Below are 144,179 nucleotides of genomic sequence, written 5' to 3'. Positions count from 1 at the left end.
CCCTAGATGTCTAGTCACAATCTGGCCCTTGTCAAATTCGTTTAAATCAGCAGTTCACAAAGTGAGCGCCACAGCTCTCTGGGATGTCGCTAAGCAGTCACAGGGGTGCAGCAGTGGCCAGGGCTGCTTGTCCACCGAGGAACAAATAAAATAATATTTACCAATTCGGCGGTGCATGGAACCCAGCATTCTCCTCTCTTCTCACTGACATTTTCAGTGAGAAGTGGCGCAGAGAGGAGCCTGAAGAAAGAAGACAGGAGATAAAGAGAATAGAAAACCAGGTAAAGGGTAATAAAAAAAATGGAGAGTAAACAAAGGGGGGGGCGTGTGTGATCATGGAGGAGGGCGTTGCAGTGTTATTTTTGTACATATTGTTTTATTTTGTCTGATCTTATTCCTGTTAATGAGTGCTGTGGATTGTTCTTTGACAGAATTATGTTATTTTGACCCAACTACTCATAAAACTCTAATTATTTTAAAGGGGTGCCTTAGAAAATAAAAAAATAAATAAAAAAAAATCATGGACACCCTAAGGGTACCTCGGACAGAGAAAGAGAAAGATTGGGAACCACTGGCTTAGACCCTTACTCCTGTCAGCAGTGGCGGATCCAGGGGGGAGGGCGATCGGGGCAATCGCCCCCCCTACCAGGGGCTTGCTGCCGACAGCTGCACACTGTGCAGGTCCGTTCAGCAGTGAAAGTGTGCTGTCCCGCTGCTCTGATTGTGTTTTAAACACAATCAGAGCGGCGGGACAGCACACTTTCACTGCTGAACGGACCTGCACATACTGTGCAGCCGCCGGCAGCCTTAGAACACAGAAAGGGGGCGGGGCCTAAATCGCCCCCCTAAAATCGCCCGGGGTAGGACAAATGTCTGGGTCCGCCCCTGCCTGTCAGTGGGTTTAATGTTGTGGCTGATCTGTGTATATACAGTAGGTCCACGAGATGACAACTGCAGCTAAAATACTTTTCATGCAAACCTACTTTCTAGGAATCCCTGCAATAATGATCAGGAAGATATGCTATCTCTCTATATATCAAACTATCATATGTCATTTTAGACATAAAACATGACTATTAAAACAGCAGAAATAAACTAGAGTGCAAGAAACAATATTTTAAATAGCCAAAATATTTAGCAAGTAGATGATGTAAAGTAATTCCCATAAGTAATGCTGAATTCTATAAAAAAAAATTAAAAGAAGTAGTAACAAAGTGACAGAAGTATTCCCAAACAAAAATTGGGTAATTAACAATAAACACCACAATGCAGAACCTGTGTTCTTTACCACAATGCTCACAGATAGTCTAGATAAAAAGGTCATACAAGGTCTGTGCAAGCTCAGGAAGCATAGGACCCAGGAGTTTCCCTGCTCCTGCTGCTCACTGGTTCACACAGCTGTCAGTCAAGGAGGGACAGACTGAAAGTTTGTGCAAGGAACTTCAGTTGGGAGGAACGAAGAAGTGTGATGCAAGGTGTTGTGTGACTAAACCGGGAACAGAAACACAGAGAATCAGAAGGATGGTTGTAGATAACAGCAGCTATACAGACAAGTTTTCCCTGACAGACCAATCAGCAACAGAGACAGAGTCTATAAACTATACCTCACAAGATAGGGACTTTGCACCGTTTGAGACATAACAGTAGTGAGAAACAAGAGTACAGCTCTAAGTACAAATCCTCAGACTATCTTTGAAACACTTGTATTATTATTAATTAGAGGAAAAGAGAAAGTGAGTCACAGTACAATACTGTAAGTTCAACAGCGTGGTACCACAAATCACAGCCAGCTTCAGGGTATAAAAGTCCCTAATAATTAAATATATTGCAGTACATCACAAGGGAAACTACCTCACTAGCAGTGAAAAATCATTGTTCCAGAACTGTAACTAAGACTGCCCATCAGTTAAAGGAATTGTGTTTGTTAACCACCACCATTTTGAGACAGTGAATGAAGCATCAAGAATCAGACATTTTGTTTGGTGCAGAGACTGAATTATCTGTCAGAACTTTATTTGGATTTGTAGGATTATGAGACTCAGCCTACATTGGAGTACTACTTAAAACACTAAAGCAGTAACTTTTTCATGGAAACCTTGTACAGTTCAGTTCTGTGGAACTACAGATCCCAGCCAGCCCCGGAATGTTATTTGTCCTCTCACCAGACTATTATGTTACAACACTATGGCTGGCAGATAAAGAGTATTTATCTGTGCAACTATTGTGCTGATAAAAAGGAGCAAATCAGCTATTTACAGAAACGGCTTCATTCCATCCACTTGTTAATGGAATTAATGTTTTACTTTACCTTAATTTCAAGTAAAGGACTGAGATATTGTGGGTAACCTGGTCTTTATCTGGTTTGATCACTAGGATGTTTATTGCAGTGATTGTTTATCTATTTTATAAGTGTCTATGCTAAATGCATAGTCTATCCCATGTGTATCGAATGTATTATTTCTAAGTTGCCTTTTCCACCTAAACCTCTTTGATCCAGAAATAAGAAGTTAAAGGCTTTCGGTTATGGAGTTGGAAGCGAGAAAGTCCTACCAGCACCATTGCCGCTCTGTCAGTCATTCATCCATCAATTTACATAGCGCTACTAATTCCGCAGCGCTGTACAGAGATCCCACTCACATCAGTCTCTGCCCTACTGGGGCTTACAGTCTAAATTCCCTAACATACACACAGACTAGGGTCTAAATTCCCTAACATACACACAGACTAGGGTCAATTTAATACGAGCCAATTAACCTACTAGCAGGTGCGGGCTGGCAACATGCAGCCCGGGGGGTGCACAGGCGACCGCATCACATGACACGCGATGCGTGTCCGTGCATGCAATATTGAGGTAATATTGCATCCACCGGGGGAGGAGGGGGGTGGAAGCCCTAAGAGCGGTCACTCTGAGCGGCCTGGGGGACCGATGCCCCCAGCCCAGCCTGCCCCTGCCTACTAGCATATTTTTGGAGTGTGGGAGGAAACCAGAGCACCGGGAATAAACCCACACAAACCTGGGGAGAACATGCAAACTCCACACAGATAAGGTCCTGGTCGGGAATCGAACTCATGACCCCAGTGCTGTGAGGCAGAAGTGCTAACAACTAAGCAAACTGAATCTAAAATGTGAGGAAGGAGTTAGAACAGCATAGAAGAAAAAGTAGTAGGTCCTTGCATTGTAGTCACTCTATTCCTCCAGGGTGTTACAGGTGCAGCTTACCTAACACAATCTCAATATACTGTACAGGTTCGCTCTGGATTACCAGGGGCCCGTGCAGCCCTCAGCCAGTGACTGCTCTCTAATGTTACACTGGTTTACCTCAAAATGTTTTTGTTTTTTTTGGTTTTGTTTCCCCCCCCCCCCCCCCTTCCCCAACTCCCACTTTGTGTATGTTATATGAACATTACATTTCTTACATACTACTTCGAACTATTTTCTCAATGTTACGGGTGAATGATGACAGAAGTGTCAAATTAAATATTGACCACATCAGCTAATGAAATTGTAATCTGAAAGCCTCAGCTACTCTGCTTCACTTCACATTTCAAGAGGCTGTGCGATCTCACACATGGATGAAACAAATGTCAATAGAGAGCTAGAAACAAGAGAATTACATCATTAGGGGCAATACAAAAACGAATGAGTGGTTGTGTGACTCACATTCTGACACATTACCAGATGTCCACAGTGTAAGACTGGCTACACACTATACAAAATTTCTCTCTAGGTTATATCCTTAACAATTTTACAAACAATTAAAAAAAAATTAAAAAGTACCAATCAGTATGATTCATGTGTACACACTAAACACATTTTACACGATTTACCTTCAGATCTGTGCTCTTCATCTGTCATAACCATTGTCTAAAAAGATGGTGACTCTGCACACTCCATAGAGATCTATGGACACTGCCGGTACTGAGTGCACACACTGCAAAATATTGTTCTGTTGCTGCACAAGATTTTTAGTCTGATTTAAAAATCAAAAGAAACAATATGATGTGCTTTGGAACGATAATCATACATCATTTGAGTGCACACACTAATGCAATGTCGGGCCAAGAGACATTTATAGTTTGATTGGCCTGATAATCGGCTGAAAGCTCTGTAGTGTGTACTCAGGCTAACTGTGCATCGGTGCCATAATTCCAAATTAAACTCAGTTTCCTAATGTCTCAATAACTTTCTTCTAATTTCACTTCCCTCCATCACACTAGTTTAATTAACTAATGTACACAAAAGTACTCTATTGCCCGAGAAATAATTCAGCTGTGCTCAGCAACACAATATACAATAAAAATGATACTTCTACTGGAGTGTCAGATGATCAGTACAACGCTGAGTAGAGTAGAGCATTAAAAACCAGTGAAGTCAAGCAAAGGTTGCATCCATCAATTACTGCTTTTAAAAATAAACATTATATTGATACTTAAGAGATGCTTCACTCAAACATAAAACAAAGCAAGCATAGGATTGGCGTCAAAGTGGACTGTCCAAGGTAACACACGTGTGCAGCAAAAAGATGTTACATGGAAAATGTGTCAATAATAAAAGATCTGACAAATCAGCACAACAATTTCGTTTTAATACAGAGAACACATATTACAACCGTTTTGTTTTTATCCGGGAGAAATGTAAATCATGTGTAACAAGACAATGGGGGACAGTTATGATGACACAAGAAACAGCAATGAACAAAGTGTGCTGTAACCAGTAGCAACTAGATTGTCATTTTTTTTCCTAGTACTGTTTATCAAATGAAAGCAGGCATCCGATTGGCTGCAGTGGTTACAAGACACACAATAGGAATGAGGGCTCAGCTTGTAACAGGGACATAAATAGGCTCAGAAACTTGCTAATTGTGTGCTGTAAAAATGTTTATAGTGGTAGCTGGGAATAAGTTGTATGGAGCGATAGAGCCAAGTGTCACAGCGTACAGACATGATGTATAGATGGAGAGTCCCAAGGACAGATTCTTGTGTTTTGCCAATAGCGAGAGGGCAATGTGAGGACATGGAGACAGGAATAAGTAGTTTGACTCAACAAAAGAGGAACGATCAGACAATAAATTCAATATAGAGCCATCACTGGTTCACTTTATAAAGAGTTATGGTTTGCTGGAAACTAGGATATCATTTCCCAACATTTTTTCGCATGAACTTCAGGTTTTGCTCAAACAGTGCAAAAGAATATTAAATCACTTGTTGGCTGAAGTCTAGACCAGCTTATCAGGACTGCTATGGAAACTGCAGAGCACCATCCGCATGCTGATTTTTTTCACCCATTCTAGGTGAAGGTATTTTTTTATTATCTGACACTTATAGACGATAACAAGCAAGATTGTAAGACGGATTACGGTTTCAATAAAGTGAGCCAAGTAAATTAGTTGAGCTCAAAAAGCAAGAGGGTAATTCTGGAAGAGTGAACAGGGCTGGAGTGAAGATATGAGGATAAGACGTCACCAGTAGACTGTCCAGACTCTCAACCAACAGATAACAATATAATTAGAATTTTTGCCTTTGTAACAGGGTGCGAGAATTCCTACAAGTGGTATCGAAATATGGTTAAAGCAATATAATTTTTTAAATTTTTAAGCAAAACTTGATTATCACAACTGCTCTTTTTTGTGAAAAGTTGTTAAGAAAAATGAAAAAAAATGTATATGCAAACTTTGCATAATATTTAAGGGTACGGATGAGACTAAAAGCAACTTGCGTGGGATCTTTCTATAAAGTTGACCCTGAGATCTTTTAAAATATGAAGCTTTCAACAGCACCTATCAAACATTACTGACGCCTCTACAAAAAGAAAGAAAACAATCACTCACAACTTATATTTTGCTTGAATAAAGCATACACAAAAGCAGCTATTTCCTTTATGACTTATAATTATGAAAGCTGCCAACATAGAGGGACAAACAGCTGTCAGAGGAAAAACACAGAGTACAGGAATCTGCAGCACACACAGAATTCTGTGTGCACAACTAATCTGCTAGTGCTCTGCAGGAACCCAAGGTACACTATACCCATCACAGGCACAAGATACAGGATATTCCAGGAACAGTCAATCTGTCTGTCTGAAACATTGGCCCAATCGCACAGTGTGTGCATACCCCAAACCGACCCCCCCCCCCCCCCCTGCACATTAGCAACTCAATAGAAATCGATGAGAATCGTCGGACATGCTGGTGGATGGGGTAAGAAGGTGACCACATCGGAGCTCTATTGGCCTGTATAACAGCACTATCAGGCCCCAGCGATTCAGAACAGCCAGATCTTGTCCAGTTACTTGTGGCTAAATTAGGCTCTGATCATATTATCAAGACTACTTGATTAAGTGACAGGCAAGTGAATGACATGCAGAATATTTAAGAGAAAAAAAAAAAGTACAAATGGTAAGTGATCTCCAGGAGTGTGTTCTCTTACATACCATTAGTGTAAGATACTTACTATTGTATGACAACATTTGGTAAAGATTTATGGAGGTCACAAACATTTTATCACCTTATTGGGCGAATCTTCCACTGATTGAACATATTCACTGTTAATGCATCTACATAATTTGATTTGTTGCCTTTGTTTCATTAACTTAAGACACATTGTTTATTCACTGGACTTCATTTGCTGGCTTTGTGCGATCAATCGCTGGTCATTTCTACACCTCTGCTGTTTTTTGGTCTTATGTTGTATCGTCTATATACCCATCCTCTTAAACAACACAATCCCCTTAACCGATCATTCACTGGACAATTCACCCTATTTGAGGAATCTCCACAACAATGCTCTTATTGAAGAAGTGTTGTTTTTGGGGGGTGAGGAGCGTAAAAGGAATTTAACACTTTCATATCTGATGACCTCAGCAAATTCATGTCTTTGCGATACATTGGAGGCACCAGAAATAACTTTTTAATTCTTACTTTAACCAGAAGAAATTAAAATATCCTTTTCAGGACACAGATTTTGCTTAGTACTCTAGTCCTCCAACATAGTGTGTTACTAAATATGTATACATCTGATGGAGTTATAGGGCCAGTAAAAACTATATAGCAGTATTACTACATTCCGGACATATGGCCATCAGTGTTGTAATACACTTTAGTTGGGCTCATTGAGCTTCTCCCTACATTATGGGTTTTTATTTCTACATCACAATGTTTTTACTATGGACCAAACATGCACAACACATGTATGTTGTGCTCTGAACGAAGCTGTGAATGGATCCAGAAGGCCAGTTTCAAACTTCATTTTCTTATTTTCATTTTATTTTTACATTGTAGAAGGGAATGAATAGTTCTTTTGCACAATTATAAGCAGGGCCATCTTAACAACATTATGAGCCCCCGGGCAAAGCAGTGCACCGGGGCCCCTACATAAATAAATTATATAGATATAGAGATGTACTTGCTCAGTGACCCTTGAAGGTTTTTTTTGTATGTATTTTCTTTGCAGGATTATTTATTCTAATTAAGAACCCTGCATATGGGGCCCCCTTGCCCGTGGGGCCCCCGGGCACCTGCCCATCGTGCCCAATGGAAAAGATGGCCCTGATTATAAGGGATCTTGAAGAGTTTTGTAGCCAGTAGTTTTGTAGCTTAAGGTTTTTGATTGGGCCTGTACTTAGCCACTTAGTCTGAGCTACTTGTATATGACAAGTGACATGGTGAGCATGCAAGTCTTGGAGCAGGCAAAAAGCGAGACAGGTAATCAAGTCCACCCACTCCTGGGCATTGGTACAAGTGTAGATAGAATAATCAAGGAAAAGATAAGCTGTACATGGTAGAAAATGGACAAAATGCAGGAAGTAATTAGTTTTGGTGGAACATGCTACGGTTGTCAAGGATCCAGTCAATGAGAATACCGATCAGGGTTGGGAGACATGACTCATGTAGGGACTGTGATTATTTGCTAGAGGTTGTGGCCTCAAGTCTTGGTATGGGAGGACAGATTAGATTTACTAGACCAGTTAAGGTTGAAGTTACCCAGAATAAGGACTTCATTACAATTTATTGCACTGTTAAACTTAGGAGTGGAGTTTGTTTAGAGTGACCTTTGCTTCCACCAGCAGGATGATATGTGCAAACTGTGTGTAGATTTTTAGTGCCCAATTGTACAGATTGCTTCCTAATGAAAGTTTCAGCATGGAAATTCAAAATAACAGCAAAAGGGGTTAGGTAGAGGATAGCACCACCACCAGGTTTGTAGAAGGCCTATTGGGTCTAATAAGAATGTAATTAGGTGGACCACAGAAGGCAAACGATACAAGAGTGAAATTAAGCAATCCATGCTAAAATGCAGTTTTATTGCGAGTCCTAATATTAGTGTGTGATAAAGAGACCCTTTGCATTTTGCTGTGTAGAATCATCGCAGGATAGTTTGTTTAGGTCCATGAATGGCAATTGGATACCCTTCAAGAGCCACACGAGCCTCTAAACTTCAGAAGGCTAAACATTACCCTTAATCTCAGTAATAAATTAAAAATACATTTAAAAGACACTAAAAATACATTTAAAAGACACTAAACCACATTAACATATGAGCAGGCACTTTAACATAATCTAAATAAGTGTTACAAGCTATAAGAAATAAATCTGATAATTCACTGTGATGTCCGGATGACAATATTTCCCAACAGCTTTTGAAAGTTAGGTGTAAGGATGGAATTAGGAACACCACATTCCTGCAGGGAGGTTTCAATCAGACAGCCTGTTGTCCTTTTTAATATGCCCCATGATAGAATGTCCGCTGATCCAAAAGTACACTGATGGGTAACATAGGGCAGCCTAAAAATTCTTTACCTTGCTTTAATGAAGCATTAATCTCACAACACTATCCCGCTCAAACAGGAGGGAGATCATGTGGTGCAGACTGTACCTCCCCCTCCTTCGCTGATGTCAGGTGTGCTGCAGGCATTGCGTCACTTCCCTGCATTGTGGCAGCAGGTACGTGGTGGGGAAGTTGGCTGCTCCAGGAAAAAATAAATAAAATCCAGTTCGGTCTTATATTCAATTGACGCGGATTTCTGCGGCGTTAAAACTACTACCGTTATTATGCAATTAGTCAGCTGAAATGCAGTGAGAAAATTACTGCAATAACGGTAATAGTGCGTGGAGCGCGCTATTTTCAGGGTTTCCGCCGACAACTGAATATGCCCCTTAGAAGCAGATTCAACCGACCGCTTTAGTACAGTTTATGTGGTAAAAAGTAAGGCTTACTTTTGCTCACACCTCTATGGGGCACAAGCAAACAAACAATACTTTAACTACAAAAAAAAAAAAAAAAAAAGAAAAGAAGAAGGTGTATAGCGTCTTACGGCCATTCCTGGACACTACGCAGCAATTTTTTTTTTTATTGAATCTGTCTCAGTTTTATTTTTTGTCAAGCTTCACCCGCTGCCCTATCTTATTTAATCGCAACTGGGGCATAAAGCAGAGAAATGGACCAAAATGGGCTCTGGGTTAAACCTACAGCTGCAGACAGCTGTAATGCAGTGTAAGTAATTAAAAAATAGTGCCTGAAAGTAAGTGCACAATTAGCGTACAGTACAGGCAAGGATACCTGCAGGAGTACCAAGGCTCGTTGACTGAAATATCTATAAAATCACTGAGGATCTGCCTTCCAGAACAGGGTAGGACAGAATTCCAATGGGAACTCAAAGTCCAGTTTTCACAGCTTTTATACAGGTCATATTCAGGTGGGAGTGATGCCTTGTCCATGAAACTGTGGTAAGTTGTGAAGCAGTAGGTCTCATACTGCAGGATAAATAGTAGAAATCAGCTGTGACTTGGCCCGGTTTGGGACACGGGATGAGGCAGGGGTGACTAACTCACAGCTGGATAAAACCCGGTAGAGGCCTGGGATGTGATAGGCATATTAATGCACAGCTCTGTTTAACAAGATATCCCACAACATATCAGTATAGTGAAGGTTGATACAAACGGCCATAGAGTAGGTATCACACAGATGGCGTAAGGTAGCAAAAGTGTTCTCCAGCAGCATTGGGGGTACAGTTGGGGGATGGTAGTACAATGTGGTAGGTCATTATGTTTTTCTGCTATTCATAAAGGGGGTCACCACGATTAAATATCAGATGTGGCACAATCCCAACAGTGTACAGTTTTACTGTAAATGTGTATATTTGACTACACAAAAAACACACAAGTTTTTCTCTGGCCAATTTAGACCAAACGGATGTAAAAATGCACGAGTGGGTCATTCACTGACCATAGATAACAGAAAACAATGGGAATCATAGAATATATTCATCCCAGCTGAAGATTCAATTAGCCAGTTATCACTGTGAGATCATCAGCAGAATGCACTAATGGGAACAGTTGTACTTGTCCAGACTGACCACCAGTGTCGGTGTCCAGACTGGATAAAGTTCTGTCCATCTGGCAATGAAGAATCCTTAAAACTGGCCCCACACGAGCCAGACCTGCCCCTTGGCCCAAGTGAGGGCCAAGCAAAAGGTTTAATGTCTAATTTAGCCACACACACATAGATGGTGAAATTGGACAAGATTTTGTCAAGTGTTGCACGGATCAAGCAGCAAGATCTCTGAATATAGCTTCACTAGTGCTTGTTAGTTTGGATGGAAAATGACCATACACACAGGCCAATAGCAGGCATCTTCCAGTCGCATTTACAAGCATGTCCAATAATGATGCAGTTAATTATCCGGTCTCAGGCTTATTTTGGGACTACACATTGCAGTTAGCCCGATATCGGCTACAATACTGCAGCATGTGTGGCCACCTTAAAATAAGAAGTGGTTTCCTCAGGGCAGCATCAAAACTAGTTTTTATTCTCCCCCCAGATATCTCCAAGTTATGTAGCATTATACCACAAGAATGGCAAAATAAATTAATTTGCACAAGTCTACATTGCTGCAACCACAAGAAGTGCCAATTCACCTTTTACCAGACATATGTAACTGCTCTTTTCCCCCTTAGAATATTTCCATAAACAAGCGCATATTGTTATTGCACAGCTTTTATTACTTAGGCTGTATTCTCGCTGGGCTGCCTTAAACATTATGTTGTAACTTCTTGAATTTCCGATAAGATCCAGAGCATTCATGGAAAACCTGATTTGCTTGGCAACGATACACATCTGCTAATACGTTTCCTCCTTGAGCTAACTCAATGTAGTACAATCAGAACATTACTCACAATCACTCTGCACAAAGTTAAAAGGACAAAGATCAAGCTGTGGTGTCTCACAGTATCCAATTGTCAGTGAAAGCGGAATACTTTTGGGAGATAATACCAATTGCATGAGGAATAAAGCAACATACATTCTTTACCCTTACACTTGTGATAAACACAATGTAACTGTATAGCTCATGCATGAATCTCCCAGAGTGGATGTTACTTGCATCACATTGAGATTCGGCATTTGGTGCTGGGAAACACTGCCTGAGTGCTATATAGGTCGACTGTTTCTTTACATAGGTCTTGTGCCCCATGTCAGGAATTCCATTACACTGGTCTTGATTTATCCATCAGCAAATATACCAGGCAGCTGAAATTAAGACCCATTGTTAGTGTAATATTCTCTTAAAGAAGTAGGCAACTTGAGGAAATACAAATATATTTAGCAGCTTTCCATTGTGGTCCTCCTGTCGTGGCAGAGAGATGTGGAGCTTTCTCTGCAAAGCAACCCTACAAAAATAATAGATCAACTTCAGGATGTTCCCACAGTCTGTCTGTGCAAGTTTCAGCCTGGCATAATAGACAAAAAAGCAACTATAAATAGGCAAATAGAAAGTACACAAAAAAACAAAACAAAAAAAAAAAAAAAAAAAGATGTACTTAACTCAACTGTATACTATAGTAAACGTAGTAACCCCATGGTCTTTCTGCCATTACAAGCAGAAAGTGTGTAGAAGAACGCTGCTTAGAAGGGAACATGAAAGGAAGAGATATCGTTCTTAAATGTTCCATACACTGATAATAGAAATATTTGAGCAGAGAACCATTTCAATAGCATCTATGTAACATGGGGGGGAAAAAACATTGTAGAACCCACAAGCAGCGTCCTGTTTCAAGAGCTTGTCAGAATTACAGACATTAAACAATCTGACTTTTTCCGTATAAGAGTTGTCAAAACGTTTTTTTAACCAATTGTAGGTTCAGTATTTTTTCCCTTACAAAACAATAGGTATATTAGCATATTATCGATAAAAGTCAGATTTCACAATACATCAAGTATAGATTTATTACAGTTCCAGTAACTGTTTTACATAGGCTTAACGAGACTGCAGACTTTACAGAACACAGCAGAGCAAATACACCTACTCCCTTCCCCATTGTCACAAATAAATTTGATCTGGAATAAAGAGTCAGCACATGATCGGTGAATTGGCCAAAACGACCAATCACGACCTTACCCGGTGTAAGCAGGTGAAAGCTGGCCAGGTACAGATAAATTGTTGTTTTTTTTTCTAAACAACGGAATTTCTGTGCAATCTTGTCAATATACAATTGAGACATACACATTACGTTGGGTTTTTTTTTAGCAACCCCCCCAGCAAAAAAATTAAAATAAAATAAATTCAGATGGTTCAGCAAATAAAAAAAAAATAAAAAAAAGGTACAAATTCTTGCTTCACAAAACTTATTTTGCTTCGATAGGGCAGGCAGACATTTGCAAATTATGCGTAATTTAACACAATTATCACTATTTATATAGCGCCAATCATATTACGCAAAGACAATTGGATTTGGTTATTAGGACGATACTTGTGTAGCGAGCCTTAGTTTAGCTAGATACACAATACAGGTTGTTTACCTGATCATTGTGCCATTTTTTGTATGGTGTAGCCAGCCTAATAGTTATTTTTTTTTCCATCCAAGATACAAATTTCCAATCCATACCATAGGTCACGACAGATCTGTCAAACACACACCCCAATGCCACAATATTCCTTTAGGGTACCAAAATATATAACAACAAAAGCCCTGGACTATTGTCAGGTGTGTAAAACCTTATACATAGCTATTAGAGACAATTTCTGAAACTGAAAGGGCTAGAAGTGTTTTTGGGTTGTTTTTTTTTTGGGGGGGGGGGGGGGGGGACATCATTCTTGTGTAAAATCCTACTATATAACATGAGCCTAATCTATTCATAACCGCTTTAAGATATACATGTATGCGTTCTGAGCCATTTAAATAAAATTTCACCCTTCTCTGCAGCCACGACAGTGTTACAAGCCCAGGAATTCCTGAAGGAAAGGTAAGTACAAAAAAAAGATTTTCATGTGGCTACAGGCTATATTCACAGCTTATAGAGGTCATTGATCATCATGGTGAAGGCTGTTGTAAGAAATCTTCAACACTGTCAAGATGAGAAACTCCAGTACGGACAAGGATGATTTGTGGTTTTACAACTTTCTTTAGTCTCTATTCCCTTTTGGTTGCATTTGATTTACTGACAATTCAGTATATTCTTAATTACTCTCCAACGTGTCTTTAAGCATTAAATACCATATAAATCACACATCAGCCCGGCATTATTCTGCTCTTAGTTTTAGTTCACCAGTCATACACAGTAGGTCTAGCTGGACTATGCTCTTGACGCTCTTGTCTATTACGTTCACAATGAACAAATCAACACCGCATCAGAGTCACGGAGACCACAGATGGCTGATCTCTGTCAGTCCTCTTACTCTTTTTATAAGAGACAGCAATTAATGGAAGGATTAATAGGATAGGGTGTTGGTCTAAAATATCAGTAAGGTTCAGGGTACAAAAGGCCAACGGCTATTACCTCATCACTGTATTTTCCCCCTTTGTATCTCACAGGGTACAAGACTTGACATCTTAAAAAATAAAATTTTTAAAAAAGTCTTCACGCTTCTTGGCTCTTCCTTATTTGCCTCAGAGCACTAGATAAGGAAACCCGATTTAATATATAAAAACTAAACTTTTTTCTTCTGAATTATATTAGCATTTTTTTTTAATTTTTTTTTTACAATAACTTATTCTGTCTTTCATTTTCCCTTTTACCTATTTTTTAGCCTTACATATATAAACAGTTTACCTTCTCGGCTCAGATTGCCTAATGGTTGTCACTTCTCCTCACAACACCGCACTCACATACGGCCTTCTGCAGCCATCTTCCTCAAATCACCTGCCTGTTAATGCTTATAGCTCACTAAAAAAAACAGTTGAAAACGGCTTCCAAAGTACAATTCTGCAGCATGCAACAGTGGCACCACCCAAAACAATTGCTAACAAACATATAACCATACTTGTCAACTTTTGCCTCTCCCGGGAGGTGGTAAACTGGCAAACTGCGAGGACGGATTTGCGGCATTTGCAGCACGGGGCTTAATGACACAAATCTCATCATTAAGTACTGTCTCCTTCTGGTATCTGGGAGGTTGACTGCTCTTCCAGGAGGACACCCCCGAAATTCTGGAACCTCTCGGGCATGCCTATACCATAAACATACAAAGTTGTCTATATAACAAAACTGCCATATCCAAAGTGATCCAGAGAAGCTTGGCAGATGAAGCACCTACGTTATTATTTGACTTGAGCTGACAAATGTGAGTGGGATTACGTGATCATACTCTGTGCAGCTCAGCCATGTAGTTGCCATATGGCTAAGTATTTTTATCATCATCAATTTGTGAGGCACCACAGTGTTTCACAGCACCGTACAGTAGGGAAAACAGGACATACATAAAACTAAAACATACAAGGCAGACAAAATAAATGCAGATATGAAAACAAAAGGGCATGGAGAACCCTGCTCATTGGAGAGTTTACATTCTAAGTGGAAGAGGGTACAGCTGAAACAATAGGAGCGTGTGTGGCTTAGAGTGGAGACTGGGACAGCTGTGAAGGTGTATTGGCCTAAAAATAGTATTAATCGGGGATAATGCAAGCTTTAAAAAAAAAAAAAAAAAAAAAGAGGAGGAAGGAGGGATGGGGTTTTAGAGAACGTCTAAAGATTTGAAGGCTGTGGGAAGGCCTGATCGGGCGTTGTAGGTAATTCCATAAGTGGGGAGCATCATGGAAGAAGTCTTGCAGGCTCGAGTGAGAGGTGGTGATCAGAGACGAGCCAAGGCACAAGGTCAGAGGTAGATCTAAAAGGATGGGAGGGAGAGAATTTTGATAGGAGATTGGAGATTTGAGACGTATGAAGAGTTGTTGTTGTTGAGGGCTTTGTAGGCAAGGGTGAGTGATTTGAATTGGATTCAGGAGGACACAGGAAGCCAGTAATCAAGACGGGAGATGATGGATAAGAGTTTTTGGTTGAGTAAGAACAGGGCGTATTCTGTCAATGTTTTTAAGGTTGAATCGCCAGGACTGGGAGAGTCACTAGATGAGATGAATAAAGCAGAGGGAGGAGTCAAGTACGACACCAAGGCAGTGGACTTGAGACTGAGGAAATTGTGGTGTTATTCACAGTGAGGGAGATTTGAGGGGAGGTGGCAATTCTGGCAGGAGGGAAGATAATAAGTGCTGTTTTGGACATGTTGAGCTTTAAGTAACGTTGGGACATCGATGTGGAAATAGCTGAAAGACAGTTGGTTACACAAAATAGTACAATAGGGCAGAGGTCAGGGCAAGAGATAGATTTGGGTGTCATCAGCGTAGAGGTGGTACTGAAGGCATGGCAGGAATGAGCAAATTAGTGCCCCAAGAACAGAGCCTTGTGGGACCTCAACAAAAGTGAGAGATGAGGGGAGGATGTACCAGAGGTAGAAAAGCTAAAGGAGCGGTTTGATAGGTAGGAAGTGAACTAGTATAAAACGGTCTCGAAGGCCAATGGAGTGAAGGGTGTGTAGGATCAGAGGGTGTTCAACAATGTCAAAAACCATAGGAGGTCCAGGAGAATGAGTATGGAGAAATGACACTTAGACTTTGCAGTAAGTAGATCATCGATTACTTAAGTATCGAAGCAGTAGCACAGAACAGAGTAAAGCCACATAAAGAAAACAAAATTGAGCTGTACATTCAGATTTCCTCAAAACACTTTTCAAACTCCCAGTGCCGCCATGCATGGACAACCATATGAAGAGACATTACCTCAGTATTAGGGGATGTCTAGGAACATCCATAGATTAGTAAATATGTAACATGAGTGATGAATTCAGTAGACTATACACTCTATTTATATGGTAAATGTAGTATATTATATATGATATTAGAGGTGCAACCACCAACCAAAATTCATAGTAAATAGCACAGGGAAAGAAAAAAGGGGCTGGATGAATTGGTGCACAGGATAGTCTAACTAAAGCCCCTCATAATAGCAGTAAAGTTAAAAAGTAACTTATTGGTAACAATGTTAAAAATGAAAAGGAATAAAAGCAGAGACATTGGTGAGTGTAAAGTGAATAAGGTGGTTTAAAATACTATGTGTGACTACAAACTATCCTTATTGGTAATGAAGGGAGCAGGAGGAAAATTATCCCCAGTGCTGGATGATCATTAGTAGGAATGATATCTTCTGCAAATCAACAAGAAAAAATAAAAAAAATTCTTAAATCAATTGCTGGCATTGGTAAGCACAGTAGATACTAACAATTGTACTTAAATTCATCAATGCAGATGAATAATTAATCATGTTTCACTCCATCTAATCTGATGGGAGTTAGATGCTATAGTGCTTATCCAGCACAGCTCGAAGATATAGTGAGGGGGGGTGATTTGCTATCTTCCTACTATAATCTAGCTTGGAGTTTGGGCAGATTCACCTATTATAAATAGATCCTCAGGCATAATAACCAGTGCTTCCTAAAAGTATAAAGTAAATGGTAGTGTTCCACACAGCAAACACCAACGCGCGTTTTGCTGTGTAGCTTTCTCCAGGCAAAAGACTTTTGCCAATAAGGATAGTTTGTAGTCACAGACAGTATTTTAAACCACCTTATTCACTTTACACTCACTAATTTCACTGCTTTTATTCCTTTTCATTTTTAACATTGTTAACAATAAGGTAACTTTTTATCTTTACTGCTATTACGAGGGGCTGATTCTTTAGTTAGACTATCTTGTGCACCAATTCATCCAGACCCTTTTTTCTTTCCCTGTGCTATTAACATCCATAGATTGTCAGCTTGCGAGCAGGACCTTCTTACCTCTTTGTTTGTATTACCCAGTATTATTTATTACTGTGTTTATCCCCAATTGTAAAGTGCTACAGAATTTTCTGGCGCTATATAAATAAATGTTGATGATGATGATGATTAGGTATTCCTAAAATTAGTCATGGGTACATGGACTGTGCGTAAAAGGTGGGGTTGTGATGCAATATTGCAGCGAGTGTGGTTGCAAAATAGACGCAATCTCAGAACAAAATTGACTAGAACATTATTGGACATTTGGAAGATGAGCACTATGAGTCTGTGTATATGGTCATCTTCTGACAGTGCTAATAGGCAGTAGTTTAAGATCCCAAACTTTCTCAGTTCAAGATTTTTTCAAGGCACCCCTAAGCCAAAATAATTACCAAGTAGTCCCCTGCCTTGCTTACCACCGGACCTGCCCGTGGCACCCCTGTGAGATTGCCGCTGCACCCCGGGAAGCCGCGGCGGTACCCAGTTTGTGAACGCCTGGTGTAAGCCAAAAGTTATGTGGCCAAACTAGACAGAACGAAAAGACCAGTGTGCACACAGCTTAATTATTTTCAGGTGGTTGCAGTGGTGGTGGGGGCAAGGGGAGGTTACCATCTTTGTACAGGGCCTAAATATAAATCTTTAGTATTTCTGATCTTTCATAAATAAGAGAAAACAGAGCGTAGTCAATGATGTACAAAGCTAAAAGTGAAAGAATAAGAAATTCCTTCCAAAAATCAAAGATTTTTTAAATAAAAGAAATGGAGGACCCCTTTGTTGGTACATTCATAATAATGTGCATAGCAGTGTCACATTAGTCCAAATGATCTACTCCAGTGACGGATGTAAAGAACAACAGAAACTTAATAGAGCACTGGACTATATTACATGAAGAGACTGCAGGACCTCTGTGCGCATGTAACAGCGAGCCGCAAAGTAGACTTATGTTGCACACATGGAACTTATAGAGTTTTAGTTAAAGAGAAATAATCAATCATTTATCAACGGTTTACTTTAAACTGTACATGCCATGAACATCGAGTAGTCTGCACATAGCTAAACTAGCCACTATTTCACATTACTAGCTGGGATATTTATACTGAACTAAATATGTCCACCATATTAACACTCAAACTCGTTTCACACCTAGCAATGGACCTGGGAATAATGTGCGATGCCTGTGTTGGAGCCGGATATGCTGCTGTATGAAAGGTGTTCCTGGGTTATTCTACCAGAGTTCTGTTAAAAGCAGCTCGTTGACCTCTACTACATCTATATGAGCATCTGCTGTCCCCTTTTAATGACAACTTGATAATGCAGGGCAGACACGGGTCTAGTGTGAAATGCAGCGACACGGGGTATATACCTGGGACCGAAGTGTGGTGTGAAGGGTTGCACCATGGGTTGAAACAGTGCTCATTATCCTGTGTCCGACTCGGTATTTTGGTGAAATAGCGTCATCAGTCATCTGCAGAAGGTTCCATGTTAGGACAGAGGTGTCTCTGTAATCAGACAGCGTGGGCATATATGGGGGACACTGCAAAACACCTTGATTTTACATTATTTCTCCATGATGGTCTGCCCTCCACATTTTATGCAAACTAGACTCCACACTTGGCAAGTGCGTCTAGGGGTGCAGAGAGGAAGGGGGGGGGGGGGGGGGACAGGACTTCATAAATACACACATTTTTGCTGACCAGCAATAAATAAGAATTGTGAATGTGATTTGTGCTCTTACTGAGCTTTCAGAACTGAACAACAAGGCTATATTTGGGCTAAGCAGGTTAGGAAGGAGCTGGCACAAGGATGTTTATATATGCCCACAGGTACTACTGTGGTTTTCCGGCTGTTTACATTAATGGTTAGCTGGTTATTTATATAATCAGTAATAAATGTGCACCTTGCACGTATCCAAGTAAATGATGTATTGTGCAAGCCTGGGAAGTAAAAGTGTACTGGCCTCCAAAATCAAGACAGATACTAAACACAGCGCCCATATTTTTTTGGGGGGAAAAAAAAAAACAAACAATTCTGTGACCCAAACCTGTTCATACCACAAGTGGCGCTGCTTGCTTCCAAACGAAGAATCCAATTCCTAATAATTATGTTCATTTAATTGCATCAAAAGTGAGAATAGGAAAATAAGTCATTACAGGTTTCTCCTGGCAAATATTATAAAAGGTACCAGGAAAAACATGCAATATCCCACCCTCATATTAACACAGTGAGTGTACAGGGTTGCCCAATACATAATATAAAGTATATTTATGAAAGTACAGCGACTATTGAATGTTCTATGCTTGCTCACACAGTCAGAACTTTTTTTTTTAAACTGACAAAAAGAGCACCAAAAATTAAAAAAAGATAATTAACAGAACAGTAAACGACAGCACTTGACTTTTTGAAATGTAACATGTTCTCTTTAACAACCATTCTCTTACCTTTTCTGCATGAAGATTATGGAAACAAATGAAAAGCAGCTCAAAAGGGGCTACATATTTTTAGACGTACCTCTGAGTCTTTAAATGATGGGGGTATGGAAGAAAAGAAAACATATGCATACAAATTTACAATATGCAAACATACATTGCTACAATTTCATTGTGAACAATTTGTTAAGCTCTTTTTAGAAATGTATAACATACTTTAACTAAAAGAAACAGTCACCAATTAGGTCCTAAATACATAATATACAGTTGTAGCCCAATGTCCTCAAATCTGAATTATGCGCTCTCTGGGCCTGAGTCATTAAGGCAAAAAATGGGTAATGTTCTCTAGGCCTAAACCATGTTACAATGCAAGGGGTGCAAAGTAGTTTATTATTTTGCACTTAAGTTAAATACTGGCTGTTTTTTCATCTAGCACACAAATACTTAATAGCTTTATTACTACACTCAAATGTAAAGTTAATCTAGGACATGCCCTAACCCAACTATAAATCTTTCCCCACATTTTAAATGTACCTCCCCCTCCAATGCAACATGGTTTCACCCAGGTGCAAAGTTACTCCTTTTTTATGCTTTGCTCTCCTTAATGACTCAGGCCCTCTGTATCCAACAAAAATCTAAGAATTACAACTTAGAACCGTATTCATTATTCCCTTAGACCAGTGGTCAGGGAACAGGGGTAAATTACCCCAAATAGGGTAAAAATGAAATTCCTGGGGGTAATGCTGCCGATTCACATGCTGTCATTTGGATTGTAGACCCCTTTAAATGTGAAATTGCTGTTGTAGCAGAAGAGCCTCAAGGGTTGGCAGAGGCACTTCTTGAGCTTCGATGCAATAATGAAGCACGTATTGCATTTGAAAACAAAGCAGATCTGTCATATTTTTGGATGTCAACAGCTACAAAGGCATTCAAAATTGTACATGAGGCGGCAGTCAAAAAATTACTGCCTTTTGTAACAACCTACCTTTGCAAACAAGGACTTTCCACTCTAACAAACATAAAAACAAAGCAGAGAAATCGATTGGACGCTGAAGACTGTATCCAAATTGCTCTGACCTCAAAATGCCCCAATATTGATGCTCTCGTATCAAAAATGAAGCAACATCATTCCTCCAAAACCTGAAGTTTTGAAGTTGAAGCTTTCAAAGAAATTTTGAATAGATTCAATAAAATTTTGGATTATAATAATTAATAATATATGATTTCCTTCCTTTCAAATCAAGGGGGTGACGTCGGCGTATCTAAATATATTTGGGGGTAAAAGGTAAGAAAGTTCCCTGACCCCTGCCTTAGACCAACAATAAATAAAACGCAGTCAAGTAGGTGGCCTAGAATAAGGCTGAGGTTGGAATAGGATAAGTAATCTAATGCGATGAGATAAGGGTTATCAGGAGTGTCCAGACAAGAGAATTCACCTGTCTCCTGCTGCCATCTCCACTTATCTAATCTCTTTATCACACACAAAACAGAAACAAAAATGGTCATGAGATACTGAGAGCATCTGACCAAGTTAATTCAATTATTTTGCAAGTAGGTATTGTATGTATTAAAGTAAAAGTGACCTTATGTGCTACAGAGTGGGGGGGGGGGTTCCTAGTGCCTGGAAACCCCCCATCCAAGCCTGGGGCACTGTATACATTTCACAAGGCTCTGCTTGAAAAGGGAGAGCTGCGTGAACCTAACAGTAGTGCACGCAGCATTACCCATGTATATTATGGGGATAGGAAGAGTTGGAGGCGCAGCCACGCACTGGAAACCCCCCCTCTACAAATCCTGCGTTTGCCCCTGGTGGCGAAAGGTAACATGTTTATAGAGTTTGTTGAAGCAGTACTAAAGGCACAAGCAACAATTCTATGAGCCTTAATTGAAAGATCTGTTCACTGAACAATTTGTACATACACAGAACAATCTAAAAGCTGATAAATATAATAAACCTAACAAGTGCAGAAAAGAGATTGCCCAATTATGACTGATCCATTTCTGAAAGATCTATTCAGTTAAGGCCTTTCGGCTAAGATCTTATGTGCCACACACAAAATGATAATTGTAAGCTCTCTTTGCACATGATCATGTTGCAATTTTGAATAATTGATAGGTTGTGTTTAGGCCAAGCTCTTGCAATGCTACAAGTCCTGGCATTCTGGCACCCAGAGAGCCGCAGATACTGCCTTAGGGCTATTCTAGTGCCAAGGACAAAGGCATTAAATGAGACAGTGTCTTAAGAGGAAGAAGTAAGATAGTGGTGGCTTTCGCAGGTGGGCTATGTGTACACTGGCAACTGCAATGTAGTTTGTTTTTCTTTAAATGCATTTAATGTGTTGACAAAAGGAGTTCGAACTGCATTTTTATTTAAAAACATGCATCATGCGACAAAACAGGAATTTACCTTTTTTAAGCCAAACATATGTAAACACCTAACTACATCCCATTGCATTTACTATGCACTATGGTTAAGATGAACACAAGTTTCCAGCTGCGCTGACATACGTCAATTGCACCAAAATGGAACGAGCGGCAAAAGCCGCGCTTCAGCAAAACACATGTAAAACCATGTAAAACACACAAGAAAGCAAAAATCTACTGTTTTATTGTTACAATGATTGTTTAGCTTGCCTAAGGCTAAGTACACACTGAAGAATTTTCCGACCGAAGTGTCGGACGATTGTGCCCACTTCTGAAAGTCTGACGATTCACGCATACACACGGACATGATTTATCTTCAGATCTGTGCTCTTCAGCCGGTTCTCTAGTCTTCAGAGAATGACAGCACAATATTCATTTATTATCGTCACACTGATTAAAACTGCCTTGTTATAGCTATACACATGTCCTAACGAATTTCATTAGCTTCTGTGACTCTGAAACTAAACATTCTGTCTCAGAACGAACAAATGAATTATTCCTTCCACAGCATTGTCTACATTTATTCACCGGGACATTCATTGTTAGTGTCGGCTGAAAAGAACAAGACTCTGTAAACTCTATGGAGATCGTGAGCATGAGTGCATACACACTGCATGATCGGAAGGCGATTGGTCAGAAACTAATAAATAGCACGACCAACAAAATAAGCCGACAATCAACACTTTCGACCGTCGTGTCACTATACACACTAATCCAAGTTCCGACCGAATGGTCATATGTTGGTGGATTTGCTCGATTATTGGACGAAAAACGCTCCAGTGTGTACCTAGCCTGTTAACATTTTTATATAAGCATCTCAAAGTGTAAAAAAAAAAAAAAAAAAAAAGTGTTATAAAAATGAATTTTAAGGTCAGGCTGAGGCTGACTATAGCAATGTACTATAGCATATTTGTACATTGCAGACTATTGTATATTTATGATATATAATGTGTGTGCTATAAAAATTATCATTCAGCCATTCAGTAGAATCTTGTACATGGATGGAGTATGCTGGTTAGCGCAACACTCCAGTATAACACAGATTGCAAGAAGGCAATATCTATGAAGGAGGATACAAAGCGACAAATATAACTTATAAAAGGAGACCTGGCACCTTATTATTATAATGCTTGGAGTAACACTGTCCACATATGGCACTCCCCTGGCCACTTCCAACCTGCTAAGTCTCACTCTACAGCCGGCAACCTGCTATAGAGCGATCATCCTGCATTTAAGCAAAGTCATTTATTACATGGTTTCCTGGTTAAACCATGTTCAACCAATGAAAATGTTCAACCAATTAAAACCTGCTATTATAGAAAGAATGAAATGTAATCCCGTCACCTGGGCCCAGCGGCTGGATTGGTCCATATGTGGCCAGTTTTACCAATATACTACTTCCACTCTAATTCCTGATATTTCCCCTCTTAACCCCCTTCCCTCAAGATTGCTGCTTTGGTGTCATCTTCAACTCTGCATTTTCCTTTCCCCATATACACTCAATCTTCAATCCTGTCACATCAACCTGAACAACATTATGAGAACACACCCGTTTCCTTACAAGGATTCTACTAAACAACTAATCCACTCTCATAATATCCTGCATTGACTATAGTAATCTTCTCTCAACCTTTAACTCTAGTCCCTCCAGTATGTTCTTAATGTTGTAGCAAAATGTTTAGCATGACCACATCTGCTTCCCCTCAGTGCCAGAACCTACACAGACTTCCTATAGCCTCCTGAAGTCATTTGAAGTGCTATACCTAAAATTACAAAACTGTCCATCACTCTGTTCCACCTTAAATCAATAACCTGAGGTTTAAATACACTCATACACATTCACTAAGCCCCAACAAAGACCTACTGCCCCCATCTTCTCACCAAGGCCTCCAAGAGTTTTCCTCTTTTGTTAAATTCTCTACTTCACTCTATCCAACAATCTCACAATTCTGCACCCTCAAAAGAAACCAATAAAACGCTCTCTTCCCTCATCTCTTTAGGGAGGCCTATTCGCTTGGTTCCTAGTTTCCTATCAACCTCCTCTCCCCACTTCTAACCACCAGCTTTAGTAAACACTCCTCATGTCTCCCATTCTTGCCTAATCTTATAGAGTGTAAAAGCTCCAGGGCAGGTTTGCCTTTAACCATTTTGCCAGTTTGTGAATGTAAGTTAGTATTTTTATGTCAATCACTAATTGTAATCACAAACGCACAGTGTGAAGATATGTGGGTTTGTTTTAATCACTTAGCTAATCACAGAGGAAAAATATAACTATTTTATTAACAATAGATGATATACAGTACAGCAGTGGCTCTCGACTGAAAAACAAACAGTTATTGTCTCTCTTTTCAAACCCCTTAGCACACAGGACTGGATAGAACACAGTCGTCAACTGATCACCTTCACGTGACTCATGGCAGTCTGCACCCCCAATAATGCCCACTTAACTATATACAATGAAAGGCCACCTACCACAATATTAACAATATTTCCCAACAGGATAATACTATGGACACTATGTGACCTAATAAATGAAATGCTAAATCTCATATTAACCTTCTGTGATGTGCATTGTTTAGTTACTGCACTCTAAATTTGCACAGTATATGAGTTGGTTGGAATAACAGGTACCTGGCAGGTTAGTCTTTATTATTTGCCTGAAGTACCCTGCTTTCCTCACACATAGCAATAGCATTTTGGAATGTTTGCTTTTTTTAGAAATAAAATAATGCATTCCACCACATATGGCCAAGAAACAGTGGCCCTCCATACCTCTGAAAATTTGGACATACTGCATTATTAATAATCTTTTGCACCCATGACTTCATTTCGGGGTGACAAGCTTGTGAATATTCCACATCCTGAAGTATAAGACCAGTCTACTATCACTTATACATATGACTTTCCTAATCTTGCAACAAAGTATCCACCATTCACTGTTACATAACAGTAGCGAGCACAATCGCACGCGTTACGAAATGGCGCCAAACGTCGCAACTACCAAAGGCGGCACAATGGTTGGAATTGCTGCATCACATTGCTGTAACCGCACAATTAGCAACTACCTATGGTTATAGGTCTCCCTCATATTTGGTTGGGTTTCCTCAGAAGGTTTAAACCAATTATAAATACAGTTAAAAACTAAATTCTAGTGGTGGGAATGTTTTCTGCAATAAACAACAATATCTGCACAACTAGTTTTGTTTGTGAATGAAGCCGAAGGACAGGGTTCATTAAGCATTTCCCATTGAATAAAGAACTGTGGTTTATTTTTGGGCATCAGAGTTCTATTTTGTGATTATTCATGTAGGTAGATGAGGCTGCTGTGAAAATAAATATATAATATATGGAACAGGTCACATGCACTTCAGAGCAGGAAGTGGTATAATCTACTAAACTCAAACCTTCTCCCACATGGTGTTTACGCTTCCTGTTTCAAACTCAATTGTGCATTATTGTTGAAATCCCATAGCAAGAATGAGAGAGCGGGAAATTAACACAGGCATCTCAAAACAATAGTCTGCAAAGGAAAAACACATCTGTGGCTCCATACAAGTATTGTCTACCTGTCTCTCAGTTCAAATCCCTGTTTGTAGTTAACCATTAACAGCGTTCAAAGGACAGAAAAGTACATTACACTGCCAAGGCTTCTAAAGGACATGGAAAAAATCTATCCCTTCCAAAGGGAGTATTTAGTTAACCCATTCAGACCCTTTACTTATGCACCATTACCTGTAAGATAATTAGAGATGTTTTAATGAATTAAACCAATAATTCTTTCTATAGCCAAACGAAAACATATATTTGAGCTTTTCTTCATTCTTATGCATACTTGCCAACATTGGCAAGTGTTCTTCCAGGAGGTCTGGGGGGCAGATGGATGTGTGGAGGCGGGGCTCAAAAAATTTCCGTCATTAGCAGGGCCACAATGACGCAACACAACATCACTAATCCCCACCCCCTCCATTTAATTGACAGCGCTGCCCAGGATTCGGGAGAATTGCCTACTCTCCTGGGAAACCATGAGGACTCTCAGACATTCGGGAGTCTCCCAGACATTCCAGGAGAGTAGGAAACTATGTTCTTATGTTTTCATTTGTATATTCTCTTAAAACATATTTAAACTTCCATTTTTTCCAAATATGATCACCCATCAGGAAACAGAAGTAAGAAATACATACACTTTATTACCAGATACAAACTGGATAAATTATAAAAAGTACAAAAGGTGAAACACGATGTATCCTGCAAGGGTATGAATGGACTCTTACCGCAGGTAAGTAGTAAATATGCATGTAAAGACAAAATTAAGATAGAATACAGGACAGCCGGCAATTGCTTCATGGAACGTGGATTGAGTGTATCAGATCCCCTGTCGGCGTGCTTCAATAATTAAATTCAAGGCATCTTGAAAAAAGATTTAATTATTGAATGCCTTGAAAAAGATTTAATTACTGAAACGCGTCGGCGGGGATCGGATGCACAGAGAAGTGCTCTCTTCTATCAAGTTCCATGAAGCTATGGAAGTTCCGTGAAAGGGAGGATTGGTCCCTTGTTACCCAGCGAGACAGCTTCCTGTTGAGCACCTGCGTATCCTTTAGTTTGTTATCTTCTTTACTTGGCCTGTACCAACCATTCTCTCTCTTAGAGAGGTCCCATGGTGTCAGTCGCCTGGGAAGGGGGGGATGGGGGGGTGCACAACCCCTGAGTTTCCTTATGGAATACCGGGGGTTCACGTTAAACTGTGTCCCAGGTATAGTCAGTAGTTATAGTAAATGTGACAGTGGATCCACATCTGGACTTTGTATGACTAACAATATACCATTAAGATACCTAAATCGGTCTTAGTCAGATAATTTTAAAAAAATATAATACTTGTTTTATATTCATTACACTTTTGAGGAGGATTGTTGTAAGTTTAATCACCATTACAAAACACACTACTCTACAATCAGCTCCAGTCTGAGTTTTCAAAATACTTTACACTGATAATTATTACTTTACTGATCTATGTGTCCATTTACATTTGATTGCATTATATTGACAGCTACACGCAGAAGCACTTATTTAACAATTACATGGAAACATACTGGGTTGAATGATCAAATTGTGAGAAGTGTGGCCAGCTTATATATGACTCCAAGCTTTTAAACCTTTTGCACACTAACTGGATTAGCTAATCAATATTATAACAATTAGCTGTTTTACACACACTGATATAGAGCCAGAAGTCGTGATTATGCCGTTTTTCTGTCCTTGGATGTAAAGCTGTATACACACTACTGCGTTTTACTGCAGATGCGATTTCTGTAACGATTTTACCAGCGACTAAAGGTCCTGATGATCATGCAGATGAGTACACACTTACACAATTTATCTTCAAGATCTGAGCTCTTCATTCATCTCTCAAAACAATCTGCTGAAAAGATGGTGACTCTGCACACTATAGATATCCGCCTACGCTGCTGGCCGCGAGTGCATACACATCCACATTTGCTCAACAGCGTTCCATCATTAATCGTGATTTTTAGGAAGTTTATAAAACCAAAATTGGATGCGATATGTTTTTTGGCAAGATAAAATATGATCATGGAAGTGTACACACGCTTGCAATATCTGAGCCAACGGTCATTATTCGTGTGATCTGCCTCATAAACGTATAATGCAGTGGTTCCCAAACTGTGCGCCTTGGCTCCCTGGGGTGCCTCTGTGATCTCACAGGGGTGCCTCGGCCAGGACCAGTGGTAAGCAATGTGGGGGACCACTTATACCACTTTCATACTGCCGCCCCGGCAATATCCCGGGTTGTTAACCCGGGATATTGCCGGGGCACAGGGCAGTATAGATAAGATTCCCGGGTCGGGCGGGTTCATACTGCACCTGCCCGACCCAGGTTTTAGAAAAAAAAAAAAAAAAAGTGTAAAAAAAATGTTTTAATTAAAAAAAAAATACATAACAAATGTTTACTTATTTTCAGCCAGCGGTGTCTCCGGTGCGTTGCCGGCTGTCAGGGGGGACCTCTGGGTACTAAAATGACGTCATTTCTAGTCCATTAGAAATGACGTCATTTTAGTACCCAGAGGTCCCCCTGACAGCCGGCAACACACTGGAGACACCGCTGGCTGAAAATAAGTAAACATTTGTTATGTATTTTTTTATTAATTAAAATCATTTTTTTTTACTTTGCCATTTTTTTTTTTTTTACAGTATGGATGGTGAGACCCGAGAATTACACGGGTTGCACCATTCATACTGCAGGCGAGCGGGGTCCAACCCGGGAATTACCCCTCGCAAAATCCCAGGTCTAAATCCCGGGATTTTAGACCCGGGATTTTGTGGTTGGACTATTCATACTGCACCAAGACCCGGGTTTTTCAGCGTGCCCCTGCAAGAACCCGGGTTTTTGGTGCAGTATGAATGGGGTATCAGTAATAATTTTGGCTTAGGGATGCCTTGAAAAAATTATGGAGACCCTAAGGGTGCCTTGAACTGAAAAAGTTTGGTATCCACTGGTATAATGTGTACACAGCTTAAGAGTGAGCAAAAATTAGAATTCACATAGACACCCTTTATTGGCGAACTTAATAAATTAAAAATACACTCTTTTAAGACTTCAATGTCATCTGGCATGGTACAACATAGAAACTGAGATTTCACAAAATTATACTCACAATTTTGTCAAAAATGAAAGGATTAAATGGAACATTAAATTTAAACGACTGCCTTATATAAAAGAACTACTAAAATGTTTATAAATATAAGCATAAAAGGTCCCATATCTTGACAGAACTTTATATTTTACATGCTATTTACATAGGGGAAAGCTCTCCTTCTCTGGATGCAAATTGGTACTAGTTGCACTTTCTTTCATGAATTTACCGACAGGAAGTCTGCTGTATGCATGAGAATAACTGCCCCCAGAATGACAGAGCTCTCATATTTCCTGCACTGTGGTACACTCCTGAAACCTTTATGTATATTTTTGTGAATGCTATTAGTAGCTGGTTTATAGAAGCCACCTTGTATTTTAGGTTTAGCAGGCCTTTAAGTAATTAGGCTCATGATAACCCAACAGTACAGGTTTCCCCTAGATACAAATAAATAAATAAATACTAATAATAATTAACCAGCGTGCCAGATCATTTACCACCGACAGGTTGAGGATTACAGAAATTGCAAGTTCACATGCAGTTGGGGAGAAACAAAAGTTACAGTTCAGACTTCATATCAGTTATAGAAAATAAACCCGAGATTCATTATGGAGTTCAACTTTAGCTGGATACTAGAAGGATACTTTTCAGTCAATATTTGCACATAACAAGCATAATACGCTCTCTAAATACTAAAGGGATCCACAAATCCACCATAAAAAACAACAAGTTGTAACTATAAAGTAGAAATGTTGGTTTATATCAGCCATTGACATCTGCAGTTTATATACTGCTTTCTGGTTTTCATTGGTCTCAACAGATTACTGAGAAGACTTGAGGCATGCTTACCTCATTATCCAGTATAGTAAATCTGTATGGAGGTAGGGCAGCCAGTGTAATGTGCTTTATTATAGAAGAAAAAAACAAAAAAAAAAAACATGGTTGGCCAACCTTACCCTGAAGCTCCCTTTAGAGGTTCGTGTATATAGGGGGCATCAGCACTAACATTTAAATGACAAACATACCCTATCAAGTATGCCTGTTGACCAGTCACAGTAGTCAGCCATTTTGTGGATAGAACCGATATTCAAAAGAACGCATCCAATTAATTCACACGTGACATCACTGAAACACAAAGTGCCACAACTGGTTCTTGGCCATTGCAATAATACACTTTGGTGAGGGGAGAGCAATTTTTATAGAACAAAAAAAAATTGTCTTAGTCGTCAATAAAAGTATTCTACTCCATTCTCCAACTAATGTATTGTGCTGCAGAGGAATATACTGTACAGTACGGTGGCTCAGATGATCAAAAAGCACAAAGCAGGAGAGAGAGCAAATCTGATTCTTTTTCCACAGGTAGCCACAGGTCACATGGGCACCAACAGAGGTCACCTACATGGATGCTATTCAACTAAACTCGTATACCATGAAGTATGAGTATCAAAACATATTAAAATTACCTATAACTTAGTTTTTCATTTTTGCATGTCACTCTGGTCACAGAAGATCAGTTAGCAACATGCAAACCACTTCCTGCTCATCTTCTCTGTGCTGCAGAAAAGAAAAACCTACGTGTTCCTTTCTAACATTGTTAAAAGCAGCAGGAACCGCCCTTATCCACTGAATAAATAATTCACAAGTTCATAGTACAAGTGTACTTAGCACATGCAGACACTATAGTATGACTTCCGTTGCAAGGCAAGACTTGTACAACTCATGCACCGGATGCATGTGTTTTCCCAGGAGAGAATGCTTGGAAACAGTAAATATCAAGCAGCAGTAACTGAATTCTCTTTCAATCTCCTGAATAAAATACATTTGGGAGTTAGCATGAAATTGTATACAAATAATAAAATAAAAAAAGTAAAAACAACAGATAAAAATAATTGTGTTACAATAATCACAGATAGGACATCCATCTCACATGTAAAAAACAAAATACGCAATATTTTAGCACTGTTGCTATCTCAGTATCTAGATCACTGTCTATGTCTATATCAGAACATACTGCAATATGTGGCTTAAAAACTAACTTCTAATAATTAGCTGAACAATTGCTCTTGGACCATTATCGGGCATGCTCAAACATAGGTGGGATCCACCCACTTGCCAAAATGAATGGAGTTCATGCAAACGACATGCATGTGCTCAGACCAACCAGCAGGATTGTATCGGTCCCCTACATACAGAGTTACCATTGTATGAGCTGAGACAATATTCAGCATCAACAACAATGCACCATACAGGTTGAATGACCTGTCAAAGACCATCTATATGTCACACCCTACAACACATGATTATTTTGTGAACCCTCCGTGCAAGATTTTCATAAATTTAGACTCGTTTAGAGGTCATGTAAAATATGACTAAATGCCATCAACATCCATCCTTAAGCAATATGCCTGCAACACAAAACAGCAATAAGGAGCAGCTTATGGCTCTCTCACAACCACAGCATTCCTTGTCAGTCAGGGATATGTGCTCCAAAAACAAGAAACACAGCTACAGGTTACCAGAGGGTATAGACGGGAGTTCTGAAAGGTCACACAGAGTTGACTTTGGAGATAAACATTAACAAACTACCAAAAAGCACATTCAAAAATCAGATTTTAAAGCCAATTATGATTAATTAGGAAGAGACCTGGTACATTTAAAACCAGAAATTGATCCCTGGGTATTGATATATAGACTTTTGTGATATTATGCAATGTCAATACAGCCCCAACAACAGACCATTTGTTTGCCAAAGCTGTAGAAGGCAGTGCGCTCCAAAAGGTGATGGTAATTTAAATGTGCTCTATCCTGCCACAGTACTGTTGGGCCATCTCTGACATGCAGGGCAGGCAGTCATATTATAGGCTGAATCAATATTCATAAAAATGTCAATCTCAATCTATATAAAAAATACCTTTTAAAATGGAAAATTTCATCATTTATTTTTTAAAAAACGGATGTTAGATTCATCTGATTGGCTCACAATGTCTACTTATGCTCATCTGCACCCGAAATAAGAATTAAACTTGTGTATGTTAAACCAGTTTAGAGGTGCTACTTACATTACTATTAGCACCAGACTACCTGTTTAAGGGCTCACACACACACACTGGCATTTGTGAAAAGAGTTTTACAAGCCAATTGAGACTGCCGCCAAGGTCAATTTGCCCAGCTGCACAGAGATTTTGATTGGCCCAGTGTCATTCCTGCTCACTAACGCGCACAGTGTACTACGTGTTGGTAAAGAGACCCATTACTTATAGGACAGCACATATAGCACTTGACACTACCTCTCCATCTGACTGTAGATGTTTTATGGGTGCACACATTAAACACTTAACTGTAATTATTGGGTTTGACAAGCTAATACATGGAAAGAAGTGTCAAGTACATTTTCAAGGACATAAAACATAAGAATCAAACACTGCATTGTAAATGTAACCCTTTTACATATGCTTGTTTTACAGTCAGTGGGGTGCAGGAGACTTCATGGACACCTTTGACATCACTTGCACCAAACATGAAAAAAATAGAGCAGACAACATCCAAAAGGACCTTCTGCCACTCCTAACTGCAGCCGCAGGTCGGTATGGGGATTCCTGGAACCAACAAGTTCCCATTCCCCATACCGATTTACTAGCATTAGATAACTAGCAAAATCATGTTTTATTTCATCATTGGGTAAGGGGCATAAAGCACAACAATACCAGATAAGTTGATGTTTTACAGACAATTTACCATAAAATAACAATAAAAACAATGATCTAACTATTTATGGTCCAGAGTTCAAAACAAATAAGGCCTCAAACCCACTGGGATTTGTTGTGCAACAAAAAATTCAAAAAGTACAAATATTAGTGAAACTGGAGGTCAAAGCACAGTTGTTGATAGCAATTCTTATTATTCATGTTCCGAAGGTGAGCGATGGCCACCCAATGCGTTCACTAGTAATAAAAAGCAATAGAATAGGCAGCGTTAAGAACAAAACTTTACTACAATGCTCCTTTAAGCAAGTACCATTACAATGTGTATGGGGTCATTGGAAACAATGGTTTCCATTTTTAGAACCAGTTACATGCATTGTACTAGTGTCAAGCACTGACACATTTTTTAATTTTTCCAGTTTGTTTTAAACATCAGCCCCACAGCACTTGTGCTACCCTATGGTTTAATGTAGGAGGGAGGGGGGGGGGGGGGGGGGGGAGAGAGATGTGGTCAAGGTACAGCCAAGGACAGTGCTGCTCAGCACAATACTCAGTGCAGAAAGATACTGCTTAAATCAACACAACTTCACTTAGTATTCTAATCTGAAAGTGACACAACTGATAAGGCTCTTTGTAAATGATGATCACAGCACAGTGGGGACACACTAAATATACTCAGAAAGAGCCTCATTCACTTGGAGAACGAATAGGATACCTAGATATGTCCTAATGTGCACTGCTTAATAAGAAGAGTTTAAAAAAAAAAAATAGCAGTAAAAAGCTCTTAGAATGAATTATACATTTCTAAATCCACTATCATTGATGCATTGTTACAGACTTGCAATCTAACCAAAAGAGCGAATGAACAATACATTAAAAAGTCCAATGTTCCAGCTGCCATTAACTTAAGTTACTAGAATAAGTGACCGTTATAGATACATATAGAATAAAAATCAGAGAAACATAAAAACAAAATAGGACTACATTACTGTGTAACTTTGCTACACAATGTGAACACATGTTCACAATTTATAATAACACATTTGTATGATGCAGAAACCCTGACCTGCAATTTAAATCAACAGCTTCACACATGGCTGACAAAGCCAACCAACTTTACACATTCCTCCAAAAAAAGAAAACAAAAAAAACTTTCTGCTCCGCTGAGAAGCAAATAATAGAACAATGACTACTGAGCACAACTGCAGACTTTAAAGCAACAGGTGAGGCATGCACAGGCAAAAAAAAAAAATAGCGCAGGTATGGCACTTTGTACGTGGGTGTTACAGTGGCCCGTCCAGGATTTGTGCACACGCTTTCCACTGCCGAGTCCGGTGATGCAGGTGTGAAGGTTAAAAGCATTGCACTTACAGCCATATCTGGGTCGTAGCAGAGGTGAGATCTCCTCATGGTGCATCCTGTTGCAGCTGCTACACCTTCAACTTCTCCCGCTTGGTGAAGATGCTTCAATCCAGTGCGATGATTGTATCACACGGGTAGATGCGTCCTGGATCCTGCAGTCAGACCCCCTTCTTCTCCTGCCTGTTGCTTTCAGGCTGTGTAACAGTGTCAGTGTGTGAGATCTCTCCTCCTCCTTCTCCCCTGCACAGCAGCCTGCACCCTCCCCCCTCCTTTTTCTTTAGACTTTCTCTTATGTGAGCTCTACTAACCTATCAGCGCCACCTACTTGGAGATCTGTTTATCTTATCGCTGAAAAATCGGAATTATTGAAACGTGGGTGACTTGGGGCTTTATTGGTTACTTGGCAGACTGACTTGTTTTTTTTACATCGAGGCACTACAGTGGGTCAACTTAAAAATTTTGCATTAAAAAAATAAATCCAATTACCTTACAATTGCAGATATTTAGGGAGCTATGAGAATATAAAAACACTATGCACTACTATTTCTGGTGTTTGTGAATTATATTTTCTGAATCTAATACATTATTTATTTTTATCTATTTTAACATGTTTGACCAGGAGTTACATATGTGTATATATAAACAGTACATGTAATAGTGTGACTAGATCACAATCTTCCTGGTGACATGAGGGTAAGTTGACATGCCTACAAAATGCTCATAAATTCTTCTTTTCCAGCCTTTGTGTGTTTAATACTTTGCAAGATGGAAAATACAGTATAGTTCATTTTTGTGGCATATACAATTTACTAATAAAATTATATGATTTCAAAGTGCACTTAAAATGCAGCAATCACTACTATACACCCACTTCGGGGCTTACCCAGAAATTACTGAGTGAGCGCCACTATAAGGGCCTCATAGAGTTGCCAGCAAAAAAAAGTTTTCCTTATGGTAAGACATGCATAACCATAGACCTGAGTTTAATGTGTAACCTCGCAGCTAATTGAATCAAACCCTAAGCTAAGTTCGCAACCACCAAGATTTGATGTATGTAATATCAGTGGTGGAAGTGGGGCGGTATGTGCTGGTATGACATACCTGCACCTCTTCACAGCCAGGGCTGGAGGTAAGCGGGGTAGGCAAGGCGGGAGAGCACCATGCCGGAGAGGCGCTATGCTCCGCCTGGTTTCCCCACTTATCCACCGCTGATGCATCCGGCGGGCAGTGGCTTACTCTTCCTGGGTCATTCTCATTGACTACCGGGTGTGACATCATCGTGTCCCAACACTGTCAGTGAGGAGCGGCGTAGAAAGCAGCCAGGACACAGAAGAAAAGAAGAAGAGGAAGAGAACAAGACAGAAAAAAGTAAGTCATAGAAAGGTAAGTAGTGTACGGAGAGAGGCAGCGTAAGGGCACAGGGTGATGGAGGGGGCACAGTTTTATGAATGAGGGCACAGTGTTATGATGGAGGGGGCACAGTGTGATGAATGAGGGCACAATGTGATGATGGAGGGGGCACAGTATGATGATGGAGAGGGCACAGTGTTATGAATAAGGGCACAGTGTGATGATGGAGGGGGCACAGTGTTATTAATGAGGGCACAGTGTTATGATGGAGGGGGCACAGTGTGATGAATGAGGGCACAGTGTGATGAATGAGGGCACAATGTGATGATGGAGGGGGCACAGTGTGATGAATGAGGGTACAATGTGATGATGGAGGGGGCACAGTGTGATGAATGAGGGCACAGTGTGATGAATGAGGGCACAGTATGATGATGGAGAGGGCACAGTGTGATGATGAAGGGGGCACAGTATGATGATGGAGGGGGCACAGTGTGATGAATGAGGGCACAGTGTGATGAATGAGGGCACAATGTGATGATGGAGGGGGCACAGTGTGATGAATGAGGATACAATGTGATGATGGAGGGGGCACAGTGTGATGAATGAGGGCACAATGTGATAATGGAGGGGGCACAGTGTGATGAATGAGGGCACAATGTGATGATGGAGGGGCACAGTGTTATGATGGAGGGGGCACAGTGTGATGAATGAGGGCACAGTGTGATGACTGAGGGTACAATGTGATGATTGAGGGGGCACAGTGTGATGAATGAGGGCACAATGTGATGATGGAGGGGGCACAGTGTGATGAATAAGGGTACAATGTGATGATGGAAGGGCACAATGGGAAGATGATGAGGGCACAATGTGATGATGGAGGGGGCACTGTATGATGATGGAGAGGGCACAGTGTTATGAATAAGGGCACAGTGTGATGATGGAGGGGGCACAGTGTTATTAATGAGGGCACAGTGTTATGATGGAGGGGGCACAGTATGATGATGGAGGGGGCACAGTATGATGATGGAGGGGGCACAATGTGATGATGAAGGGGGCACAGTGTGATGAATGAGGGCACAATGTGAAGATGATGGGGGCACAGTGTGATGAAAGAGGCTGCAATGCGATGAAGGAGGGTGCATTGTGATGATGGAGGGGCAAAAGTGAGAATTCACTAGTGAAAGGGAACAATAGGAGCAGGAACAGAGATAGAGAGGATCAAGGAGTAAGGGAGGAGCAGAAGAAGCATGATGTGAGGCCCAAGGGAGAGCAGGGAGCAGTGGCGCACGCAGGGGGGGTTTCTGAGTCTCTAGAAACCCCCCCCCCTGCGCTAAGTGGCCACTGTCCTATACAGCAGCCGCGGCGCTGTCAAAGAAGGAAACAGATAAGGGAAAGGGTAACATGGAAGATATAAGGGAGCTCCTTTGGAAAGTTTTATTGTTATGGAGATATGAGGGAAAATGTAAGTACACAAAAGAGACATGAGGAAGAGTTGGAGGGACACAGAAGAAAGGTAATTGGACACAGGAGAGAAGGGGGACATAGGGTAGTGCACCATTTATTATGTTCTATATTGTGCTATATAGTATTACAATGCATCTTAAATTAATGACACTTTATCAAAATCCCTAAAACCTTCAGGGGGACCTAGGTGGCCCCCGGCTGCTCCATACCAGCACTTCTAAGTTTCCACTTCGACCACCGTGTAGTATACTAATGATATATTACAAAGTCATCACTAATTACATACTTACTGACTTTCTTCAGCTCTCTTCTGGGAGCCAGCCAGTGGAGGTGGGCATGAGGGGGACAGGGCGGCCAAAATCACAGCAGGGGCGGGGCCAAATGCCGCGATTCACCGGGAATCGGGCGTTTGGGATCTAATTCTGCCCACTTCACTAGGAAGGGGGTCACTTCCTAGTGAAGTGGGCAGAATTCGGGAGATTGCCACACTCGCCCGGGAGTCCGGGAGACTCTCGCAAAATGCGGGAGTCTCCTGGACATTCCGGGAGAGTTGGCAAGTATGACTTATTATTGACCTATACATAGATACACCAAGGCAGAGATGATCCACAGGAAAGAAAGTTTGTCTTTGAACAGGACAGTGATCCACAGCACACTGCAAGAGTAACAAGGGAATGGCTTAAAATGACCTTAATCTCTTTTAAAATCTATGGCAAGACCTCCAACTTATTGTCTATCTCATCTCCCCAAGTAACCTGACCCAGGTTGTGCAATGAGGAAAGGCCAAGTATTGCTTCATCTTGGAGTTCACAGGTAATCGAGAAAACAATGACTAGTGTTTTTTTAACTTATTTTTATTACTAGAGTGCTTACTGTTATCTTTCTTTTGTTTCGGAGGGATCTGTGAAAATAAATATGTGTCTCACAAATATAAATTCCCATTCTAAATAATAAACATTCCAGGTTGTATAGTAAACATTCATGGTTGTAAAATTCTTCAGTGTGGACAAAGAAATGCGGCCTTTAGACTTTTTCTTGGAACTATAAACAGATGGTCCGTCTTCTGGAACCCCAACAGGGGCAGAACAGTGTATTGCATGCTCTATAGCTGTCCGTCGCATACATCCACTGTGCATACGGTGCTCAGAAGGGGACTCCACCACCTCCCTCTGAATAAAGTGAGATAGCAATAAGAAATATATGATAATAATCTATATGTATAAATAATAAAACAATGTATTAAGGCCACTATGAAGGAATAATCAGTACATTTGGCTCTTTCCTCCATTTTTGCCTCATCATGGTTAATTTGCACGCTTTTCCACCCGGGAGAGTGCCCGTACTTGGAGGAGTTGGGAAGCTTGGCAGGGCGTGTATAGCAATAAGATTTATGCACCAAAATGGTTCACTGCCTCTGAGATGGTAAAGGGTAGCAAAATCAGAACACAAACAAGCCCCTCCAATAGTCTGTTCAAACCTCGACCAGATCCACCAAAATCACACCCACTCTTTCTCGGTCCACGGTTCTGAAAAGTCCTGACAAAATACATACTACTGGTAAGTATGCAACCTTTCTTGTTTTTGATGCTAGCTGAATTATAACCCCCTCCCACCACCTTGGCAAAAGCTGGCTCTGTGCTTGTAGCCTAGGAGAGGTGTGACCAGAAAGATGGTCTGCATATCCCCGGCTATAATCCTGCTTGGATGTGGTCATGGAGGGCAAGTAGGTCGCACCCCTTCAAAACCACTGATTATAATCTGCTGTATGTACCATCTAATATGGTAAAATACTTTAGATCCAATGTAGTGCTCACTATGGTTCAGTTTACATAAGCTTTTGACCTCACTATAACAAAGAGGGAGGCTATCAGGCAATGGTCTGGGGAAAATGGTCTGGGAAATTAGCCAGCAACATACTAGTGTTGTGTTCTGCTTGAAGAGTAACGCAAGTAGTTTCTGAAAAGGTGTGCGTCTTACCAAGCCTTGAAATGGTTGATAACCGATATAGGGTCACTTTCAAATATATTTAATATTAATATTACATCATTTATTATTTCGTGCATTTCCAGGTCTGATCAGTCATAGAATACTGTGGCCCTTTAAAGATTAATCAAGCATAAGATACTGGTATAACTGCATTAATCATCATCTATTTATTTATATAGTGCCACTAATTGACACTATGGTCTTGATTTAGAGTTAGCAAATCATGCAAATCTACACATGAAGAAACCATGTGGCCATAGCCATATTAAGGGGGGGCACAGGGGGCACGTGCCCCGGGCCCCCCTCTCTAGGGGGCCCCCCGACCAAGAGCAGCTGCAGTGTTTTTCAATTAAAATAAAATAAAAAGTGCGTGGCTGGAGCTGATCGGAGGCTGGTTCTCTTCAGAGACCAGCCTTCTAATTACAGGCGCCGGGGGACGAGAGGGGTTGTTGGGCTTCTGTAGGGGAGAGCCGCTCGCTGTGGGCTTCGGTATTTTGTAGGGGCTGGTCCATGATCGTCGGGGAGCAACAGGCAACCAATTGCAAGGCTGCCGGTTGCTGATTGGGGTGGGAGCTGCTGACTAATGATAGTAGCTGTTCCTGTCAGATGAGGGAGGTCAGCGGCGGGCGTGTGCTACAGGAAAAGCTCGATTCCACTACAGGTAAAAACTAGTTACAGGGAATATGGGAAGTTGATATGTGACAACAGGGGCAATATATATGTGTAACATCAGGGGCAATATATATGTGTGACATCAGGGGCAATATATATGTGTAACATCAGGGGCAATATATATGTGTGACATCAGGGGCAATATATATGTGTAACATCAGGGGCAATATATATGTGTGACATCAGGGGCAATATATATGTGTGACAACAGGGGCAATATATATGTGTGACATCAGGGGCAATGTATATGTGTAACATCAGGGGCAATGTATATGTGTGACATCAGGGGCAATGTATATGTGTAACATCAGGGGCAATGTATATGTGTGACAACAGGGGCAATATATATGTGTGACAACAGGGGCAATATATATGTGTGACATCAGGGGCAATGTATATGTGTAACATCAGGGGCAATATATATGTGTAACATCAGGGGCAATATATATGTGTGACATCAGGGGCAATATATATGTGTGACAACAGGGGCAATATATATGTGTGACATCAGGGGCAATGTATATGTGTAACATCAGGGGCAATGTATATGTGTGACATCAGGGGCAATGTATATGTGTAACATCAGGGGCAATGTATATGTGTGACAACAGGGGCAATATATATGTGTGACAACAGGGGCAATATATATGTGTGACAATAGGGGTAATATATATGTAACATCAGGGGCAATATATATGTGTGACATCAGGGGCAATATATATGTGTAACATCAGGGGCAATTTGTATGTGTGACAACAGGAGCGCTATGTATATGTGATAACAGGGGCGCTATGTATATGTGACAACAGGGGCGCTATGTATATGTGACAACAGGGGCGCTATGTATATGTGACAAAAGGGTGCTATGTATATGTGACAACAGGGGCGCTATGTATATGTGACAACAGGGGCGCTATGTATATGTGATAACAGGAGCGCTATGTATATGTGACAACAGGGGCGCTATGTATATGTGACAACAGGAGCGCTATGTATATGTGACAACAGGGGCGCTATGTATATGTGACAACAGGGGCGCTATGTATATGTGATAACAGGAGCGCTATGTATATGTGACAACAGGAGCGCTATGTATATGTGACAACAGGGGCGCTATGTATATGTGACAACAGGAGCGCTATGTATATGTGACAACAGGAGCGCTATGTATATGTGACAACAGGGGCGCTATGTATATGTGACAACAGGGGATATGTGAAAATAGGTAGGAACAACAGGGGATTTGAGAAAACAGATCAGCAGTTTCTGAGATACTGAAACCAACCAGTATGGCATCAACAATCATTCCACAGTAAATGTCACTTAGATCACATTTCTTCTCTCATTATAGTGTTTGGTCTGAACTACAATTGTAATTTTTGACGATGTCTGCATGCCTTTATGCATTGAGTTGCTGCCACATGATCGGCTGATTAGATATTTGCATTAACCAGCAGGTGTTCAGGTATACTTAATAAAGTGGACAGTATACGTTTATATATATATATATATATATATATATATATATATATATATATATATATATAATGATCAATACAGATACATATAATAGACAGTGTATGTATATATATTTATACATAGATTCAATTTTTATTTAATTATTCTTAAATTTTCATGTTATGCACCCTGTACTTTGTTTTCAGTTGAAAACCTAAAAATGAGCATTTTTCATATTTGTTTCTGTTAAATAATTTTTGTCTTCTATGGTCAATAAAACAAACCTTATCTTTACCTCTCAACTGTCCCAATTCTGTCAGGACCGTCCTGACTTTAGGGGAAGTCACTAGAGAAATGTGCATCTAGTAGTGATACGCGCAGCGTTGCCATTGTGTTTGAAGGGGCCTTGGTTGGAGGATGGCCTAACACATTCTAAGCAATAGCTGTACCCCGGTGAGCACTGCGGAACAGGTGAGTCTGTAAAGTGAAGGGTGATGGAACACAATACAAACCAGGGATATGGAACCCTTGAGTAGGATCCTTGAAAAGTGCCTCCAGTGATGGCTGATTATCAGTGCTTCCAGGAGTAAATATATTTGAGGGACAATAATATTGAGGATGAGGGTGCTAGTTATGATGATGCTTTCATTATGATGGTGAGCTGGTTTATGATCTTAAAGGAATTAATTGATGAAGGTTTTTATATGAGAATGAGAAGGTGATGAAGGGAGATAATGAATTTGATTGAAATTAATTGATGATGTGGGGGTTAATCAATTATGGGGCTGATGGATTTAATTGTAAAGGGTGCTGTATAAACTGATGGTGAAGGGGGTCTTATGATGATTCTAAAGATGTTAACCAATGAAGAGGGGGATGATGAGATAGCTAATTATTATAAGGGGTTAATTATACTGTTGTGGTTAATTTGTGATGGGGAGCTTGATGTTGATGAAGAGGTTATGATGAGGCTGAGATGTTAAATGATTATAAGGAGGTTTATGACTGAGGATGAGAGGATTGACTGATCAGGGGGTTAATTATTATTATTATTATTAATTTAATTCTGGAGTGTGGGTTGAAGCTAATTATTGAATGGTGGGTGCTATCAATTTACTTGTGGGGTGATAGTGGGGCTATTTAATTTAATAATAGGGCCTATTAATTGAAGGGGAGGTGACGGGATCTTTAATTTAATACCGGGGTGGTTTGGGGATATTAATTGAATGTGGGGTTGAGCTTGGGGAGGAGGACTATTAATTAAATGCCAATTTAAATTATTTAATGCCGGGGATGGTTGTGGGAAATGGTTATATTTTTTAAAAGTAAATGTTATTAATTTATTGCTGTGGATGTTTGGAGGAAGGGAAATAAGTTTATTTATTAAATGGGAGTACTATTCATTTAATGTCATGCCTGGGTAGAGTGAATTAGATCTATTTAAAAAAATCTATTTATCAGATGTGAATACTATTATTTTAATGTTAGGGCCTCATTATTAAATGTGGGTGCTATTGATTTAACTCTGGGGCTGGTTGGAGTTTTTTAAATTACATATACCCATTTTTTTCCAAATAGGGCCCCCAACATTCCAGGGTCCAGACAAGCAGCAACTGATCTAAAAACACCACAAGTGGTGAAAGTGACAAGAACAGGTAGGAGAGAACAGGACAGTCTGCCAAATATACTGTATCTGGTGGGACAGTCCCAAATTTGGGTGACGGTCTCGCTTAGTCAGGATTTGGTCTGACTGCAAGGACAGTTGGGAGGTATGTCCCGCTTCACACTGTACTGCTTGTGAAGACAGAGCTGTGTGCACCTAACAGTAGTGTACACAGTTTTGCCTGTGTATTTGTCTAAAAATGTGTCTAAAATGCTAACCATATTACATCATGGGGGCCCCTCTGTCTTATGTGCCCCGGGCCCCCCAGAGCCTTAATCCAGCTCTGCATGTGGCGAAGCAAGGGCTGCAACTACAATTTGTTTATGCAGGGGAAATAGATTTAGCATGTAACACACAAAAACTGGACAGCTTTATTTTTACATTGTGATCTAGCGTTTAGATAGTGCCCCCAACTCTATTTTATTTTTGCCTGCAGCTCAATATGGTTTACCAAGGTGAAAAAAATTGAACTTTGTAGCTTGATTGATTCCTAACTCTAAATCAAGACCTCTATCTTTATTGGATGCCTGATAAGCTCTAGACTGGGTGAGGCAAAGCAAGCACTTGCTAACACTATTCAAATCAGAAGGTTCTAATTTAGGGGCCTATTTATGAATCATTTTTTTTCATGAAGATCCCCTGAAAACGGTCACCATCGGGGGACAGACGCACATTAAAGTAACGCTGACATTTATTATGAGTGCAGTGCAGCTGATATCATAGATATCTGCTGCTTTGCATTTTAGTTAGACCTGCAAAGCAGTCTCCATAGATGTCTACAGGGAATGCTATATTCTGCAATTGAACAAGTCCAAAAATCTGAACTTGTTCATGTACATTACCGTATGTGTTATTTTTCACCTCTGCTTTTATGAACAGAGCTGAACAGCACATGTGTAGAGGGATCTCACATGCTGCACTGCCTTCTCAGATATGTTTGTGTACATGCCCGAGGATTTTGGATGGCACATGGGCACATGCAGGGCCGCCATCAGAAATCATGGGGCCCAGTACAAATGATGCGGGGGAGGGGGCAAATTGGGGCATAATTGGGTGAATTGTTGTACAGCCTGGTGCATCGGGATGTGGTCCTATTTTGTGCTGATTTCTTAACTTGGAATGTTGGAAGGTAATTTCAACAAAAAACATTCACTGTCTACCAGCAATTGAGCATCTAAATAAGTTTACACACAGGTCATTAACCCAAGGCAAATTGTCAAACGTTTGCTTTGGGATAACCTCTGAAGAGGCTCAGTAAAGTCACCAGAGGCGCCAACCCTAAATTATATCAATTATTGTATCAAGCCTCTATAGCAGAGGTGTCCAAACTCAGTCCTCTAGGGCTACCAACAGTTTATGTTTTCTGGATTTCTGTCTGTAGAAACTGGTGGGATAATGATTGACCCAGCCATATAGATGAACTCACATGTGCATGATTAAAGAAATGCTGAGAACATGAACTGTTAGCCCTTGAGGGCTGAATTTGGACACCTCTGCTCCATAGCATGCTTGATACAAGAAAAAATGGGAATATTGATTCTACTGGCCTCATATCACAAAATGAGTCTATATTATAGAAAATCATGCATTTGCGGTATAATATATATAAATATATATATATATATATATATATATATATATATATATATATATATATATATAAAATGGTCAACAAGAGATACTGGTAAAAAAAGTACATAGCAAATTTGTGTTATGAGACCAAGTTTATCTTTTTCGGTACATTATTACACAGTGTAAGGCACTGAAAATATAATAACATAGTTGTGAACCCATGTTAAAAATAGGGAGGTGGGGGGATTGAAAAAAACAGGAAGGAGGGGTACTACAGGGAATATCCACATGGGTAATTTAGTGTTAGAAGATTGTGTATCAAGTTATGAAGCTTTGAGCATGGGAGGTTCTAAGAGCCTGGACGGGTTTTAGCAGTGTAAAGTACGAAATCCCAAAACAATAACATAGTACAAATGCTATGATTATAGCAAGGAGACAGGACCTTTTAATCAGAGGAGTTTTGAGATTCAACAAAGAGCAATGGCATTCACACTTGACCATATGAATTTTCACTATCATGGAGATAATGTCATTTTTGCCATAGAGACTATGGGGTATATTTACTAAACTGCGGGTTTAAAAAAGTGGAGATGTTGCCTATAGCAACCAATCAGATTCTAGCTGTCATTTTGCAGAATGTACTAAATAAATGGCAGCTAGAATCTGATTAGTTGCTATAGGCAACATCTCCACTTTTTCAAAACTGCAGTTTAGTAAATCTGGCCCTCAGTGTCATATAAAGTTTTTAAGGACAGTTGTTGAAGGATGTTTGGAGTTTTTCCAATTTTTGTCTATGAGTCTTTTGTAAGCTGCTAGAATATGGGCCATCAGTTTTTAAAGAGTGATTCTTCTGCGGAGAATAGCATAGGAGAAAGATCTGGGGAACTTTTTATACGAGAGCTTCAAGCATAGAGTTCAAAATGGATAATATTTTATCCCAGAAGCGGTAAATACGCAGGCATGTCCAACAAATGTGGAGAAATGTATCCCTTTGTCGGTAGGGAACACCAAGGGGTAGGGGACAGGGAATGGACTGCACTGGTAGAGTTATGTCTGCAGTACTTATTTATTTTATTATTAATTGGATCAGACTTGTTTATAGATGTATGCACACAACAGATATATCTAGTTGAAATCCATACCAAAATTTCCTAGAGATGTTAACCCAGAATTTTCTAAAAGACTTTAATATATTGGAACAGTTTTGTCTGGCAGTACTCCATCCTTGCATTAAATAAGATATCACACAGTCTACTCTGACAGCAGATACGTTTCTTTTTTTAAAATATTGATAGTATCAATAAAAGTTAATTAGTGCCCAAGGTACTTTATTTTCTTTCTTTATGTAATGTGGCTATTAAGAGAGAGTATTGTGTGATCTTCAATTGCTAGAACCACTTCACGAGATGTTCATCTCTAGCAGCACCCTTTCCAAGGAACTAATTAAGATCCACGGTACTCGATTACCCCAGGACTTAAGCTCAGGTAGTAGCAGTTGTTGATCTAGCACTTGTCCAGTTGAGTGGGCAGATCGCAGTAGGTGGTAGTGAGCAACCAGGATGTTAATAACAGAACTCGGAGCCAGACAGGCAGGGGTTAATGCAGAGTAACAGATAGGCCTAGGTCAGAAGCAGGAGCAATCAGGAGTTCCTTTTAACAAGCCTGAGGTCACGGCAGGTAGAAATATGAGAGCAAATCCATTTGACAAGCCAAGGTCACAATGCAGGAGAAGACAGAATATTCTTAGACCAACCCAGGTCAGAACTTCAGCAGCAGAACTGGTCAGAATACAAGGCACACTAGGTCACTAGGAACTATCATCAACACTGGAATGGTGACAGAAGGTGGTTTATAAAAGCAAAAAAAACAATCAGAGATTGCTGAAAGATTGGCTGCATGATGGTAGCAGTGATGACACAGCTGATTCTGTGAACTGAAACCTGAAGAGATGCTGGTTGCTACATACATAAGCAACCAGCTGAATGAATGAGATGCTGGCTGAGTATGTGGAGAATGCAAGCAAGAGATATGCAGCGGTGCTTACTACATAGCTACACACGAGATCCACAGGCATTGTTAATTGACAGGGAAGGAATGCAAATAATGGATCAAGTATGCAGATGAGATCCTGTTTCTTAACAGTTTGGTGTGCATGGGCTATTAATTTAGGGTGAGAGTGAGGGCTAATCATTTAACAGTGGGTGGGAGGCATTATTTTGTTGGCGTGGTGCGGGTGTTGGCAGTTAATTTGATAGTGGATATTATGTAATTTAATATGGGGGTTAAGGTAATGCCTATTCATTTAATCTGGTGTGATGGGACTATTTATTTAATGATGACATAGTTTTGTGGCTAATAATTGAATGTGGGGCTTTGGTGGAGAAGTAAGGCTATATATTACATGTGAATACTAATCATTTAATGTTGGAACTTACTAATAAGGAAATAGGTATATTTATTAAATGTGAATACTATTACTTTAATGTCATATCAAATTGGGTGTAAATGGGTCTTACTATTAAATGTAAATCCTATTAATTTAATGTTGGGGCTGATTGCAGGTAGGGAGGCCTATTTATTAAAAATTGGTATTATTGATTTAATGTTGGGACTGGTTTGGGGTAGGAATTCCCATCGGGTGCACTCACTACTAGACTTTCCATATTTAATGTGGCCATCCTTGTTTCCAAACAGGGCCCCAAAATTCCAGGATCCAGACAGGCAGCATGTGAGCTTAAGACAGAGACAGCAGCAGCTAGTGAAAGGTGCAAGAATAGGGAGGAGAGAGCAGAGCAGTTTGCCAACTATCCTGATTTTGGTGGGGCGGTCCAAAGTTTCACTTTGTCCCCACTGCAAGGATAGATAGGCGCTATGTCCTCTGCTAGTGAAAGGCGAGCTGTATGTACCTAACAGTAGTGCATGAAGCATTATGTATTTGAAGTGAATGGGAAGGAGTTGAAGAGCAGCCTTGCACTGGCTAAAATGATAGCCAAACTCCTTCCATGATGTTGTACCCAGCGTGGCTGCACGGAGTGGAAAACCCATTCTAGGAAGCTTGGGTTTGCTTCTGCCCAAAACCTACCCTACCCCGCTATACATCTCATGTTGTATGGAAGGAGTGAAGAATCACTGCCCCTGACACTATGCCAGAAGGAGATAAGAATCACTTAGGTGAAGTGACTGGGGGAGTTGTTCTTCTTTCCTTTTGCCTCCTTTAGTGCAGGGGCAGGCTGAGCTGGGGGGCAGGGGGCATCTGCCCTCCGGGCCGGTCCCACAGTGGGCTACCTTGGGCTGGGTCACTGGGCCACCAGAATTTTTTTTCCTTTAAAATGTTTCTATTATGCTGCTGAGTCGAGTCTTGCCCCCTGGGCTAAAATTTGCCAGCCTTGCCCTGCTTTAGTGGCTGTATATTTCTCGGACCCCTATCATTACATTCCCCTAGGGAGTCCTTCTTGCCCCAGTCTGACACTGTCTCTTCCCATCTGTCTTCATCTTGAGTGGGACACAGATCTCATTACCATTCTCTCACATGATGACTGTGAGATTCATTAAGAGAGTCCAGTAAAAAAACATATTGTACTGAAATTATATTTTTGAGTGTGGGATTCTGAGACAGATTTTTTCAAAAGGTGACAGTTTTCTATTAGAGTTTGCCTAATTGGGAGAGGGGTTAGGAAATGTTTAATGTTGAAAATATAATACTTCTAACTCTTCATGGTCCTGTTTAACTGTCAGGAGCAATGTAGAAGTATTTTAATTAACAGGTTCTAAACTAAAAGCCTTTCCAATTTCTGATATTTACTAACTTTATATGAAACAGTACTAGCATGGTGGCCAGCATTTGAATTCAAATGTACACCCTCAGCTGACACTACCTCTGACCCAATCCAGAGGCACAGGGAGGACAAACTGTGTCAGAATAGGCTTTAGGACCAATAATAATATAATCTGCATTGGTTTGTCAGTAGACCATAATCGCCAACTCCACAACTTGCACTTAGTTTATGTAGGTGTAAAGTTTGCATCTTGTAGCTTATGTATTTCAGGATGCATGTGACTCAAAATAGCACTGACTGTATTGCACATGTAGTGTTCCCGCCCTACCTCTCCAAGCGCAAGGGGCTGCAAGTGGAAGATATGTGCAACTCTAAATATAACTGAAAGTTATGCGCCTGCACAGTGAGTCAATTTTTCGCCAAGATGCATCTTTGCATTGCGCAAACACAATTTCAGCCCTGGGGGGGGGGGGTGTTGGTAAATCAATTAGATGGGAATTTTCAGTTTGGCCTTGCACTATATTTTTATGTGGACCCGGGTCATGGCTCAGCGTGAAAGGGGATCAGTGCAAAATCCCAGGTCATCAAACCCGGGACTTTTGCAGGGTTATTCCCGGGTCTCACAGAAAGAAGCTGAATGGGGGATTAGGGATGCTGGAGGATGACGTCATTTCAATGCTGCAGAAAAGAGAGATTGGATAAAGCATGGCAGATTGGATAAAGCATGGCACACTGGCTAGAGGAAGAGATACGTGAGCTGCTGGCAATTGGAGGCGAGGAGGAAATCAAAAAGCATCACATCATCATCATCATTTATTTATATAGCGCCAACATATTCCGTAGCGCTTTACAATTGGGGACATACGTAATAAACTAATAAACAAACTGGGTAAAACAGACAAAGAGGTGAGAAGGCCCTGCTCGCAAGCTTACAATCTATGGGACAATGGGAGATTGACACATGAGGTTAAGTATACATTTTGCATCTTGGCCCAACCAGACTGCAAAGGTAAGGTGACTCATAAGCTAAATGATCCTGTCACACAACAATGTTGGTCCGGGGGTAGTTGTCTTCTGTGAAATTGTGTAACAGGCTAAAGTTAGTGAGGTTAAGATGGTGGTTGAGGAATATTATAAGCTTGTCTGACTAGGTAGGTTTTCAGAGAACGCTTGAAAGTTTGTAGACCAGAGGAGAGTCTTATTGTGCGAGGGAGAGAGTTCCATAGAGTGGGTGCAGCCCGAAAAAAGTCCTGTAACCGGGAATGGGAGGATGTAATGAGGGTGGATGAGAGACGCAGATCTTTTGCAGAACGGAGTTGCCGAGTTGGGAGATATTTTGAGACAAGAGAGGAGATGTATGTTGGTGCAGCTTTGTTGATGGCCTTGTAGGTTAGTAAAAGTATTTTATATTGGATTCGGTAGAAGACAGGCAGCCAGTGTAGAGACATACAGAGTGATTCAACAGAGGAATAGCTATTTGCAAGGAAAATCAGTCTTGCCGAAGCATGCAAAATAGATTTTAGGGGTTTGAGTCTGTTTTTGGGAAGACCAGTAAGGAGGGAATTGCAAAAGTCAATGCGGGAGATGATTAGTGCATGAATTAAGGTTTTAGCAGTGTCTTGTGTGAGATATGTGCGGATTCTGGAAATGTTCTTTAGATGTATGTAACATGATTTAGATATAGAGTCAATGTAGGGAACAAAGAATAGGCGTGAATCAAGGATTACACCTAGGCAGCGAGCTTGTGGGGTGGGATTTATGGTCATGTTATCAACAGAGATAGAAATGTCAGGTATGCTCTTGTTGGCGGGTGGGAATATTATTAACTCTGTTTTAGAAAGATTAAGTTTGAGTTGACGAGAGGACATCCAAGATGATATGGCAGAAAGACAGTCAGTTACACGGGACAACACAGATGTCGAGATATCAGGAGAGGATAGATAGATTTGGGTATCATCTGCATAGAGATGATACTGAAAGCCAAAGGAACTTATTAGATTTCCAAGAGAAGCGGTATAGATAGAAAACAGCAGAGGACCTAGCACTGAGCCTTGTGGTACTCCAACTGATAGGGGAAGCGAAGCAGAGATGGCTCCAGAGAAATTAACAGTGAAAGAGCGATTAGAGAGGTAGGATGAGAACCAGGATAGAACTGTGTCTTGAAGACCTAGGGATTGCAGCGTTTGTATGAGAAGAGAGTGGTCAACGGTGGTACTGTCATCACAGGCACTGTAAAGGATGCAACAGTGTACTATAACATAGCAAAAATACTAACACAGCATGAGATAAATCACAGCCATCAACAGGTGGTAAATAAATTAAAGTCACTTCGAAAACAATACTCCAAAGTGCATGACCACAACCAGAGAAACAGTGGAGCTGCCTGTATGGAATGGCCATTTTATGACCAATGTAACATGGTGTTCGGCAACTCAGCCCTAGCAAATCCCATCACATTGTCATCATCAAGCTGCCGTGATACTCACAGTCCAACAGCTGAAAGTCAGGCAAGCGTGCCATCACTGATGATTAGTGATGATGCACTGGAAGAACATGGTGATTTGGAGTGTTCAAATGTGAATGAAGAAACCATGAATATGTCTGCAGAGGATTTGACAGACTCACAACCTTTTCCAGCGGCACAACCGTCACCAGACACACAAGCATTGCAAGAGACACAACTGCTGCCAGAGACACAACTTCGACTTCGACGCAGACCTCAACCTTACGTTCAAACTGTAAGTTTATTAATTTTACATTTTTTAAAGTAAATGAATTATATGACAGTTTAACATTACTAAACTAAAACCTCAAGCACATATCAGCTTACAACACTTTCATTTAATTTTGCAGCAATATTCATTCATCCTTGGTGGCCGTAATGTATTTCCTTTCTTTTTCCTATTCTTAAAAGAAAGAAGAAGCTAAATAAGATGGAAGAAGCAACAAAAGAAATGATCACAGTAATGGTAGAACAGCTCAAGGAAATGGATATGGCTATGGCGGCCCAAGAAGACGCACGTCTGCAACGCTTCATGGATAATGAGAACGAACTGCAGGCCTCTTTCATTACCCAAATAATGGGTACGCAGGAGTAGATTCTGAGGGAGAACCGTGAATTTATGATGGCTTACTTAGATTGCCTGATGCCAAGACTGCAAGGACCTGCACAACCTCAACCACAACCTCTATACCACGATGAGGGCCCTTACCATTTATATAACAGAGGGCAACAAATATTTCCCCCTAACTCATGTACACTACTAACCACCCCACATCACCCTCCACAAATGGCTCCACATAACCCTGAGTACTTGACTACTCTCATAACCCAAAGTATCCATCTATTACACATAACCTTGAGTTCCTTACTACTCCCCATAACCCAGAATATCCGTCTACTACACACAACCCTGAGTACCAGGCTACTCCACAACACCCAGAGCACCACATTACAGTCAGTTATAGGTAATGAAAGTATGCACAGTACAGTTATAATGTTTGCTGTGTTAAAGGAAACAATATTTAAAATATTTTCTATATTTAAAATGTTTATAATGTAAGCATTTGAAAAAGTTGCTTCTTGCACTACTGTATTGGCACATGTGTGTCTAAACTGTATATTTGTATATGTTTTTTGTAAATGCTATAATATACAGACCTTGTTGAAAACACCCACACTTTGTGATTTATATTGATACATCTAATATATATAAGCCTAGCGGCGTGTGTTAGTGTGTGTGGAAAAAACTGTTTTCTCAGAAAGGGCTCATCCAATTGACCTGAAATTTGGTATACTGACATTATTTGACAAAAAAATTATAATAGTGAAGTCAGTTAACTTCCATCATCCCCCCTTCCCCCCGTGGGAGGGGTAGTAAAGGTGATGATACCTCGGATTGACTTATGTCCATCTGAAACAGGACTGCCGTTTAAGCTAAGATGGCGGCAGTTCCCTTTGAAGGCGGCATTTGCTATGACCATTAACAAGTCACAGGGTCAAACACTTGACCGTGTGGGTATTTATTTACCAGAGCCTGTCTTTGGTCATGGACAATTGTATGTCGCATTTTCACGAGTATGGAGAAGCAGTGATGTGAAAGTGCAGGTTATGAATACTGCCCTTCAAGGAAGACTGATTGAGCACAGCAATAAGGTGTTTAGCAGAAACGTGTATCGAGAGGTTTTAGAACAGTAAGACGATGGAGAATAAGGATGTGGCGATGAAGATGAAGGATGAGGTGATGGAGAAGAATGATGAGGTGGTGACATGTGGACAAAACCACGTTAAAAAAGGGCACTTACGTCGGGAAGTAACGCTCTTCCCCTGAGGAGGCCTGGCCTAGCCCCAAATACATGACAAGAACCTTTTTAACACCTTAAGTAGCTTGATTTGACTAGAATGCATGAGTATCATGCACGGGTTAACTTGTATGACATATGTACCCTTTAAAAAAGTATTTTACACTGTGAATAAAAATATTTTGTTAAGGTAACCCTTTGTCCACTCTATTCGATTATTGATGACAGAAAGCAATGCTGTAAACAGTCACCACCCACTTTGGCCTCATCTTTGTGTGCAAAAGAAAAGTCCCCTTTAAATTAGAGATGAGCGGGCTCGGATATATGAAATCCGAGCCCATCCGAACATTGCCGATCCGAGCCGGATCCGAGACAGATCCGGGTATTCCCGCCAATTGCAAATCTGAAACCGAGGCTCTGAGTCATAATCCCGCTGTCGGATCTCGCGATACTCGTATTCTATAAATTCCCCGCTAGCCGCCGCCATCTTCACTCGGGCATTGATCAGGGTAGAGGGAGGTTGTGTTAGGTGGTCCTCTGTCCTGCTATATCTCGTGCTGTGCTGTGCTGTGCTGTTCAGTTCTGTGCTGTGCTGTTCAGTTCTGTGCTGTGCTGTGCTGTGTTCTGCTCAGTCCAGTGGTGCTGTGTCCTGTGCTCTGTCCTTTTGAGTTCAGTGGTGCTGCTGTGTCCTGTTCAGTCCAGTGGTGCTGTGTCCTGTGCTCTGTCCTTCTAAGGGCATTGTTATTTCCCCATTATTCCCAAGTTATAAATTTTTTTAAAAAAAAGTTATAAAAAAAAAATTAAAAAATAATAATTATTAAAAAAATAAATTAAAAAAAAATATTCAAAAACAATCCTGCAGTATAAGTCCATTGGTACTGCTATATTACAAAGTTCACTGATTCTGCAGTATAAGTCCAGTGGTACTGCTATATTACAAAGTTCACTGATTCTGCAGTATAAGTCCAGTGGTACTGCAATATTACAATGTTCACTGATTCTGCAGTATAAGTCCATTGGTACTGCTATATTACAAAGTTCACTGATTCAGCAGTATAATTCCAGTGGTACTGCTATATTACAAAGTTCACTGATTCAGCAGTATAATTCCAGTGGTACTGCTATATAACTCCAGTCCAGTGGTACTCTCCTGTGCCGCATATAATTTTTAAAGGCTTTGCCGAGTGTGTGTGGCTTAGGGGTACGCTCTCTTGTGCTACATATAATGGAAAACAAAAATTTGGAGGATAAAGTAGGGAAAGATCAAGACCCACTTCCTCAATGCTGCAGAGGATGTAGGAGCAGGCAGCTGTGCAGTGGAATTCAGACCATTTGAAGGCGGAGGTATTGTGGCCCCGGTACCAAATTGTGTACCGGGACCACTGCACTATGCAGTCCAGAAAGCTACCTCGGTGAAACGTTTTGGATTAAAAACAATATTGTGAGGTGTGAGGTTTTCAGAATAGACTGGGAATTAGTGGAAATGATTGTTATTGAATGTTATTGAGGTTTAATAATAGCGTAGGAGTGAAAATAAACCAAAAAAACTTGTTTTTAACACTTTTTATGTTTTTTTCAAAATAAATCCGAATCCAAAACCTTAAATCCGAACCAAAACCTTTCGTCAGGTGTTTTGCGAAACAAATCCGAACCCAAAACCTCAAGCAAATCCGAATCCAAAACACAAAACACGAGACACCAAAAGTGGCCGGTGCACATCCCTACTTTAAATGACCTCGCCATTTTTCAGCCAATCAAAGCTCCCCTTGTGATGACTGACACTTATTGCCAGGGCAGGCCCGGGTTCAGTATGAACGGGGTCGACCCGGGAAATTCCCGGGTCCGAGGTGCAGTGTGAACTGGGTCTCTGAGCTGGGATGCTCTGCTCTGTTCTCCCGGCTTGAAAAACCCAGGATATTGCTGGGGTGGCAAAGTGAAATTGGTATTAGAGAGTTAGATGTGTGTTATATGAGACAAACATGTGGGTGTGGTGAATATTGGGAACAGATGGGTGTTTATAAAGATAAGGGTTGAAGTAGCAAGTCGTTTATCTGCTTATAACCTTCTTTTCATGCTTTTGCATTTCTGCAAAAAAAGCTGTATGAGCAATATGTGTTAGTTTTATATTGCATTGCATTCATGGCTGAATGAGAGGGTTTTGTGGAATGCCTCTCTTGCAAACAATTAATTGTTTTGCTAATTGTGTAGACTCGCTCAGCAGCAGCTTAATATTTATTAGCTATATAACTAGACATTTCAGCGAGATTGCTTCTAAAGTCATATGATTGACGATAAAACTGGCATTTAAAATGGAGTCACGGTGTTCATTGGTCATATATTATAAACGTTTCATTCCAGGTATGATAGGTACAGCTCTAACTTGCCTTCTTTGCAGCTCTATAATCACTTGCTATTTCACACTATTCCAAGATCCCCAGACCAATTCATCTCACTCAGCACTCAACCACACAACAGGCTTGATCTTTATTTAACATCCGCATTACTCATACCCACTTCCTGAAAACTTCTCTCTCAAATAATATTATACTAGCTGAAGTAACTGGCACTGCCTGAGTTTAAATCTTCAAGTTATTAAGTTATCAATAAGTTGGATGTAACTGTCAACATTTTAAAAATAATTAACAGCTTAGCAAGTCTTCCAACACACACATGAGGCTGCCCATTGTTGTTTTTATTTTATATTAAATGTCATCCAAAGCCATATAGTGGAAGGCACAGAACAGGCTCCCTGAGTCACAGCGCTGCCCAGTGTACACCAACTGGAGTCCGGCCAGGACCTCAAACCTCTAGTATGTCTTCTGGGATCCATTGTTATCAGTCTGCGAAGTTTTTGTCCAAATCTATCCAGTGGAAGGCTCAGAACAGGCTTTCCAGGTAAAGTTCTGCCCAGCGTACACCAATGGTAGGTCCGACAAGGATGCTAACCCCCTAAAACCTGGATAGGATCCAACCAAACCGCCTCTTGTTGGTTTCATCCCAATTGGTGCAGGGGTGTCCGAATGCATAACTGGACAGACAAGAAAACCCAATCCATCCAATGGAAGTCCCAGAGCATGCTCCCGGGTCAAAATTCTGCCCAGCATACACCAACAGGATGTCCAACTGGGACCTCAACCCCCTAGTATATCTTCTGGGATCCAATGTTACCAGTCTGTGAAGTGTCCATCCAAATCTATCCAGTGGATGGCTCAGAACAGGCTCCCAGGGTCAGAGTTCTGCCCAGCCTACACCAACAGGAGGTCCGACTGGGACCCTAACCCCCCTAAAACCTGGCCATGATCAAACTGGACCACCTTGCTTTGGTTTGTTTCATCACACTCGCTGCAGGGATGTCGAAGATATTCGACAAGAAACAAACAAACCTCTTATTTTATATATATATATAGATTTCTTCAGCTCCATATTTGATTGTAAGCACTCCTGCATGCTCTTTGGGGGCAAATTGTGTCTATGCTTTGTAAAGTGTGACTGTTTATTTTCATCAACAACAAGAAAGGTGACAGAATATTAGAGACAAAGGTAACATATATTCATTCCTATAACTGACTAACGTAACTAGAGAAATTACATGAGTTTCGAGAGAGATCCCAGGGTCGAAACCGAGGGGGATACCATGTTGTTGGATTTTTCTTTATGGTCTTTATGGGGCGAAAAGGAAAGCATGGGGAGGGAAGGACACTGACGTGAATGGGGGGGGGTGGGGGGTGGAGCAGAGCTTCATGAAAGGCAAGAAAGTAGAGATGAAAAAACAGCCCGGGCGGGGATCCGCAAGACAGCCGCCCTGGGCCAGGGAAGGGGAGGAAGAGAGTGAGATGTTTAGTGAGAGTTCTCACCGGAGAACAAAGCAACATGACCAGTGGGTTACATCACTGTCCAGAATCTGATTTAGGGGAACAGATATCTGACACCACAGAATGAAGGGTTGAAGGTAAGTCTGTTTCTTTTCCAATCGTTTTTTCATCATTTCTTTGTAGGGCTTCTCCATGTCAGAATAGTGGTAATAGTAAAAACGACCGAATCGTGTGTAGTGTGTACGCATGAATCGCCCGGGCAATTGGACTTTCATTTGTAGGTACAATCATTGTAGATAACAGATTGGTCAGAAAATTCTCCAGTGTGTACCTAGCCTAACCGGCTGTTAGGAAAGTTTATTAAATCAACTTGCTATAGACCTGAACAAAGATTGGGAAGGATTTTTTCAAATGTCATATGACCTTTCATACCTTGTACCGGACAGAGTTTAGGAAGCAATACCTATGAAGTGTGCTTTAAAATAGAATTGCAGATGAACTTCAGAGCATGAAGTAAAAAATATGCTGCAAAGTCCGCTGAACTTTACCGCGATGGCGAGAAAAAATTGAATTGCACTGTAGTTGCAGTTGTACCAAGTTTGGTGAGCACCAGAGGAATCATGGCAGTTCAGGTTTAACAGATTAGGGGAGTATAACAAACAACAATTCAATCTAATCATCAGTGAGGCTCACAAGATTTTTATAGTTTGTTTCATGACTCTGAAAATAAGTCATTAAATAAATTGTTCCCACATTATAATTGTTGACAATAATGCATATAATGAATACTGATGTGAGAACGAAAACACGTTGGTCCAGCAAATCACAATTTATTATTAAAATAAAAATCCGCTTTATATCTTTCTATTTTTTGCCAGAATGAATGCTGGGAATCATCTAATGAGTTATTTTAATGGAAATACCTAATTTTTATCAGATGTTTGAAGCATCCCCCAGCAGGATAATGAGCACAGAACTTTCTATAACCACAAGAAGTGTTTATTTTATAGATCAAATAATAGGTCTTACAGAAAAATCTGTCAGCTAACCCTGGAAGGTGAAGTGTGAGCTTGAGAAGCAGTGAGGATGTTAAATATTTTTACAGTAAGGAATTTAATTATTGTGAATCTGTTAAGGTAGAGTGTGTCTTGGTATTGTCTGTAAAGATTTGTTCAGTTCATTTAAGACATATGGCTGGAGTTTAATTTGGTCCCCAGAAAATGAATAGACCCATGTCGCCATACTATACAACCTACATTAATCAGGGAACAATTTTATGCCATGAAATATGTAATAAAAATACCACATGAGCTTACATTGATATTTTTGTTTGCCTACAAAACAGAAACATAATCCAAAACTCCACATGTACCTTTTCCCCATTATTTCTGTTTAACAAAATAAGAAGTGTACCTACCTATTATGAGGAAATTTGTGACAATCAATCAGCAGGTTATTTTTGTTCTTTTTAGGGGGAGGTTGGGTTTGGGGAGTGGGACATCGACATATATGACATTAATTTGAAACAAGCTTCCCAACATTTGCAAAAGGCTGAAGAGAGAAACTTAGGCATAAAAGAACACTTTGACGGGTGTTCAGAAAATTATCATAAACACAATTACTATACATGTTTTTTTGGGGGAACTATTGGAGGAATTTATATATCAGACCCAAAAGTGGGAGATGAGATATTGAGGTGTGTGCAAATGTCAGGGGTGTGCCTAGCCATTGTACCACCTGATATAATTTATAATGGTACTTTTTCAACCCTTATAGAGACAAAATGACAACTAAATTGCTCCTCTTTAATTTATACGCAACAAGACTGTTCTTCCTCTCTCGTCATTCCACTGACTCTCCTCTCTGCCAAGTCTTACACTGGCTCCTTTTGCCCCACAGAATCTGCATCAAACTCCTCACCCTTACCTACAAAGCCCTCTCCAACTCCTCTGTTCCCTACATCTCCATAGAAACTCTCACTCATCTTCTCTGATCGGCCAATGATTCCCCTCTGGTAGCCATGTCTCACTTCCGTATCCAAAATTTCTCCTGTGCTGTCCTGCATATCTCTGGAATGATCTCTCTTGTTCTATCCCCTAGCCTGCAAAACCCACCTGCTCATTAAAGCCGACCTTTCCACCATTTAACCACTAAATCTTTACCTTCCCTCTTTATGTGCCTTTTCATAAACATGAAGTATACCTCACCCTCATTTATCCACCTCTCTTTAGGTCAACTACTCTTGTTTCAACCCCTTCCTTAGTCTTTTCTAACTCCACTTCCACTGACTCACCCCTTTTGTCTGCCTCTTCCGCTTTTAGTCGTTCGCTCTTGGGTACAGGCTCTTCTCCTCCTGTCCTCCTTCTATCGATGTCACTGTGCTCTCTTCTCTCAGCCTCTGATCTCTCTTGTCTTTGCACCTTAAGCACTATCTCTGATAATGTTGGTTGCGCCCACACTCTCGGGCATAAGTTCGGCTTGCTCTGATTTATTCCCCAAACTCACCTCCTTTCTTTTTGTAATTATATTGTTTTGTGATATCCCTTGCTCCTTATTACCATGTATGGATTTTCATAGCTGTGTTGTATTGCAGTGTGTTTACATACCACTAAAGAACAATACAATAATGTTTTTGTTATATGTGCTCGGTGCGGCACTGCGGACCCTTGGTTGTGGCTTATAAATAAAGAATAATAATGGTTAATAATAAGTGTGGAAGAAATAAAAAAAAGTTGGCAAGTCTTTAAAAGGAAGTTAAAGAATGAACTTTGGGAACAAAAGAAGCATACAGCGCTACGGGAAAGGAACAAAGATGATAACTGGAGCTAACACCTCTTATAATCAGAGATATATCTTGCCTAAATGTAGTCCAAATTGAGGGAGTTGACGGTATTGGCACCGATATACCATCCAAATGTGCTGCACCCACAGTTGTCCCAGCCAGCAATTTTGCAGGTAATCAATATTTTCATTATTTTATACACACTTTATCTACAATGTAATAAGTGCAACAACAAGTGAGGGAACAAAAGCTTTATTTTTTTTAAATGTTTTGTCATTATTGACTATATTATTAATAGATAACATTGAATGAATTTTTTTTTCTGTGTGTTCCTTTCGGACTTTATATTCTACATATGTATTGGACATATCCTGCAGTATCTTCTGTTAGAGCAGAGCGCACCTAGACCTAAAATCATGAATGCCCTTTGGCTGGAAATCTCTAAAAAGCAGGGTTTTTCAATCCAGTATTTAATTCAAAAGGAATTTTAATCCTAAATAACATGTTATAACAGGGTACAACCATTAAACCAACCGGAAAAAGGTCAATTAAAATTAATGTGAAATTAATGTGATCAGAAATATGTCAGGCACATGCAGATCAAAATATCTGACATAATAGACTCGTTAATATACAGTGCATTTGTGAATAATACTTAATAAGTAAAAGCAACTTATATTTCAGATATGATTTTATTTTAAGATCTTGGTAGGGATTTCCCTGTCATCTTCAATATGTATGCATTGTAGCCAGATCTTATTGTTTCATAGTTAAACATATTGTTTCCGTGGCCAAATATTGAAACAGCAGATTTCAATCCTGTGGGTGAAGTCTCTGAGTGTAGATATTTATGTTTAAGAACTTGAGAAAGCCATTGGGATGCATTCCAAGTGTCAAATAAAGCATCCAGGAACACTCTGACTGACTTACTAAAACAGCTGGTGACTGTCTATGAATATATCTTGTTTCCACAGCTGGCTGGCTGCTCATTCTGCATACAGCTTGAAAATTATCATTTGTTTTATTTTTGTATGTCTGTGATGTCATTGAAATTACCACTATGAAATGCTGTCTTTGTTAATGTATGGCTTTGGATGGCTTTGGGTGTAATTGCTGTCTTATCATTTGGTGATTCATCATTGATATCAAACACAAAGTGGAGCCTTAATGATAAATAAACATGTAGTGATGAAGGTGAACTACAAAAAATAGATGTTCACATTCAAGTGTACCAGTTATCCACACACAGTGGAAGCAGCCATTAGGAGGGTTCTGCCAATCTTCATGATAGTGCAACTCACCAATCCACTAGGAATCATTTAGGTAGGTCACTGAACATTTTGGCACAGAGTTGCATATACGTACATTAATTATGAGTATTGATTAATTCCACAAAATGACTGTTCCACTATCTGTACTTGACAATTGCACTTTAAATTACATGTTTTCTAATTTCCATGCTAAATATATATATATATATTTATAGATTACATATTTTCAGATGCAGTGCCTCCACGCAAGTTGGACTCTCGCTCTGGGTTTGTAGCTCATTGCGCATCATTGCGCATCGGAGCTCCTACTGTGTAGAAGCTCCGATACGCAATAAACTTAGTTCATTGCATTAGGTCTATTTATAGTATTAGGTGATTTTCCCACGCCAGTGGGAAAATCCCCATATACTATAAATAGACCTAGCACAATGAGCTAAGCTCATTGGGTATTGGAGCTTCTACTGTGTAGAAGCTGTTTGCGGCGGTCCAGCACTTTTTTTATTTTCCTTCAATCAAGCAAGAAGAATCGGGGATGTTACAAATATGGGGCCCCTCTGGCCAGAAGAACAGAAGACTGCAATCAACAAAAGGGGCCCCCCTGGCCAGAAGAACAGAAGACTGCAATTACAAATTTATTATGGACTTTGTCAAGCCGGACTGTGGGATACAAAATTATTTTGGATTAAAAACTGCTGACGACAGAAGAAAACATCAGTGGGTGAGTATAGGGTATTAAGTATTTTTAATAAAAATATATGGTGTAAATGAGGGTGTTTACTGTCATTATTGTGGGTTTATTATTTTTATTAAATGTTAGTGGTTTTAACGAGGGTGTTGTGGATTTGTAAACATTTTGGTTTGTGGAACTACAGGTCTCAGCCAGCCCTGGGTGTCAGAGCATGTTGGCACTTGTGGTTCTCCAAGTGCCAACATGCCCTGGCTGCAATGGGTATGCTGGTGCTTGTAGTTATACAAGTAGCAGCATGCCCACAATATTTAGGGCAACATGGCTGGCTGGGACTTGTAGTTCCAGAAAACAAAATGGCGTCGGTTTGTGTTATTAACACTTATATTGCCGTTATTACCCTACACCCACCACCCAGGGGTGTAGGAAGAGCCCTAGTGCTATCAGCACTGGGCTAGGTGTCCCTACGGGGGGGTGGGAGCTCGTTTTTTTCGCCGGACCCCACTCCCTAGGGAATTGGTTTGTCATCATGGCAGAGGGACCCCTGCCGCGTGACCCCCTGCTATAGTGCCACTATCCCCGTCTGGTTTGCCTAGTGCTGGTTCCGTGAAGATAGGGGGACCCCATGCAAAATTTTTCCCGGATTACCATGGAACCAGCAGTAGTCTGGCAGCACTAGGGTTAAGACTGAATAAAGGGGAGACCCCACGCTTTTTTTTAAAAAAACTTTGATCTATTTTTTTACAGTTTTGACAGCTGCCGGAGCTCCGGCAGTATGACAGGCAGTGTAACAGTAATGGGTTTATACAACTCGCTGCTACAACACAGGAGAGTTAGCTCACACAGGAGTGTATTACATTGCAGCAAAGCACCAGAGATGACCAGCGATTTTGAAGATCAGGGTAAAAACCGCAGCTTGATATATTTGAGAAAATTTTGACCAAAGTAGCGGGTTGTTATCCAGAAAGATGATTTTAGTACCAAAACTGGGACAGGGAAGGCTCAGAACTCAGGCAGCGGATTATCTGGGGTGACTACCTCCTGAGTTGTATAAGCCTGGAACTGGCACCGGGTAACTCAGAACTCAGAACGTGAGTCAAGCCTGGAACTGGAAGCTGGTACCCAGAGACACAGAGATGGTTACCGAAGTTGGAAGACTCAGAGCAATAACCTACTACCCCAAATATCCAGTAGGTGAGTGAGAGAAAAAGGCTGAGGAGAGCTAGATCCACACGAGGGGTGAAATCTGGAATCTGCACTTCAGCAGGCAGAATGGAGCTGAATTCACACGAAGGGTTAATGGCTGAAGTCTGTACTACAGCAGCAGGCAGAATAAAGCTGAATTCACACAAAGGATTAATGGCTGAAGTCTGTATAGCAGCAGGCCGAATGAGCAGCAAACAAGCAGCAACAGTGGTATGCTGGAACTAGGAAAGTGTTGCACTGGCAATTAGCTGAATGTAGGAGGCAACTTTTAAAGTCTGCAGAGAAAGCTAATTGGTGGATAAAGTCAGGTGGTCAGAATACGCAGGATGTTGCAAATTGTCTCACCCAAGATGGCAGCCTCCAATACAGAAGACAGAAGTCACGCTTTGTACTAGGATTTAGATTGCTGCATTCTGACAGGATGGAAATGCACAGAGATATGATACCGCTGAGTGGCGTAAACAGGGCTAAGACCCTGATTCATGAAACAGAATACCTACTAGGCCATATGACATCTAATTGATTGGCTTAAATAAATTTGAATAGCAGATCTTGAGGATGTAGCCAGTTTAGTATTATATTTTATTTCACCAGCCTTACGGGTTTAAGCAAGGATTTTGCCTTGCTTAAACCCGTAAGGCTGGTGAAATAAAATATATTACTAAACTGGCTACATTATCAAGATTCGTTAATCAAATTTATTTAAGCCAATCAATTAGATGAGGGAACGGGTAGGGAAGGGACAAATAGGTAATTTACAGTAAAGGAGTTTCCATGTACTTCCAATTCAAACTCTGGTGCACACAGAAGTACGCTGTTTGTCGGACGTAAGTGTTGCAACTGCTCAGGGTCTAGTTTAACTCATAGTGATGACCACATACAGTATTCACAAGCACACCATCTAATGGGAGAATGAACTATTTACCTGTACAGCTGCACATACTCATCTCATTATACACCACTATGTAAAACCCACGGAGGGTGATTACTAAGGTGTCATTTTGTCAAACAAGTTGTATGTTTGTTTGGAATATCGATTTTGAATATTAGAGTATTATTCTCCCAAAAAGGTAGGTGCATTGTTTTATATTTTAGAAGCACTGCATACTAGTACTAGTGTGAATATGTGAAATTATATCTGTTTTAATAATTGTGTTCATACATTTTTATCATAGTAATGTCCCACATTACCAATGCTTGTTTGTTTTAAAATGTTATAGTTCCCACATGCTTGTATACATTTTCATTGCACGTGTTTGGTTTTTAAAAGCTTTTTAAAGTCTTGGCTATGTCATCTATTATGTATGCTTATGTGGTATCATACTTTTTTTTTTGTTCTTTTAATAAAATGTATGTTTATTACATTTCCTGTCATGTTGCTTTCATTTATATTTTGGTTTTCTTAGCAGAAATTTCATCATGAGCCTTACTAGATCCTTTTTATCTGTAAATATGTTTATAATGTGTAATGTACAAGGAGACATCAAAGGCTGCAAGACGTTTTTCTTTTCCATCCATCCTTATCACTTATAGGCAGGCATGGGCATGGTGGAGATCCATAATCTGAAGGACAACTGGCGTTGTCCGCTCCAAATTCAGCAACTGGTACACTGTACACACTCCCTTGGTTGGCACCAAGGGAGCATGTCTACAGGCCATGTGTCTGCCTCTTTGGGATGTCTGATACTAAGGTGATCAGTTGCTATCGGCTACCACCTCATTGTGGACACCCTGCGTGTTGTGCCTTTCTGTAACATACAGACAGCAATATTGCTCCTTACCAAATTCTTGGCGGTATTGCACTTCTGTACTTCTGGATCTTTCCAGACCACAATGGGTGTCGCAGCAGGAATTTACCAAGTCACCTTTAATCATGTGCTGAAGGTTGTGCTGAGGGCTTTCCTGTTGCTCATCTGAAAATTCATCCGTTTGCCACTCAGTGAGGTGTCCCTTGTGCCCATAAAGCATCAGTTCGCCACCATAGCTAGCTTTCCGCACATTATAGGGACAGTAGAGGGTACACATGTAGCCCTGCTCCCGTCGGGTGCAAATGATTCTATTTTTTTTAACAGAAAGCATTTCCACTTGATTAGTGTCTAGGCTATATGCAGGGCCGAAATAAAGAAATGGAGGCCCCCCCCAAGCTCTATCCTCTTTCTGTTGTCCTGTCACTGTAGTCCTTCCGCGGTACGAGGTAAGCTCCTTACTGAGGAGATCTCGTGAGAGTGAGACTCATGAAATCTCCTCAGTAAGGAGATTACTGAGCGCCGCGAAAGGACTACAGTGACAGACTCAGCAGCATTGATCGGACCAATCAATAATGCCGCTGAGCACTGTCAAGGGTCCCCTGGATGCCCAAGGTCCCTGGGCTGTAGCCCAGACCTCGGGTTAATATGTGATGCATCTCTCCAGGTTCGAGATCTGGGGCCTGATTCATTAAGGATCTTAACTCGAGAAACTTCTTATTTCAGTCTCCTGGACAAAACCATGTTACAATGCAAGGGGTGCAAATTAGTATTCTGTCCATAAGTTAAATACTGCCTGTTTTTTCATGTAGCACACAAATATCAACTTTAAATTTCAGTGTACAAGTATTTGTGTGCTACATGAAAAAACAGGCAGTATTTAACTTATGTGCAAAACGGAATACTAATTTGCATTGTAACATCATCATCATTTATTTATATAGCGCCACTAATTCCGCAGCGCTGTATAGAGAACTCACTGTCACGGGCACTAGGAGTCTTGCCCAGGAATTCACCAGATGACTGGGCTTACCAGAGCGGTGAAGTTAACACAACGGTCCTCTGGTAGCAGGGTGACAAGCGGAACATGTATCATAGCAGATGGAGAGAGGATGCCAATAGAGAATAGGAAAGTCAGTGACTTGCAGCTATCTTGGTCAATGAGTCAGCGACTAGCTGCTGTTGTAGACAGGCAGATTTGAACACGGAGATCAGGATGGACGTGAGTAGATGCAGGAAGGTAGCAGGGAAGTCAGTGGTCTGTGTACAGCAAGTTGTACCACTGCTTATGGTGAGAAGACTTGTCCAGGTGCAGGTAGGTAGCGGGGAAGTCAGTGGTCTGCGTACAGCAAGTTGTACCACTGCTTATGGTGAGAAGACTTGTCCAGGTGCAGGTAGGTAGCGGGGAAGTCAGTGGTCTGCGTACAGCAAGTTGTACCACTGCTTATGGTGAGAAGACTTGTCCAGGTGCAGGTAGGTAGCGGGGAAGTCAGTGGTCTGCGTACAGCAAGTTGTACCACTGCTTAATAGGGGAGGATGTGTACAGGTGCCGATGAGTGGAGGCATACAAGGGGTAATAGGATGAAGACACTGAGAGCACAGAGGAACTTGATCCCAACAGATATGCAGAGTATCCAGCAAAGTCTATAACGGTATGTGTGACGCTGCTGGGTAGAGAGATTTGCTCAGCACAGATATGCAGCATAACAATCACAGTCTATAGCGGGTATGGATACCGCTGCCGAGAGGAGAAGCTAGTCCTAGCGGATATGCATAGTAAACGTGGAAAGTCAATAACAAATAGGCATACCGCTATTCAGTAGAACAGTCTGTCCACAGGGAGATGGAGGGACTGCAGAGACGCTGAACGGCAGTAACGGGTATAGGAACCATAGGTGAGTAGAAGCGGTAATCAGAGACCAGCTGAGAACACAGGCAAGAAGCAGAAGACTGTAGTAGGTATGGAAGCCAGCGATGAGTAGCGCAGGAAATCCACAGGAGACTGAAGACACTAGTAGAATACAGGAGACTGTAGCGGGTATGGAAACCAGCGATGAGTAACACGGGGAATCAGCAGGAAACTGAAGTCACTAGTAGAACACAGGAAACACCTTCAGAGACTCACAGGGAATGAGACTCAAGATCAGGCAACGAGGTAATGAACACAGGTGCCTTAAATAGGGAGAGTTGCCTGATCAACCAATTAGATTAAAAGCAAAGGTCACAAGAGTTCTTGGGTGCTGCGCATGCGCAGTCCATCAGGATGGCGGACGGCCGCGGTTTAGGACAGGTGCCGGCAGGAAGGCTAGGGAGCCACGCACCAGCGTCCGGTGAGTGACAGTACCCCCCCTTTTAAAGGTGGGCAAAGAACACATGGAGCCGGGTTTGCCCGGATTCTTGGAATAGAATTTCTTCAGAAGAGCTGGGGCGTTGAGATCATCTGCCCGAATCCACGAATGCTCCTCTGGGCCAAAGCCCTTCCAATGTACAAGGAAACGAAGAACTCCTCGTGAAATTTTTGCATCTAATATATGAGTGATCTCAAACTCCTCCTCTTGATGAACTTGAACTGGCCGAGGTGCTGAAGGAGGAACAGAGAAACGGTTGATGATAGGAGGCTTGAGTAATGACACATGGAAGGCGTTGGAGATACGAAGGTTCTTAGGTAGTAGAAGTTTGAAACAGACTGGATTTATCACTTGAGTGATCCTATATGGACCAATGAAACGAGGAGCGAACTTCATAGATGGAACCTTCAAGCTAATATTTTTGGTAGAAAGCCATACGCGGTCTCCAATCTTAAGTGGTGGAATAGCCCGCCTCTTTTTATCCGCAAAAGACTTGTATCTGGCAGATGTCTTCTTTAAACAGGATTTAACCTGAGACCAGATATCCTTGAAGGTCTGACAAACAGTCTCCACTGCAGGAACTTGGGTGGGAGGGAGGGAGGGCAGGAAATTCCGGGAAAGACGGATGGTAACCGTAAACCACAAAGAATGGACTTCTTGAAGATGACTCGTGATACATGTTGTTATGGGCGAATTCAGCCCATGGAAGTAAATTTACCCAGTTGTCTTGGTTGGCTTAGGAGAACATCCTTATGAAAGTTTCAAGATCTTGGTTGACTCTCTCGGTCTGTCCGTTTGATTGAGGATGGTAGGAGGATGAGAGTGATAATCAAATACCCAAGGTCTTACAAAGGGCTCGCCAGAATCTGGACATGAATTGCACTCCTCTATCCGAAACAATCTCAGAAGGACATCCATGTATTCGGAAAATCTCTTTGATGAAATGATCAGCCAGAGTAGATGTAGAAGGTAAACCGGTCAAAGGAACGAAATGTGCCATTTTCGAAAATCTATCTACCACTACCCAGATGGTATTACACTTTTTACTCGGAGAAAGATCGGTAACAAAGTCCATACTAATATGGGTCCAAGGTTTGGAAGGAATGGGTAGTGGTTGAAGTAATTCCGCCGGTGTTCTGCGGAGAGTTTTAAACTGGGAACACAGCTCACAAGTGGCCAGAAAAGTCTTTGACATCCTTCCTCATAGAGGGCCACCAGTAGCTTCGAGAAAGGATTTCTAAGGTCTTGCGTTCACCCGAATGTCCAGAAAAACGTGAGGCGTGAAACCAAGACAAAGTTTTCCTCCTTAGAAATGGTGGCACGAGGGTTCTCCCAAATGGTAGCACCTTGGTGGACGAAGTGGCCAGAGACACACATTTGGGGTCTAGTATAGAATGGTTCGGACCATCTTCAACGTCTGAGGACGTCACGAATGCCTGAGACAGGGCGTCTGCTTTTTTATTCTTGGAAGCCGGTTTGAAGGTTATAATAAGTTCAAAACGAGAAAAGAAAAGAGACCATCTTGCTTGACGGGGATTCAAACATTGGGCTGACTTTAAATATGACAGGTTTTTGTGGTCCGTAAAAATGGTTACAGGATGACGAGCTCCCTCCAGCAGATATCTCCACTCCTCCAATGCTGCTTTTATGGCCAACAACTCCTTGTCCCCGATGGTATAATTCCTCTCCGCGGGTAGAAGACCTTGGGAGTAGAAGGCACAAGGATGGAATTTTTGTTGCTCCGATCCTGGGGATAATATGGCCCCTAGGCCAACATTAGAGGCGTCTACCTCTAGGAAGAAGGGAAACGTCACGTCAGCCTGTCGAAGAACAGGAGCGGAGGAGAAGGACTCCTTGAGAGACTGGAAAGCTTGAAGAGCCTCAGAGGACCATTGTTTAGTGTTAGCCCCCTTACGGGTCAGGGACACTATAGGAGAGGCAATGGACGAAAAACCTTGAATGAAGCGTCTGTAATAATTTGCAAAACCTAAAAAACGTTGGATTGCTCGGAGAGTAGTTGGCTGGGGCCAACGTAATACAGCATTCACCTTCTCTGGATCCATCTTGAGACCAACTCCGGACACAATATATCCCAGGAATGGAATCTGGGATAACTCGAATGAACATTTCTCTAATTTGCAAAATAAAGAATTTCTTCGAAGTCTGGAAAGGACCTCTGCCACATGTTGATGATGAGTGGGCAGATCCTGGGAAAAAAATAATATGTCGTCCAGGTAGACGACGACACAGACATACAGCAAGTCCCGGAAGATCTCATTCACGAAACCCTGGAAGACAGCGGGGGCGTTACACAACCCGAAGGGCATAACTAGATATTCATAATGACCATCCCTGGTGTTAAAAGCTGTCTTCCATTCGTCTCCGGACTTGATCCGGATTAAATTATAGGCACCTCAAAGATCCAATTTGGTAAAGATCCGGGCTCCCTTAATGCGATCGAAGAGCTCGGTAATTAACGGAATAGGACACCGATTTTTGATGGTAATGGCATTGAGTCCACGAAAATCTATACAGGGACGTAGTGATCCATCTTTCTTCTTCACGAAAAAGAACCCCGCTCCAGCGGGAGAGGTAGAAGGTCGGATAAATCCTCGCTGGAGGTTCTCCTTAATATACTCAGATGTTGCTTGAGTCTCAGGTAATGAAAGTGGATACACAACACCCCTAGGAGGACTCTTGCCAGGTTGTAAGTCAATCGGACAATCCCATGCCCGATGAGGAGGAAGGCGTTCTGACTGAACCTTATAGAACACATCCGCAAAGGAAGCATACTGTGGAGGGAGGCCCGGTGGACACGGTGAAATGGAAGACTGCTGTATTTTGAGTGGAACAACTTGAGAGATACAATGATGACGACATTCGGGACCCCAGGAAGTGACTTGAGGAGTGTTCCAGTCAATCTGAGGTGAATGAAGTTGGAGCCATGGAAGGCCTAGTACGATGGGACTGGTAGTAACCGGAAGGATTAGTAAAGAAATTTTTTCTTGGTGTAAGGCTCCAATTTGAAGTCAGTGGAGACGTACTTTGAGTAATGAGACCATTAATTATACGTGATCCATCAATAGCAGTAACAGCAATAGGAATCTTTAAAGAAATCACTGGTAGGGACCATTGATTCACTAGGGAATGTCACTCACCGGAGTGTGAGTGCCTCCACTCTGGTACGTGGTTCTCCATCTTTCCCGCTCACACCTGTGTGGAACCGCGGCCGCCCGCCGTCCTGTCGCACTGGGCATGCGCAGGTCCCTTTAACAACTACACCTGACCACTAATGTGATTGATGGATCAATCACCCCTCCCTACTTAAGGCACCTGCAGCCTTAGGTAGTGGCCTGATCTTGAAGTCTCACTCCCAGTGAACTTCTATAGGTGTGTGCAGTTTCCAAACTGCTTCCAGCTCTACTCCTGTGTGCAGTTTCCAAACTGCTTCCAGCTCTACTCCTGTGTGCAGTTTCCAAACTGCTTCCAGCTCTACTCCTGTGTGCAGTTTCCAAACTGCTTCCAGCTCTACTCCTGTGTGCAGTTTCCAAACTGCTTCCAGCTCTACTCCTGTGTGCAGTTTCCAAACTGCTTCCAGCTCTACTCCTGTGTGCAGTTTCCAAACTGATTCCAGCTCTACTCGTGTGTACAGTTTCCAAACTGCTTCCAGCTCTACTCGTGCTTCAGCTTCCTCGCTGCTCCCTGCTCAACTCAGCGGCGGTTCCCATACCGCTACTACACTTCACTTCTCAGCTGATTCCGGATCTACACAACTGGGTATGCTCTACTGACTATTGACTATTGCCTATTGCTCGCATACCAGTTGTATCCATTGTTGTTTGCTGCACAGGGTACAAGTACCCATATAGACTGTGTTACTGCTTTGCTTCATTTAGGACAAGCTTTCACTCAAGCTACGATATCTCCTCACGCTACTACTTAGCGTTATTGTGCATATCTGCTGTGACCAGCTTCTCCTCCCTGCAAGGCATCTACTCCATACAGACTATTCATTGTGCCTTCCATCTCTGCCTCACAAGACATTGCTCTACTCGCGCTGTTTCCATACAGCCACAGTTTGTCTTTCAACTTCACTCTCCTTCACCTGGACAAGTCCTCATTCCTTCTCACAGCAGTGGTACAACTTGCTGCACGCAGACCACTGACTTCCCTGCTACCTACCCGCACCTGGACAAGTCCTCCTATCACAGCGGTGGTACAACTTGCTATACGCAGACCACTGACTCTCCTATTACCTACCTACACCTGGACCAGACTCCTCACCATAGCGGTGGTACAACTTGCTGAACGCAGACCACCGACTACCCTGCTTCCTACCTGCACCAGTACTATTCTTCCCATCACTGCAGTGGTACAACTTGCTGTACGCAGATCACTGACTCCTCCTCTACCTACCATCACCTATCCACGTCCACTCCTCGTGTCTACATTATCTTCAGCCTCCAGTTTACTGCTGCAAGTCGCTGACTTTCCTCTAACCATAGCTGCAAGTCGCTAACTTCCTCAGACTATCTCTACTCTCCTGCTGTTGTGTCGCTCCAATCATTCACCTGCCTGCTTTGAGGTGCGTGCCATAACCCCGCCTCTCTAGCAGAGTTCCATCTGGTGAAACTCGGGTAAGCAACTCCTAGTGCCCGTGACAGGGAACTAGAGATAAAATTTCCAGCAGCTCCAGAATCTATAAGTGCTTGGGACACAAAGGATTTGGTAGCAAAGGGAACGGAGACATCAAAAGCACAAACTTTCACATTCATAGAACATGGAGAGGACTCCAGGGACCCTAATCTTACCTCTCCAGAACTGGTTAGGGCCTGGCATTTCCCAACTTCCTAGGACATGAGTTCAGCATGTGAGTAGAGTCAGCGCAATAGATACAGAGTCTATTTTTCACTCTTCGTTCTCTCTCCTCTGATGTTAGTTTAGAGCAACCTACCTCCATTGATTCTACTGGAGGTGGAGAGTGACGAACTTGGGATACTGAGTGAAGAGGCGCCTTGCAGGAAGTTACTCTCTCGGAATCTCTCTCACGAAACCTCATGTCTACACGATGGCAAAGGGAAATCAAATCATCCAAGGAGGAGGGTAATTCTTGTGAGGTCAGTGCGTCTTTAATCTTATCGGAAAGCCCCTGCCAGAAGGCGGCGATCAGTGCCTCAGTGTTCCACTGAAGTTCAGAGGCAAGTATCCGAAATTGAATGACATACTGAGCTACAGTCCGAGATCATTGGCATAGTCGGAGGATACTGGAAGCTGCAGAGATAAAACGACCAGGTTCGTCAAAAATACTTCGAAACGTAGAAATAAACATGGCACTATCTTGCAATAAAGGGTCATTTCTTTCCCACAGAGGGGAGGCCCATGCGAGAGCCTGTCCGGAAAACAAAGAGATGAGGTAGGCCACTTTGGAACGATGAGTAGAAAAGTTATGAGGTTGAAGTTCAAAATGAACGGAGCATTGATTAAGAAAGCCCCTACAGGTTTTGGGATCTCCATCATATTTAGAAGGAGTAGGCAGGTGTAGCGTGGAAGCGATGGACACTGGGATGGCACTGGGGAAGAAGATGGAGGTACTGGAGGATCAACAGTTGCTGCTACATTTTGCTCAGGGATTCCTTGGGAGGCTAAAGCCTGACAATATTGCAACAACTGTTGTTGGCGAACATCTTGTTGTTCGATTCGGGTGACCAGATACTGCAGCATCTCTTTAGCTGTTGGTTCCGATCCTGGGTCTGTCATGGCCTGATCTTACTGTCACAGGCACTAGGAGTCTTGCCCAGGAATTCACCAGATGACTGGGCTTACCAGAGCGTTGAAGTTAACACAACGGTCCTCTGGTAGCAGGGTGACAAGCGGAACATGTATCACAGCAGATGGAGAGAGGATGCCAATAGAGAATAGGAGAGTCAGTGACTTGCAGCTATCTTGATCAATGTGTCAGCGACTAGCTGCTGTTGTAGACAGGCAGATTTGAACACGGAGATCAGGATGACGTGAGTAGATGCAGGAAGGTAGCAGGGAAGTCAGTGGTCTGTGTACAGCAAGTTGTACCACTGCTTATGGTGAGAAGACTTGTCCAGGTGCAGGTAGGTAGCGGGGAAGTCAGTGGTCTGTGTACAGCAAGTTGTACCACTGCTTATGGTGAGAAGACTTGTCCAGGTGCAGGTAGGTAGCGGGGAAGTCAGTGTTCTGCGTACAGCAAGTTGTACCACTGCTTATGGTGAGAAGACTTGTCCAGGTGCAGGTAGGTAGCAGGGAAGTCAGTGGTCTGCGTACAGCAAGTTGTACCACTGCTTAATAGGTGAGGATGTGTACAGGTGCCGATGAGTGGAGGCATACAAGGGGTAATAGGATGAAGACACTGAGAGCACAGAGGAACTTGATCCCAACAGATATGTAGAGTACCCAGCAAAGTCTATAACTGTATGTGTGACGCTGCTGGGTAGAGAGATTTGCTCAGAACAGATATGCAGCATAACAATAACAGTCTATAGCGGGTATGGATACCGCTGCCGAGAGGAGAAGCTAGTCCTAGCGGATATGCATAGTAAACGTGGAAAGTCAATAACAAATAGGCATACCGCTATTCAGTAGAACAGTCTGTCCACAGGGAGATGCAGGGACTGCAGAGACCCTGAACAGCAGTAACGTGTATAGGAACCACAGGTGAGTAGAAGCGGTAATCAGAGACCAGCTGAGAACACAGGCAGGAAGCAGGAGACTGTAGCAGGTATGGAAGCCAGCGATGAGTAGCGCAGGAAAACCACAGGAGACTGAAGACACTAGTAGAACACAGGAGACTGTAGCGGGTATGGAAACCAGCGATGAGTAGTACAGGGAATCCACAGGAAACTGAAGACACTAGTAGAACACATGAGACTGTAGCGGGTATGGAAACCAGCGATGAGTAACACGGGGAATCAGCAGGAAACTGAAGACACTAGTAGAACACAGGAAACACCTTCAGAGACTCACAGGGAATGAGACTCAAGATCAGGCAACGAGGTAATGAACACAGGTGCCTTAAATAGGGAGAGTTGCCTGATCAACCAATTAGATTAAAAGGAAAGGTCACAAGAGTTCTTGGGTGCTGCGCATGCGCAGTCCATCAGGATGGCGGACGGCCGCGGTTTAGGACAGGTGCCGGCAGGAAAGCTAGGGAGCCACGCACCAGCGTAGAGGCACTCACGGTCCGGTGAGTGACACTCACTCACGTCAGTCCCTGCCCCATTGGGGCTTACAGTCTAAATTCCCTAACACACACACACACAGACAAACAGAGATATACACACGCACACACAGACTAGGGTCAATTTTTTAGCAGCCAATTAACCTACCAGTATGGGTTTTTTTGGTTTTTTGGTTCATGGTTTTGTCCAGGAAATTGAAATAAGAACTTAAGATCCTTAATGAATCAGGCCCCTGGTTGCTACATGACTGGGAAGCACTCCTTTGCCTTCAGGCAATCTGGGACTGAGCGTAGATTGCAATAGGGGCAAGGAGGTGAAAGGTCACATGGTGATGCGTGGCTACTAGGTTCTATTTTCTATCACATCATAATTTACCAATAACCTTTTGTTCTTCTGAAGACATTGGTATACACGGTAGTCTGAAATCGTAGGTTTGCCATCTTTGCAAATTATTGTCACTCTTTGCATTATTGTGTACTTGGAGAATCAATTGTCTAATATTATAGCCTAACCACTGCCTCATATCATGTTAAAAGGTCTCTCTAATTGTTTGTATGTTTACTTACTCAGTACTCTTATTTTTTTTCATTCTTGTTTCTCTTTATAGGGGCCAATGCCTTTCCGCAATTGTCTCCTCACTCTCATTTTAAATCCACACACGGAGCAAGAAGTCGCATACAATTTGGTGCACACGTCCACCAGATTGGTTACAGAGCGGACTTTTGGCCCTTTAAAGGCCAGGTTCTGCTGCCTTGACCAGTCTAATGGCGCTCTTATGTATGTGCCCAATATTGTATGCAACATAATTGCTCTGAGTGTGGTATTCCAAAACATCACAGTCAGGAGTGGGGTTCCATGGGTGGAAGAGGCCGAGGTTGCTGGCCAGGAGGTGAATGACCTTAATCCTCCAGATTCACAAGATTATTTGGCCTATAAAGAATATGTGATTTCATCATACATTTCATGTAAATACCGTTTGGCCCTAGTTTAAAATGTATGCTTAAAGTAATTGATAAAAAAAGCAAAAAACATTTTTTTTCTTTTCAAAGTAATATATTACAGGAAACATCAACCTGATTGATTAAAGACAAACCAAAATGGTAGGACTGAATGTCTCTCCAGCTGTTATATAGGGCATGCTCGCGTATGCAGGTGCATTCTCCTGCAGCAGTGTATTTGAATGGCTAGGCGTCATGCCCCTAATTGCCTGGATACGGTTGATATTGAGATTAATAGCTGAAAGTCAGCCATTTTAGATATGGTATTGAAGGGATCCGCAACAGACGTGCCTACGCCCATACATGCGCTGAGAACCAATCAGTGACGTGAAAAGTCTCATTCACTTGCGAACATGAGGCAAACAATCTTTGCTTGTGTGAAGCTGCTGGTACTGACAGCTTTGGATCGTTGCTTTGGACTCGTAGCTCGGATATTTTAATGAACAGAAAAATAATACCTACAGGGCTGGGCGCAGGCGTCTGTGGCTGCAGTTCAACTGCAGACACAGAGTTGTCCAACTCCAGAAGTGCTGGAGTGAGCTGCGGAGGAGGCAGCCAGAGCTTCTGGAGGATCTCAGTGCTGAAATTGCTAGGTGTAAGTTCTCAATTAATTTCTTTTTTTTCTTTCAAGGCAAGATTACTGATATATTTGTCCCATTAAAAAGCAAATTGGCTTGTAATAACCTCCATTGGACAAAATACAAGGCCTGCTATTTAATAGTGATGTTTCAGAATTAATACGTGATTAATATAAACCTCCGAGGTCAACTCTATATGAAAGTAGTGTAGAAGTGTGTTCATTTGTCCAATGATGGTCCATGTGTGGTATTGTATATGTCATATTGCAACCTAAAATTATCTGGATGTCTCCAATGTATGTGTGAGACAGAGATAACATTTATAAATCAACTCATGAGTCATATTTATCTCAACAGAATGCCTCAGCCTACAGCTCCGCCAAAGTCATCGGGGGGAGGCTAGTGAAGAGCCTGCGGAGGAGGCCTAGGAGGAGGCAGAAATAAATTATTCTCTATTTCCCATTTCCACATCTTACCAAGAATCGTAAGAGGAGGAACAGGCGACTGCCGAAGAATGTAAGTATCTCGAGGTTATAAATGTATTTTAATACTAATTATTTTTTTTTGCTGCATAAAATGTTGTCCTCAGAAAACCTTTCTTTCCCAAATGTTACTTTCGCTAGACTGCTTTGTCTCAGCTGAGTTGGTTTTTTAATTGCACTGTTTTTGTTTTTGTACCTGTATGCAGTGTTTTGTCCATGCTTTATGTACTGCAGCGCCATATAAATTAATTATAAATTAATAATAATGGGACTGTTCTGTACTTATGCATTCATTTACTTGAATGGAAACTCCTCATAGCTGTGAGTACAATGGTTCTGATCTGCTTTTTATTGTAGAATAAACTTTATTTTATTGCTCTGGTATCATTGAGTGCCTGTGCTGTGAGGTTTATTTTTATAATCTGACCTCTAACTGTTAATTGATACCTTGATTTTATAAGGCAATCTACTATTGTAACTGTAATTAATATGATCATTGAACACTGTAATATTTCACAGCTTTGCATATCTAACACCATTCTAGCACTAGTGCACAAACAGTCATTTATTATATTATAATAATAATAATAATAATAATAATAATAACTGTATATAGAGGCAAAGCTTTACTTTTTACTGTTTGAGGTGCCAGCTTAAAGAACAGAATTTGGCATAGAGTATGATTTACCCTGCTAAATTGTGTGTGATGGAAGGAAGTAAAACATTTTTTTTTGAACGGCTGTAGAAGCCAGCAATTGGATAGGTAGAAGAGGCTATCAAATCAAGGCATTCCTGCACAGTCTGCTCCCACATAATTGAGGTGATAAAATGTCTGAAGATCTGTCTAAATATTAGGAACTTTTGGGAGGTATGTCAAATTCCAATTAATTGGGGATGTATCCCATACTTGTCTACCTTTCAATGGAACCTGGGGAGAGGTGATGTAGGAGGGGGTGTGGTGACTTCATTGCGTCATCGTAGCACCCACCCCCGCTAGGAAATTACAAATTTCCCAGCATTTCCCAGCAGAGGGCGGGGACCAATGTCGCAAAATGGCATCATTAAGCCTTGCCTCCATCTCGGTCCGGGAGGATGCCTACTCTTCTGGGTGCTCAAGAGGACTCCCAAAAATTCGGGAGCCTCCCAGAAATTCCTTGAGAGTAGGCAAATATGATGGATGTACCCATATATTAATGATGGGAAACCTGATACATTTCTGGAACCGCATGCTGCAGCCCTCTAACCTTCAAAACGGCCGCAGATTACCCTTACTCTCAGTAATAGGTTCAAACAATACATTTAAACAAAGAAATAGACATCTATCTGTAATAACATATCAGCAGGCATTTTAAACAAGTGCCACAAGCTATAACAAACAAATCTGACAGCAGAAGAGCAGGAAGGATCTGGGGAGAAGGCACTGAGGGACCACCTGTTACCCATCACTGCCATAAATTCTGTTACTAGTCTATTGTATAATTTTTATTCTGTTTTGAGGAGTACAAGTTTATCTGATTTGGATGGTGTCACAAAACTGGGTCTATCTTCGGCTTTTTATCCTGAGCCAATACATATGTAGTCTCATTGGGACTTAGGGAAATCATCTTTGGGGCTGGTGTGGCAGGGGTTTAGGATATCTACAGTCTATGTCCTTGACTATAGTAATGTTGTCTGGGAATCTCCATTTAAGCATTTTATCCAGGAAATCAATTATATTTTCTTTTTAACATTCCACCAAAAGGGCTTACAATCACTATCAATAGTCATAAAATCAATTTGTGCAATTTAATAACAAAGACATTGGAATAAACATACAAGGGGGTACAAAAGAGAGTTAGCCTGCTTACCTAGTGTTAGGGCTGACAGAAAATATCGTAAACTTGTAGAACTGGCAGGAGAGGTCTTTACCTATAGCAGCCGCCTTTCCCGTAGAGCTGTACGCGCACACAGGTACTCAGATGCCCCCCAGGTCTTAACTCAGAGTAGTACAAGTTTATAATATTACTGCAGCACAGGCGAGGGACTGATGGTAGAAAGTAGCGCAGTCCAGAAACAGGCCGAGGTCAGAGGGGCAACAGCAGGCAGCAGAGTGAAGTCCAGGCAGAGGTCAGGGCCGGCAGAAAGCAACGTATCCGGAAAACAGGCAGAGGTCAGGGTGATAGGCAATCCAACAAAGTCCAGTAAGCAAGCCAGGGGTCATACACAAAGAATCAATCCAAAATAGCACAGGAGCAGGAGAAAGGAGCAGGTCAGCAACCAGAGACAGAAAGCTATAACCGGCTAAGCCCTCACTGCCTTAAATAGTGATGTGGCCCAATGAAAATGCAGCGTGCCCAGCAGTAACTATACAGACCTGCGCGCGTGCCCGGCTGTTTGACAGTTGGCCGGACGCGGCGACTGGGAGAACCAAGCGTCCTAGTTGTTGTCTAGGAAACCGGGACGAAGAAGGCGGAAATGACGTCCCGGTCATCATGGTGACGGCCGGGACGCCTGAAGCAGAGAGAAGCGGCCAGCAGTGGAGCCGTGGCTCGTGACACCTAGGAGCTGATATGGGGATCATGTGAAGTCAGCACTCATTCATCTTTCCTATCTGGAAAGGATGTTGTGAAGGGGAGGCTTAGGGTCCTTCCTTCGGGGATCCACATAGGCTGTAGATTATCATTGGGAACAATGGGGTGCACACAAGGGAAACAATTCTACATATATCCCATTAGAGTCAGCTAGACTTCAAGGACTGGAAGCTCCATTCTGTGGGGTGGTGCAGACTCATCAAGCCCCTACTCATGGACATCAGGGGCTGTGTTAAAGGAAAAGAGGATGTATTAAATATATTATGCACACAGTATTTTCATATACTGTTCCAAACACTGTATTTTCCCACACCTTCGTTACACTTTTCCTTAAAAAGCCTGCCTACTTCAATCCTTTAAATAACATACCCTCGAAGAGTTATTTATCCAATAGATACTGTAACAAAGCAGTATTTCACATTATACACATACACTAGTTATAAACAACCCTCACTCCCCATGTATATAGATATAAAAATCAAAAAACTTATATATACTTAACATATATATACTTATATAGTATATATACATCATCATTATCACCATTTATTTATATAGGGCCACTGATTCCGCAGCGCTGTACAGAGAACTCATTCATATCAGTCCCTGCCCCATTGGAGCTTACAGTCCAAATTCCCTAACATACACACACAGACAGACAGAGAAAGAGAGAGAAAGAGCCTAGGGTCAATTTTGAGAGCAGCCAATTAACCTACTAGTATGTTTTCGGAGTGTGGGAGGAAACCGGAGCACCCGGCGGAAACCCACGCAAACACGGGGAGAACATACAAACTCCACACAGATAAGGCCATGGTTGGGAATTGAACTCATGACCCCAATGCTGTAAGGCAGAAATGCTAACCACTTAGCCACTGTGCTGCCCCAAATATACTCAATTACACATATGAGTACATATGACATGTTTCGCATATAGCTCACATACACATTTTCCAGGTATCCTCTATTTATGTGGTGCAGAGATCAAAGATCCCATCATTTTTGTAGTGCAGGGAGATGCTTGTGCCCAGAGTTATGGGTCCGAGACGGAGCTGGAGAGCAGAGTCTGGACTTATTATTATATAGCACGAACTCAACACTCTCAGCATCCCTTGCGACCAGGTGTATGAGATGACATCATTGCAAACACATGGACGCTATGTAATATAGTGCATGCGAAGACAGCAGAAAGGCTCTATATGAAATAACTGTGGGATTCTCATGTAGTTTCTGACTATTGACCATGCCCCCTAACGATGACATAAATGCGGGCAGATGTGTATAACATAGGGGCGATCGCTCCTTTACAGGGTAATATAGCTCTTTTTAGAGTTAGGTTAGGCGGCAGTGTCAGGGGCAAACAGAGGAGGGCGGTTTCCATGCCACGCAGTTAGAGTGGGCATGACAAGCATGCAAGGAGTGTGACTATCATTTGAGACAGTGCTGCACTCCAACTCTTAACGATCGCTTCAAATACAAGGGAGATGATGCATGCACTACTGTCAAGCACCTCCTCCACACCGACACTAGGTGTGAGAGGCGGCCGCCTTTGCCCTCTGATCGCCACGTCCCTTTGCCTAGCAACAGACCGCTTCCTCTACTCCGTGCCACCGCACGCGTTTGCACGGTCACTTTCGTGTCCCATTGCTAGGCAACGGGACGTCTTGCTACTTCCGGTCGGCGGTCAGCGTCCCTGACCGCTCACAATCCTCCTCCCCAATCAGGGACCACACAGGAGAATATAAGGGAGTCTCTGGCACCATTAGGGTTTCACCCAGCTCCAGCACTTGTTTGCTCCTGATCCTGTTCCAGTGTTTGACCTGGCTATCTTTTTGACCTTCCTTTGGATTACGCCTTGCTGCTAGTACTGGTTCCCTGATTTTTGGCCTGCCTCTGACTACTCTTTGTATCATCCTTTGTACCTTGCTGCCGGTTTAGTTCCGATCAGATTGACTGACTACGTTCTACGCTGGTGGCTGTCCTGGAGAACCGCGACCTGCACACCCTCTTGCAGCGAAGCCTAAACTCCCTGGCGGGGGTTCCTGGTGAACACCAGGGGTGCATTAGACTCTGTTCTTCCTTGCTCAGCTGCGCCAATACCAGCTAGTAACTTCCTCATTAATCGTGACAGTATACTCTGGGCAAGAAGATGAGTGATCAGGAAGAACCCTCCGCTCGAGATCTTCTGCTTCATCTCACCTAGAGAGTGGATCAGCAAAGGTCAAATCAAGCTCAGCTATTGCAGTGTCAACAGGGAGAAGTATCAGGTCTGGACTCCCTCCAAGGGTCTCTGCCAGCGAGCCAAGCAGCAAACGGTCACAGTTTCCTTTTCCGCTACAGCCTCCACCGTTAGCACATGAGCCTCTACGTATTCCCTTGCCTGAAAAATTTGATGGTGACCCCAAGAAATGCAGGGGGTTTCTCAACCAGTGCGCCATTCAGTTCAATTTAGCTCCTGAGAATTTTGTTTCGGAACACAGTAAGGTGGCGTACATAATTTCTTTCCTCACGGGGCAAACCCTAACCTGGGCTTCCCCCCTCTTGGAGAGAGAATTTTCAGAAAGTATTCGATGAGCCGGGCCGGGTTTCCTCAGCTGCTTCAGGACTACGTGCTTTTCTCAAGGATCCCTAACCGCTGGCCAATATGCAGTTCAGCTCTGAACCCTTGGCCTCTAAATTACGCTGGAATGATGAGGCACTCCAAGCTACCTTTTGGCAATCCTGTGTATTGCTCTCCTGCTGTGACCCGGCTTGTCGACCATTCTCTTCTGCGTGCCCCACTTTGTTCCTGCAACCTTGGCTTGTTTGACTACTCTCCTGGATTCTCCCTTTGTACTTTGCATTCCGATTGGCTTGACCCGGACCATCTGACCCTTCTCTCACTACACCGGAAACTGACTAATAGGACCGCGACCTGCGTGCCCTGTGCAGCGAAGTCCAAACCTCCTTGCGTAGGTCCCTGGTGAATACCAGGGGTACGGTAGACTCCGCACCTACTAACTCAGTAGCGCTAATACCGGTTAGTGTTCTCCTCTATTCAGGCCTGACACCTTTATCCTGGACACCACCTGATCTTTACCCATAACCCTCCTGGCTTCACTTTAAGACAATGAATAACCTTACTGCAAGTCACCCATATATAATACACAATATATATATTTACACTGAACTACAATGTCCCCTTAGCCACATGTAATTGGACAATGCAGTTGAAGTCTGGTGAGCTGGGGAACAAAAGCATGGGCTATAAAAAGTACTTGCTATAATCAACATTATGTGAGAAACGAGAAACAGATTGGTCACAGGGTTATCACACTCGTTTCGTCACAGTTCCTTTCATATATCTCTACTCAAACCTTTAATTCTTAATGAATTTTCTAGGAATCTTCTTCCTCCTCCTCCCATCAAATCGATGGGAGATGAATATGAGATCGAACGTATACTAGATTCCCCCCCAATTACCCCCAACATTAAATTCCTGGTTCAACGTATACTAGATTCCCCCCCAATTATCCCCAACATTAAATTAATAGCATTCAGAAATAAACAATAGTACTCACAAACAATAAATACACAAATTTTCCTATCAAACAGCCCAGATGTTAGAAAATTAATATTCAGATTTAATAATTAAACCTATTTCACCCCAAACTGCTTTAACGTTAAATAATTTGTATTCACATTCCCAAACTCAGCCCCACATTCAATTACTGCCCTCAAACCACCCAGAATTATATAAACTGTTCCAAAACCCCATCTTAAATTAATAGGCCTATAATTACACCACTATTAAATAAAATAAATGAAAAAGTTGCCCCCACCAATAAATTTATATCCACCCACAATTAAATGATCATCACCAACCCTCATCATTAAATTAATACTACTGGTCTTTTAAACATCACAATATCTGAACCACAGACCCAAACACCACATTCCAAATTTCTAAATTGCTCTGGCTGTACAGTCAATTTTATTTGTTTACAGCATCCTTATTCCGCAGCATAACACCAAGTGCAATTACTCTACAGACAATTAGAATAATGTCAGTACACAACAGTTTGCACTACCCTCTTGTCTGATATTTATGGCTCTTATTTGTATTGTTTATAGTTCTGATGCTGTTTATATGCTCTTGTGCAGTATGTCTCAAGCTCTTGCTTTGTTGTATTATTATTGGCCCGTTTGAAAACTTGCTCTATTTTGAGACTCTTTGTTAATTTGCTGTGTGGTAATGTTTGTGTGTATTCTGTATGCCTGTGGGCAGTGTGTAATTTGTGGGCGGTGTTAATATAGGGTTTAGCAGCAGTGTGTGTAGATATGATAATATTGTGTTGAGGACGTTTATTTCTGTGTGCTGCTGGCTAATTAGTGTGGGTGAATGGAATAGGTGTGTTGTGCTCTGATAAGAGCAGTTTTCTTACCTGTGTTGCTTCGTTGTTGGGCGCGAGGGCGTCTTGAAGACTTCATCCGGTCTTCCTTGTTGTATGGAATGCACTGTGCGCTCCAAAAGCCGAACTTCCTGTGGAGCGCATCATCAAGTATGCGTTCCACACGCTGAGCCGAAACAGGAAGTTCGGCTTTTGGAAAGGAAGACAGGATAAAGTCTACAAGTCGCCCTCGCACAACAGGCTGTGTGTTTACAGGCAGAATCGTTTTTCTTTGATGGGCAATCAGGTGGAGTGTGATGTGTTCACTTCTTCTGAGGCAGTGGTGATCCGAGTACAGGGAGGGGTTTCTGGAGAATTGGAAACCCCCAGTGCGCCCCTGAGAGGGTTGAATGCTAAAGTTTTAAAATCCTTAGTATTTGATTCTATTGAACAATATGCCCTACATATTATTTTCCTACAATAGACTCACCTATACCTAAAGTTGTTTGCCTGAAATGCCCATGCTTTGCTAGAGCTATATTTGTAATTTACTCCCCTTCTTCTAGAGGAAACTAAAATCTAATACATAAACCACTGCATATGTAAGTGAATGAAACAACTGGACACTTTAATTAGGCTATATGCCTCCCCCAATTGATGATTTCTTTCTAAACCAAAATGCTGGCTAAACTATGTGGGTCATGGATGAATTGTAATAGCTAAGGATTTTAATTCTACTTTCATTAGGCTGGGGCCGTACAGACCCTGCACTTATTTATTTATTTAACTCTTGTGTGTGTTTTGCATTTTCTTGGAGCACTTGTTGACCGAAAGGCTTTCTATAAAAAGTAGAGATGAGCGCACTCAGATTTCTGAAATCCGAGCCCACCCGAACGTTGCGGATCCGAGCCGGATCCGAGACAGATCCGGGTATTCCCGCCAATTGCAAAACTGAAACCGAGGCTCTGAGTCATAATGCCGCTGTCGGATCTCGCGATACTCGGATCCTATAAATTCCCCGCTAGTCGCCATCTTCACTCGGGCATTGATCAGGGTAGAGGGAGGGTGTGTTAGGTGGTCCTCTGTCCTGCTATATCTCGTGTTGTTCAGTTCTGTGCTGTGCTGTGCTCTGTGTTCTGCTCAGTCCAGTGGTGCTGTGTCCTGTGCTCTGTCCTTCTGAGTTCAGTGGTGCTGCTGGGTCCTGTGCTGTGTCCTGTTCAGTCCAGTGGTGCTGTGTCCTGTGCTCTGTCCTTCTAAGGGCATTGTTATTTCCCCATTATTCCCAAATTATAAAAAAATTCAAAAAAAGTTAAAAAAAAAATAACAAAAAAAGTAATTATAAAAAAAAAAATAAAAAATCCCAAAACAATCCTGCAGTATAAGTCCATTGGTACTGCTATATTATATAGTTCACTGATTCAGCAGTATAACTCTAGTGGTACTGCTATATTACAAAGTTCACTGATTTTGCAGTATAAGTCCATTGGTACTGCTATATTACAAAGTTCACTCATTCTGCAGTATAAGTCCAGTGGTACTGCAATATTACAAAGTTCACTCATTCTGCAGTATAAGTCCAGTGGTACTGCAATATTACAAAGTTCACTCATTCTGCAGTATAAGTCCATTGTTGTTACTGCCATATTACAAATTTCACTGATTCTGCAGTATAAGTCCAGTGGTACTGCTATATAACTCCAGTCCAGTGGTACTCTCCTGTGCCGCATATAATTTTTAAAGGCTTTGCCGAGTGTGTGTGGCTTCGGGGTACACTCTCTTGTGCTACATATAATGCAGTACAAAAATTTGGAGGATAAAGTAGGGAAAGATCAAGACCCACTTCCTCCTAATGCTGAAGCTGCTGCCACTAGTCATGACATAGACGATGAAATGCCATCAACGTCGTCTGGCAAGCCCGATGCCCAATCTCCTAGTACAGGGCATGTAAAATCCAAAAAGCCCAAGTTCAGTAAAAGTAGCAAAAAGAGAAACTTGAAATCATCTGAGGAGAAACGTAAAGTTGCCAATATGCCATTTACGACACGCAGTGGCAAGGAACGGCTTAGGCCCTGGCCCGTGTTCATGACTAGTGGTTCAGCTTCACCCAAGGAACTAAGCCCTCCTCCCCCCCCCTACAAAAAAAATTAAGAAAGTTATGCTGTCAGCAACAACACAGCAAACAACTCTGCTTTCTAAAGAGAAATTATCACAAATCCCCAAGGCGAGTCCAAGGGTGTTGGTGGTTGCGAAGCCTGACCTTCCCATCACTGTACGGGAAGAGGTGGCTCCTTCCACCATTTGCAGCACGCCCTCTGCATATGCTGGAAGGATCACCCACAGTCCAGTAACAGATTTGGCTAATGAAGGTGTGAATGTTGTACACCGGGAGGAGGATATTGATGTAGCTGGCGCTGAGGAGGATGTTGATGATTATGATGCAGACAGATACCAAATTGCCTTGCTCAATTTCTATTTATATTCTAGATTGATATAACGGCTGAATAGTTTTCTATTTTACTCCTAGTGGAGAGGGGATCTGATGCAGACAGATACCAAACTGCCTTTGTCCATTCCTTTGTATATTTGAATTTCTAGTTCTACAGTCTATGCAGGCTGCTTTTTTTATATTCAACTACAAGTGTGGGGCAGGTGGGGGGGGGGGGGGGGGGCATAGATAGCCACCAAAGTAACGTGGTCCATTTAATTTCACTTTCTAGCTCCACAGTCTGTGCAGCCTGCTTTTTTTATCTTCAAAGTATTTACAAGCCTTGCAATCTAAATTAACAAGAGGTAGTGACGTGCTAGAACTCCACCCTCTATATGCTGCAGAGGATGGAGGAGCATCAAAAGGCCATTCAAGCCTACACAGCCACCTACGACATAGGAAAAGGAGTGGGGATGCGCCTGAGTCAAGCGCACTGGAGAATGATTTCCGTGTTGTGCAAGGATCTGCAACCATTTGAACTTGCCACACGAGAAGTCAGTTCCGACACTGCCAGCTTGAGTCAGGTGATTCCCCTGATCAGGCTTTTGCAGAAGCAGCTGTAGAAAGTGAGGGAGGAGCTGGTACACCATTGCAATACCACCAAGCATGTAGCTCTTGTGGATGAAGCCCTTCGTACGCTTTGCCAGGATCCGAGGGTGGTCAGTCTTTTAAAGTCAGAGGAATACATTCTGGCCACCGTTCTCGATCCTCGGTTTAAAGCATATGTTGTGTCTCTGTTTCCGGCGGACACAAGTCTACAGCGGTGCAAAGACCTGCTGGTCAGGAGATTGTCCTCTGAAGAGGACCGTGACATGCCACCAGCTCCACCTTCATTTTCATCACTGTTTGTGCAGTTCCAAAAAAGAGGAACTGCCATTTCTATTGCTACCTTCTTTCTTTCTGTATTTCCTGTGTCCTGTGGTCTGTTCTGCTAAGGGCATTGTTATTTCCAAGTTATCCAAAAGTTCTAAAAAAACAAATTTAAATTTATAAAAATTTTTATAAAAAATCAATTTAAAAAAAAAAAAAAAAATTAAAAAATTTTCCAAAAATAATTGGAAAAAAATATTACAAAATTTTTAAAAATCTAGCTTGTACTGCTATTTAAAAGTCTAACTACGATCATTCACTGTTGCTGTACCCAAAAATAATAGGTACTGCTATTAAAGTACAGTCCAGTGGTACTCTCCTGTGCCGCAGATAATTTGTAAAAGCTTTGCCGAGTGTGTGTAGTTATGTATCACAGGTTTTAAGAAGAGGCACAACACTGACAACCTGTTAGAGAAACTGAGGGAAATAATCTCTCCGTGGCTCACCCCACTTAGGGGGGTATTCAATTGTTTCTTTTAACGCGCTAAAACCAAAAAAAACGAGCGCTCTAAAAATATTACCGTTAATACGGTAATTACTCGCTAAATTTCATCTCGCAGCTCCCTGAGCAGCGAGCTGAAATTCAGCCCGCTGGCAGCGAGTAAGTACTGTATTAACTGTTTACGCGCGCAAAATTACCGTATATTATGAAGTTTTTTTAGAGCGCTCGTTTTTTTTGGTTTTAGCGCGTTAAAAGAAACAATTGAATACCCCCCTTAGAGTCTCCTTGGGATTCGAATAACTGCCATTTCTATTACTACCTTCTTTCTTTCTCTATTTAAAAAAAAAACAAAAAACTGCCATTTCTAGTACTACCTTCTTTCTTTATATATTTAAAAAAAACAAAAAACTGTCATTTCTATTACTACGTTAATTGTTTGTGCAGTCACAAAAAAGAGGAACTGCGCCCTTAACTGCTATGTTGGTTTTAGACGTCCATCCGGTGTCCGCCATCTGTGCACTGGAATTCAGACCAGTTGAGGGTTTTATTATTATATTGTGGCCCCGGTACCAAATTGGGTACAGGGGCCACTCCACAACGCAGTCCAGATACTTGTTTGGTAGAATTCAGACCAGTTGAGGGATTTTTTATTATATTGTGGGGACCACTCCACTACGCAGTCCAGATACTTGTTTGGTGGAATTGAGAACAATTGAGTTTTTTTTTATTATATTGTGGCCCCGGTATCAAATTGGGTACTGGGGCCACTCCACTACGCAGTCCAGATACTTGTTTGGTGGAATTCAGAACAATTGTTTTTTTTTTATTATATTGTGGGGACCACTCCACTACGCAGTCCAGATACTTTTTTGGTGGAATTCAGACCAGTTGAGGGATTCTTTATTATATTGTGGGGACCACTCCACTACGCAGTCCAGATACTTTTTTGGTGAAATTCAGACCAGTTGAGTGGTTTTTTTATATTGTGGGGACCACTCCACTACGCAGTCCAGATACTTTTTTGGTGGAATTGAGACCAGTTGAGGGTTATATAGTGGCCCCGATACCAAATTGGGTACCAGGACCACTCCACTATGCAGTCCAGAAAGCTACCTCGGTGAAACGTTTTGGACTAAAAACAATATTGTGAGGTGTGAGGGTGTTCAGAATAGACTGGAAATTAGTGTAAATGATTGTTATTGAATGTTATTGAGGTTAATAATAGCGTAGGAGTGAAAATAAGCACAAAAACTTGATTTTGGATCTTTTTATGCTTTTTTCAAAATAAATCCGAATCCAGAACCTTAAAACCGAACCAAAACCTTTCGACAGGTGTTTTGCGAAACAAATCCGAACCCAAAACATCAAGCAAATCCGAATCCAAAACACGAGACACCAAAAGTGGCCGATGCACATCCCTAATAAAAACGTGTTATATACGTGTTGTAGAAGTCAGTGATCACAGTGCACTGCCACCTGTTGTCTGTACCTGAGACTGAAAATGGATTCTCACACGGACCTGCACATGGAGTCTTAAGTGGCTAGATGCTGCTGAAATTATGCAATCCTTTATCAAATGGATCCTTATTGCATGTGATCACCTTTAATGCAAGGGTCCTTTCTATCAGCTATGTCTTATTAAAGAAAAGCATTGAATTCAGAACTTGAATTGTCAGAGAGTGCTCTTAACAAGGCTGAAAGTGACCCAGCAGACTATAACAATAGGCATAGGGAATATAACCTGAAATTAGTGCACCCATAGCAAAATATCTTACTATATTTGTAAAAGGTAACTAAAATAGTAAATTACTGGCTCTTTTGTACATGCTCCCACTCTTCTAGTATTTCTTGAATACAGATCTGTCCTATTAAATCGACACATTCTTCTAATGAGGAACCTGGCTTTTCTGACATATTATAAGGAACTCTATGATACTACTATCTCATTATTTGAGGGAAATTCATTTCCCATCTTTGGGTAGTGTATACAGAGAGTTTTTCTATTTTCTTTATGTGAACTGTGAAAAAAGGGGAAAACTTGTAGGGAATAACAAGAGAAAGAAAATGCAAGGGAGAAAGGGAGTGAAGGAGGGTGATCCTGTGCTCCTGTTGTACAAGAAAAGTAAAAATGGTTGGAAGTGTCCTGACCGCCTTAGGAAGTACTAAAATAACTAGATCTAGATATAGTGAAATCTATATATTTGATTGTTTAAAGGACATGAAGAGAGAATTCTAACAATTCTAACAACCTCCACCACCACTTCTTCCTCAAAGGATTAATTTCCAAACTTTTATAAATTATATCTATAGGAAATAGCCTCTAAATGGATTTGGCCCTTGAATATGATGAATAATACCGCAGTCCATGCAGAAGACCATAATAGTTCTTATCCCAAAGCTGCTAAGACCCCACTAAAATTGAATCTAATAGGCCTATATTTTTATTATTTTTATTTTTTTAATTTGTTTAATAAAGGGTTCACCAACAAACACATATACATGTAATAAAGGACTGGTATGAGGCAAAGTATCTATATCAGTTGTAGAGACACCTTGGTGTCAATGTATCAAGCTGAGAGTTTTCCAGCGGGTTTGAAAAACCAATCAGATTGTAGCTATCATTTATTTAGTACATTCTACAAAATGATATCTAGAATCTGATTGGTTGCTATCAGGGCCGGATTAACCATAGGGCTAACTGGGCTACAGCCCAGGGGGCCCTTGAAAGTGCTCAGCAGCAGTATTGATCAGTCGGGGGCTGAGGCGCCCCCAGCCCGATCAGTGCTGCTGAGCACTTTCACTGCAGTACTTCCCCGGGGCGCTGTAGTCTTCTTACTGAGGAGATCTCGTGAGTCTCACTTTCACGAGATCTCCTCAGTAAAGAGTGTACAGCGCACCAGGGAAGGAGGAGAAGGAGGTAAGTGCCGGGGAAGGGGGGGGCTCGGATCACGGGGGGGGGCCCTCACAGGGGAATGGAGGCCCCCTTAGCCCAGGGGCCTCCATTCCCTTAATCTGGCCCTGGTTGCTATAGGCAACATCTCCACTTTTCAAACCCGCAGGAAAACTCTCAGCTTGATACATTTACCCCCTTGTTTAAGTTTCTTAATTTAATTCTAAATATGGGGTTCCAAATAACTTTGTCTCTGGAGACTGTTGGTACAGTTGCTTGCTTACAAAAACCATATAAATCCAAAGAGAAGGGAGAAAAAAATGACCAAAAGAGCACTCCAGGTATAAGTGGGTAATTACATTAATACATTACATTTTATTAGTATACATTAAAAATGACTTGTAAAAATATACAACCAAAATAAAAGAGCGAATTATTAAAATTAAAGTGTTGAAGAAATAGAGTTTTAAAAATGAATGGGCCTGTGGTGGAGCCGATCCCACATGTATAATGCTTCTAGAGAAGGCCTACTGATAATAGGTCCTTAGTAAATATGTAAACAGGATCAATATCCTATATTAAAGTCAGACAAGTGAAATGTTGCTATTAAATAGTCCATATATAGCAGGTAGGATACTAATAGAATTTTAAGTATCCTATTGTATAAATAGCAACAATGTTTCACTTGCCACTAAACCTCAAATATATAAACATTATGATTCTGTTATATATATACGGACTCTAGGTGGCAACAGTGGGTAGTATATTTCTCCACTATAGTAATCCATTAGAAAATACTCCTCAGCGATAGGGTATGTCTTAATATGGAGCATAGAGGTGTATAGATGCCTATATATATTAAAGCATTCCTATTCAAGTAATCTTGTATGGTATATATTTATCTATATTTGTGGCATATCGCTATCTCATGCTCTCATATTTTAGCCTGCCTACATCGATGAGCCAATGCTATTAGTGTCCTTACATAATATGTACTTAAGTCAAAAGTATATCAAAATCTTTTGCTCTCAAATTTTTATTGCCTGTTAATGTTCATAGGCACAAATCGTTTCATGGCATTCTTTGAAGCGAGTAGTAAAGGAACACTTCTCTTTAAGCCCTTCCTATCTAGATAACGCTGGAGTACATGTATTGTCCCTCCATGTGTAATCTACTGTTGAGGTAGCTAGGGGAATAATATATATTAAAGCGCTGGCATCTAATGTTAAAACAGACTATCGCTGTCAGTATTATTATTTTAGAAAGTTAGGTTCAGTTCAGCGGCAGAACGCAGCGATAGGCTCCGCCCCCTTCTGGGTCTGAAAAAACCATTACAGCATGAACAGGGTGAAAATAAAGTGTGCCCTCCATTACCGATTTGTAGACCTGAGCTGTACATTTTGCAGCAAAGGTTTGCTAGGCAGTTTTAAATGTTAAATCATCTGAAAATATTTTATTGATGTGATTATCACATTTAATACTCATATTACCGTCCCTTTTTCCCCAGGTCCAGACTTTCCTTTCCAAGAAAAGACATAAAAGAAGTTAGAGGCACAGTCTGGCTTTGTTAAGCTTTGGCTGCATCTGAAAGCTTAGAGATAGCAGTGAATGGCTTTGTAATTTCTGCCATTCCTCACTGTATACAATAATACCAGGGATCAGAATCAGCTGGAGAGACAGACTGAGGTCATCAAAACAAGAAAGATGTTAGGCAATGCAATGCTGAACCTGGCTTTTCCCAGTTTAAATAGAATGTACAGTGAAGAAAATAATTGCCAGTAGCAGTTTTGCTGTTCACTGTTTTAAAAGGGATATAGCATGCAGGATCTTGTAAAATTTAAAAAAAGACTAAAATCTGAAATGATTAAATATCCTTTGAAATCCTGCTGATGGTTGGTGCTAACTTATATGTGCTTCATTTGTTGCTTTAATACTGCTGTTTCCAAATTTTAAAACTGTTATTGCCTACATAGCAATATGTTTTTGTTGTCTGCTTTATGGTACTCCTGAGCCCATAGATATATTTAACTCCTGGTAGGTAAGTGTGTAATCTGGGCAATACAGGTAAACAGATAGCAGAAGGTCAGAAGAAGGCAGCACAGTGGCCTAGTGGTTAGCACTTCTGCCTCACAGCACTGGGGTCATGAGTTCAATTCCCGACCATGGCCTTATCTGTGTGGAGTTTGTATGTTCTCCCTGTGTTTGCGTGGGTTTCCTCCGGGTACTCCGGTTTCCTCCCACACTCCAAAAACATACTGGTAGGTTAATTGGCTGCTATCAAAAATTGACACTAGTCTCTCCCTCTCCGTCTGTCTGTGTGTGAATGTGTGTCTATATTAGGGAAATTAGACTGTAAGCTCCAGTGGGGCAGGGACTGATGTGTACAGCGCTGCGGAATTAGTGGCGCTATATAAATAAATGATGATGATGATGAAGTGTAGAGAACAGCAAGGAAATAATGGATGCTAGAAACTTATTCTTAGTGAGATTTGAGTTGAAACTATAAAAGAGCAAGTAAAAAAAGCGCAATTTTAGATAGATATACACTTTCTATTTGTAATATTAATATACTTTGAGCCTGATTCAATAAGGAGAGTAAAGCAAAAAAAATGAGTATCTTTGAACCATGTCACCTGTTTGTATATATTTTGTTCTTTCTGTATCATGTTGTGCCTTGGTTCTCTGTTTTCTTTATATGTAATGTACAGCGCTGCGGACCCTTTGTGGCACCTTATAAGTCAAATATAATATTAATAACCTTGGCAAAACCATGTTGCATTGGAGGGGGAGGTAAATTTAAAATGTTAGGACAGATTTCTAATTGGGGTAGAGCATGTCACAGATCAACTTTTAATGTCAGTGTAAAAATAAAGCTATCAAATATATGCATCCTACAAGAAAAAGTAGCCAGTATTTTTCTTTATGTCCAAAATAATAAACTCACTTGCACCCCTTGCATTGCGACATGGTTTTGCCAAGGTTCAAAGTTACTAATTTTTTTGCTTTACTTTCCTTAATGAATCAGGCCCCTCGTGTTTGCTGCATAAATTTGAAACGGAGCATAAAATACATCAAACCGAAAAGAGTTTCAATACCATAATCAAGATGCTGTATATATTGCTTGATCCCAGGGGCGGGCTGGGCCGGGGGGCAGGGGGGCATCGATCCCCCGGGCCGCTCAGTCTGACCCCTGTTCGGGCTGCCCCCTCTTTCTGTGGATGCACGTTTTTCTTTAATATTACCTGCGGCCGCATCACAACACACGCGATTCGGCCGCGTCAGCGCACAGGCGGCCACATCATCGCGTGTCATGTGATGCGGCCGCCTGTGCGCCCCCCGGGCTGAGATTTGCCAGCCCGCACCTGCTTGTTCCCAGCTATGCATTGTTTAATTTGCATTTCAGCTGCTAGCTAATGCCTGAAAATATATTAAAAATAAGACAAACAATATTAGGACAGTAGAGAAGTAACAAGTCCCAGGATACAGTTATAGAAGTCAGCCTCTACATGAGAATTTGTTACCCTTGGATGGATTTAAGTACTGTCCTGTTTATCATCTTAAATTATTTTAGATATTTTACTTTACCAGAGCAGGAGGCATGGCCATGTCATGACGGGGGCATGGCTGCAACATGATAGAGTTGTGGACACTTTTTCATCGATAGGCTGCCCCTTACCCCCTACCGTTCAAACACCCAATCATTGCCCCTAGTGGCAGGTTCTCGCAGCAGTGATCCATCTCTGAACAGGACATACCTCCCAAGTGAAAGCATATCTGAAAGTAACATTATTTGGTTTTTTTTAGTACACATTACCCTAATATACCTTCAAACTGTCCTTTAGGTAGGACAGACCCAATTCAAGGTTACTATCCTGCTTTCCCTACAGCCAGGACTTTTATCCCGTCTGACATAAGAGTTTGGAGGTATGACCCACTTACAGTGAAGAAAAGTTGTTGTACACTCCAGCCATCTATGTTCATGGCAATTCAAGGGTGTATTCAGGAGAGGGGATCAAGTGACCACGCCCGACTTCTCTTTGTTCTAATTCCAAAAATTTGGATGTTGGAAGTTACACATGAATACAAAAATCCATACTGATGTAAAATATGACATTTCAGTTACCACAGCAGAGTGCCTAGGACCATCCCTGCTAGGAATGGATAGCAGCTAAAACTGGAACACTATGGAGTGAATTCTACAGTACAGGTTTATTACCAGGATCGTAGGAATGAGTGGGGCAAAAGGCCAAGGACTACTATAGGGTTTGGAGACCCTTTTTCTCTCTTTGGTATCTCATTTTGCAACAGTTGTAACAGTGACTGTAGATATACAAAGACTCCCAATACTATGTTAATTTTTGTCACTGTTTCAGGGTTTGGCCAACCATTGTTTATTTTAGTGTAAAAATGTATTGCTACATTATTAAATAAATATTATTATTAATATTAATTACCAATTACTACAATAGCTGTTAGAAAGATAGATAAAGTTACTTGTTCATCTTAAAAATACATTAACCTAGTTTTTACTCAATTATGTTGACAGGCTAATTTTGTTGATTGGGAGTTTTTTTAAATCTATAGTCACTGCCTTGCTGGTTATGGTATGTCCTATTAATTTAAATTGCTATATTTCATGTTTGTTACTGGACGCAACGCATAAAAGTAAAGTTGATCATCAATGTAGGTTATTTATTAAATGTTTATGAACTGATCACTTTTTTAAAATAAACAAATCAATAAATCTATATTTAATCTCTATCCATTTTCATTTTATTCATCCTCATTCACTTTTGTGTAGAAGTTCATTGGGGGGGGGGAGGGGGGTAAAACACAGCCTTTGTCCACCCATCAGAAATCATGGGGGGGCAATTGCCCCCTCTGCCCCCCCCCCCCCCCCCCCCTCCACTCCTGGGTTCCTACTCCCCTGTTTAGTACAGTAGAATATTATAAAAGAGAGGATTTATTTAGTGGAATATTGTAAGAAAATGATGTATTCTGATACTATTGCTCATGTGGAAGCAACAAGACTTCAAAATTTATTTAATAGAGACGGAAGCTCAGCAGAAGTCCTAAAATCCTTAAATCTTGACAGCAGAGAATTTAGGAAACTAAAAATAATAGATGTTTGTCCAATCTGCAAACTGTAAATATCAAATGACTGTAGAGACTTATGGGGGAATTCAATTGACAAAGTCTTTTTTTTTTGGCACCGGGTTAAAAAAAAAATGTACCCGCGTGGGTTTTGACCCACTGCGCAACCGTTTTTAGCTAACAGTGCATAAAAAATCGTGCACTTAAATTTAAAAACAGATAAGGCAGCCCCCGCGCTTAATCATTGGTGCTTGTGAATTTTTTGGTGAGTGGAGGGGAGGGATTAACATGGTCATCTATAATAAAGGGAATGCATTGGTATACATTTGTGTTGCACTACACAACCTTCTATTTTATAATATCTACATAACAGTACTTTTTTTTAACTATATGTTTTGTTTTACTTTTCTGTACTATACAATCATCTATACCATTACAAAACACATTAGCACATATATATTAGTACAAACATACATGCATAAATATATTAATTAGTGATTATTGTGTTTATTAATTTTTATGATTTTTTTACATGCTTTTTGTAAAAAAATAATCACCTTTTCCATGTTATGCATTACTGGGAAAGATAATTTTTTTTACATTATTTCATGATTTCAATAGTTTTCTTATGTTTTACATTTTTTGCACAGCCATGAGAGGTGTGAGATAAAACTGGAGATTTGACAGTTTACCGCGCCGAGTTAAAAAATAATTGAATAGCTTTTAACGCTTCTCCCTTCCTCCCTCCCTATTCTGTTAATAGATCATCTACTTGTCCGCAATAGGACCGTTTGAGCAAAAAAAAAAAGTGCGTTAAAAATGTAATTGAATATCGTGTAAAGTTAACCTGCTCCAAAATGAGTAAAAACTGCGTTAAAATGACTTAACACGGTGTTAAAAAAACAGCGGTCAATTGAATTCCCCCCTTAGAGTTAAAAACTACAGAAACATCAGTAAAATTTAAATATGACCTATAGACTTTGCAAAGAGGGGAGGGTATGTACATAGTAACCACTCAAATATGTATGAACATGGAGTTTATCAAGCAGATAAAGAAGGAGTGACCTGGATTTTGTACAACTTCAACATATATCTATATTGGAAGGAACATAGGAATGAAAAGACATTTAGAACTACAGGAAGAAATGAAGGGAAGAAAGAGTATGAAGAAGTAAATAAAAGAACACTTATCAGAAAGCAATAATGTAGTAACCTTACAGTCCATACAACCTCATGAAGAGCACGATATGGTTATAGGTATTTCCCATTTCATTGTTTTAAAATTGAGGTTAATTGCTTTAATTTTTGCGTCTTAATTTCGATCAGGTGAGGCCATGAGTGTGGAGTCTGGTAGGGTTATGGGCCCACCTCACATCTTGATAATTCATATGAGAGAAAATAATGTTGACACTTATCCATGAGTTTATTGTAGATATGAAAAGTTTTTTTCTGTGTAGAGGGAACAACTCAATAATGTGTTTTGGTAACAAATTGTTCCCCACCTGACGTGGCAGAAAATTTATCACTGCTTGTAGTGAACAAATCCATTATTAATGTTTACAAAATAGTGTCTAAATGTATCAAGCTCACAGATGGGAGCTTGATAAATCTCTATATTTCAGAAGGACAGAGTGCATCTTATAGATGTTTTAACTTTTTGCTTTAGAGAGGGCTTGAAGTTCACTTTGGAAGTGAGGAGGGGCATTCAGGGTTAAGGTTTAGCACTGCATGCTGGGGTGGGTTCTTGACTATGTCAATATGTATGGGTGATTGCTTTAGTGATTGGTGAAAAGCAATTTGGGTTACATTAATTTATTTGGTGGAAGCTTCTCTAAGGCTGCTGGGAAGCATTTATTAATCATATGTTTTAGAAGATATCAAAGTCAATTAATAAGTGTATATAGATTGTAAGCTTACGAGAGGGGTCCTCCTACTTCTTTGTCGGCCTCTAAATAGCCAGTCTTGTGTTTTAATGTGTTTGTTCCCAATTGCACTGTGGAATATATTGGCGCTATATAAATTACTGTTAATAAAAGCATCATCATCATCAATTTATATAGCGCCACTGATTCCGCAGCGCTGTACAGAGAACTCACTCACATCAGTCCCTGCACCATTGGAGCTTACAGTCTAAATTCCATAACATACACACAGATGACAGAAAGAGAGAGAGAGAGACTAGGGTCAATTTTGATAGCAGCCAATTAACCTATTAGTATGTTTTTGGAGTGTGAGAGGAAAACGGAGCACCCGGAGGAAACCCATGCAAACATGGGAAGAGCATGCAATCTCCACACAGATAAGGCCAATGGTTGGGAATTGAACTCATGACCCCAGCGCTGTGAGAGAGAAGTGCTAGCCACTTAGCCACCGTTCAGTCCCACCCACCGATATGGTGGTTGGTTGCGCATGGGTGACATTGTGAAGTACCCCTTTGATTGTTTAACTGGATTTTTTCTCAAAAGTAACTGATATTATACTTCTTCAAGCGCTTAAGTGAATGCTGCATTATTCATAAATGTGTGCTACCACACGTTAAGGCAGTAACAAAATGTAAGAGAATGTGAATGCTTCCACAAATAAATTAAAATGTTATATAAGAATGTCATTATAAGAATCTTCTATCTTTGGGAAAGCGCTATTATCCACATATTCTCTCACATTTTGGGATTGCTGATAAGAGTGTCAATATATTTTATTATTTAGCTTATGTGTTTTACAAGTGTTTAATAACTTTCATTGTTATGCAATATGTGTGTTTGATTATAGTCTAAGTAGCCTTATTGGCCCAATTAAAGGAAGTTAGTGGGTGTGGGGTTTACTTTCAGAGTAGAAGTCGGGGGATGAAAGACAGTGGTTTGAATCAGTGACAGTCAGGAAGAGAATCCATTTTAAAAATGGAGAGCATAAAATCCCACCCACCCTGCCAAAGTTATTAGATAATGCTACATTTGATGCTGTTGTTTCGGGAAGAGGGATACAACTATTTGTTTAGGAGTTTGTATAATGTTTGTTATTGTATACCTAAATGGTCTTAATTCTTTGTATTCGTTCTTTGTATAAGTTTCAGTCCTGGGACTGCTCTTTGTGGGATGTTGTATATGTATTCAGGTGTAAGCATGTGCATGTACAGACTCATCTTTAAATCTTGAAAATGCACTCACTTGCAACTCTTAATCATCACAATTTATATATATAGCTGAGCGCTTTACAGAGAATATTTGTCATTCACATCAGTCCCTGCCCCATTGGAGCTTACAGTTTAAATTCCCTAAAACACACACACACACACACTAGGATTAATTATGTCAGCAGCCAAATAACCCACTAGTATGTTTTTGGAGTGTAGGAGGGAAATAGAGCATCTACAAACACGGGGAGAACATACAAACTCCGCACAGATAAGGCCTTGTTTGGGAATTGAACTCATGAACCCAGCGGAGCCACTATGCTGCCCATAACTTTTAATCAATACCTATGCGTTTTACATGTATTTAATGAATAATTTCACTTACGTTATATGCTCCCAACATACAGTATCTGTGTTTGGTTATTTCGAAATTGGCAATATTAAGTAGCCATTGTGGCCCTGTTTTGTTTATATACTTGTTATAGTAGACATAAATTTTGTACTGAAATCCTCAAAACTTATTTACCCTCAAAATTTATATCACTGAGGCGAAGACAGAAATGTGTGTGAAGAACAGCTACAGGGTTTTCTGAAAGTTTTTTTTTTTACTTTTTTGTGTGTGGCCTCTTTTGTTCTCTTCACTCGCTTGTTTGCCGATACTTGTGAGGTAATTTGTAGAACTGGATTGTTTTATTCCTCAGCATCATTAGAGCACAGTTTTCATCTCATAGACTGAAACAGATTACTTTTCCAACAAAGTTTCACTTTCTGCAGGGATTTAAAAAGAACAAATAGTTACTTTTAAACTCCTGTTTAAGTGTTTTATTCATGTGCTCTAATAAAGCAAAGTCTACTTAAAATCTTGAAATGGTGGAAGAAATGAGAAGGATTGTAAATAAAATAAAGAATGAATTAACTTTTAATTTTAGAAGAAAGAAACCAATGCATGTTCACATATTATATATAATATACAAAATGCAATATTTCTAAATTAATGTTAGAAAGGTATCCCAATATAAATCCAGACTTAATATGATCGCAGAGTTCACATTGCATTGACATTTCCAGGCTTTCAATAAAGTATTTTGGGCACAAAGCCATTTTTTCTCCCTTGTTAATGAATTCCTTAGTGACAAGCAGTTTTGCTGGTCTTCTAGTGAGTGTGATGTATTGTTTGCCAGAAACATCAGCTGCCAAGTCCAAAGAAATATTCCTTGTGTTGTTACCGCTTCCAAAGAAAATAGATCATGGAATCGTATTAACACCGTGGATTCATCCAAACAGCAAAATGGGGGTTGGGGAGGGGGGTTATGGCATATTTACATGCTATCTAAAGTATTCTGGACCAAAGTCAAAATTTTGTAGAGTGAAATAAAACATCAGTCTCTGCCAAATTACTATTTTACTACTTTTGTAACACTAATAATTGGTTGAGTAGGTCAGAACTACGCTATGCAAAGTCATACTTTACAGTGCCTCCTGTTTTATCTACCATCATAAAATCTTTTTTAGGTTATTTATTTTTTATGACTTTAATAATAACGAGTAATGGGTATAATGACTGATATACACCACACAGGGCAGGTGAATTTACTCTAACATTGCAAGGAATTTTAGTCTGCCAGAGAGGATTGACTTTAACATAATTTTATCTAGGGAGGTCTTCCAGCTCATCCACTTTATAAGTTAACACACAACAAATACCACTCTGCTATCTAGAGTATTAAAGGAGACCAAGTGCCTCACTGATATCACTAGTTCCTAGAGAATTGAAAGGCTGCATTCTGGGATAATGGTGCAGCCTAAATAAACAGTAGTCACCTATATTTCTAGGCAATGGGTGCATACTGTGTAGAGATGCTCACTGACCGCCGTGTTTTGGTTTTGGATCTGGATTACCTACCAGTTTTGGTTTTGCCAAAACTGCCCTTGCTTGTTTTGGTTTTGCTATTTTTTTCAAAATTACATTTTTTGGGCTAAAATCACATAATTTAGGTATTATTTTGTACCTACATTATTATTAACCTCACTAACACTAATTTCCATTCAATTTTGACCACCTCACAGGTCACAATATTATTTTCATACACTTTCAAACAAAAATTGCAGCAGTTCTTGCCAGTGATAAGAAGAAGGACATTGTCATGTCTGGGCAGAACACCAAAAATCCACCTCTTAAGTGTGGAATTATTTTTACACAAATCCTGACAACAGATCCCAGCACCTGCAATCTACAGCCCCAACACCTTCATGTCAGGCGCCGTCTCCGCACCTCCGCTGGGTGCCGGAGACAGACGCCCTCTGGCCGAAACTCACGTCCCGCTATTACATGATCGCGGCGCGATGTGCCGCTTTTTTTGCTAAGCAACACAGATGCTTCCCGGCTATCAGCTGAGACTGATCGCCGGATATTCTCCTCCCTATCATTTCTTGTTGGCCTCTATTTAAACTCCACTATGGCACCATTAGGATGCCAGAGTATTGGTTCCACCCTGCTCCAGCATTATCATTGTTCCAGTTTGTCTCCTGTGTACCTATTCCCTGGCTTGTCTGACTTCCCTTCCGGATCTCCCATTGTACTTCACTGCCCGCACTGGTATTGACCCTTGGACCGTTCCTGATCACTCTTTTGTCTCTCCTCCATGGTACTGCGCTTCTCTGGTTTCGACTCAGCCTGTCTGACTACTCTCCATTCATTGCACTGGTGACTATCTGGGAGAACCGCGACCTGCGCATCACACGCAGCAAAGCCCATACCTCCTTGCGGGGGTCCCTGGTGAACACCGGTGATGCGTTAGACTCCGTGCCTCCCAGCTTAGTAGCGCCAAAACCAGTCAGTGATACTTCTAGTGAAAAGACGTGACACTTCATCATCAATATCATCACAATTGATGGGAGTTAGTCCTGCATCCAAGTTGCTAAGGCTAGATGACTCCTCCACTAACCATGATTCCTCTGAAGAATTATTGAGCGTTAGTCCCGCTGCTGCTGCTGGGGGTGGATCTTCAACCCCCAGCAACCCCCTAGTAGTTTACAACAATTGACTGTTGACTAATCCTTTGCTAGAGGAAGAAAGTAAGAAAGCTATCATCCAGTCGCAAAGCGGATCACAGACGCCATGGGGACTATGCTAGTATTAGATGTCCACCATTAATGCAGCTGGTTTTAGATAGCTACTTGATGACTTCTGTCCCTATTACCAAATTCCATCACGACACCATTTTACTAGAAAATCTATTCCTCACCTCTACCAGAAGGTTCATAAAAATTTAATTATTTGAGCTACAAAATGCATTTCTACCCACTGTACACTTAACCACAGATATGGGGACAAGTGGAACTGGGCAAACTAAAGATTATATGACTGTGACAGCACACTGGGTTGGTGATTCGCCTTCACCAGCAGGAACAGCAGCAGCATGTACCCAAGTACGTCAAATTTTTCAGAAGTAGGCTACTCTGTGTATCACTGGTTTCAGTAAGAGGCATGCAGCTGACAATCTGTTCCAAAAAGTAAGGGATGTCATTGCAATATGGCTAATCCTGCTTGGACTCTCCTGAGGATATGTGATTTCTGATAACGACACCAATATTGATAAAGCATTACAGGTAGGGGGGGGGGGGTGGAATTCCATCACATTTCCTGTTTTGTTCACACAATCAACTTGGTGTTATAGAATTTTTAAAAAATGACAACGACATGCAGGAGATGCTGTTTGTGTCCCGAAAAATGTAGGATAATTTTCAGCATTCTGCAACAGCTTGTAGGAGAATGCAGCAGCTGCAAGAAGACTAGAATTTGAGGAGAATGTACTTAGTCCAGCGAAGTAGTCACCTGTGAAGAGAGTGCAGACACGGTTAGCTTGAGTCAAGTGTTCACCTGTTCCCTGGGATTTGCTATAGAAGGGGGGGGGATGGATGCTATAGAAAGGGGGGGATGAATCAGTGGCGGATCCAGGGGGGGGCGATGCCCCCCCTCACCAGGGGCTTGCTGCCGACAGCTGCACACTGTGCAGGTCCGTTCAGCAGTGACAGTGTGCTGCCTGGCTGCTCTGATTGTGTTTTAAACACATTCAGAGCAGCGGGACAGCACACTGCCACTGCTGAACGGACCTGCACATACTGTGCAGCCGCAGGCAGCCTTAGACATCAGAAAGGGGGCGGGGCCTAAATCGCCTCCCCCTAAAATCGCCCCGGGTAGGACAAATGTCTAGATCCGCCCCTGGGATGAATGCTATAGAAAGGGGGAGGGAGAAAGAATGCTACAGAAAAGTTAGAGACTATGGGGTCTATGTACTATAATAGTGCGGTGACAAATTGCAGCGATGCATAATGAAGCACCGCTGTTATTCACCAAGCCGGGGCTACTCTAGGATAGTTGAGGAATCATTTATATTTTTTAATATTTGCCCTCTATTTGGCTCTCCTTTGTTGATTTCTATTAGTATAATTAATTTTACATTTACAGAATACATTAACAAATGCAAATAATTATAGAACGGTCTAGATTATCTATATCATTTACATTACCTTTCTTTATTAATTTGCATGTGTTGGTATATTTAATATTACATATACAGAATACATTAATAGACAGCAACAGAGGAGAGCCAAGTAGTGGGCAAATACTAAAAAAAAAAAATGGTTGCTCAACCACTAAGCATTAAGATGTTTATTAAATGTTTGTAGACAAACAGGGTTTTTAGAAAAAAATCTGGTTTGCAAGGAGTTATATGAGAGGAAAGCAGTTTGGCAAAGGAACATGTTTGGGAAAAGCAGGTGGACAAGAAGGGCATTTTAAAGAAACCATCGGTGGAATTCACTCTATAAGCAGCGTGAAGATCGTAAGAAGGAACCGATGATCTTTTTTCTGATCCGTATCCTTTCCATTGAACAAGGTACTGAACCAAACTTTGAACCTTTTTGGAGTCCAGAATTCTTTCCACAGTAAATTCAGGAGTTCCATCCGCCAACACAGGAAGTTAATAATTTATTTTAAAGATCCTGGATCAGGTTTCAATAATGAGTAATGCAAAGAGTTGGGAATTATCAAGCCCCTAGGTAGAGCTAACTTAACTGTAACAGAGTTAATCTTCCCAATGATCCTATAAGGGCTAATGAATCTGAGACCCAGCTTTGTAGTCTTTTACGAATCAGAATGTTCATTGTAGCCAATCAGACATAATCTACAACACGGAATTTAAAATGTCTTTGATGTCATTTTTTTTGCTTGAACTGATGCATGAGATAAAGCTTTGTAAACTTCTCTCTAAACTGTCCTGATTGACTTGGAAACAAATATTTCTGAGGATAAAGACGAACACTAAAATGAATGAACCTTGGGATGAAGGCCATAGTTAGGCTGGGTACACACTACAGCGTTTTCAGCTAGTGTGTACCCAGCCTTATAGTAGAGTGGTGAAATATTTGTGGCATTATGAGGAGAACTATTGTAGGAAAACTCTGCCTTGGTAGATGTTCTCACCAATCAACCTGGATATGTACACTATAACATCTCAGCAATTGTTCCGGGGTCTGATTCACACTCTCGGTCTGTTAATTAGTTTCTGGCTTTTATATTTTTGGACTGAAGCAGGTATGAAATAATGAAGTCAAATCTGGTGAAGAATAAATCCCACCATGCTTGTCTGGGAGTAATTTGGTAGAAGCAATTTGGTAGAAGCAATTTGGTAGAAGCAATTATAAATTGACCTCAACCTACCACCTTGAGAGCAATACAACGTTTCCTTGGGTTCGCTAATTATTACCAGAAATTTATTCGGGGCTAATCTACGGTAGCAGCGCCTATTACCGATTTAACCCGAAAAGGTTCCAACCCTACAAAGTGGTCTCTTGAAGCACAGACAGCTTTTCAGCAATTGAAACAAACATTTATTTTGGCTCCTATACTCTCGCAACCTGACATTAACAGTCCATTCTATCTGGAGGTTGATGCTTCCTCGGTTGGTGTGGGGGTGGTACTTTCCCAGAAGTCTCCTGATGAAAAATGACATTCATGTGGATTCTTCTCTAAGAAATTTCTCCCAGCTGAGCGGAATTATGCCATCAGAGACAAAGAATTGCTCGCTATTAAGTTGGCTCTAGAAGAATGGTGTCACGGGCACTAGGAGTTTCTACCCAGGATTCACCAGGTGTGATTATGCTTACCAGAGGGGCGGAGTTTATCACAGCGATCCGCTGGGCAGTATGGTGAATGGTTGGAACAGTACAACAACTTAGGATAAGGAATGTCAATGGAGAGTCAGCGACTTGCAGCTATGCAGCAGGAGAGTCAGCGACTTGCAGCTATGCAGCAGGAGAGTCAGCGACTTGCAGCTATGCAGCAGGAGAGTCAGCGACTTGCAACTATAATGCGGAGGTAGGTATAACAACTCATGTGCAGTGAAGACTCGTGCCAGTGCAGGTGGGTAGCGGGGAGAGTCAGTGGTCTGCGGATAGCAAGTTGTACCACTGCTGTGATGGGAAGAGTTGTCCAGGTGCAGGTAGGAGCAGGAGCGTCAGTGGTCTGCGGATAGCAAGTTGTACCACTGCGGTGATGGGAAGACTTGTCCAGGTGCAGGTAGGTAGCGGGAGCGTCAGTGGTCTGTGGATAGCAAGTTGTACCACTGCGGTGATGGGAAGACTTGTCCAGGTGCAGGTAGGTGGCGGAATAGCGGGTAGTCTGTAGCGGCAAGTATACCACTGATGAGCAAGGGAGACTTGTCCAAATGCAGGCAAGCAGCTGAATAGCAAATAGTCTGTGGCGGGTACGTTACCACTAATGAGCAGAGCAGGCTTGTCCAGGTGCAGGTATGCAGCAGAATGGCAAGCAGTCTATAGCGGGTACGTTTACCACAGAAGAGCAGATAAGGCTAGTCCAGGTGTAGGCATGCAGCGGAGTAGAGGTAGTCTGTAGCGGAAATTTTACCACGGATGAGCAGAGAGGACTTGTCCACAGCAAACCGATCACACGAGCAGAACACAGGAAACACCTAGGAGTCTCAAGGGAATGAGAACCAAGAACAGGCAACGATACTAAGGACACAGGTGCCTTAAATAGTGAGTGGTGATTGATTCACCAATAGGATTAAAAGCAAGGTTTTAAGTTCAAGAGTCCTGCACATACGCAATCCAGTCAAGATGGCGGACGGCCGTGGCTTAGGACAGGCGCAGGCAGGAATGAGAGAGAGCCACGTACCAGACCAGAGGCACTAACCGTCCGGTGAGTGACAAATGGTGATATTTGCTGGAAGGGGATCGTTATCCAGTGACAGTTTATACAGATCATAAGAACTTGTTGTACCTGAAGACCGCACAGTGTATGATGCTCCATCAGTCTCGCTGGGCACTGTTCTTCTTTCGGTTCGACATTCATGTTACCTACCAGCTGGTTTACTACTACCCCTCCCGATTCCTTCTTGTCCATGGACCCACATATCCATGGATTTTATTTCTGATCTGCCGAGTTCTAACAACTTTAACACTATATGGGTAGTGGTTGACAGATTTTCAAAAATGGCACACTTCATCCTACTCCAAGGTCTTCCAGCTGCTTCTACACTTGCCCAGCTTTTCATCAAAGAGATCTTCCGCTTAAATGGATGTCCAGAGGAAATCGTGTCTGACCGAGGAGTTCCATTTGTAGCTAAATTCTGGCGTTCTCTGTGTAAGGCCGTCCAAGTTAAACTGAACTTCCTCATACCATCCACAGTCCAATGGTCAAACTGAAAGAGTGAATCAGGATCTAGAAACCATAATCAGACTGTACGTATGCTCCTCTCAGGAAGATTGGTCAACTCTGCTTCTCTGGGCAGAATTTGCTCACAACTTTCACTATCATGAGTCATCTTCTTCTACTCCATTTTTCACGGTTTATGGATGTCATTCTTGAGTTCCAGTATTTACTTCCGTTCCAGCCTCTGAAACAGCCCTGAGAAAATTTGCAACTGGCAGCTGGTTCACCCCCCATTATGACTGAACAAGACAAGGAATACGAGATAAAGGCCATCATGGACTCTCGCTTTCGACATAATCATCTGCAATATCTGGTCGATTGGAAGGGCTATGGCCCTGAAGAGAGGTCTTGGATCAAAGCCTCTGATGTTCATGCTCCCGCCTTAGACATTTAATTCACAAATTTCATGCTATGCCCCATGTTAGGTGTCCAGTGCTCACCCTTCGAGGGGGGATACTGTCACGAATCGGGGTCTTAGCCAGTGTTTATACGACTCGGCGGTACCCTATCACCGTACATCTCCCTTCTGGTCGAATGCAGCATGTTATCCTGGGACAATAGTGAGTTTTGTCTGCAGTAATGGAGGCTGCCATCTTGGGTGAGACATTTGCTAAACACATGTGAATTCAGCTTCATCCTGGTTCCTGCTTCAATCCTCCTGCTGTATACAGATCTCCACCATTTACCCTCTGAGGGAATTCAGCCTCATTCTGCAGCTGTGTTATGGACTTCTCTGTGCGAGTTCAACTTCACCTTGTTGCTGTTAAATGAACTGCAAGCCATTAACCCTTCGTGTGAATTCAGCTTCATTCTGCATGCTGAAATAAATACTTTGGTTATTTATTCCTTGTGTGGATTCACCTTCATTCTATCTGTTTGTGTACAGAGTCCAGCTGTTATCCTCTGTGTGGTTCCTCCTCCTAACATCCAGTACACAGGATTAGAGCAAGCTCTATGAGTAAGGCATTCATCCGGCCTCCCAGTTTCCACTACCCTCCTGTCACAGCTAGTCCCAGGGGTCCCGAGACAGATCCCAGAAACCCTATTGCCGTAACACATTGCAAAGCCAGTTGAAGAAATAACATAAACCAAAAATGACACTTGAGAAGTTTCAAACTCACTTTTCTCTTTTGACAAAAAGGTGACTGGATTTAAGACATTCTAGGACTTGATGGACAGGAGCCCGATGTTCTGAAAGGTTAGCAGAGTAGATAAGAATATCATCTAGGTAAACCACAACGAAACATCCCAATTCTTCGAGGATGTCATTATTGAGATCTTGAACAACCACAGGAACATTACAGAAGCCAAAAGACATAAAAGGTTACTTGTAGTGCATGCCTGTTGAAGGCTGTTTTCCACTTTCCCCATCACCTTTTCTTATCCTTATTATATTATAAGCCTTTGCAGATCTATTTTGGAAAAGATGGTGGCTCCTCTTTATTGATCAAATAATTTCAGGATTAAAGGCAGTGGGAAATTGTTTTTTATGGTTATTTAGTTGAGTTCTCTATAGTCAATACAAGGCCTTAGTCCTCCATCGTTTTTGGACGCAAAAAATAAATCCACGCCAACTGATTAGGGTGAACAGATAAAATCTTGTGTAAAACCTTCTTTTATATAATCACCCATAGCTTTGGACTCACAGGAATATAACCAAGAAATATAAATGACCCTGGGAAAACTGAACCCCTGGAACAAGGTCAATTTCGCAATAGCAGGGTCTGTGCAGAGGTAGGACATCATCAGATCTTTTATCAAAAACTATCCAAAGAATATTGGTAATTTAGTTGAAGCTCTAATGATTCTGATGTCTCCAATCTTGAAAGACAGAGAGAGATGCATAGACAGGACTGATGACACTTGTCAATCCAACAAATGATGTCCCCAGTTGAAATCAGGGCTATGTTGAGTTGGTTATGTCAATAATGGAAATCTAAGAATTAGTGGAAATGCAGGAGAAGTAGTGAGAATAAATGTAATTTGCTCTTGGTCAAACATACCAATGGTGACAGTGACAGTGGAATACTGAATCCAGCTTCCAGGAAGCAGTGAGCCGTCAATGCCTCTTAATGTTATGGGATTCGGCAACTTGATGTTAGGAATTTGCAGATATTTAGTAAGATTTAGATCCAGAAAATGATCTGCTGCTCCAATTTCAATTAAAGCAATAGTATTGATTGAAGTTGTAAGAGACTTACCTGTTCCTTGCTCCTGTTCTCGATCGCAGCAGCTGCTCTGTTGTTCCGGGTGTGGCGCGGCTGCGGTCATGTGACAGAAACGCGGGTAATTTGAATTAGTATTCCCTATATCTTGCTCGCTCTGACACACTGCCTGTGTCAGAGCAACAAGTTACAGCTTGGCGTCTGGCTCTCTCCCTCTGTGTATCCTGTGCTGCTTCCTGGTGTTTCTGCATGTATGAACTATGGCTTGTTAGACTACTGCTTCTGGATTGTCCTACTGCCTGTGCTCCTGTGTATCCGACCCTGCAATTCTTACTGACTACTCTACTGCCTGTGCCTCCGTGTATCCGAATCGGGTATTATTATTGTCCTTCACTGTCTGAGTATCATTGCTTCCGACTCTGCGACTCTCCTGATTGTGGTATCTCTTCAGTGTATCCGACCCGGTGTTCCACCGAGATGTGACGGTATTCTTCGGTGTGTGCTGATCTATCTCAGCTAATTATCCTGCTGTGCTTTACGGCTTCAGAGTCTGCTCTCCGGATCTCTCATCTACAGCCTCAACCTATTACGTCAGGGGGCTAACCTAGGTGCTGTTACCTGCGGGCCTCCGGCAGCAAAACCTATCCCGCCTTGTGGCGGTTCTCTGTGAAGACCGCGTCTTAGGAAGCCCTGTGTCAACTTTGACTAATAGGTCTCACGGGAGACTCCTAACAGAAGTGGAGTGATGTCTTAAGCTAGCGAGGAGTTTCAAGAAGTTCTGAACAACTTTGGATTTAAGAGCTAGTAGAACAACTCCCTAGTTCCTGTCAGGATTTCCCAGGTATGACCACGGAGAGGGGATAAGTGGTTATAATAAGTTTATTAACAAACACAGATGACAAGGTAACTCACGAGACAGTTCAAAGTGCAGATGAGAAACAACAGGTAACTGCAATAGTAGATTTCAACAGGCAGCGTAGAACTATAAGCAGGGCCGCCGAGAGGGGGGGGGAGCGGGTACAGTTTACCCGGGCCCGGCCATGCCAGGGGGCCCGGGCCGGGCCCTCGCTGCTAATTAATTTTTTTTTTTTTTAATTTTTCTGTCTTGCGCTTTTTTTTGTAACTTTTTTTTTTTTCCACGGGGGGGGGGGGGGGGGAAGGGGGGGGTCTTGGGAGCTGGGAGGAAGAATAAATTAAAAAAAAAAAAAAATACTCACGTGATCGCGCGGCGCCGTGTCCCTCCTCTCCTCCATTCACACTGACTGCCGGGCGTGACGTCATCAAGTCACGCCTGTCAGTCAGTGAGGAGCGCCGCAGCCAGCAGGAAGAAAGAAGACAGAAGAGGAGACAGAAGAGCAGAAAAGAAAAGAAAGAAGGTGACAAAAGGTAAGTAAAGAAACGGAGAGGCAAGGGGAGGAAAACAGAGAGGGACAGTACTATAAAGAAAGGGGACAGAGAAACAGAGGAGGAAAAAAAGGAGAGAGCCTCAGAGGAATAAAAAAAAATTGGGGAAAGAGGAACAGAGGAGGGGAAAAAAAGTGGGAGAGAGGAACAGAGGAGGGAAAAAAAGGAGAGAGCCACAGGGGAATAAACAAAAAAGTGGGAGAGAGGAACAGAGGAGGAAAAAAAGGAGAGAGCCACAGAGGAATAAAAAAAAATTGGGGAGAGAGGAACAGGAGGAAAAAAAGGAGAGAGCCACAGGGGAATAAAAAAAAAAGTGGGAGAGAGGAACAGAGGAGGAAAAAAAGGAGAGAGCCACAGGGGAATAAAAAAAAAAGTGGGAGAGAGGAACAGAGGAGGAAAAAAAGGAGAGAGCCACAGGGGAATAAAAAAAAAAGTGGGAGAGAGGAACAGAGGAGGAAAAAAAGGAGAGAGCCACAGGGGAATAAAAAAAAAAGTGGGAGAGAGGAACAGAGGAGGAAAAAAAGGAGAGAGCCACAGAGGAATAAAAAAAAATTGGGGAGAGAGGAACAGAGGAGGAAAAAAAGGAGAGAGCCACAGAGGAATAAAAAAAAATTGGGGAGAGAGGAACAGAGGAGGAAAAAAAGGAGAGAGCCACAGAGGAATAAAAAAAAGTGGGAGAGAGGAACAGAGGAGGAAAAAAAGTGGGAGAGAGGCACAAAGTAAAAAAGAAGGGGGAAAAGCAGCATGGAGGTCGCAGTGTGAGCATAAGGGGGCACAGTGTAGTTGTGATGAAGGGGCACAGTATTGTGTGTGTAATGGCACAGGGGGCTTGTTGCAATGTAGTGTGTGTGAGGTAGGTGGCAGCTAATTAATGGGCGCTATTTTGTTTGTAGGGTGATGGTGAGGCAATTTAATAGTAGGGACTATTAATTTAAGATGGGGTGGTTTGGGGGCTATTGAATCTTGGGGTGAGTTTAGGGAGAATGAGGTCTATTTATTAAATGTGACTATGAATTATTTAATGGCAGTGATGGTTGCGGGAAATAGGTATTGCTGGGGCTGTTTGCAGGAAGGGAAATAGGTTTATTTATTAAATGTGAATAGTATTATTTTAATGTTGGGGCTGGAGGAAGGCCTAATTATTAATCGTGGGTGCTATTGATTTAACGCTGGGGCTGGCTGTAATTTTCTAAATGTAGCCATTTTTTTTTCAAAATAGGTCCTTCAACACTTCTGGATCCGGACAAGCCACAACTAAAGAAAGCAGCAGCCACAGGTGGAGAAAGTGAGAAGAACAGGTAGGAGAGAGCAGCACAGTGTGTGAAATGTTGTGATTCTAGTAGGGACAATACCAATTTTTGGTGAATGTTGTGTCCAATGTAAGGTGTAGGCCAAGACTGAACTGTTTGTGTACACACTGCATTGTTTGTATACTACCCTGTGGTGGTAGATGTCCTGAAAGTCAGGAGTGCTTGAACATATGTGACGCTCCGGCGAATTGAGAGCCTAGTGGTTTTTATGTTAGCCACGCCCAAATGGCACGTTTGCCACGCCCCCAAATGCATGACCGCACCTCCCAAAATTTTTGCACTGCCGTTTGGCTAGCCACGCCCCTGAATATATGACCACATACCTAATCTTTTTTGCGCCGCCACAACTGGCTAGCCACACCTGCACCCCACACTTCTCCCCTATTTCCACTCCCTTTCTTATATTTAAAAATGGTCAGTTTACACACATTATTTAGAATTTTCAATTTAATAAGACTATTGATTCTTGATGCGTCACTTTGTATCTCTCTTTACTTGTTGAAATGTTTTTATTATGATCTTTATTATGTTTGTTATTTCCTGAACTTCAATAAACAAATGTTTAAAAAATATATACAATAAATTTGTGTATATGTCTTCATTTCTTTACTCTTTTGATATATTTTGTCAATTACTCTGACTCCCACAGTCCAGGAGATTGAGAATAACCCCAGCATTTTACAGAAGCAGAGGTATGTTTTATGCACACCTCAAAGACTGGTTGAGGTTTTGGGATGGAGGATTTTGTTCTTTTTTAATGTAGCACCCCTTTTCCAGACTCCTCTTGGAATTGGTGTATGTAGATTGCGTGACTACTCTTCTGGGGAGTGTTCGGGACCTCAAACACAAAGGGGGGACTTGGGGAACCCCTTGCCCACAACTATAACTATGACCGAGACAAGGTCTTGCTTGGTCACGACTGAAGATGCCTCAGTAATAGTTGCAGAACTCGCACTCATAGAGAAAGGCGAGCCTCATTCTTTCTTTGCCACTGCGTGTGTAGAATGGCATGTTGGCAATTTTATATTTTTCTTCAGATAACTTTGCCTGGATTACAGCTCTTTTTTTCTTGACCAAGGTAAAAGGTGTTCTTTTACATTTTCGTTTCCCTGACTTAAAAACACTATGTACTTTTACATAGGCTTTAGAAGATGACGTACAGGGATTACTATCATCATGACTGGTGGCAGCAATTACTTGATGCTCCTTCTCTTCTGTGTACTGCTGTGAATCCATTTAGTTAACAAAATACACCGTACAAGAAAAGCCTGCCAGGCCTAGTATTTGTATTTCAGCAATGACAATTAGCAATGGAGCACTTCTCTTTGTGTGTAACTTATATAACGCCGTACAATTTGACAAAAAGTCTGAAGAAAAGCCTGCCAGGCCTAGTATTTGTATTTCAGCAATGACAATTAGCTATGGCGCAATGGAGCTCTCCTCTTTGTGTGTTACCTATATAACAAAATAGAATGTGACTGCAGAATTACACCAAACCTGCCAGCACTAGTATTTGTATTTTCCTGCAATGAGAATTAGCAATGGAGCTATCCTCTTTGTGTGTTACCTTTATAACACAGTAGAATGTGACTGCAGAATTACACCAAACCTGCCAGCACTAGTATTTGTATTTGTATTTTTCAGCAATGAGAATTAGCAATGGAGTAATGGAGCTCTCCTGAATGTCAGTGTAGACTTTGTTGAACACTGCTACCCCGTCCTCTTTCAATTCTATGTTGCTGCCCAACTGCTATACACACTGTGCTACCCTTTCTGTGTCCCTCTTTCAAATGGTGCTAGATCACCACAGAGGGCGGTATTTATAGATTTCAAAACTCGCGAGATCCAACGATGTAACAATGACATTTTGCCTCGTTTTCAATTCCGGAAAAAATGCAAAAGTACCGAGACGAGCCGGCTCGGTACCCAGATGCTAAGTTCGGGTGTGTTCATGCCGCAGTCTGTGCGCTGAGCAGTGGAGCCTGCCAGCTAGTAGTAATCTCACATACAGCAGGTAAATCTCTTTACTCTTGAATAAATACAGATACAGATTTTCATAGCAAACAGCACAACTTTCTCTGTAATCTCAGAATGGATGCTCCTCATGGGCTGAATTGTATTCTCACAAAATAGTGTGTAGCAAACTCAATTCTCTCTATTCAGCATCTTTATTTCTCCTGTAGTCCTACAACTTATGATAGCAGTAGCTATCATAAGCAGTAGCTCGGCTCGGTACGGTACTTGGATCCCCTAAGTTCGGGTCTGTTAGGTTCTCTAGAAACCGAGTCTGAGCATCTCTATCCCTTACAGAGGTCCCAGATAAAGCCAATTGCTAGTGATATCATGAGTCAACATTGGGACGTAACAGGGCTGTGTGATGTTGAGTGAGTGGTTTACTAGATGTAAGCACTGTGTGTACATGGCATCACACATTGGACCAGGGCAAGCAAAATTGCCTCCTTCTTACTCGTACAGTAGCTGCTCACCCCTCTCTGGACTGTATCCTCTGTGCTGTTGATGACTGTAGGGGAGTAATAATGCCATGTCTAGACAAAGTGCAAGGTTCACCACACGCAGACGGGTGCTTACGTCTAGTGCGGTGCTGGTCAGGTAAAGCGCTCACCCTCCTCCAAAGTCTGGCAGGAGCACTGCTGACTCTGGTACTCCAACCAAACAAAGCAGAGATGTCAAGAGGGCACCCTGCACAAAAGTACCAGGAAGCCTCTGGTGCCCAGATGGCTTTCTAATCTGTCCCATCTCAATTAGAAGGAGGTGGTGTGACAGTATTACTGTCATAACATATGGGCAGCACGGTGGCTTAGTGGTTAGCACTTCTACCTCAAAGCACTGGAGTCATGAGCTCAAACTTATCTGTGTGAAGTTTGTATGTTCTCCCCGTGTTTGCGTGGGTTTCCTCCTGGTGCTCCGGTTTCCTCCCACACTCCAAAAACATACTAAAAGGTAAATTGGCTCTGACAAAATTGACCTTAGTCTCTCTTAGTGTTTGTATGTTAGGGGATTTAGATTCTAAGCTCCAATGGGGCAGGGACTGATGTGAGTGAGTTCTCTGTACAGTGCAATGGAATTTAGTGACGCTATATAAATAGATGATGATGTAAACTGCGACTAGTGGAGAGCACAAAACAAAATTTTACTAAATGGTAGGTGACAACTCCTCTATATCCCCTATTCCCCAACTTCGCTGCCTCGGTGTCATCCTCGACTCCTCTCTCTCCTCTGGCCCCCACATTCTCTCTTGCTAAATCCTGCCGCTTCCAGCTGCGTAACATCGCTCGCATCCGGCCCTTCCTCTCCCAAGATGCCACCAAATGTCTTATTCACTCTCTGATCATCTCCCGCTTGGACTACTGCAACCTCTTCCTTACTGGCCTCCCCCACTCTCATCTCGCTGCCCTTCGATCTGTACTTAACGCAGCCGCTAGGCTTATCTTCCTTTCTCGCAGCTCCTCTTCTGTCTCCCCCCTCTACCAAACCCTTGTCGAAGTCAGCAAATTGGATAAAGTCATTTCAATTAAAGTCGAGCAAACTTGGTTGTCTTTGTCTGAATAGATGCGTACGGTATGCTACGACGTACATGGGCACGCTGCGGCGTGAAAGGGCGTACGCATCCACTACACGTGGCAGCAACAATTATTGGTCTTTTACCATACATTCGCACAAACACGCATACTAATAAAATAGTACACATTAATGGTAGTTGCAACACATAGTCAGTTATGTCGAAATATGGTAGTATTTATATGTTATATCAGAGTTACATGCATAGTAATGAAATACACGGAACAGGTTGAAGGAATCACATCATGAGTGGTATCATAATGAACCTCGTTACATATCCTACTGTTTGGTTCACTCTGCGAGGGAATCGCAGAGTGCATACACAAGTTATGAATGATAGGGAATTATGAACTACTTAAGACTAAGGAATCTTGGCGGGAAGAGCAGAGCATACCCCCTGCAGAGATGACCCCCTCCTTTGGATTCCTTTGTATGAACTAGCCAATGATGACGACCCCTGAGACCTTCCTGAAACCTGGACCAATAGATGCAAGCTATACCACCTTCATTGTATTACTGTATTTCTGTGTGTATATAAGCAGCAGCTTCTGATCCAGTGTTCAGACATCTTGTCCCCAGACTTCAGGATTGAATGACTGCACTGGATCCAGAGCGCCTGCGATAAGTAACGGCTGTATTTATTATTACTTCGCTTGAGCATATTATTCTACTTATTTGCGAATAAATCTTTGTGCGTTGGAAACACAAATCGAGGTTCGACAATCGTTATTGGTTAGCGACAATACACACATAACAATTTAGGGGCTCGTGAGCTTTGGAGGTTTCGTTGCCGATGATACGCTAGACCAACGGATTTCGGTTCTGCAACAAAGGGTGGAGACGCGTCATATACGGGTAAGAACGCATTGTGTTCAAAACGTGAATTTTACTCTGTGTTGTGAAACCGAATGTCTGTTTTGCATTATCTAGGGCACGCTAACTAGAACCTAGGGACAAAAGAGAAAACTGTTTCTTTTTTCTGTCATTGTGCGTTTTAACTGTATTACATTGCTTAGCGTATGTGTATTTCCTGCTGTGCGTACGCGAACTTCCGGTAGATTTGCCACGTGGTTAAACAATCAATTTGATAGTTATACATGCATAGTATAAATCACTTGTGAAAGTCTCTGAAACATTATCACTATTGTTGGGAACATTGTTGATTTTCTGCGCAGAAAACTAAGGTGTATGTGTTTGGTGATTGTATGATTTTGAAGTGAAAGTTGATTTACTGTCAAAAAGACAGGAATATCGGTTGCCGTTTGACGAGGCGGGCTTGCAACCGAGGTAGTATACAAGGCAGTTATACTGGCAGCAAAAGCCCTGTTTGAAAAGAGAACAGTTAAAAAGCTTTTGGAAACTTTCTCCCCAAGGGCAATCGCAAGGTTTAGCGATAGTTAGTATTGCTAAGCGGTGCGATCGGACCGCATGGTTTTGCAACCGTGCTGGTGACTTGGGTTGAACGGCTGAGAGGAATTACGCTGGTACAAACGGGTAAACTCCGGTACTACCAGTTCAGTAATACTCAACAGAATTTTGTGGAGAGCCAGGATATCGAGGAGCTGATATTTCTGTTGTCCATAGTGATATTTCTGGGTTAGGAGGTGTGTGGGCGTAGCCTGTGAACCCGTCCACGGATAAAAATCTCTAGTAAGTTCTGTTTGAAAGGAGAACAGGTAAAAAGTCTTTTTGCGTAGCGTTGAGAAATAGGTTGTTTTCACAATGGGTGCGAAGCAAACGCTAGAGGTGGTTGATGTTGTGCTGCTTAAGGAAGGACTGCTGGGGTCAGCTAGGTACCTTATGTTTAAGAAATATGGTGCATACGCAACTGCGTATTGCGACACGTGGGTCAAGATAACCGAAGATTGTGATAGGCCTTTCCCAACAATAGGAAGTTTTAATGCAGAGGTACTAAATAATGTAAAAGATAAAGTGTGGTTGATTAAATCAACAAAAGTGAGAACTAGACATAATGAGTGTTTAAAATTGTGGCAAATGGAAGGTAACACGTGGCAGAGCAGCGAATGCACAGCGGAAGTAGGCGTGGCGAAAAGCGCGCGCAAGGCGGATGTAACCGTTGAGAAGCATGGCGAACTCAGCGCAAGCGCGCCCCCGCCACCTTATGTGGCGGGAGGGGTAAGTACAGCCGTTGTTAAAACTGAAAATAGAAAAATTGCTAAGTTGTATCCTGTTTTAAGCCAGTTTAAATCAAGTGTATCTGAAAATGAAGATTAACCCACTGTGATTTCGGCCATTGCCCATGCTGTTAGTGTACTAGAGGCTCAGCGCAAGTATGAGAAAATGGCTGAGATAGGAGAGAGTAGCGTGATCACTAGGAGTGAAAGCGTTCTAAATCTAGAACCAGCAAATCCTGTAGTGTCCCCTGAAGTCAGTGTACCAGAGGGTGCGTTCCCAGTCCGCACAATATCAGTTCCCAATGGGAAACCGGATAAGGATGGTGTAGTTCCTTTAAGAAATGTTACAATGCATTGTCCCTGGACTAGATCAGAATTACGTTCCATTATGACTGAATTCCCAGATCCTAGAAAAGAGTTGGCAAAGTGTCAGAAATTTGTTAAAGGAAATGCCCACGAACCAACCAATAAGGATTGGCGTGTAGTGTTGAGGGCGTGTCTTCCTCCCAATACTAACATACAAAAATTTATTGAAGATTGTTTGTTGGAGGAGGATGACACCTTGACTGATGAGATTAAACAAAAAAATATAGCACAAATTGTCAAACACTTAGCCATCTATTTTCCAGTAGTGGTAAATTGGAGTAAGATTTTCACCATTAAGCAAAAGGATAGTGAAACAGCAGCAGACTATTTTTCTAGGGCACTAGCATCAATGACACACTTTACCGGAGTAACTGACATAAGAGAGGATCCACATCACAGGGAAGTAGCTGTAGGAGTGTTAATGGATGGTCTTAGGGAAAATTTAAAAACCAGAGTACAAACCTCATTACCTAATTGGAGAGGTATCACAGTAGACTCTCTTAGGGAGTCTGCTGTGGAACATTATTTTAATATCTTTAGAAAGAAAGAAGAGAAAGGTGATAGGTTGATGACGTGAGTATTCAGGCTTTAGAAGGAATACACACACAACCACAATCATACCAAGCATACAACTCAAGTAAAAAGGTAATGGTATGTTTTCGCTGTAAGAAAGAGGGACACATAAAGAGATTCTGTCCAGAAGCAAGGAAAGAAACATCAAGGGGGGAATCATATAGGTATCCTCCACGGAAAAACACACATAGGCAAGAGAACACACAGCTACCCGCGCATATTATAGCAGCAAATGCTGCGCGAGAAAATGATAGTCAGCGCTAGGGGTCAGGTCATACCTGTAGTCTACAGCCAGTGAGGTTAACTGAGAGTCAGAGTGAAGAACCAAAAATGATAGTTGACATAGCTGGTAGGAAACAAACTTTTCTTGTAGATACACTGCGGCCCGATCTGTGATAACCTCTCCTTTCAATCTACAGGTGACCAGTAAAACCATTCTAGCTATGGGGGTAACGTGAAAAGTGTTACATTATCCTCTAACTAAACCCGCTGAAGTTTTTATCGGGCCTCTGCATACTAAGCATTCGTTTCTCTTGGCTGCAGCGGCTCCTACTAACTTGCTAGGGAGAGATTTGCTATGTAAAATGGGATGTGTCATATACTGTACTTCAGATGGTGTGTTCCTAGATATACCAGAGAAGGTCGCACATGAGGTACAGGATATATTGGACACCCCTCAAAGGTTAATGTTACACTCTACTGTTATAGAACACAGTCCATCTCAAGTAAAGGGGATGTTGCTGGAAATACCAGGTTCCCTATGGACTAGAGATGGACAGGACACTGGACTGATGGCAAACGTAGCCCTGTCATGGTCAATCTAAAAAGTGGTAGGATAGCTCCAAAAATCCCACAGTATCCATTAAAACCGGAGGTGGAACTAGGGGTATATCCTGTTATTGAGAGGCTGTTACAACAAGGGATTTTAATTCGTACAGCCAGTACAGCAAATAGTCCCATTTTCCCTGTGAAGAAGAATGGGGGGAGGAGCTATAGATTAGTCCAGGACTTAAGGGGAATTAATAAAGTTCTTGAGAGCCAATTCCCCGTAGTGCCGAATCCAGCTGTCATCCTCATGCAGATTCCACCGTCTGCCAGTCATTTTACTGTCATTGATCTATGTTCTGCTTTCTTCTCAGTCCCTCTTCACCCTGACTGCCAATACCTTTTTGCATTCTCCTACAGGGGAGTGCAATACACATGGACCAGACTACCCCAGGGGTTCATGGACAGTCCCAGTATTTTCTCCCAAGCCTTACATGACTGTTTGCAATCCTTTCAACCCCACAATGGGTCTGTTCTAATTCAATATGTGGACGATTTGTTGTTGTGCTCTAAATCTTTTATGTCATGTTTACATGATACTAAATTGCTGTTGCTTCATCTTTCACAAACAGGGCACAAGGTGGCAAAGGATAAATTACAGCCATGTCAGACTAAGGTCAAATACTTAGGATACTGCCTCACTAAGGGGCTAAGACACCTGACAACCGACAGAATTGAGGCCATACAACACATGACTCTGCCGCCGAGCCAGAAGGAGATTCGTACTTTCCTAGGGATGTGTGGATACTGTAGATCCTGGATCCCAGGTTTTTCTATTCTGGCATTACCATTGCAGGAGCTAGTCTCTTCCTCAAAACCAGAACGTGTTGTACACACAGAAGAGTCAGAGCAAGCGTTCTTTAATCTTAAAGATAGTCTGACTAGAGCACCTGCATTGGGAATACCTGATTATGAAAAGCCTTTTGAGCTATTTTGTACAGAAGCTGATGGTTGTGCAGCAGGTGCCCTCGCACAGAAACATGGTGACGCTAGCAGACCGGTAGCATACTACAGTGCACAATTAGACAATGTGGCAAGATCACTCCCAACATGTCTCAGAAGTGTAGCAGCGACGGCTCTTCTGGTAAGTAAGAGCGAGGACGTAGTATTAGGACATAATTCAACTATCTATACCCCCCATGCTGTATCAGCTCTGTTAAATTCAGCCCAAACCAGACATGTTTCTTCAGCTAGATTCACAAAGTGGGAACTAGCCCTGATGGCACCCTCAAACATCACCATCAAACGATGTAGCACCTTAAATCCAGCTACATACCTTCCGTATGTGTCTCTAGAGACACAAAGGGTGGGAGTTGAGGAGACCCTGGTTGATGATGAGTTAGGCAAGAATACTGACACGCATGACTGTATGGAACACCTGAATCAGACCTTTACTGCAAGGCCTGACATACGTGACACCCCCTTAGAAAATGTAGATTTTAGGTTTTATACAGACTCAGCCCAGGTGGCGGAACTAGTAGCACTAAGGAAAGCGTGTGAATTGGCAGAGGGTAAATCAGCCAATATATACACTGACTCTAGGTACGCCTTCGGGGTAGTGCACGATTTTGGGGCCCTTTGGCGTCTTAGAAACTTTACGACAGCAGCAGGTACACCAGTGGCACACTCACAACACATAAAAGGACTTCTGACAGCGATACAGTTACCCAAAACAGTAGCCGTCATAAAGTGCAAAGCCCATACCTTTGAAGAAGACCCAGTGTCATTGGGCAACAACAGGGCAGACGAAGCTGCTAAATGGGCAGCAGGGCAACCTATGACTGTATCGACCGAGACTATGATGGTTTTTCAGACATTAGACATGCAGAAATAAATTGAAATGCAAGATTTGTGTTCCCTGCAGGAAAAGGCGGTCTGGAAGGCGAAGGGATGTGGTCAAGAGTCCTCAGGAGGGATGGACAAGGTAAGCCTGTAGCTCCCCGAACATACTATCCAAGCCTGGCTGAAGCAGCACACGGTCTGACTCACCTGGGTAAAGAAGGTATGTGCAAACTGGTGAGAGCATACTGGTGTGCTCCCGGATTTTCCTCTCAGGCTGGTAAGAAAGCAATGTCATGTCTTACTTGTTTGAGGAAAAATGTTGGGAAAACTATTCCAACTGAGCCATCCCACATCCCTCCTACAGACGGACCTTTTCAGGTAATACAAATTGACTATATCCAATTACCACCGTGCAGGAATTTAAAGTATGTGTTAGTTTGTATTGATGTGTTTTCCGGTTGGGTAGAAGCATATCCGGCAGCCACTAATACTGCTATGTTCACTGCAAAGAAAATTTTACAAGACTTTGTGTGTAGGTTCGGTATCCCTAGAATCATTGAAAGTGATAGGGGTACCCATTTTACTGGTGATATCTTCCAAAATATGTGTAAACTCATGGGAATCAGTAGCAGACTTCACACCCCTTACAGACCACAAGCTAGTGGTAAGGTGGAGAGAGTAAACGGTACTATAAAGAACAAGCTGGGTAAGATAATGGCTGAAACTGTATTGGCATGGCCTGAGGCTTTGCCATTGGTCCTCCATAGCATTCGAACCACTCCTAGACCTCCTCCTAATCTGTCCCCCTTTGAGATACTGTTCGGGCGACAGCCTCATTTGATCGTGAGTCCACAAGACGACTTAAAGTGTAATAATGAAGTGACTGTACAATATCTTATAAGAATGAGCAGACAGCTAAAGCAACAACAACAAAAACTAAAAATGCTGTCACCTGGTATGCCAGAAACGAACTGTCATGATGTTGAACCTGGAGACTATGTTATGATCCGCAATTTCTTATGTTCAGGTTGTTTAACAGACCGTTGGGAAGGCCCGTACCAAGTGCTGCTGACCAGTACTACATCACTGAAGGTTGCAGAGAGAGGCACTTGGGTCCATTCCACCCACTGCAGGAGAGTCCATAATCCGGAGAAAGTGCAAGATAAAACTAAGACCAACGACATAGAGCTGTCACTTGTGAGCCTGTTCCGGGAGACCTAAAGCCTGCAGTCGAGACACCTGAACCAGAGACGTTGCCCCAGAACTATCTTTCCAGCAATGGAGTGGCGGTTTTTGTTTTTCTTTTGTTCCAGAATTTTCCTTGTTTTTACTCTTTCTAGGACATTCTATTTTTGTGAAGGAGGATGGAGGACGGAGGAAGGTTCTGGGAGTGATACGGATGAGATGGAGGCAGAAGAAAAGTTATTAGGATGCCCAGAACAGCCCATTATCAAACTTGGTCCGGGGGTTATGAAAAGGTCTGCTAGCTCAGGCAGTGTGAGGGGCTATTGTCTGATGAGTATTGTATCTGCAAGTTTTGCGACTCCCTAGTTGAAGAGAGATGCATCCAACGATGCCAGTCGCCCAGTACTCTGAATATAGGCGGGCATCCTTTGGAGGATTATCACTCCCTGGTGGGTAAGGTACTAAACCAAACCGAGTGTTGGGTGTGCTCTCACGTGCCGCAAGGGCAGCATAATATAGGACTAGTGCCATTCCCTCTAAACATATCTGAAGTACTCGAATTGAGGGGTGGGAGGCCCATAGACGGGGGGTACAATAACACTAGGTCCCCTAGTCTGACGCTTCGACAATACTCCATAGGCAGATCTTTGCTGTGCCTAAATATATCTCATGCAAAGCGCCTGGAGAATTGGGAGGCTGACCTATCAGATCAGACAATGGCTCGCCACACTCATTTTAGAGGGAGACTCACAAGGTATGTTGATGGAAGTCACAAATTAGGGCGTATAACCAAACATAAGAAGGTATCCATTGGAAAAGTCTCTACAGATAAATGTAAAAATGTCATTAATGCCGACACGTGTCTAGAACAAATGGAGACACTAGGCATGGGTAGTTTTATCAAAACTCTGTGTGATATAATTCATGGGCATACTGTTCCTTATGTTCTCCCTGACAATGTGTATTTTGTTTGTGGAAGGAAAGCTTATTCCTGGGTGACTCCGAGTTCCAAGGGCTTGTGTTTCTTAGCTAAACTGGTTCCTGAAATCATGACTATTACTCATGAAGAAATGGTTGGTATTCACAAGACTACATCACCACCATAAATACACACACAGTATGAACACCGTGGCAAGAGAAATATGATTCCTGGTGAGGAACCCATAGCTACAAAATTGATTAGTGAAACTGCTGGTTTTCAAGTTATGGTTGCTCTAGACCTCACCAGGACCGCTCGGGGAACATTAAACTTTAAATATATCCAAGATCTAGCTAAATTAATAGATAATATCACCGAGATGTATGATGACACTTTCAGGTATACTGGAAGAGAGCTACAAGCGTACAAGAAGGAGTTGGTGCAATATAGACTGGTACTAAATTATCTCACCTCTATTACTGGTGGGTACTGTGTGACACTGGCCACCCAGTTCGGTGTCAAATGTTGCACGTACATCACTGATAATACGGATGACCCTAAAGAGGTTATAGACCGGAAGATGGACGAAATTTTGCAGCTGAAATGGGAATTTCGAAAGAGTCACAATTCTTCGTTATATGAGGTCGGGGAAAAAGTGGCGGGTTGGTTCTCGTGGTTGAACCCTGTGAAATGGTTCTCCAGTCTGGGGGAGTGGGTACAGGAAATGATTGCGAGTGTAGGTAAGCTCCTTCTCCTTATACTGGGTGTCATCTTAGCGATTGGTTTAGTTGTCAAATGTGTTCCTACTGTGTTGAAGTGTGGAAAATGGTCTCATAGGAGTAACACTGAGAAAGAGACTGAAAGGGTGGTACCAGATACCGAGATCATGGTCTGTGAAGAAGTATTGTATAATCCTGAACTTGAAACGGTGATTGGGTGATAGTTTATTACACTATCAAAGGGTGGAGCTGTCGAAGTCAGCAAATTGGATAAAGTCATTTCAATTAAAGTCGAGCAAACTTGGTTGTCTTTGTCTGAATAGATGCGTACGTACGCTACGACGTACATGGGCACGCTACGGCGTGAAAGGGCGTACGCATCCACTACACGTGGCAGCAACAATTATTGGTCTTTTACCATACATTCGCACAAACACGCATACTAATAAAATAGTACACATTAATGGTAGTTGCAACACATAGTCAGTTATGTCGAAATATGGTAGTATTTATATGTTATATCAGAGTTACATGCATAGTAATGAAATACACGGAACAGGTTGAAGGAATCACATCATGAGTGGTATCATAATGAACCTCATTACATATCCTACTGTTTGGTTCACTCTGCGAGGGAATCGCAGAGTGCATACACAAGTTATGAATGATAGGGAATTATGAACTACTTAAGACTAAGGAATCTTGGCGGGAAGAGCAGAGCATACCCCCTCCTTTGGATTCCTTTGTATGAACTAGCCAATGATGACGACCCCTGAGACCTTCCTGAAACCTGGACCAATAGATGCAAGCTATACCACCTTCATTGTATTACTGTATTTCTGTGTGTATATAAGCAGCAGCTTGTGATCCAGTGTTCAGACATCTTGTCCCCAGACTTCAGGATTGAATGACTGCACTGGATCCAGAGCGCCTGCGATAAGTAACGGCTGCATTTATTATTACTTCGCTTGAGCATATTATTCTACTTATTTGCGAATAAATCTTTGTGCGTTGGAAACACAAATCGAGGTTCGACAATCGTTATTGGTTAGCGACAATACGCACATAACACCCTTCACTGGCTCCCCTTCCCCTACAGAATCCTGTTCAAGCTCCTCACTCTTACATACAAGGCCCTCGCCAACTCCACTGCACCCCACATCTCCACCCTCCTCTCTATTCATGCTCCATCCCGCCCTCTCCGATCTGCCAATGACCTTCGCCTCTTTTCCTCCCTGATTACCTCCTCCCACGCGCGTATCCAAGACTTTGCCCGCGCTGCCCCCCTCCACTGGAACAAGCTCCCTCCCTCCATCAGAACTTCCCTTAATCTGTCCAGTTTCAAACGGGCTTTAAAAACCTACCTTTTTCTTAAAGCCTTCCAGTCTCCCACTTAACTTCCTACCTTTTCTCCTGCCTCTTCCCCTTCATTCCCCTTCCCTTAATCTGCCTCTGTTCCTCTTTCTCTCCCCCGTTTCTCTGTCTGTCTACCCTACCCCTTAGATTTGAGCAGGGCCATCTCTCCTCCTGTCTCCACCACTTCTAACTCTGCTCTCCAGCTACCTAGCCCTCCTCCTCAAGGACCCTCTACCCCCCGTCCCCTCTCGCTCCCTCCTCTCCCCTCTGGGGGTCTCCCTGTCATCCATGCCCTCCCTCTTGGGCTCCATCGTATGCGGACCTTACCCTCTCCCCTCCCCTCTAGCTGTGCTTTGAGCTTACTGAGTTACTGTGCTTATTGTTTACTGTACTGTGCTGTCTCACCTCGTATTGTAATTCTTTTGTCCCTGTACGGCGCTACGGACACCTAGTGGCGCCCTATAAATAAAAATGAATAATAATAATAATAATAAATACTCATATGTGGGTAAACAACCAGCTTTGGTGCGTTGCCCTCCGATGTATGGCAGGTGAGTGTAAACTTGCTCAAGGACCAGTGAGCCTGGATGTCATCGCCGGTGACGACCACCTCTGAGCAGCTGGTTGAGCTCATCGTCACTGCGGAGCGCCAGCCGCAGGTGCCTGGGGATGATCCGCCCTTCGTCGTTGTTCCGCGCTGCAGTACCTGCTATCTCCAAAATCTCTGCAGTCAGATATTCCATGACAGCTGCCAAATACACCGAAGCATCTGCTGTGATTCTCTTGGCGTAACGGCCATCTCTGAGCATATGGTGAACATGTTCTACTGGGCATAGGAGCCCGGAAATGCATGATGCAGTCTTGTTCATGGAACAGTCTTCTCATTTAGCAGCCATTAATGACCTCTTATTAGCTGCTATCTATCAGCACAATAAATGTCAGACCTGGGGGGGGGGGGTCACTGCTATTTATAGCCAGCTGTATTATTACGTATCTGTGAGGGAATAATTCTGCTCTATGACATCATAGAATTTAGAATGTCAAAGGCCTGTTATGATTGGTTTCCCAGCAATACACTGTACAGTATGTCTACAGTATGTACCCAGTGCAGTAAATCAGGGAGTGGGCCCCTGGGGTCCAACATTATTTTTACTGTATATATAATAAAGAATGTTAGAGAGTTATCATTCTGCACAAAAACCACCATAAATTTCACCTGAGACATAAATTGTTCTGTAAAAAAGGTTTTCACATTAATTTCCCTAGTGAAGAAACACATTTTTATTTTATTTAATTTATTTATTTTTTACTCTCATTTACTTAACTCAGACCAGATTAATTCAACAGTCAATTAACTGTCTTTAAAGGTATTAGAGCATGTGTCTCAGGCAAAATATTGGGATGTAGTCAGGGCTGGGGAGCGGTACCCCCTCTCTCAGGACCCCCTAGGTCTAGCAGGAGCGGGCTGTGCAGGGCAAGGGGGGCATTTAATACAGCAAATTGTGTTCTTTATTAATACTAGACACATTTGTAACAGGACAAGAGTTATTCCTGAGGAGACATCACTGGGGCTAATTACTAACATAGGGGCATGCTCAGCAGGGCCGCCTTCAGAAAAAATCGGGCCCAGTACGGGCCCCCCGTGCTACCCGGGCCCCTCCCATGAGCGCCCCCCCCCCCTCCATGAGCAACACATATTTACCTGGGGCCCACCGCTGGTCTCTGCTATTCTGTCTTCAGCCTGGCTGTCACCGTGACAGCCAGGCACCAGGATCCGATCGCAGGGGTGGAGGATTCATTCCCCCTGCGATCATGTGATCTGTTACAGCCAGGCTGAAGACAGAATCGGGGGGACCAGCGGCGGGCCCCAGGTAAGTCTGTGCTAAGCTGTTGTACCGGGCCCCCTGGTGAGCCCGGGCCCGGTACAACAGTACCCCCCGTACCCCCCTGATAGCGACCCTGATGCCCAGTGTAGTAACCATAGCAACCAGACACCTCCTGTCAGTGCATTATCCTGCATGAGATGGAAGCTACTTCCTGGTGCATTGCTAGGGGCAAAAGGACTGGGCACATTTACCTCTATATTTCTTTTGTTATGGGAAAGTTTTACCAAAATACTCAGGTGTCACATTAAACAAACGTCTTCAATGTTTCTGAAACACAACATGATACATACACAGGACACCACTATTGCTGTGTGATAGATCACTGGGCGAACACGCCTCTTTATATGACAGGGTACCCCCAGTGACCCCTGCTACTCCTCCTCAGGTTTGGTTTTGTCAGGTGTTTATTTTGTATTCTTAAAAAGAAACATTTACAAAATAGACCAATATCTACACCAGCTCTGCTTGCTATAGATATGAAAAAAGAATATATATATATATATATATATATATATATATATATACACACATACATACAAGTTAACCCGTGCATGATACTCATGCATTTTTTTGTCAAATAATGTCAGTATACCAGATTTCAGGTCATTCGGATGAGCCCTTTCTGAGAAAATAGTTTTTTCCACAGACACACACTAACACACGCCGCTGCACATGCAGGGGCGGATCTAGAAAATGTTTGTTCCCCGGGGGGATGTTAGGGCGGGCGATTTAGGCCCCGCCCCCTTTCCGACTTCTGAGACTGCTGGGGGCTGCACAGTATGTGCAGGTCCGCTCGGCAGTGACAGTGTGCTGCCCGGCTGCTCTGATTGTGTTTAAAACACAGCAGCACACTGTCACTGCCAAACGGACCTGCACATACTGTGCAGCCGTCAGCAGCAAACCCCTGCTAGGGGGGGGCGATTGCTCCGATCGCACCCCCCTGGATCTGCCACTGTACACATGTGTGTTCATGAGGTAAAATTACCTCACGAAAATGAGTTTGACCCCTCAACTCGTCAATAATGTCAGTATACCAAATTTCAGCCCTTTTTGAGGTTTTTTTTCCACACACACTAAGAATTTAGTAGGTCAGTTAACCCGTGCATGATACTCATGCATTCTAGTCAAATCAAGCTACTTAAGGTGTTAAAAACTCCCCACTGTCACCCCCGGCAACCACCAACCACTCCCAACTGTCACTTCTCCTTCAAGAAATATATAGGTCAGTGTATAACTCTGCCCAGCAGGTGGCGCTGCAGCATGGTTTTTTTTTTTCCACACACAGACAGACTAACACACGCCACTAGACATTTATATTATAGATTATGCAGAAAGTTAAATTTGGATCTATGTTTATCGATTTGAGTGAATCCCAAGAAAAATCCTAAAATAATGCTGATTTTAAAATGATGCATTTTTTATTAAACACTGTATGTGCCTCATAACTATTTTAGCTAATTGACAGGCTATATTTTCACAAACATTGGTTCAGCCTACTTAATAGCAGGATAAGAATTGGTTTAGGGTCCTCTGACCACAGGTGCTGTATAACAGTAATAGATTGAGATTGGCGCTACACTTAATTCACGGTTCTCTGTATCAACTTTACCCCCTCCACACACACACTAATTATCAAAGTATATATCTTTGGCGGAGGTATCCTTTATGTTTTAACATGCTTTTTAGCCTTCTACAGCTAGACTTTGGCTTTTATACAGTGCCTTTCAATGGTAAATAAAACGTACAAGATAAATCCATTGTTTTCCTTCTTTTGCTGCGTTCATGTGACCACCTGCATTGTGCACTGTCTGCACACACCCTGTTGATCTGTTTCTCAACCTTTATTCTTGCATCTGCTGTTTTATCATGACTTGTTGGTTTCACTTGTGCTGTGCACAATTGAATATGCCCCATAGTGTTTTTTGCTCAAAAAGGTATAACTGTCCTATTTAAATACCACAGTGAAAGCAGATAAATTACAACCATGAGCCTCCAGTGGCCAGTTATAAAAGGGAGGGTGGGTAATGCCACGTAACTGTCCATGAACTTGACATGTTTTGCCCTCACTCACCTGGCATCTGTGCCCTCCCATAGTGGATTGTGTATGCACGCATGTTTTAGCCAGGGCCGGATTTACCACTAGGTCCAGCGGTCCCCAGAAGGCCCTCCCAGGGCCGGCGGTGAGACCAACCTTTAAAAATGGGCCACTACTTATGGGACAGTGCTATGTGCTTGCCCCCCTGGGCTAAAGCCTGCCAGCCAGGCCCTGAATAGGGCTATGTTATGCTAAAAACTATAGTGCTATGGATTTTTTCAGGGAGGGGGCCCCAAACCAGTATCTTGCCTAGGGCCCCATGAGGTCTAAATCCGGCTCTGGTTCTAGCACATGTTGGTGGTGCCATAAAGTCCTCTATTTAAGCCATTCTGCCCTTTTTACCCACGCCTGAGCAACAGGAACTGCGAAGCGACTTGCCTTGTTTGGCTGTGTTTGTTTGCTTATGGTTTCTTGCTATTCTCTTTTGTACTTGTGTTGCCTTCTGCTGACCTTATATTAGATTTCAAGTTTGCGCTTGAGCTGCCCTCTCTAACCTCAGCCTGTATCCACCATTCTTCAGTCCGTCTGCAGCCATCTAGCTAGATTAACTTGGGAGCAGCAAAAGACCATGTATCCACAGCAGTGTCCATCAATGTTGAGTGGGTGGTATTTTTTTCTTTGCTACATTTTTTTATGAAGTCCTTCTCCAATCTGCCTCCCATACATCCCTTACTACCCTTACACAACTGCAGCCAATTTAAAGGTATAAAGTACCCTATACATCTTTTTTTTTTGCACATTTATTTAGTCAAATTAACATGAAGGGCCTAAATAAGGGCCTAAATTATCAAGGAATTGCGTTAAAACTGGACCATGCGCCAGTGAATGCAGCAACATGTAATTCGAGCGCAAAGGACTGCATACGATTTCATGGGTGGAACAGGGAAAGGACTGGGCGTATGCACATAGTCAATGTACAGTAAGGTCGTGCCAAGGTCGAGTGCACGCAGCAGCGTTTAATTCAAGCTTTGGGCATCTCAAAGGTATATGTTTTTCTGTTTATATCACTTGCACCAGGTACAGATCTATAACTGCTGATTAATAGTAATGGTATATGCATGCTGGAACATGTATTTGCAAACTGTAAAAATGCATGTTCTGTACAGTAGACATTCATAACATCTTAATAGATGCATTTTATGGAAAAAGAAAAAGAAACTTTTTTTTTTTTTTAAATGTTTTGTCATTAATAACTATGGGCCTGATTCATTAAGGAAAGTTAAGTAAAATATTGAGTAAGTAGTCTCCTGGACAAAACCATGTTACAATTCAAGGGGTGCAAATTAGTTTTCTATTTTGCACATAAGTTTAATACTGTCTGTGTTTTCATGTAGCACACAAATATCAACTTTAAATTTCAGTGTACAAATACGCTATCAAGTATCTGTGTGCTACATGAAAAAACCGACAGTATTTAACTTATGTGCAAAAAAGAAAACTTTGCACATTTTGCATTCTAACATGGTTTTGTCCAGGAGACTACTTACTCAATTTTATACTTAACTTTCCTTAATGAATCAGGCCCTATATTATTGACTGTATTATTAACAGGTGACATTAATTGATTTATTTTTTCCTGTGCATCCTTTTGGAACTTTATATTACCCATATGTTTTGTTCGTATCCTGCAGTGTATTGTCTGTTAGAGCAGAGCGCACCTACACCCGTAGTCATCAGCAGACATATCTTTACATCCACTCCTTGTTAAATATGGACATACGTATGTCCGATGTACGTGCGTTTCTAAAAAGCTCACATTCCATTCGTTCTGTGTTCCTTGATGAATGAGGCCCTAAATAGTGCATAGACTTCAATGGTACTTCAAACCTAGTGGTGAAAGTAGAGATGCTCACTGACCCCTGTGAAGTGGTTTTGGATTTGGATCTGGATTAGCTTCGTGTTTTGGTTTTGGCTTTGGCAAAACCACCCTCGTGTGTTTTGGATTTTTAGAAAAAAACCTAAAATATGCTAAAATCACATAATTTAGCTCTTTTTTTGTTCCTACATTCGTATTAACCTCAATAACTCTAATTGCAAGTCATTTTCAGTCAATTTTGACCACCTCACAGGTCACATTATTATTTTCATACACTTTCGGACAAATACTGAAGCGACCTGACTGGATGGTAAGCGACAGAGCAATGGCACAAACACACGTCAGTTCCTAGCACATCTAGGACACATTGGCACACAGAAAAGACAGAAAAGAAAAATGGGGGTCCGCCTACCCCCCGTGATGTTGATGTTTATAAAGGAATCCAAAACTCGCGATATCCGACGACGTAACAATGACGTTTTTCCTCGTTTTCAATTCCGAGGGCGTGTGACAGTACCAAGCCTGCTCGCGAGCCGACTCGGATCCCCTAAGTTCGGGTGTGTCCGGTTCTCAAGGAACTGAGCCTGAGCATCTCTACTTTAAACAGGTCAAACTCAGTCTCTCAAACCTACCCACTTTCTCTCCATAATCTCTATTGACCTTGCAAAAGATATATCAGGCCAGTACTCACAAATCTACATAGTCATGACTCCATACGCTTTCCCTATACTGTTCACTCCAAGGGGTAAATGTATCAAGCTGAGAGTTTCTGGCGGGTTTGAAAAATCAATCAGATTCTAGCTATCATTTATTTAGTACATTCTGCAAAATTATAGCTAGAATCTGATTGGTTGCTATAGGCAACATCTCCACTTTTCAAACCAGCCGGAAAACTGTCAGCTTGATACATTTACTCCTAAGAGTAATACTTCAGTCCACCAGCAATAATAAGTGATATAACTAAGCTATACTTATCTGCAATTCCTCCACTCCTTGTTTTGAAAATTCCTTCAATGGCTGTTGTCTTTCATTCTGTCCCAAATGGCAGCATCAGGCTTCTGTTTTTTCCCCTATTCACAGTATCTCTCTCTCATGCTTTGCTGCTGTATATTACTGTTTCAGCTGTGTTTTCTCCCTCTCACAAACTTGGTGTCTTTCTCCCTCAGCTTCTCCATCTTCACAGACATCGCCTGAGATTTTACCTCACACACTTTGACTCCACCCCCCTGTTTTGACACTTTTTTCTATCCCTCTGAGAAGGTGTATACAGTGGCAGTGAAGCTTGCTGGGAGAAGTAGTTTTTCTCCTATCCTGGCGCATGCGCAGTTGCACAGCGAAACAAGCGTCACATTAAATTTTATTTTTAAGCAGTAAATTGTACAATGTGTCTGCTTTATTACAGCTTACAAGTACATCTGCAAAGTTGTATCTCTGCTTAAACAGGTCCCATTATAAAATTATATAATTTGACGGAGAAGTGCAATTCTAGGAGCACTCCAAGCAATATATAAAAAGCTTCACTTATACAAGCAGGGGCGGATCCAGATTTATTTTAGGGTGGACAATTTAGTCCCTGGCCATTTTTTTTACTTCTATCAGTTGCTGCCTGTGGCCGCACACTCAGTGGCTGATCTGGGGGGAATTGGGGCAATCGCCCCCCTAGCAGCACTAAGTTCATTATATTTGGGTCCAAGGCGCTGATCAAAATGGGTGAAGGGGGTGGGTCCAATCACAGCAGGTGGGCGGGGTTATCTGGGGCCTAGCCAATCAGAATGATGGAGGGGCGTGATTATGCAAAATTAACCCACCTAAAAATTATGTCTGGGTCCGCCCCTGCGCACACTATGTGCATTTCAGTGTTGGCAGAGTATGCTGCCCGGCTGCTCTGATTGTGTTTAAACCACAACAGCCGGACAGGATTCTCGGTGTGCCTGTCGCTGTCGAAATGGACCTGTACATACTGTGCAACTGCAGGCAGCACGCCCCTTCTGGAGGGGCCATAAATAAACTGAAACTGAAAGGGGTGGTATTAAAAAGGATAGGAGGTTGTACTTCAGTGTGACTGCTAAACGTTTGCACAGTGCATCGCCCAATGAATTTTTCACACCTCAGTACATTGAGACTTTTTTTTACTTTGTGCAGACTGCTCCTGTGTGCAGGAGTGTACCTTGAGGTGGGCTGCAATGCGTCAAAAATCCACTGTTTTCTCCAGAGAATGCCCATGGCACTCTTTCTTTTAATTTATTAAGGGGTTAAAGCAGAAGAAATCAGATACGTCGTAATTTATTTTACGCCGGTCACTGCAGTTCAAATAGAGCTGACTCCATTTACCAAGTGGTGAAAAGCAGCCCGAAATAACTTTTAGACTACCTTTCAATAGAGTTCATATGGAGATGTTGTTGAGAATCCATCACCGTGGCCCACCACTATGTGCACATGTGAGCGTAGACACGTATGTGCTATAATAGCCACACAAGGATCACTACCTCATTTTGCTTTATGCTGCCGGTGTAAAAGTTTCTTTCTGGCTTAGCAGGGGGAGGCTTCACCAGGGCGCGCCAATAAGCACTGACATGGTAAATACAAGCAGCAGCACATTGTGCATTACTTCAGTATGCTGCAATACAAAATGATACTTACAGCAGCCCATTAGACCACTCGATATTAATGCATAAAGCCTTGAAAATTAAAACATTGTTAGAACTGCATCCAATGCTTAAATAGTGAGACTTTTACAGGCACATATCTTTATAACATTTGACCTTCCCTGGATATAAGGGAGGTATAACTACATCATTGTTTAATAGTTATATTCATAATAACATGCAACATAACTCAAAACTGCCTCGTTGGTCTGTTTGTGTATATTTTTAAATTCAGTGGAAGGTAACACTAAACATAGTGCTGCAAAAATATCATTCCTCCTACAGTAAGTTACAAGGCACATTTATAGAGATCCCCAGTCCCTGACTCACCTCTGAGTCCTCTCTGATACAGATCGAGCGGGAACACAATTCCCGCGCATTTCTCTCAGACTGAATGAGATCAGCAGCTGGATAAGATCTTTGCTCTGCTGACTGGTATCATGTATGTATGATATAATCCGGGAGATGTATTTTTCTTATCATGTGTAGAAGATGTATGACTGTCACACACCAGTCTATGTAAACGGCAAGCCTCGTTCACCCATTATAAATTACAGCTAGAGTAAACGACTCTGCAATCTCTCTATCCCCCAGATCTATGCTTATCTTACTGCATATATGCTCACTGAGGCATAGCAAATGTAATGTCCATATTGTGTTGCAGTGCATCGGACGTTCTGTGTTTCTTTAATATTTAACACTACACTATGTGTTCTGTAGGTACTTGTGGGCATTGGATGGAAGTTATACTTTTACAATAGGTCTCTTAAAAAATTATATAATGTACAGTCACATGTGAACTTTATGTACCCACAGTGCATAATGTAATAAAAGATGCGTATGTAATTTTTTTCATGCCTATATTGAATGTCTCAACGTATAAACTTTTATTATCCAATTATTTCTTTAGCACACCTTTTCAAGTTGTGTAATCTCTCCAGCCATCTACAGCTGCACAGTGATACATGAAAAGGTGCTCAGTTTCTAATAGCAATTAATTGTTTCTTTGTGATCAGTTATTTCCTATACCCAAAAGCCTCTTTGCAGTCTGCTTAATCAATTTACAGATAGTACATTTGGTGTGCTTAGAAAAGCACTAATTGGTTCCTGTTTTGTTTTTTTGGTCCTTGTTGATTCACTTGCAGCTGGTTAATATATAAAGCAAAATTGCATTTTAAGATTACTGCAGTGCTCCATCCTGCAAGTGAACATATACAAATTAATGTTTATATGAGCATAAAGGGGTAGGCTCAATTTCTGATGGTCTCATAGGAGCCTCTCCTGGAATCCTCCTCAGGATGTTTGGAATTAAAATCTTTGCTTATTTTTGCTCGCTTCTTAATTCAGACGTGAGCAAAAATAAGTGAATATTTCTGTAGCGTATTTGCCACTATATTGCACATTAACCCTGCATGCTTGATTGACTCTGGCCCAAAATGTAATTTTTAAAATCGCCAGTGGAACACTTGGGTTCCTTTTGTGTTTCCTCAAGCATTGTTTGGGTTTGGAAGTATGTGGTACAATGCTAGAAGCCTAGGACTTGGAACAATGGGTTAATAATCAAAACCGTTGTGGGAAAAGTGTGTAGTGAATGCAGTGCCTTATTGGATGGCTGTGACATTTGTCCAGTCAGGTTCAAATCTATATAGACCTAGCTTAAATTGTAACCCTTGAAGTCCATATTCTCCTAAATAATTCCAGTGTTAAACTGCAGCAAATACAGTATTTCTTGCTGAGATTCCACTACTACCTAACTGATACTGGATAAATTAATGAGGGGATTGTTTTGTGTGGATAATCCCTTAAACTTTCATTTAATCACTAATGGGCTCATGTATAGTTGGATGTACGTTTTATTTGCATAAAATATGCATTCCTGACTGATTCTGCATCTGATGATGCTTAGTGTGGCTACTAAATTATGACATGGTGGCCATCAAGTCACATTACTTCAATTATATTTCCATTTCAACAGCAACAAGATTCCATTTTGATTTTTGTATTTAATTTATGTGTGTAACTATACTAATTAATTATATTTTATATGGTAAATTAAACTTTTCCATTTATTAATAACAATGTACAGACACCAGTGATTGTATTGTCACGCTAAGGTGCATATTTTACCCTAAAATATAGCTAAGGGATCTGCTTTTCCAAATTGACCAGGTCCCGCAGAATGTATTTTTACTGCATATAAAGAAGTGGGGAGCCAAGTCAGTCAGCTCATAGTCTGCGGTGAAGAGCAACGACCAGTGTCAGACACCGCACTACACTACAACTACCTACTCTCCTTACAGCTATACCCTTAAGTGAAGCCTCTCTTGGCACTGTACAGTTGTAAGCAGGGTGTCTTGTTTTGGATCTCAGCCGAGAGATTCATGAACGTGGTACTGGCTGTCAAGCAGCATGTGTCCACGATGATAACGGACAGTGGGCCCAGCATGAAGGTCCTGCACATGGGGTAAATTGCTGGGTGGAAGTATTACAGTTCTATAGCTATGGAGAACAGGAATTAGGATGCCTCTATTCCTCCTGGATCAAGGGTATTTATGATTGATGTTACTGGCCAACACCACACATCATAATAGATCTTAGGTGGTTATTAGGAGTTCTTGTTCAGCAAATGCCTTATATCCATCCAAGTTGATTTAAGTTTACATTGACTTTATTGAACAATACAACTGTCCTTTTCTTCTCTGTGTAGTCTCTTCTTTTTCATCTTTTTCCTCCATCTTGTACGATCTGCCTCATTTAAAGTACAGTTAAAATTCCGAGCATCATTCTAACTTTCTGTTCACTACTACATGCAAACAGAAAGCCCAGAAAAAGAAGTTGAGATCCAAGCCAGTCGGTGCACAGTGAGAACGGAGCCGGTATAAACAGCAGCCATACCCCAGGACTACCAAACCAAGAAAGGTATGGGCCGTCGGGAGATGATTATGACGGTGCTGTAGTGGGTTGGAATAGTTTTAGATTTCACACGGAGGAAAAAATTATAAAGAGATCAAGAAGTAGGACCCCAAATATTTTAAATGATGGAAGTAGGACCCGCAAATTATGAGCTTACTGCGATCACTGGAAACTATTCTCTCTAGCATAGGACTCTTCATTATATTGTGTACAAAGTTGGTAATGCGACTTTAGCAGTTAATACTAACACTGTCAAGCTACATCTCTATGCTATTATGGGGCAAAAGTGTACACACTTGTTACTCCTGACATACAACTATTTTCTTTACATATGTATTCTTAATAAGAATTAGTATTTATAATATTGATTTAACTATCACAGATATCAAACAATATATGTACATAAATAGTCAAATCAACATTACAAACACATATAGCTTTATAGATATATATATATATTATTATCAATGATACTTATCAAATCCTTGTATCCCAGATCCAATTCTTTGTCTGCAATGTAGGGAACGTTCCTGTAGTATAGGATTCTCTTCTGTAGCGTAGTGCAGGTTTTCTGTAGTATAGTGTAGTATAATATATATTTTCTGTAGTGTAGTGTATCCCTATATAATATTATATTGCCTTTCCTATAGTGTAATATAGTGGTTCCTTGGTGTGACTGCGCATGCGCTGATGCAGTAGGGGCATCCATGTACGCGCCACGGTCGGCGTGTTCACTGTATGTACTGCGCATGCACAGTTACCGTTGTACGTGTGCGTGCACACCGCAGGCCCCCCCCTTCACAGGTATGAGAATTTTCTGTTTAAATAAAATGGTGCTATAACTGCAATAATAATTAAATCCAACCTTTTCCTCATGTAGCATATTCACCAACCATCCCATCCAGGAGTGCTTTGCCAAATCAAGATTTACCCATTTGTCAAATGACTGATTTTGAAAGTGTACAGCAAGGTAAAGCACACCTATTTTTGTATTTTTTTAAGTGTCGCCAAATACATGTAACTTATTACTAAATATTTGAATGGCAGTGCAGAATAAAGTTTTAGACCAGACCTTGTTTAGTTGTATTATAGTAAGATATGTCATGCCCTAATGGGAGTAAATTGAATAATTTACATTTCTTGTGACCTTTTTAGGTATGGATTCTGCTGAAACAGGGAATACTGTAAATTGTTCCATCTGTACCGAGCATAAAGACCCAGTCACTTTGCAATGTGGACTTTATTTCTGCTATGATTGCATTGGGGGAGTCCTGGGTGCCCAAGAAACATCTGGAGTAACTTCCCATCCTGAGTGCAGGTCAGAGCTATTTGACCATCTAGTACTACTTAGGAACATTGTGGAGAAGTGCAGATCTTCTCAGCCAAAGGAGGTGGAAGGCCAGGTGTTTTGCACAAATTGTCTTTACTCTACCATGCCTGCTATTAAAACATGTCTGCACTGTGATGTTTCTCTTTGTGAAAGTCACCTGAGGGTACACAGCAAGTCGACTGAGCATGTTTTAGTGGAACCAACCACTTCTTTGGAGAACAGAAAATGTTCTGTTCACAAGGAGGTCCTTAAATATTACTGTTCTGAAGACTCTACCTGCATTTGTGTATCCTGTTGCCTAATTGGAAAACATAAGGGGCATGAAGTAAAGTCATTAATTGACGCTTCTAACGAAAAGAAAGAGAAATTGACAGTTATCCTTAAAATGCTCACATCAAAGAGAGACCTCATTATGAAAAGAGTACAGAATCTTCAACAGTACAAAATAGAAACTCTCCAAAAAGGAGCTTGTTTATCAAAGAGGATCTTGACACTGATTAAGGATATTCAAGATCAGCTAGATACAATGGAGAAGACAATGCTGAATGAGATCTCCAAGCAGGAATATCAGGTTGTACTCTCTGTTGATACATTAATAAAGCAGTTAGAAATAGAGGAAAGTGAGCACTTTGAGAAGATGGTCCATATCAAACAACTGTGCAACATGAATGATCCATTTGCTACTTTACTTCAGGAAATGGATGTAGTAGGGCTTTGTGATGATGTGGAGGCATCTAGTGAGGAAGAAAAGGAATATGAAGAGGGAGGAAGTGCTTATAAATCTGTTGAGGAGGAGGAGGAATCTGTTGAGGAGGAGGAATCTGTTGAGGAGGAGAAGGAGGAATCTGCTGTGGTGGAGGAGAAGGAGGAATCTATTGAGGAGGTGGAGGAGGAATCTGTGGAGGAGGAATCCGATGATGATTATGAAACTGAGGAAGAGCTAACTGAAGAGGAGGAAGAGTTTGAAAATGATGATGAATCAGATGATGAAAATATTTATACAGAGGATAAAAACGCTGTTGGGAATCTAGATGAAGATTTAATCTCCAATACATTGCAGAGAGCTTTAGCTGAGATTGTACATAGTGTAAAGCGAGGATTTTATGTGCAGAAGACATCAGAAATACTCCTCGATTTAAATACTGCTGCTTCAAATATAGCTGTTTGTAAAGACTTAAAAACTGCAACATATTCAGATAAACAGAATTACCCAGAAGCACCAGAGAGATTTGCATACTGGCAGGTTCTAAGCAGCACATGCTTTTCTTCAGGAAGACATTATTGGGAAGTGGAAGCTGGCGAGCCAGATAGCTGGTATATTGGTGTAGCCTATGCCAGCATAGACAGAAAAGGATGCTACTCCAGCATTGGTTATAATAACAAATCATGGTGTTTAGCTAGCGGGGTAGCTATACATGACAGTAAGGAGACAATATTGCCCTCCAAGCTTTCTTGTCAGCAGTTTGGACTGTACCTGGACTATGAGGAAGGAAGACTATCCTTTTATGAGTTGTGCAACCCAGTCAGACATCTGCACACATTTACCACAACCTTCACTGAGCCTCTTCATCCTGCGTTCTATATCTGGCGCGATTGGGTGAAAATAATAAGTTAACAGTAATTCTAGAAGTTAGTTCTAGTTGTGCGGGAATCTTTCTAGTATAGACAAATTTTCGTCACTTAAATAAAAAAAAACAAGGAAAACCCCTACCAGTATCTCTATAGTTTAGCATAATTGGTTTAAACATTGGTAAATTTTATTAGTGTTAAATACCTAGTATTAATGAGTGCATACTCCTGTGCATGCACCCCATGTAATTGGTATGGTTCCTGGTGATGTCATCACTGACAGCCAGTGACAGTGATCACTGTAAAAATTTAGTTCTGTAGCCAGTCCCCTCTTCTTCCTGTCGGATCAATTTTGTCAGTGATATAGGTGCTTGACTAAGTTTTACTGTGTGACAAAGAATCCATTTTCTTTTTCCCTCATCCTCTCTCTATTAACCCTTTTTATAATAGACAAATTTGCTTGTTTCTTTTTTTCTTGTATACATTATACGAATACATTAGTATTTTGAGGAAGATATTAGTGTTTAAGTTGGAAATCAGATAGTAATGGGTTATAAGCTGTTAGGTAAAAGTTTTAAGTAGTTTTACAGGTTAAAAATAAACATAGTTTTTGTTGTTGCATTAATTTATTTTATTTGTGTTTGCAGAAAGTCATTGTTAAATTAGTTTAGTGTTATATTTTTATTTTTTTTAGTGTGGTTAGTGAATGATTATTAGGTGTTAGGAGTAAGTTGTTAGCTACATTTTTTTGTTCACAAGGGTTGATGGAGCATGTGATAGCAGGCACACCCTGAGAGCTTTATTCACTCTGGTGATACATAGTTACCCTGCAAAGAGTACTAGGAGTCTGCTGACCACAGGATGAGCAAAACAGGATACAGCTCTTCCACAGCCAGACCTGAGAAATATGCCTGAACGCAGAGCCAAGATGACACTGGTAGCCACATGAACTCCTTGCTCTCGCCTAGGAGTGCAATAGCTGCCATTGGAGTAGATTCTAATGCAGGGGACCCAAGAGTGGCTCTTGTCCTGCAGGCAAGCTCGGATGCAGTAAAAAGAAGCTGTTGCTAGGATGGACATATAAAACATACATGGGAGGTGTTTGTCCTAGTACAGAAGCAACTTAATATTATGAAGTAGGTACAGACTGATTTGGCAGCACGGTTTGTATTTTTTAAGACTAGGTTAAGCATCTGTCCTTTCATTAATATGGCAGTTTATAATACCCATTTTATTGATCTGGTATTCATTGCTAAGAGTTTTTGATGTTGAATATTACTCCCTGTTGATGGATATACTAGATATAAGTATGGCAGGTGGTGTTAAATTTTGAAAGCTTAATCCCTTTTTTTTGACCCTGGTGAAAGCAGGCTTGGTAGATGCTTGTAAAGCATTCCTGATGGATACCCTCTTGCTGAGATAGCCAGCCTCAAGAAGTATTCTAGAGACTATGAAAGAGCACTAGCTTAGGAAGGGAGCAGTAATATATTTTAGCGCCCACTAAAGTATCATGAATTAAGCTGGGTACACACTACAGGTCTTTCAACCAATTATTGTGCCAATCACGATAAACGACTGTTCGTTCCAATATCGCATTAGTGTGTACGGTCCCACAATCTTGTTTTATCTTACCAAACCACAACGTATCATTTAGTTTAATTTTATAACCGGACTAAAAATCACTTTAAATGATGGAACGATGTCGTGCAAATTCTGAAGTGTGTATGCTCTCACAACTAGCAGTGTAGGCAGATCTCTATGGAGTTTGCAGAATCACGATTGTTTCAGCAGATGGTTATGACAGATGCAGACCACAGATCTGCAGGTAAATTGTGTAGGGGTGTACACATCTATATCCTCATCAGGATTTTCAGTCATTGGTAAAATTGTTAGATATCTCTTCAGGAGAAATTTTCTGTAGTGTGTACCCAACTTTAGTCAGACCATATCGCAAAAGATGTGGACACTTTTTGTTAGATAAACCAAAGTTGTGGGATCTATTTTCGAAGCATACACAGTTTTTTTTAATTGGACAAAACATAAGCTTTTGTCATTCCATATTTGCAATGAAACCTCTACCTTCATTCTTTTACTTTGGAATGCAAAGTGTGGGGACATTGCTGGATGTTTTTAGAGTGTTCTACAGGTATATCTTAATCTCTATATAATATCTGTTTGCGTACAATCTCGTCTGACGACAGATTTTTTAGATTCGTTCCCAAACAACAAGGCCCTGGGCTAAGTTGGCTTTCGTTTTGAATTGTACAAAAAATAGAGCTTTTTTTGTAGAAAAATTGTGGGAGACCTTCGAGCAGACACACATGATGTACCCTGCCACTCTCCATGTATGAGATGTTAATAATTGTTTTGCATAATCCAGACAAGGATACATAATATACCTCCTTGCTAATTGCTTATAATGAAACACTTTAATTTGAAATACTCATGTGCACCTTTCGAAAGCTACTGGTCAGAAATCAGCATGTCTGCTCTAGATGGACAGAATACAAAAAGACCATTAATTTTAATTACTAGGGACCGAAAATCTTAACTTGTGTTGTTTATGGTAATTTGTCTATTCTGTAAAGTTTTACCTATTTTCCATTTATAATTACTGTTATGGTGTTTTGCAATATATATGTGATAACTGCACTTACAAATCTGTATGGGAAGGGGTGGGAGGGATTGCTTTCTTTATATTTAATGCATTTGTTGTATATAAAGGGTCAATAAAATAACTTTATTTAAAAAACAACAGTTTTTAGATCAGCTTAACATTTGTGTAACCTTTTAAGGTTTTTGGCTTTATAGTATAGTTATTTTTTACATATTAAAGTTTGTTTGAAAAACAAGTTTTCTTGTACTGTGGTTAATCATTCTTTATTAGTTTGTTTGTGATTTGGATAGCTGTTACTAGTTACAGTAGCTGTACATGTGTTATATAACTATATGTATGGTATACAGAATGTATAGCACTGAACAATAATGTGAAATGCTTTGCTTGTCTGATGAGAGCAGTATGAATTGCTCAGGTTCAGAGTTTCAGAAAATATATAATGGTGATACAACCACCTCAAACTCTGAAAAAGAATACCCTCAAGCAAGAAGGGCCAGGGGTACAGAGTAGTGTGTAACAGGGTCCTAGTGACAGCAGTGTATTGCCAAGTACCAACAGTGGTTTGCAGGGATGAAAGCCTCAGAGCTCAAGCTCTTGCATCATGCCCAACAAGGACAGCTGGAGAGTGTGAGGGTGCACAACAGACAGACCCAGTGATCCCAGAGTTGTGTTCCAGAGGAAATATTTAACCCTTGAAATAGGAGTTCCCCCTCATGACAAACACACCAGGACATTAACATATTAACATGTAGACAGATCATTTCATACCTTTTTTTTTTTTGTTTTGATGGTAGAGCAAACAATACTTTATACCCAGCAGTTCATAGCTATCCACATCCAGCTATGCAAAGTGTCTATACTGGAATCCCATTATTGCGTCAGAGCTCAAAACTGTTTTTTGGGGGGCTCACCTGTAATAAGGGTATTACAAAAAATAAAAAAAAAATCAGAATTGCGATCTTCCTTGTCTACCCTCACCATTTACTACATGCCCATATATTGTACTTTGATGGCCAAGAAATATTGATGCTTTTTCTTTTTCTTTTTTTTCCCTTCGTTGACAGGTCCTTGATATACCTGACAACCTGAGTAAGCATATTTGGTGCAATGTGGACATGTACAAATTATATGGAAGTGTCCATGCTATGCATATGCTTCTATGGTTTACAGGGGGAAAAGTATCAACTGCCACCTCCAGGCTGCCCATCTTGTGTGTAAAATCAATGGAAAACTAGCCTGGGGCCTTATTTCACATGGTTACTATAGTCTATCTATTACACAATTGTTAATTTGTTCAAATGTTTCACAGTGTATATTGTGGTATGCAGAACAATGTGGGCAACCACAAAGGGTTCCAACAGCTTATCAATACAGAATTTAAATGACAGTGTGGGATGATCTGGTCTCCAGATCATGCTGGATTTAAAATATATGGATACAAGGGATGTTTACATGCTTACACCTGGATGCCAGTGGAAGTCTGTGGGACATCTGAAGGGACATAGAAACTGCTATGAATAAAAATATAAAGTACGTATATGGAGAATGTGGACTTAAATTACCAGATGCTGTAGCAATACCTGGCCATACGCAGATCCAATATTGGTGTTCAAGAAAAAAAAAAATCCAGAATAAAACCTCATTCTATTATTATTATTATTATTATTATTATTATTTATTTATAAGGCGCCACAAGGTTTCCGCAGCGCCGAACACAGTACAAACAATGGACAGTACAGGGAATAACAGTACAGAACAATAAACGAGTAATACCGAGACTTCAGATGCTCCAGGAAAATCAAGAATATTGAGGTTGGAGCAGAAGAGAAGGTAGAGAGACAGGAGGGAGAAGGGCCCTGCTCATTTGAGCTTACATCCTAAAGGGAGGGCAACAGACAGTAGGCACAGAGGGAGTCAGAGGAGGGGAGCAAGCGCACCCTTTTCAAAGGAGGATCTAGGAGATGAGAGCGAGCATGGAAAGAGGGTTAAGTGGAGGGCTGGTAAGCCTTGAGGAAGAGATGAGTTTTGAGTGCCCGTTTGAAGGAGCACAAGTTAGGGGATAGACGGATGGAGCGAGGGAGGTCATTCCAGTGCAAGGGGGCAGCTCGGGAGAAGTCTTGAATTCTGGAGTGGGATGAGGTTATTAGAGTGGAGGAGAGGCGACGGTCATTGGCCGAGCGCAGGGAACGGGCGGGTGTGTGGATGGAGAGGAGATTGGAGATGTAAGGTGCAGTAGACTGGGAGAGGGCCTTGTAGGTGAGGGTAAGAAGTTTGAAAAGAATTCGATAGGGGAAGGGGAGCCAGTGAAGGGCAAGGCAGAGAGGGGAGGCAGCAGAGGAGCGGCGAGAAAGGAAGATAAGCCTCGCCGCCGCATTAAGTATAGAACGAAGGGGGGCAAGGCGAGAGCGGGGGAGGCCGGTGAGGAGAAGATTGCAATAGTCCAGCCGGGAAATGATGAGCGCGTGGATAATAGTTTTGGTTGCTTCATTAGATAGGAAGGGCCGGATGCGGGCAATGTTACGAAGTTGAAAGCGACAGGATTGCGCAAGAGATTGAATGTGGGGGGTAAAAGAGAGGGAGGAGTCGAGGGTAACGCCCAGGCAGCGTAGTTGGGGGACGGAGGAAATGGTGGAGTTGTTAATAGTGATGGAGAGATCCAGATGGGATAAGGACTTGGACGGAGGGAAAACAATAAGTTCAGTTTTTTCAATGTTAATTTTGAGAAAGCGAGAGGACATCCAAGAGGAGATGGCAGAGAGGCAGTCAGATACACGGGAGAGGAGGGGAGAGGAAAGATCAGGAGAAGAGATGTAAAGTTGAATATCATCGGCGTATAGGTGATACTGAAGGCCGAATGAGGTGATGAGAGCACCAAGAGAGGAAGTATAGAGTGAGAAGAGTAGAGGGCCAAGAACAGAGCCCTGAGGGACTCCAACAGGGAGGGCAGAGGGGGGGGAGGATGAACCGGACATAGTTACAGAGAAAGAGCGGTTGGCGAGATAGGAGGTGAACCATGTAAGGACAGAGCCAGAGAGACCGAGAGAGTGAAGTGTCTGCAAGAGGAGGGGGTGGTCCACGGTGTCAAAGGCTGCGGATAGGTCCAGGAGGATGAGCAGGGAGAAGTGACCCCTGGATTTAGCAGAGAGGAGATCATTTGTTACATTGGTCAGGGCAGTTTCAGTAGAGTGGAGGGGGCGGAAGCCAGATTGAAGAGGGTCAAGGAGGGAATTGTCAGAGAGGTGACAGGTGAGCCGATTGCAAACAATACGCTCGAGAAGTTTAGAGGCATAGGGGAGAAGAGAAATGGGGCGGTAGTTGGCGAGTGTGGTGGGATCGAGATTAGGTTTTTTTAGAATGGGAGAGATGAGGGCATGTTTGAAGGAAGAGGGGACAGTACCAGTGGAGAGAGACAGGTTGAAGAGGTGAGCTAAGTAAGCGCAGACAGTGGGGGAGAAGGAGCGAAGAAGGTGAGAGGGGATGGGATCCAGGTGACAGGTAGAAGGGGGAGAAGAAAGAATGAGGGAGTGGACTTCATCGCCCGTAGTAGGGCGGAAGGAGTCCCAGGGTGGGATAAGGGGAGAGGGAGGAGCAAAGAGAGGGGCCGGAGAGGAAGGGGATGAGGATATATCGAGTCGGATAGACTCAATTTTGGAGGAGAAAAATGAGGCAAAATCTGTAGCAGAGAGGGAGAGTGGGATAGGAGGAGGGGGAGGGGTGAGGAGAGAGGTGAATGTGGCAAAGAGGCGGCGGGGATTAGAGGACTGAGAAGAAATGAGGGATTTAAAGAAAGATTGTTTAGAGAGGGAGAGGGCGGAGCAGTAGGAGGAGAGGATAAACTTGAAGTGGAGGAAGTCAGCCAGGGAGCGACGTTTCTATCAGACTATCCCCAGCCTTCGAAACGTCAAATGCTTCTTGAAAAGCCACATGTTCATTAAAGCCTACCATTCCACTGTTTAACCATTCCCTTACCAAGTATATCTCACGCTTATCATGCAACTTAACCACTCTTGCTTCAACACCTCCTTTCTCATTTATATTTCCCCTTAGACTAACACAACCCCATGTGTCATCGTTTGCTCCTTTCCATTTAGATTTGAAGGACTTTTGAGCAGGGCGCTTTTTCCTCCTCTTTTCATTACCTATGCTCACCAACTATACTTGCACCTCCTCCTTAGGCTTTCTGCCTGTGATTGTCATTCCTCTCGGGGATTTCAGGCTCTATATCGGGCTTGTTCTGTAGCGCATAGGTTCCGGCGCTAAATGCAGATGTTTATACCTTAATTGACATTGGCATCCGAAAATTATCTAGTTTGTTATGCGGTAGCCGGAGCTTCTGTGTCCCACGTCCTCCTAAGATGGCTACCAAGCCATGCCCCGATCATTAATTAATTTAAGTTGTTGAAGTGTAG

At 41.7% G+C, this 144,179-nt stretch overlaps 2 protein-coding genes across 3 annotated transcripts in view; one reads left to right on the top strand and one right to left on the bottom strand.

Annotated features, from left to right (window-relative positions):
* IQGAP2 (IQ motif containing GTPase activating protein 2) overlaps positions 1 to 33,869 on the bottom strand; it is a 207,295-nt gene extending 173,426 nt beyond the window's left edge. Inside the window, exon 1 of one of the 2 annotated variants that reach the window (XM_075182047.1) lies at positions 33,650 to 33,869. In XM_075182047.1, the coding sequence (XP_075038148.1) occupies positions 33,650 to 33,695 (46 nt within the window). In that variant the 5' untranslated portion in view covers positions 33,696 to 33,869. The remainder of the gene's footprint in view (positions 1 to 33,649) is intronic. The other variant, XM_075182056.1, reaches the window with a different exon arrangement.
* A 41,020-nt stretch (positions 33,870 to 74,889) lies between these two features.
* LOC142109297 (E3 ubiquitin/ISG15 ligase TRIM25-like) lies at positions 74,890 to 139,335 on the top strand. Its single transcript, XM_075193427.1, has 5 exons — positions 74,890 to 75,032; positions 132,252 to 132,314; positions 134,159 to 134,260; positions 135,135 to 135,224; positions 135,410 to 139,335. Exons 4-5 carry the CDS (start codon positions 135,197 to 135,199, stop codon positions 137,197 to 137,199), a joined length of 1,818 nt encoding a protein of 605 aa, XP_075049528.1. The 5' UTR covers positions 74,890 to 75,032; positions 132,252 to 132,314; positions 134,159 to 134,260; positions 135,135 to 135,196; the 3' UTR covers positions 137,200 to 139,335.
* The last annotated feature ends 4,844 nt before the right edge of the window (positions 139,336 to 144,179 follow it).

Source organism: Mixophyes fleayi, chromosome 1 (genome assembly GCF_038048845.1).
Source record: "Mixophyes fleayi isolate aMixFle1 chromosome 1, aMixFle1.hap1, whole genome shotgun sequence".
Lineage (NCBI taxonomy): Eukaryota > Metazoa > Chordata > Amphibia > Anura > Limnodynastidae > Mixophyes > Mixophyes fleayi.
The sequence above is the reverse complement of the archived record's forward strand: the minus strand, read 5'-3'. Positions and strand labels throughout refer to the sequence as shown.

What these genes read in the sequence shown, in the direction of transcription:
- LOC142109297 (XM_075193427.1), top strand. Translation starts at nt 135,197, where the DNA reads ATGACTGATTTTGAAAGTGTACAGCAAG. An exon ending in TTTTGAAAGTGTACAGCAAG is followed by an intron (nt 135,225 to 135,409) that starts GTAAAGCACACC and finishes TGACCTTTTTAG; the next exon opens with GTATGGATTCTGCTGAAACA.